The sequence below is a fragment of the Meles meles genome, chromosome 3 (assembly GCF_922984935.1).
Source record: "Meles meles chromosome 3, mMelMel3.1 paternal haplotype, whole genome shotgun sequence".
Taxonomy (NCBI): Eukaryota; Metazoa; Chordata; class Mammalia; order Carnivora; family Mustelidae; genus Meles; species Meles meles.
In genome coordinates, this window is record NC_060068.1 from 103942723 (window position 1) to 104071654 (window position 128932).

The 128932-nt window shown below is 41.4% G+C and overlaps 1 protein-coding gene and 1 pseudogene across 1 annotated transcript; one reads left to right on the forward strand and one right to left on the reverse strand.

Moving 5' to 3' along the window:
* Nucleotides 1-49544: 49544 nt before the first annotated feature.
* Nucleotides 49545-106129, reverse strand: NDFIP1 (Nedd4 family interacting protein 1). The gene is made up of 8 exons (XM_045999769.1): nt 105886-106129; nt 71507-71594; nt 67198-67328; nt 63685-63772; nt 62631-62755; nt 60508-60574; nt 57331-57436; nt 49545-50610 (listed from the first exon to the last, which is right to left on the reverse strand). The coding sequence occupies exons 1-7, from the start codon at nt 105946-105948 to the stop codon at nt 57333-57335; spliced, it is 666 nt and encodes a 221-aa protein (XP_045855725.1). The 5' UTR covers nt 105949-106129; the 3' UTR covers nt 49545-50610; nt 57331-57332.
* Nucleotides 74643-79555, forward strand: LOC123938320 (annotated as a pseudogene).
* Nucleotides 106130-128932: the final 22803 nt, after the last annotated feature.

Below are 128932 nucleotides of genomic sequence, written 5' to 3' on the forward strand. Positions count from 1 at the left end.
TCTTCCAGTTGTGTAAGGTCAAATACCCATCTCATTCACACACACACGCACACTATACCTCTTAGTCGTACTGCTTCTCTAACTGAACCAATAAGAATGCATAACTGTACTTCGTTCTTCATTCTTTTTAAATACCATGGAAATACATTTTACTTAACTCTTCCACTGAAGGACCTTGGGGAAGATCCACTTTGTCACTCTTATGAACTATGCTATATGAAGCAACCTTCTTCAAATCTCTATTTTTTTTTTTTTTTAAACCACATCTATGATTATTTCTCCAGGACAGACATATGAAACTGATGACTCCAAAACTTGACACATTTTACATTTTAGCAGGGAGGCTGGCTACCTGTACCTGGAACCAACATAGGTAAAGAACAGTGACACGGTAGTTTTGGTCTCCGTCCCAACATAGACAGAAACACACCAGGCAGCAGTTAATCAGTCCTGATGAAGACCTTCCTGGAGTTCAGTGGCGTGGTTGGCACTAGCACATACTCGACATGGGAAGGCATACAGTAAGTGTAGCAAGTTGGATTATTAGTCTCAAGGCTTTACCCTCCCACATCAGGAGTAGCACACATCCCTACCTTCACCATGTTTCCATGGATGACAGAACGTGCCTCCCACCCTTGACTTAATACAGTCTTGTGACTTGCATTAGCCAATTAGACATTTCATATGCAAAGTGAGCAAAACTTCAAATATGATGGTGCAATTGAGCTTGACTTGCTTTTTGACCATGAAAAGAATGAGCCTCAGGTACCTCCTGATTACAGGAGTATGAGAGACATGAGGTACAGATCTGGACTCAACCCACAGCCTGGAGCTGAAACCAACAGAGCCTAGCTTAGAGCAGCCAAACCCTGGTAGCCCACAGACAGTTCAGAATCACACATGGCATCACATCTTTATAGTCTCCTCAATCTGAAACAGGTTCTCAGCCCTCACAACCTCGACGCTTTTGAAGATTATAGGTCAGTTATTTTGTAGAATGTTAATTTGGTCCTGATGATTAAATTCTGGTTATGGGGGCGCCTGGGTAGCTCAGTGGGGTAAAGCCTCTGCCTTCGGCTCAGGTCATCATCCAGGGTCTTGGGATCGAGCCCCGCATTGGGCTCTCTGCTCAGCAGGGAGTCTGCTTCCTCCTCTCTCTCTCTCTCTGCCTGCCTCTCTGCCTACTTGTGATCTGTCTGTCAAATAAATAAATAACATCTTTTTAAAAATAAATAAATAAATTCTGGTTATGCATTTTGGCAAGAATATCAGAGAAGTGAGGCTGTGTTCTTACTGCATTCTATCAGTGGAGTGTGATTTGTTTGTTCCATTGCAGATGATATTCACTTTGATCATTTGATTAATACAATGTCTACCTGACTTCATTGTAAAGTTGCTCTTTTCCTCCTCTGAATTTAAAAACATCTTGTGGAGAGAATGTTTGAAACTATGTAAATATTCATTTATGAAATTATATTGGTATGGAATCATAATTTCCTAATTCAGTCAATGGGTTATAATCCCTCCCTGCCATTGTTGATCATCACATTGTCCCAGACTTGGCCAGTAGGAGCCTTTTTAAGCTGGCTTCTGTGTCCACTTGACATTTCCCCATTATATTTTGAACACATCCTTGCTTTCTGTTTGACACAAGATGTTCTAGGCTCTTCTTGTACTTTCCATGCCCTAATGCAGGAATCACTATTTTGTTAAGTAGTTCTAGTTCCTGCTAGTGGAAAATGATATTTAGAAGCCAAGATCTGGGTACTAGGTGTGTTCACTGCTATTGAGGTGTCACTATTCCTGAATATTCTGTGGACATTTTTATCTAACTATGTATCATCTGCCAATCTATGTATCTACCTATGTTCTGATAGATAACTCCAATTCTAATCCAACACTACAGGGTTTGAGTTTTCTCCCTCTCCATAATCCCAACTCTCTTCTCTCACACTGAGAAACCTAGCTCTTATTAAGTCCTAACAATTTATTTAATAATTCTCCCCAGTATCATCAATCTGTCATCACCATCCTTTCCCCTGGATATTCTTCTCATCCTCTGACTCCTGGGCTGGACAACCCCCACCCACAGGAGCATGTTCCTCACTCTGCTGGGACCCTGACCCCTCCTACCAGATCCTGCATAGATACCTTACTCACTCTAGAAGCATACCTTGGAGATATTGAGGGTTTGGATGCAGACCACTTCAAAAAAGTAAGTATCACAATAAAGCAAGTCAAATCAATGTTTTGGTCTCTGATACATATAAGTTATGTTTATGGTTTACAGTAGTCTATTAAGTATGAATCAGCATTATTCTAAAGAAGCAATGTATATACCTTAATTGAAAATAATTATTGCTAAAAAATGTTAACCATCATCTGAGCTATCAGCAACTTAAAATCTTTTTGCTGGTAGAAGGTCTTTCCTGGATGTTGATGGCTACTGACTGATCAGGTTTGTGGCTGCTGAAGGTTGGGGCGGCTGTGGCAATTTCTTAAAATAGGACAGTGATGAAATTTGATTCATCATTTGACTCCTCTTTGCACAAAGGAGTCCTCTGTAGCACATGATGCTATGTGACAGCATTTTACTCACTGAAGAACTTCTTTCAAAATTGGCATCAATTGTCCCAAGCCTTGTTGCTGCTTTACCAACTAAATTTATGTAATAGTATAAATATTTTTTTAGAGAGGTACAGAAGGAGAGGGAGAGAGAAAATCTTAAGCAGTCTCAATGCCCAGCGTGGAGCCCAGCTTTAGGCTCTGAGATCATAACCTGAGGAGAAATCAGGAGTCAGATGTTTAACTGACTGAGTGAGCCACTCAGCTGCCCCTAAATCTTTTGTTGTTATCTCAACAATCTCCACAGTATCTTCACCAGCAGATTCCACATGAGAAACCACTTTCTCTGCTCATCCATAAAAAGCAGCTCCTCGGGGCACCTGGGTTGCTCAGTCGGTTAAGCGTCTGCCTTCAGCTCAGGTCATGATCCCAGGGTCCTGGGATTGAGCCCCACAGGAAGCCTCTTCTCCCTCTCCCTTTGCCTCTTCCCTCTTTTCATGTTCTCTCTCTCTCACACATAAATAAATCAATCTAAAAAACATAGAAAAGCAATGATGAGGACTTAGCATTGTAGAATGGCTTTCTCATATATTAAAAAGAAATAGCTCCTCATTTATCAAAGTTTTTTGATGAGATTAAACCAATTCAGTCACATCTGCAGGCTCTACTTCTAATTCTAATTCTCTTGCTATTTATTTCTACCATATCCATAGTTACTTCCTCTACTGCAGTCAGGAACTCCTCACAGTCGTCCATGATGATCGGAATCAACCTCTTCCAAACTCCTATGAATATTTTGATCTCTCCTGGTGAATCGCAAATGTTCTAAATGACATCTAGAATAGTGAATCCTTTCTAGTAGGTTTTCCTTTTGCTTTGTTCAGACCTACCATATGAATCTACCTTGGGCATCTATAGCTTTATGAAATCTATTTCTTAAAGAATAAGACTTGAAAGTCAAAATGACTCCTTCATCCATGCGCTGCAGAATGTATGCTGTGCTAGCAGCCATGAAAATAACATTAATCTCCTTGCACATCCTCATCAGAGCTCCTGGGTGTCCAGGTGCACTGTCAGTGAGCAGGAGTACTTTGCAAGGAATCTTTTTTTCTGAGCAGTAGGTCTCAACAGTGGGCTTAAAATATTCAGCAAGCCATGTTATAAACAGATGTGTTGTTATTCAGGCTTTGTTTTTCAATTTATACAGCACAGGCAGAGTAGATTTAGCATCAGTCTTAAGGGCTCTAGGATTTTTGAAACAGTCAATGAGCACTGGCTTCACCTTAAAGTCACCAAATTATTAGCAGTTAGGAGTCAGCCTGTGCTTTGAAGCCACGCATTGGCTTCTCCTCTCTAGCTGTCAAAGTCCTAGATGGCAATTTCTTTAAAGAGAGAACTGTTTGGTCTACACTGAAAACCTGTTGTTTGGTACAACCACCTTCACGAATTATCTTAGCTATATCTTTCTGGTAAGTTGCTACAGCTTCTCCATCAGCCTCATTTGTACTTTTGTGTTATGTAGACAACTTCCTTCCTTAAACTTCTAAACCAACCTCTGCTAGCTTCAAACTTTTCTCTGCAGCCTCTCTCAGCCTCCACAGAATTGAACAGAGTTCAGCCTTGCCCTGTTAGGCTTTGGTTTAATGGCATGTTGTGGTTGGTTGGATCTTCTCTCCAGACCACTAAAACTTTCCCTGTATCAGCAATAAAATTATTCTACCTTCTTATCATGTATATGTTCATGGGGGTAGCACTTTTGATTTACTTTAACAACTCTTCCTTTGCATTCGTAACTTGCCTGTTTGGTGCAAGAAGCCTAGCTTTTGACCTTTCTTGGCTTTGGTCATACCTTTCTCTTGAAGCTTAATCATTTCTAGCTTTCAATTTAAAGTGAAAGACATGCTACTCTTCTTTTCACTTGAATATTTAGAGGCCATTGTAGGGTTATTAATTGGCCCAATTTCAGTATTGTTACGTCTTGGGGAATAGGGAGGCTTGAGGAGTGGGAAAGAGATGGGTAAATGGCTGGTCTGGAGCAGTCAAAATACACATATTTATCCATTAAGTTATATGATTGTGGTTCCTAGAACCTCAAAACGATCACAATAGTAATATCAAAGACCACTGATAATGGATCACCATAACAAATATAATAATAAAGTTTGAAATATTGTGAGAATTATCAAAATGTGACACAAAGACACGAAGTGAGCAAATGCCGCTAGGAAAATGGTGCCAAGAGACTTACTTGTTCAACAGTGGCAGGACTGCCACAAACCTTCAATTTGTGAAAAAAAAAAAATGCAGTACAATACAGTGAAGCATAATAAAATGAGGTATGCCTATAACTGGACTCTGGTACCTCCTAATAGGCCTCTCCTCCTCATGGGCATCTTCCCTTCTCACCCAAGTTCTGTCTTCCCATCTTCTCACGTTTGGGTTCTCTCTGTACCACTCAGACACCTTCTTTACCCTTCAAAGGCTCTGATATCCCTCCTCCTTGGATGCCTTCTTGTCCCTTTGGGTTCTGACTCCGCATGCCAGTCTTTCTGCATAGACACATTCCTTAAGCCCCATTCAAACTCCAACATCATGGTGAACCACAGCAACTCCCCTGAGTGAGTTCCTTGCTTTGTCCCACCTGATGGCTTTAGGACTAATTTATTCATGAAGGGATGGGAAAATACAGGATGGGTAGGGAAGGGGACTCTGCCCATCTGGCTGCCAGGTGAAGAACAGACTGTAGGAATGCATGAGTAGAAGGAGAGACACCAGTTGAGAAGTTATTACAACAATCCTACTGAGATCATAGAGACTCTGTAGTGGGGAAAGTGAGAAATAATAATATTCTAGATATATTCTAAAAGCAAAGCCAATAAGACATGCTGATGAAATACTTGGGAACTCAAACAAGTATTTATTTTTCATATTCCTTAATCAAGTTTCTCTAGTTGTAAGAAGCAGAAACCTATTCTAACTAGCTTAAGCAAAGAAGACGAATTTATAAGGATTTTAACTCTCTTAGGTCTATCTCTCAGAACCCAAAGGCAGAAGAAGCAGCTAGGCCTCATGACAGGCAGCAGCCAAGACCTAGAGAGCCACTTGGAACCAGGGCAGGCACCGCTCCTCTCTCTTTAGCCACATGGTCACTTGTGTATGCTCTTCTGTACACATCTGCTCCATTCTCTTCTCTTGGCAGATCTCCTTCCTCTGTTCTCCATGCACACAGCAGAAGACAGTGATGATGATTCTGAGCTTCTGTTTCACATGCCCCATTCAAAAGTAATGGGAGGGGCACCTGGGTAGCCCAGTTGGTTGGGCGTCTGCCTCTGGCTCAGGTCATGGTCCCAGGGTCCTGGGATCGAGTCCCACATAGGGCTCCTTGCTTGGCAGGGAGCCTGCTTCTCCCTCTGCCTATAGCTCTACCTGTTTGTGCCCTCTCTCTCTCTGTCTGACAAATAAATAAATAAAATCTTAAAAAAAAAAAAAAAAAGTATGGGAACCAACTATCTGGTTCCCAGTCCCAAATTCCCAGGGAAAGAAACTGAGTGGTTCAGTGTGGGTCAGCAATCTACCTCTTATGGCCAGGGAAGCAGGGTTACAAAGTAAAAACTTGGCTCCTGGACTTATTCTTGATGGGGAAAGGGTCATTTCTTAGGGATTAGAGGTTAGTGGGCAGGTCAGACACACCCCCAAATGTCACCTATTAATCTATCAAATGCAAAGGACTGAATAGCTGCTGTGAGTTACACAGAAACAGGTCAGACACAACCTGTATCTTCAAGCCAACGATCTCCAAAGAGAATTAAGATATGAAACCATAAGAAAATGATTCAAGACAGCTAGGTCATATGGCAGGAGCTCTGAGAAGCACCGGTGGCCTTCAGAAACAGAAAAGCCCTCACCCACAGCAGGCTCTAATCAGCAGTACCTCAGTTACCAAAACTGAGGTCGGTGGGGGAAGAGAAAGGGAAGAGAAAAGTCTGTGGTTATTTTGCACTGGACATGAGAGGCCTGGCAGAAGCCCTGTGAGCCATACCGTCCTCTGATTCTGCAGGCAGTGGGCCTCTAACAAGAACTTGGATCCCCTCCCCTCTGATTTATGGCTTATGCAGACAGCAAATTTATACCCTCTGTGGCTTTGTTTTTATAGCATTGCTTCTCCCAAGAGCTGGCTTCATACCTCAGACATATAAATCTGTTAGAGGGTGGTATATAGCCTAAGAGGTCTTTCCCAGGTGGGCAAGATTTTGTTCTCATCTATAGATTCTTTCAGAGTCCTCTCAGGCTGACCCCACCTCCACTCCCATGCATTCAGCCTATCTTTATTCACTGAAAAAGCCAACCCAATCTACAATTCCAGTGTCACTGGGAGGCGAGGCCTAGCTCCCTCCTGAAGTTCTTAAATGGTCATTGATTGTTTTTAGCCCACAGGCTTGGAGAGTCAATCCAGTTTGCTCATTTTGCTATACCCACCTACTGTAGTTAGTTCTACTATCTCTAGGACCTTGGCTAAAGAGGCAACATGACAAAACAGAGGCAGAATGTTGTTACAAGTAATTCCAGTTGTCATTCAAAACGTACATGTTTAAAATCACATTTATACTCTAAAGCAACACAGTGCTAGGGCAAAAGAGGAAATGTTATGCAAATTCTTGATAAAGCTGTTCTTTTTCCCCTACCTTTTCCTTTTGGAATACTACTTTGGTTGGAGGAAAGCTGCCGTGCTTGATGTAGGGATGGGGGAGGCAGTGCTGATGAATATTTACCTATTCTGGCTAAACAGATACTACCCCCACCACACACACACACACACCCCTCTAAGCCAAGAAGCACAATCCAACTACCTTCCTTAGGAGTAACCTGCTTCTGTCAGAGATAGAAGGAAGCTTGCGCTGGTTTGTGTGTTGGAGAGGACTTGCTAGAGCAGAAAAATAAAGCACTGCTACCCAGGCTCTCTGAGCACCATAGAAACTGCTCTGTTCTGAGGGCTCCCTTTTTGACTCAGTGACCACAGATTTCATTCACAAGGAAATACTAAGATAATAGGAGCTTCTTCTTGCCCTCTATATAGTTCAGTCTAGATCAGCTCCTTCTAGAGACTGTTCCATGCGACATCAGTACCATGAAATGTTCATCGACATGTAAGTTTGGACAATACTATTTCCAACAGTCCAAATCTGGGGTTAATACAGTGGTGCACACTGTGGACGGTGTAAAAAGCCCAACAGTTAAGAAGTCTAATGAACTCTGTTTAAGGTGTTTTCCAAACGTATTTGACCAGAGAACACATACCTCCTGTCATTGTTTCTTCTTCAGTAACATCAGCTCTGAGGACACATTTCAGGAAATGATCCTTCTGACAGATCTCTCACGTAGGATGGAATATGTATATATTTCGTTCCATCCATGAACCTGGAACATTGTGGTCCTGAAAAATTATAGCTCTTTTAGTGAATGTGGCCTCTGCAACTCAAGAAAAAAGACGAAGACATATTTGAAAAATTAAGTGATTAAAAACATTTTAAACATCAATATAAACCAATCTATCTAACTGAGATTGAACATGACAAGTCAAACAATAGCAAAGAAACATGTGATAAATCTCCAGAAGGAAAAAAAATCTAAAATTGGAAAAATCGGGGCACCTAGGTGGCTTAGTCGTTAAGCATGTGCCTTCGGCCCGGGTCATGATCCCAGAGTCCTGGGATCGAGCCCCACCTCGGGCTCCCTGCTCAGCAGGGAACCTTCTTCTCCCTCTCTCTCTGTTGTTCCCCCTGCTTGTGTGTTCCCTCTCTCACTGTCTCTCTAGCAAATAAATAAATAAAAATCTTTTTAAAATATATAAATAAAATAAAATAAATTGGAAAAATCATCTCAAATTCACAGTAATATTTACCATGACCTTCTTTTATTAGCCCAGCTCATTTTGATCTATTCAATAACTTAGGCTCTCTAAGCTTCAGTTTACCTGTTCACTTGACAAGGTTGTTGAAAGGCTCAGAATGGAGTACATATAAGTTAACTTTTAAAATACTGCAATGCCCAAGACACCAGAGGTCAAAGATGACTCTTTGGTCTTGGTTTTCTCAAAGGATCCAGTGAGTGACAACAAAGCCACTGATGCCAAGCATTCCTACATGCCAAAAGTAGGGCACTAACCCACCAATGTGAGATTTCCAAGGGAGGTTACCAAAAATGATCTCACATCTCTTAGGAAACATCCTTTTTTTAAAAGATTTTATTTATTTATTTGACAGACAGAGATCACAAGCAGGCAGAGAGAGATGGAGACGCAGGCTCCCTGCTGAGCAGAGAGCCCGATGCGGGACTCAGTCCCAGGACCCTGGGATCATGACCTGAGCAAAGGCAGAGGCTTTAACTCACTGAGCCACCCAGGCGCCCAAAAACATCCACGTTAAAGGCATAAAAGGAAAAGACTGAAGAAGTTAGAAATGACCATTCTTCTAGAGAAAATTACTAGTGTCCTGAGGTATCTCTGACTGCTGTTGGCCATTAGGATTTAGCTATGAGGCCGGAGTTAGGAAAACACACAGAATGTAGAGGAAGAAGGAAGTCCATTCCTTCTTACCCAAAGGAGTGTGGGAAAAGGACAGCAAACAGAAGAACTGAGAAGAAATGTAGGCATGAAAGTCCTAATTTTCTCTCAGAGAGGTGGTAGGGGCTAAGTCAGAGGAGGAGAAGACTGTGACAGGGAAATTCTTACCACACTTATGATGTGGCCTACAGAAGGGTACCAACAGGGCACAAAGTGCAGGAAAACAATAAGTCAAGCAGTATGGCCAGGAGGAGAGGGTCTGGAGTGCCATCAACAGCCAGAGGCCTCAAGTGAAACTCTGCCCAGGGGCCAGAAGGAAGACCAAACAGAGACATAAGAGGATCTACAGGAGAGGGAAACAAGTTAGCAAGGATGTCCTACCAGATACCATCTGAGATGAGTAAGAATGGACTCAGATATACAGCAGATACTAGGATGGCCTAGAGACAGGAATGAGCAATATTCTTTGAGATATGAGCCAGTTCACACCCAAGTGCCAGTGGAAGGACAGAGGGACCCTTCTCCTGGACTATAAATTCTCCCAGGCTCTTTCTGTGCCGAATCCCTCAAACCAGAGAGAAGAGACCAAGTGAAAAATCAAGAGACTGTTTAGAAGATTAGACTATGTCATAATGTGCACTGGACTGTATTGGCTTTTTGCCTGCCACCCAGTCTGTAGGGGTAGAGAGGGGCTTCTACCAGTTATACCCTTAAGTAAAGACACTATACTTTGCCTGCACATCTGAGACTGGTGTGAACACAATTTATGTTCCCACCACCAATGGAGATGTTTCTTTTTATTAATGATGAGACCTCTCGATGGAACACAATGAGCTAACCCAGATTAGGCTCAGTAATAAGAACGTGTCTACTAGGAATCGAGATTTTCTTCCAGAAACAGTTAAATGCTCATTTTAAGAAATAATTTTGCAAGAAATTGCCAAAGGATGGGTCAGTGACTTCATAGTGCCAGGCAGGCAGTGGTTTTGACATGGACCTTCATCAGAAGGACCCAGGTATGAACACTGAACCCTAACTTTGTGACCTCAAGCTGCCAACCCCTCCTATGTCTGAGGCCAAGTACTCACCTCAGAAATGATCATGTCACTCAGCTCTACCTCACTGGGCCATTTTGAGGCATTGGTGAGATAAAACTTATAAGTATGGGAGACAGGGCCTGACCCCTGTGCATAGCAGTTAAGCAGTTATTATTTCTGCTCCGTCAGTAAGGATTATACTATTATTATTTCCACATCTCTCTGCAGCATTGTAAGGCAAAAGACTGCAGAGTGATTCTTCTTTTTTAAAACAAACAGAACGGAACTTGTATATCTAAGATGAATGTCATTCATTCACAGTCATCTATAGGGGATTGAGACCCACATAAGGCATTACGTTCCAATAGCACCCATGCCCATTCCCCAGAGACTGAACTAAGCTATGCCAGGAAGGGAACTAAGCATTATTCATATTTATCCCCAGGGCCCAACGTAAGGCCTACAACACAGTAAGGATTACATCAATTCCTCCCTATTGGAGCCTTGCCCTTGTTTGTGATGTTTTTGGCCACTTCTTTCGGAAAGGCCTTCAGGTTCTAAGCCAGCAGCTTTGGAGTAAATCTTAATGATGAAAGTCTTTAACACTGAGGATCGACTTTAGTTTTGGAAAGTGTGGGGCATATGCAGCTTGAATGGCCAATAAGGTAAAGGGGAACTGGTCAAATAATGTGAACCCATTTTTGGTCAAAGGAGCTAGGAAGCCATTCAATATGCAGGACCTGTGGAGGAAGGAGCTCCAAGGGAGGATGACAAGCAGATGTGTGTAATCACAACAGGTTCACTGATGGGAGGTCAGGCCAGATTTGTTTCTTTAACTCCATGGCCTGAATTTGGAGGCTCTGAAGTCACTGTGGTGGAAAATTCTAGTTCTTTTATTCTAAAGAACCAATGAGTAAGTTGTCATTCAGTAATATGTATGTGGTATATTTTTCAATAAAAGAAGAGATGCTGGCTCAGACAGTAGAGCATGTGACTATTGATCTCAGGGTTGTAAATCAAGCCCCACCATGGAGCCCACTTACAAAAGAAAAAGAGAGAGAGAAAGAGAGATGGTATATGGGATCTCTCAGTATATGTGCTGCCGAAGCGAGCACTATATGGGATCTCTCAGGAAGGATGCACTAGCAAGTGGTAACAGGGTCTGCCTTGGATGCTGAGTAAAGAGGCCAGGGCAGAGGATTCATGAACGACAGACTCTCTGACACAGCATTTTGTTTCTTTTAGATTGTACACTATTTTCACTCTATTGCCTATTAAATAGCCAACAGCAACTCAACAGGAGAAATAGGGGAAGGAGCAGCATTCCTTTTCTCTACAGTAAATATTTAACCTGAGTTTTCTCTAAAAAACAAAAACAAAAAAGTAAACCATGAAAGGATTAACAAGAGGCACACGGTCTCATCACACCTGTTAGCCTGTCCTAGGGTTGTTTGCCGAGTCTGGCAAAGGAGAGCCTTTTTTTTTTTTTTTTTAAAGATTTTATTTATTTATTTGACAGAGAGAGATCACAAGTAGGCAGAGAGGCAGACAGAGAGAGGAGGAAGCAGGCTCCCTGTCGATCCCAGGACCCTGAGATCATGACCTGAGCCGAAGGCAGCGGCTTAATCTACTGAGCCACCCAGGCGCCCCCCAAAGGAGAGCATTTTATTTCTACCAACTCCAGGTCCATGGTTGAAGAAAATATGTACCCTTGATCTAAACCTGCACAGATAATTTGCAATAAAGATACTCAACTTTACAAAGACAGCTTCTATAACTGGATTGTGAAAGGAAGCACTCACTCTCCACTAGCTCCTGCCCTCCCTCCTTTCTTGGCCTTTTCACCACTCAGACACTTTCCCTTAGGGCAAGAAGGCTGGTGATGGGTTATGGGGTCACATCTGGCTTGTTCCTCATGCACTCAGTGAAGGGAGATAAGCAGACCACATAAGCCGTGACTAAAGCCAGCCTCTGGAATTGTTCGTAACTGTTCTCAGACTATCTCGAGTTTTTCGGTGGCCAGTGCTGGTCCTGGGATGAGGTGAATTAGCTTTACCTGAGGACAGGTTACACTCCCAAATCCCCTCACACACACTGCAGCTTTTATATCCTAAATCAATGACTATGTTATGTGCAACATGGAGAAGCCAGGGATAGTGATTTTCATTCCTGACATCCCCAATGTCCTTTCCTCTGCCTTTCAGAAACAGCTCTCAGGGCTTGTCTGGTGTCCTTCCCTCCCCCATGCTCAAGGAGAGGTTCTAAAACTTAAGGCTCAGAGTGGAACCAACATCACATCCTGAGCCAGTTACTGGGCCACAGGGCTCGTGTCAGAGGTGAGAAAAATGGCCATGTGGGGGGCCAGAGTCAGTGGGCCACAGAGGCCCTGCTGGGAATGCAGAGCCAGAGATAGGCACTCTGTCCAGCTGGACTCAAACCTCCAAGGATAAGGGGCCATAGGCCACCACTGTCTTGCCTCACAAGGAGCATACGGTATGAGGAGATCTGAGAGAAAGTCTAGGGTTGAGGTGTGTCACCTTTCAGCCCAAATCCAACCCACTCCTATCTCTACCCCTAGATATCTTAGTATGTGATCCAATAAATATATTGTATTTTCCTGCTTAAGCCAGAGTATGAGTTGGCTTTTCTCTCTCATAACCAAAACTGTCCTGCCTGACATGCTAGTGTGCCAAGTCTAGGAGACCAAAACTTGGATCCAAGGCTGGAAAAACAGTGGGACCAACCTTGACCACTGAATGCCTTTGAAATAAACCCTGGACTATTCCATCAAAGGCATAATTTGCTATATCCTCTTATCTTCCTTTTGCGGGAAAGTGAATACAAGACGGAAAAGCCTGAAAAGCATGTTAACAGATGGTCATTAAAAGGACATTTTACTCCCTGATGCAGCCCACTCCTTCCTCATTCCTGCATGGGCTTCCAGCCCAGCGACTGGGCTCAGAGTTCAGAGCTGGTCTCACAATTCTAGTGAAGTACAGGCATCCTCTTACTGGGAATTACAGAGCCCTCTGAACACCCATCTAAGTAGGTAATGAGCCTGAAGATTGTACAGGGTTAGTAATTTGCTCACCCAGTGCTGTGAAAGCCTTTCCCTTGCAGGCAGGTGGCAAGCAGCAGAGCTGATGGATGAGGCCCTGAATCAGAGTCCTTACGTACCATATTTGCCCTTCCCAACCTCCCAACCATCACCCTGTTTCTTTGATGGTGCCATGAGCATAGCTGCAAACTACTCTCCAGTACAAAAAAGAACAAAAAAATTTTAAAAAAACTTGTCAACCCTTCTCACAGTAGAAATAAGATAAAATTTTTCACCTATCAGATCGACAAATATGAAAACAGCTGATGACCAACCCCAATGAGGGTATGGAGAAATGAACATTCTCTCACTGAGAAGAGTATGTGTGGGTGGAAGGCAATTTTGCAGTAGCTATCCAGATCAGAAGTGTGCACATTCTTTGAGCCAACAACTCCTAGAAATTAACCGACAGAAATACTTCTACCTGTTTACAAAGATGTATGAAGAGCAAGGGGACAGACACATGTACACGCACACACATACACACACACACACACACACACACACACTCTTACACATTTATGGCAGCCAGTCTCCCAAAATGGCCCCCAACAATTCCTACCCTCCCTGTACAGGCACACAAGCTGCTCCCACCTCAAAAAGTAGAGCTTGTCTCCCACCCCCCTGAATCTGCACTTGCCATGTGACTGGATTTGATCAACAGAATGTGGCAGAAGTAGCATTCTAGAACCCAGTACCATGAGAAATCCCAGCCATGTGTAGAGACCAGTTAGAGGAAAGCCAAGGTGTTCCTCAAGACAGTCAGCCAGCACCGATGGCCAGTCACTAAACTGCCAGACCTCCAGTTCTGCCAACACTACAGAAGGCAGAAGTACCACTCAATCAATCCAAGGAAACATGATAAATAATAAATCGTTATTTTAAGCCACTAAGTTTTAAGGGCTTTGTTCCTCAGCAGTAGGTAAGAGAAATAATATTCATTTCATCTTGTATGAAATAAAGAAAAATTGGAAACAACTTCAAAGGCCATCAAGAGGACAATGATTACAAAAGTGATGGTCCAGCCATACCAGGAACACTGTACAGCCACCAAGAAGAAAATCGAAGTAATTCTTAATGTAATAGAGAAAAGCCTCCAAGGTAGGTTAATGGGAAAAAAAAAAAGCAATTTTTAGAACAATACACAAGTATAATTTTATGTAAAACACATATTATTTCAGTAAATGCATATACACCAAACCATTAACAGTTATTTCTGGTGAGAACCATGAGTTTTGGTGGCAAAGAAGGATGTGAAATTTCCACTTTTTGATTTTTGCATGGATTTCTTTTTTTTGGATTGATCGTGTACTCATGTATTCATTTGATAATCTAATAGAAGATGAAAAATGGACTTTAAAGCCTTTTCAACCCTGTCTACTGACTTCCTGAGAATTTAGGAGAAGCCTAGATTCATGCTAGCTGTCATTTCACTAGGCACTTAAAATAAACCAGGCAACCCATGTATTATATTATCTCTAAATTTCTAAACAACCCAGGCAGGTGGGTATTATTTTTCCTATTTCTGAAATTTGGACATAGAGGTTCAGAATGGATAAGCAGCTTTCCAAGGGTCACTCAAGTAAATGGCAGAGTCAGTGTGTGGACCTGGGCGGGGGGTAGTGGGGGGGGTGTCCCACTCTAAAGCCTGTGTACCTTTTCCGGTAAGACTGCAATCAGTTCCAATGAGTTGAAGGTCTGGCTGGGGAGCAGTACTCACACACTGAGGAAGCACTCATGGACCTGAGTTCAAATTCCAGCTTCACTCTTGACCATCTGTGAAGCTGTGGACAAGTGACAGCCTGCTGTGTCTCACTCAACCTTCAAACAAGCATATACTGAATACTTCCTGGGTGCGAGGTACTGCTCAGTCCAGGTCTCTAGCACTTCAGAAGGGAAATCCCTGCCCTCATGGAGCTTAGGATGTAATAAGAGAGCCAGATGTCAAACAAATTACTAAATAAACAAATTACGAAGTAAACACATAACGTAACCATAGAGAGTAATAAAAGCTAACCATAGAGAGTGATAAAAGCTAATAAAAGGAGATCGTGAAATGCCTCAATTTCCACGTCTATAAAATGGCATACCAGTGATGCCAACTCCATAGGACTCATGCGCTGAATAAAACATTTCTTTTAAAATGCTTACTGCCAAGCTGAATGCACACTGAATTCCAATAAATGGGAATTATTACTTATTATTATATGCAAAATTGTATAGGTTGTGATAAAGGGTGCATGACAAATGGAAGCATGCCAAATATGTGTTAAATGAACAGAACAGGGGCACTTGGGTGACTCAGTCTGTTAAGTGTCTGCCTTCAGCTCAGGTCATGGTCCCGGAGTGCTGGGACTGAGCCCTGCATCAGGCTCCCTGCTCAGTGAGGAGTCTCAGGGGGAGCCTGCTTCTCCCTCTCCCTCCGCTGCTCCCCCTGATTGTGCACATGTGCTTTCTCTCTCCCTCTCAAATAAATAAAATCTTTAAAAAATAAAATAATATAAACAGAACAGAGACAACCCACTGGGCCGTCTCAGTAAAGGAGGCCTTCCCAGAGTAGGTGCCACAGGGGATTGTGCTCAAGAAGGGACCAAGCTTTGTTTGCAGGACTAATGCCTCTACCCTGCCCTAGAGGCTCTGGAGTAGCTAAGAAGACAGAGAGAGGCAAGGTGACCTGTCTGCCCCCCTACTAACGCAGTTAGGGCCTTAAACGCAGAGAGGAGCTGGGCCTCAGACACTTCGTAGGGGCTGACCACAGGGCCTGCAGAGAAACCAGGCTGGGAATAAGCCTGCTGCTGCCACCACTGTGAGGGCAGTGGGGGTGGGGTGCAGGAAGGCCTGGGGGAGCAGTGAGTTATTTGTTATGGGGTGAAGAGGAAGCTATAAGTGGTCCTCTGTCCTCCATTAACAGCAGGATGGAGTCAGGCTGGAGCCACCGGCTGCGGAATCAGCCTTGTTTTTTAAACACACATGGCTGGGCCAGGCCTTTTAACCCCCAAACACCCCAGGGTTCCTGCAGGAAGAAAACAGTAGCCTTTGGTCTAGAAACTCTACAGCTGGGGTGTAGCTTGGGGCATTTCTGTTCAGCTCAGAAACAAACAGAAGATAAGAACATTATGATAAAAAGAACTGTACTTTTATAATGGATTATTCAGTCAGGGAGTCTGGGCTGCTTATAATTCTTTATACTTAAGACTCCTCACTGTACATCCTCAGAACAAAAAGTGAGTTATACAGATGGATCACTTCTGTCTGCAAAGAAATACAACTATTTTGTTTCTACCTTACCTACTCTTCTAAGAGTGTTTCCCCACCGATCATCGAAAGTTACGTTTAAGTAAGACATCTGCAAGTGTTTAGACAAGCCCCTCTGCGTCTCCGAACCTCGTTCCCCACCCTATTCCACTGGAACTTTTTTCTTTTTTTTTTTTAATTTTTTTTTTTAATATTTTATTTATTTGACAGAGAGAAATCACAACTAGGCAGAGAGGCAGGCAGAGAGAGAGGAGGAAGCAGGCTCCCTGTGGAGCAGAGAGCCCGATGTGGGGCTCGATCCCAGGACCCTGGGACCATGACCTGAGCCGAAGGCAGAGGCTTTAACCCACTGAGCCACCCAGGTGCCCCTGGAACTTTTTTCTATAGCACCCTGTGATGAAGGGAAGAAGGGATTAAACCAATGATTAACGTTTTGGAGAAATCCAGACACCTTGGGAAGCTCAATGAAGGCCCTGCACCCTCTCCCTAGAAAAGCGCATGTGTGCAAACCACACAGAACTGTGCAGCTTCAGGGGTCCCAGACTCCCCTGTCCGCCAAGCATATTCTAACCCTCCAACAATTCCAGGTTCTGTCCTTCCCAGATCAGGCAGACTGGTAAGCTTCCTTTTAGATCTTTCTCCAAGTCCTCTGACTTGATTCTATATGTGAGGTAATCCTTAGCAATCAGAGGCTCTTGGTAACAAAAAAACCTCAGTGGCTGAGAAACCACCAAGAGACTGCCGGAGCTCAGGTTAGCAAGGTGAGAACTGTTAGCTCCAGGGGGACCAGGGCATTAAGGCAGGCCCGTGAGCAGCAGCTCCCAGCTACCACATGCGGGAGGCGTCCCTGGGACACGTGAGGCCCAACTGGATTTCCACCTGCCTCAGAGAGCCCCTGCTAGGCTCAGGAGGAACCAATAAGGAGAAAGAACTTCCCTAGGCCCCATTGCTTCCCTCCTCTCCTTGGATCCTCCTTGGATCCTCTGTGGCTTGGATCCCCACACTCCATGATGCAGGTCTGCAAGCCTGTGCTGCTGAGCAGGGCCAGCCCTGCCTAAGAGGGCTGTTTGGTCCCCTAAACCCCAGATAAATGGCAGAAAGTGAACATGCAAATTCACAGTGACTCTCATCCAGCCTCGATTAAGAACAAAGGACTAGAGCTGTGTTTCAGCCCAACCCACCTGACTGTGATGGGGGGATGGTCTTTCCCTGAGCCTTCAGTCTTATCAAATCAGCAGTCCTGCTACCTGCCCTAGCGCTGCTCCACAAGAACCATCCAAGACCTGCCAGAAAGAAGCATGTAAGTCAAAACCACTGTCCCAAAGGCAGCCCCCTCAGAAACCAAGGTGATCAGGGCGAAGTAACTTACACGAAGCCAGAAATCAGGACCCATGAGCCTTTGGCTGGGCTCAATGGGAGTAAGCCAGCCCCAAAATGCAGGAATGATTACTAACAGACCATGTCCCAACCTTACACGTGTTCCACATCCACAAACTGGAAAAAATGTCAAATTAAATATGAAACAGGAAATAGAGATAAAGAGCTATGTGCATGCACACACACACACACACACACACACACACACACTCTCTCTCTCTCTCTCTCTCTCTCTCTCTTCTAGTTAGCACAGGGATGAAAGCCAGTGGCGGGGACTGTTAATTAGAAAGGAGGACTAATAGCCCGCCTCCCAAGGCCAAGTCATTCATCTCTGAAGCACCAGGCCAGGGTTAACCATTGCAGCCCCAGGGTGAAGTGCCTTGCTATAAATGGCCCCACTGCTAGCTCATCAGGGTTTTCTAAGCCAGCTTGGTTAACTGAAGAATCATGAAGAAAGACAAGGAAGAAGAAGAGGGGTGGGGGGAAGGATACGTTGAGGTTGAGGTCAAAGAAAAAAGCTGGACAGTGTATGGTTGAAGGCACCTGCAGCCTGAGAGAAATGGGTTCAACTCCTAGCTCTTATATTTAACAGCTACATGACTGTGGATGGCTTTCACTGGTTCTTTTGGTTTCAATTTTCCTGCCCGTCAAATGGAGAAGATAGTATGAACCTAACAGAGTGTTTTCAAAGATTAAATGAGATGATGTATGACAAGCACTAGCCTGGAACATTATAAGTATTCAAAAACAATAGTGACTGCTACCATTCAATTAATTTTATTGTAACTCTTTAGTCACCTTAACCCGTGTGAGGCAGCCATTTCCCCCAATTAAATACAAAGAGCTAAACTTCCACCTGCAGAGACTGATTTTTTTTAAAGGTTTTATTTATTTATTTGACAGGGAGAGACACACAGAGAGAGAAAGAGGGAACACAGGCAGGAGGAGTGGGAGAGGGAGAAGCAGGCTCCCTCCTGAAGGAGCCCGATGTGGGGCTCAATCCCAGGACCCTGATATTGTGACCAGAGCCAAAGGCAGACGCTTAATGACTGAGCCACCCAGGCACCCCCGGAGATCGATTTCAAAGTGTGGGAGGCATAAGAAGGGAATAAGCAGTTGCTCATTTCAGAAACAGATTAATTCCCCCACTCCCATCCCATCATCTTCACTAAGAGTGAAATGTGGCCTCCTGAGTGGTAGAGTACAGTAGGCTGTCCTTTAGGAAACAGACCCCGCCCCTTCTCGCAGCCCTGTCCCCACCCATCACTGCCCTAAACAGTATTTGATTTTAGCACAGACAACAATACAGGTCCCTGGATTTTCCACTTTTCTCTTTATAAGTCCATGTGAGCAGGAAAAAAGGGGGCTTGCTCCTTTCCAATACAAAAAAGATCACTTAAAGGTACTCATCATAATCCGGAAAGAGCTCTTTGCATCTCAAAGACTACTTAAGCAGCTAGTGCACAGAACAGTGCTAGGCAAACAGAAGCAACACTCTATTGAGTGGCCAAATGGATTAATGTGACCTGGTCCCCACAGGGGCTACTCTTGAGGCACTCCCACCCCAGTGACAGAGATATAAACAAAAAATTGCCCCCCACACCTTACCAAGCTTCCAGACACAGGGATATCAAGGAATAACAAAAGGCAGTTAAATTATGACCTCCAAATATATTTCTGCTTTTATAAAATTAGTTTTGGAAAGAACTGAGCTTTCTTCTCTCCTCTGTCTCCTCGTCACCTTTAGCCACACTGGATCCAAGACCTGGCACATAGCGGGTTCACAATAAACATCTGAGGGATAAAAAGTAATTAAATGCATTTACTGCTACCAAGAGCCACACTGCTGGTCCAACGCAACTGTCAGAGAAAGATGGTGGCAGAGCCCCGAGCAAGGCAGCCATGTGAGTTTTCTTCCTTCAGCATCCTGTTCCAGACAGTTTCCTCCTAAATGAGATCACAGGTCCAGACCTGCTGTGGGAGGGCAGCATTGCTGACTCACTCCAGCGATTCACGCCATATGTTTTAGAAAAGAACAGTCCACTTTTATTAGGAGGAGAGCAGTGCCAATAGTTTACATTATGTGAGAATTTATATGCCAGATCCCGAACTGGATGGTTTATATTCAATACACCCTTTGATTCTTACAACAAGCCTGTGAAGTAGGTTATATTATCTCCATTGTATAGATAAAGCAACTATGGCCGAGGAGCCAGTTTGTGACACTCCAGAAGGCTCTCTTAGTCCACCTCTCAGCATTGACTCTATGAAGTCCACCAGCTTCCTATCCCACCCAACTGTGTCCAATCCTCAAACACCTCTGACATTTGTTAGAGCACTTTCCTTGGCCTGGAAAGCCCTTCCTGACTTACCCACCATGTAAAGGGCCCCCTCATCCTCCAAGACTGTGTTCAAATACTCTTTCTTTCTGAAGCCTCCCTCCGTCAAACCCCACTGTCAAGGCAGAACAACGGCTCCCTTCTCTGTGCCCTCAGTTCAGAGCACCATGCCACAAACCCACTGCACTTTTGGGACAGGTCAGGGTCCAGGGCCATGGCACCTCCAGCACCTAGCAAGGACACCTGCCTGCCACACAGCAGGAACACAACAAATATCCCACAATTAAGTAAAATCAAGCACAAACTCCTCTGAATAACAAAACAGAGAAGTAAACCCCCAACCCAGTGACAAGCCCATTTTGGTCCCCTGTCTGCTCCCTAGGAAGTAGGGGATCAAAAGGGTGGCGATGTGGGCAGAAAGATGAGAGTTAGAATGACACTCCCCAAACAGTCCCGAGCATGGTCCAGGCCAAGCACGGGCCAGCAGGGAACCTCATCTTCCCTCCTCAGGCCCTGTGGTGGGCAAGTTGCCGGGCAAGCTCAGATGGTTAAAGGCCATCTGGGCTCTGGGTGATCATGACCCAGCTCTGCCACTTCTGTGGGCCCCTCACATTCCCTGGCCTCCTTCTCTCTGTGGGATCTCCAGGATCCCATTTCTTTTTTACACAAGGAAGCCAGGAAAACAAGTTACCTCCTGGGCTTGTCTTCAGGCCCAAGGGCTTTCTCCCTGTCAGAACAAAGGCCATTCCCGCAGAAGTCCTAGCTTTTCTTATCTCTTACCAAGTAATTCTAAGCAGAGAAAATGGAAGGATGGTGAGGAACATTTTTCCACTGAAAGAACCTCAAAGGGCTGGGCCCAGAGCCTGTGAGGGAGGCCCTGGGATCTTCCTGTGGTGGAAGGGATGGAAGGGGGGGTGGTGGGGGGAGGTGGGAGAGCTCTGCTTATTGCCCTCCAGCAGAAGAATAAACTAAGAGACATCTGGAAATCCCTTCCAGACCCCAAATTCTATGTTCTTTCTAGAGACTGAGTATATGGACCTGTGGTTCTGGTAGCCATAATCTATAGTTCAGACCAGAAACTTTGTAAAATGAAGAAGGATTGAATAGGCATAAATTGGGCCTGCCCCAGGCAAACTGAGATGTCTAGTCTTTCAGCCTACAGGGCTGAGGACAGGAAACGTTTCCCCAGAGTTCAAGTCTGTAAAACTTCAAACTTTTCCAAAAGAAATGGCCACCTCTCAAAGAGATTTTAGCAAGCCTCTTCTCTGAGTAACATAATAAGATACATGATAAGTCATAATATAATCTGTCTTTTGCCTAATGTATTCTGGTTCCTCCTGTAGATGCTAGGCATAGAGGTACATGCCTGGGGCCTCCTCTGAGCAGAGCAGACACTCCCAACGGAGAGGATGAGATAACACTAAATGGCCTGCTCTACTGAATGGCTGAGAGCAGTATACTCTTTCTGAAGGGAGGGGAGGGGAGGACTGCAGGGAGGCGGGGCTTTTAACTAACTTTCCCAAGTGGGAAAGGGGAAGGAGTCTAGTTACTAAACACCAAGTAGAGTTGCTTTGGGAAACATACTTTGGGGTTCCCCTCCATGCCCCAGAAGATGGGAATTGGACTAAGGGGGTGGTGCTTAATGTCCTTTCCCCAGCCTAGAAGGTGAGCCCAGGCTCCTGAGGTTCCCCTTTCTTCCTTCCCTCTGGCGCTGCTGTGGGAGCACACTTGGGCCCAGGATGTGGTTTCAGGGTATGGGGACAAAGGGGCTGCCCACCGGCACTTGCTCCATTACTTGGTGAGCCAAAACAGATGGAGGGCTTCTCTTCTGGCTCTCCTATTCATTAGGGAAGGGAAATCTGGGATAGGGCCTCGGCAAACTTCTGCTGTAGTTTTGCATCCCCTCTATAACCTTGGGACAACAAGGGCAAAGGACCAATGGTGACCAAGAATCCTTGATCTCCCAGGATAGTTATTTCAGAGGTATGTGTGTGAAAGAGAGAGACAGACAGACAGACAGAAAGGGAGAGACCAGAGAGCAAAGAATCAGGTATTGTGGGGAGTCCCCATAGGGAAGCAGGCTTCTCCAAACTTCAGTTAAGTTTTGCCCTGCACACACACCACCTGTACTCTTTTATTCTACATACTCCACCAAATCAAGTCTATTTTTAAACTTAAATATGTGATTTAGCCTTTACTAAAAATAAAAAATCTGTAAAGGAGCACCTGGGTCGCTCAGTGGGTTAAAGCCTCTGCCTTTGGCTCAGGTCATGATCCCAGGGTCCTGGCATCGAGCCCCACACCGGACTCTCTGCCCAGCAGGGAGCCTGCTTCCTTTCCTCTCTCTCTGCCTGCCTCTCTGCCTACTTGTGATCCCTGTCTGTCAAATAAATAAAATCTTTTTAAAAAAATCTGTAAAATAATGGATTTTACAAATATATTGCTACATAAATAAGATATAAACATTATATGTGTGGTATTTTATTATATGACTATTAAACTTAAAAAAATTTTATCCACATGCCTCCTAAAGTCACCTCACAATTTGGGAAACACGGTTGTAAAGGAAAAGTGGTCTGGCCTCAGGGCACTGGTAAAGGAGGAGAGGAAGAGGGCATTCTGATGATGGGTATCTTTTCTCCCTGCTCCCTCCCTGCAGAGTCATCTTGGGCTGGCTGGTTCCTTCTGTCAAAGCCACAGCTCCTTTCAGGGAGCCCCTCCACATACCATCCCTTATCAGCTCTTGGTGTCAGCTCACTTTTTGCTTCTTGAGGCCTCAGACTGATCAGGGTAGGCTGATGCTCAGACAGAGAGCTGTTCTAACCTTGTCAGTTCCCCAAACCCTGCCCACACCTTAAGAAATTCCCTGTACTAAACTCTCTACAAAGCATCCAGCTGAGTGAGCCACGTATTTCTTGTCATGGCCTGACATAAACACAAAGCATCTCCTATAAAACACAAAAACTAGGGGCGCCTGGGTTGCTCAATGGGTTAAGCCTCTGCCTTTGGCTCAGGTCATGATCTCAGGGTCCTGGGATGGAGCCCCACATGGGGCTCTCTTCTCAGTAGGGAGCCTGCTTACCCCTCTCTTTCTGCCTGGCTCTCTGCTTACTTGTGATCTCTGTCAAATAAATAAATAAAATCTTTAAAAAAACAAACACACACAAAAATTATTACAAAGATTCCAAGGGACACCTGGGTGGCTCAGTGGGTTAAGCCTCTGCCTTCCGCTCAGGTCATGATCCCAAGCTCCTGGGATCGAGCCCCGCATCAGGCTCTCTACTCAGCAGGGAGCCTGCTTCACCCTCTCTCTCTCTGCCGGCCTCTCTGCCTACTTGTGATCTCTGTCTGTCAAATAAATAAATAAAATCTTAAAAAAAAAAAAAAAAGATTCCAAGAAGTCACAGACAAAGCTTAGGAATAGGAAATTCATAAGAATAAAGATGAAATAGTAAACCAATGATGGGGAAGTATTCAAACTACCAGCAATCTAAGGTATGTATGACAACAACGCTATGAACAATGTTACACCTTTTAAAAATTTATTTATTTATTTATAAAGATTTTAACATGTTACACCTTTTAAGTTAGCAGAGAGTACATCACAAGCCAAGAGACCACCCAGTGCTGGCTGCATTAGAGAAAAATTGCCACCTCATCCACTACTGGTAGCAATGAATGATGTATGGTTTTTCTGGAGAGCCATTCAGCAACATGTGGCAAGTACCAAAAAAAAAAAAAAAAAAAAAAAAAAAATTGAACCAGGTAACAAACTCCTGGGAGTTTTCCTTAGGAAATAAGTCACAAGAGGACAAAAAGAAAATTGCACAGAAAATCTCACTTCAGCTTTTTTAGATAACAAAAATTAGAAACTATCCAGATGAAACCCAAAAGAGATCAGTAAGTAAATTATTCTTTATTCTTATTCCCGCAATGGAATATTGTCTAGTCTTAAAAACTAAAAATGCGGGGCACTTGGGTGGCTCAGTGGGTTAAAGCCTCTGCCTTCAGCTCAGGTTGTGATCCCAGGGTCCTGGGATGGAGCCCCGCATAGGGCTCTCTGCTTGGCAGGGAGCCTGTTCTCCTTCCTCTCTCTCTCTGCCTGCCTCTCTGCCTACCTGTGATCTCTGTCTGTCAAATAAATAAATAAAATCTTTAAAAAATAAAAAAATAAACTAATAAACTGAAAATGTAAAGACTTCATAAAAGTCTTTATAATGTATATAAAGCCAAGCAAGAAAACATGAAATAATATGTGCATTGTGATTAACAGTATGTAGGATTACTGCAGGAACAAAGACTGGAAAGATATTTTTAAAACTGAAAGCACTTTAAAGTGGTGAGATTATGGGCCTATTTTCTCCTATGAAGATTTTCGTGGGTGCCTGGGTGGCTCAGTCACCTGAGTGTCTGCCTTTGGCTCAGGTCACCATCCCAGGGTCCTGGGATAGAGCCCCAAGTTGAGCTCCCTGCTCAGTAGGGAGCCTACTTCGCCCTCACCCTCTGCCATTCACCCCACTTGTGCTCTCTGGGTCTATCTCTCTGTCAAATAAATAAATAAAATCTTTTTAAAAAGATTTGCTTTGGGGCGCCTGGGTGGCTCAGTGGATTAAGCCTCTACCTTCGGCGCGGGTCATGATCTCAGGGTCCTGGGATTGAGTCCCGCATCAGGCTCTTTGCTCAGCGGGGAGCTTGCTCCCCCTGCCCCCCGCCTGCCTCGTGATCTCTCTCTCTGTCAAATAAATAAATAAAAAATCTTTTAAAAAAAATTGCTTTACCACCATAATATATTTAATACATTGCTGGTACGTTATTGACAATTACATCTAAAAGGGAAGAATTAAATTTTCCCAAATCACAAACATCCTGTGGATAATAACTATATTCGGTCTCCTACCATCTCTAAATTCCCGTGTCTCTAAACAACTGTAACAGACACCACGGTGTGATGAATGGAGTATGAGCTTTGAGACTCACGGAGCTGAGCTGTGTGGACTGAAGAGCTGTGTGGTCTTGGCTAAGTTAAGTAACCCCTCTGAGCTTGGACGTCCTCATCTAAAACACGACAAACATCTATTTTCCAGGGATTTTAAAGGTAACTGCCTAATACAGAATAAGTGTTCACTAAATAATCCCTATCAGGCCAGATAGTCTACTAGCACCTATTTTTATAGGTCTGTTTGGGCTGCCAATGTTCTTTACTCCACTGCCCATGTGTGAATGCCTCTCCCTCCAAACTAGACAGGGAGCTCCTTAAGGGATGCCTTGCCTAGAGTTAACCCAAGGATGAAGCCAACAAATGACAGATGAAGCTCTATAAATATTAGATAAATGATGGATGGTTACCCATTTAGCCCATTGTTAACCATATGATGAATGGCAAAAATAAATAAATACTAGAAACACTTAGCCATTCAGGAAGAAGCTGGTGAAATCTATGATTTCCCATCAGCAGAGAGCCAGATGAAGAACCCCTGAGAAATAACGACACTCTTCCCTCTAAAGGCCCTCCCAGCTCATTCCAAAAATGGAACAAACACAGGATCTGGGAATGAAGCTTACTGCTCTCTCCCCAATGCCCTCCTCCATCTCACCCAGAGAGCTCTCCTAGAATGAGAAAAAATTCTAAGTAGAGGGCTCCACTGCTAAGGAAGAGCTCCCGACCCCACACCTGGGGCTTCCAGTCCTCTTCTATTCTGAAGAATGGGGGGAGTCACAAGAAAAAGCACAGGAAACAAAGGAAAAGAAAACCCTAACCCTTAGTCACATTCATGCTTCAGCTTCCTAAAGACCATACAATTTCAATTCTTCACTCTGACAATAAGTAATGAAAAGGAAAGAATTCAGCATTCTCCCACCTTTCCATGAGGAACTGTGTTTCAGGGTCATCAGTTCCAGGCAAAGAGGGCTAACTCCATATAAATTCTAGATAATAAATGTAGAAGAAACAAAAATTAGAAAATCAACTTTTTGCAACCCCGATGAAATAAACGACTCAGGCAAGGAACATCAATGGGTGCACTGGTTTTGGGGTAATCGGATATTCTACACGGGACCAAAATATCACCTCACAAATTGTCCACTGGTAGTAGTGCAGAAAAGGAGAAGGTAACTTGACACTGGCAGAATCAGATAGGAACCAGTTACCCCCAGATCAACTTTGGGCCCAGGCACAGAGGGATCCAAAGTGAGACCACCAGAAGAGATGAACTCCCTGATTTGGGGCAATAAAAGTTGCACAGTGTTGCCACACCTCAGTCTAATGAAGTCTTATGTCTAACTTCAGCTTATGGGAAATATAGCTGATAAGGAAAAGATGAAACACCACAAGTCAGCAATCAGACCAACCGGGGTGCATTTACAGGCAACCTACCTGGTTTCTTCGGTAAGCCCATGTCATGAGGGTGAGCAGAGGTGAAGAGGGAAGTCCTAGAATAAAAGTGTCTCAAAAGACTTTAACAACCAGATACAGTATGTGGTCCTGATTTGAATAGACCAGCTAGATACTGTTAGGACAACTGGGGACATTTGAATATTGATTGCATTTAGATGACATTAAGGAATTAATGCAAAATGTTTAAGTTGTGATATAAAGTGTTGAGGTTATTTAGGAACACATTCTGATTTCTTAGAGGTGTAATATTTAGGGAAATGTTGGGATGGTTCCAATATACTTTAAAATACATCAGTAAAAAAAGATCTGGCAAATATGACCAAATATTAATGATTGTTAAATTTAGATGGTGAACTTATATAATGTACCTAGAATAGCTGGGTTCATAATAACAGTAAGTAGAAGGGTAGTTAACAGGGGTGGGGGCGAGGGTGGGATGGGGAGTTCAACGATTCACTGGTTGCGTATAACACCCAGTGTTCATCACAACACATGCCCCCCTTAACTCCCAACACTCTGTTATCCCATGCCCCCCATCCCTTCAGCTTGCTTCCCAAAGTCCAGAGTCTCTCAGGGTTCATCATCTTCTCTGATTTCTTCTCATTCAGTTTTCCCTCCCTTCCCTTCTGGTCCTCCTTGGTATTCCTTATGTTCCACATTTGAGTGAAACTGTATGGTAATTGTCTTTCTCTGCTTGACTTATTTCATTCAGCATAATCCCCTCCAGTTCCATCCACACTGATGCAAATGGTGGGTATTCATCCTTTTGGATGGCTGAGTAACAGTCCATTGTACATATGTACCCCATCTTCTTTATCCATTCATATGTTGAAGGGCATCTCAGAGCCTTGCACAGCTTGGCCATTGCAGACATTGCTGCTATGAATATTGGGGTCCATGTGCCCCTTCTTTTCACTACACCTATATCTTTGGGGTAAATACTTAGTGGTGCAATTACGGGGTTTCAGGGTAGCTCTATTTTCAACATGTTGTGGAACCTCCACGCTATTTTCCAGAGTGGCTGCACCAGCTTGCATTCCCGCCAACAGCGTAAGAGGGTTCTTCTTTCTCTGCATCTTTGCCTACATTTGTTATTTCCTGCCTTGTTAATTTTTGCCATTCTAACTGGCGTAAGGTGGTATTTCATTGTGGTTTTGATTTTTATTTCCCTAATGGCTAGTGATGTTGAACATTTTTTCATGTGTCTGTTAGCCACTTGTATGTTTTCTTTGGAAAAGTGTCTGTTCATGTCTTCTGCCCATTTTTTGACTTGATTATTTGTTTTTGGGCCTTGAGTTTGAGAAGTTCTTTATAGATCTTGGATACCAGCCCTTTATCTATAAAGTTATTTGTAAATATCTTCCCCCATTCTGTGGGTTGCCTCTTAGTTTTGTTGACTGTTTCCTTTGCCATTTAGAAGCTTTTTATCTTGATGAAGTCCCAAAAGTTCATTTTTGCTTTTGTTTCCCTTGCCTTTGTAGTCGTGTCTTGAAAGAAGTTGCTGTGGCCAATGTCACCATAAAAAAAACTTAAGTTGTGGGTGTTCATTTTACTACTATTATTCTTTCCACCTTTTCATTATGAATGATTTTTTTTAAAGATTTTATTTATTTATTTGACAGAGTGGGAGAAAGCAGAAGCAGGGGGAGCAGCAGGCAGGAGGAGAGGCAGAAGCAGGTTCCCTGCTGAGCAGGGAGCCTGATGCAGGGAGCCTGATGCAGGGCTTGATTCCAGGGCTCTGGGATCATGACCTAAGCCAAAGGCAGAAGCTTAACGACTGAGCCACCCAGGTGCTCCTTTTTTTTTTTCTTTTTAAGATTTTATTTATTTATTTGACAGAGAGTGATACCGAGAGAGGGAAACAAGCACAGGGAGCTGGAGAGGGAGAAGCAGGCTCCTTGTTTCCAAGCATAATGAGTAATTTTTTAAAAAGACTAAATACTGGGGTGCCTGGGTGGCTCAGTTAGTTGGGCACCCAACTCTTGATTTTGGCTCAGGTCGTGATCTAGAGGTCCTGGGTTCGAGCCTCACCTCAGGCTCTGCAGTCAGTGGGGAGTCTGCTTGAGGATTTCTCTCCCTCTCCTTCTGCCCCCCCCCCCCCCCGCCAATTCTAAAAAAGAAATGAAAAAATCTAAAAAAAGACTAAATACTCCTCTGGTGACTCTGATGTCATATTGTCTTTTTTCTACTCCTAGTTATATGCTAAAGCTTTCAAACACCAGCAGAAGGCCAAAGCACTTATTTTTAAAAATCCTCCTTTATTACTCAAAAGTGAATCTGAAGGACTAATCCTTTTCTGGACCTCTACAGAGTCTGGCTCAGAGAAGAATGGAGAAAGTCACTTCTAGAAAGAGCCAGTGCATGATGAAAGAAGATAAAGGTACTTAGGTGACTGGAGTCTTGAGAAGCCACGCCTTGCTCTGAGTGCTCACTGCAGTCTGGCAGGATTCTAAGACAGCCTCCAGATACCGTGAGGTCAGCAGCAGCATCTGCTCTTCCAGCTAGGGAAACAGCCTCAGAGAAGTTAAGTAATTTACCCAAAGCTGTTCAGCTGAAATGTAATACATTTTTAACGGCATTTTTGGAAGCAGAGCCTGAGTTAACCACCTTCCCCGCAACTCCAAACCTTTTCTGTCTCCTCCTCTAAAACGAGGGTGGGACTATACTATTCAAACCTATCAATCCCACCCCACTGCTGCTGCAGGGTTCAAGGCTGGTTCATTAATCAGTTTAAAGGCACTGACCACTACCTACCGTGAATTCTGAACTGGGTGAGGCTCAAGCAGGAGTCAGAGAAAGAAACTTGGTCTCTGGCCTAAAAGCACATACAATCCATTCGTGGAGACAACACTAAGAAACGTAACGAGCAGAATAACATACTAGATTGTATGGCTCCTACACCAGCACTACCTTCTGCGCAGGGTTCTTCCTGCCCCTTTATCCACACTGCAGTGATATGACGTACTTCAAGAGGATCTTCTGCCTCGGCAGTTTAGTGACAGTGGACTCCTCAAGCTCAAGGTCATGTTTTGATACACTCAACACCTACAAGGCTGCCCAGGATAGACAGGGTGCCCAGGGTGTGGGCAATACTGAATGCAGGTGGGAAAGACAGTGACCAGGTGTGCCGAGGAAATTATCCCAATCCTCACCTTATCTGCCCAGACCTACTCTTTCCTCTCCACCCTCCCTGGACACCAATCATTCCAGAATCCCTCCAGATGACCTGGGTTCCCTCCACTCCTCCCCAGCTGGGAGAGAGGTGCTATTACTCCTGACAGAACCCTGCACACACATGCTAAGGGCTCTGGGGAATCTCTGCAGACCAAGCTCTGCAGGTCCTGGCCTGCCTAGCTGCTCTGTCTGTAGACAGGTGGGTACCTTAGCAGTGCTAGTCCCTATTTTCCCCAGTCCCTGGCTTCTAGTCAACCAATATTCTTCATGGATGATGGCAAAATCATGAGGCAGAAGGCATCCACTGCCTATAATCCAACCCTGAGACCTGGGGAAGGGAACAACAGCACCACCACAATGCCCCCTCAAATCAGGATAAAGCTCTGGTAGGCACAGCAGAGCTGCTAAGACGAACTCCTGTGCCTGCTCTCTCAGCAAGGCCCCTGGGCTCTGGCAGGACAAGACTGTGACACAAAGCTGGGCTAGTTTCCTGGCACTCAGGTGCCAAGTACATGGGTCTCCCCAAGTGTCCCTAGGTGGCAAATAACCCTTTGCAGCCCTGGTACAACTGTCCTTCTGACGAGGGGGAGGGTGGGCAAACCGGAGTCTTAGAAATAACAGCTGCTCCCAAGGAAACATCCACCCCCAATGTCTGTGTCTCTGTGGGCTGGGATTTTTCAGTGCAGGCAGCATGCTCATTGCCACATTTTCCTCCTTCCTTCCCAAAGATGGTACTGAAAATGCATGATTTCCAGGCTCCAACGTGGCTGTAATGACTCCACAGTTTTTTTTCCCCTGGATGCTATTCATTAACACAGTTTTTAGAGCCTACAACATGCATTTACTGCCAAGTACATTCTTGCCTTCCAAAGCCTTTTTTCATTTTGGCCAATCAGATCAAAATGATTAGCATTACAGGCAAAATTTGAAGGCTGAAAAAAATCTGTAAAGTACAAAACTGGACTTCTGTCCTAGTATGTGTGCATATGTTTTTTGTTTGTTGTTGTTTTTTTTTTTTTTTTTTTTGAGGCGATGGAGTGGGGGAGAGAATCTTAAGCAGACTCATACCCAGCATGGGACGTGATCTCACAATCCAGAGATCATGACCTGAGCCAAAAATCAAGAGTCAGATGCCCAACCAACTGAGCCACCCAGGTGCCCCTGTCCTGGTATGATTTTATAATGATACTTCAACTTTTTGGAATGCATACTCAAAGTCTTGATTGAAGGTTATATGTTTACATTCACTCAAGACATTCGAACTAAGAGATTCAGTTCAGAACAGTACATATTTGAAACTGCATACTACCCCAAGATATACACACTTCAACATAGACCCCTTGGTCCTTCCTGCTGTGACAAATTCATACAAAACCATGCAGACAAGGATGCTACCAGGACTTGCCCTCTTCACCTACACCTGCACTCCCAGCTTTTTGCAAAGTAGTTGTCTAGATACCATTGGAAAATGGCATTTTTTCACAATGAACTTATTTTGTCCTGCCTACTATTAAATAATTCAAATATTAACTAAGTTATATGTATAAACCTGCCTAGCTAAAAAGCTTTTATAATGCATCATAATGAGGTAGTGTGGCGTAATGGTTTGGGGCAGGTTTGAGAGTCAGACCTGAACTGTAATCCCAGCTCTATCTTCCCAGCTGTACGGCCGTGGGCAAGCGACTCAACATTTCTATACATGAGGTTCCTCTCCTAGAAAATGGAGATGATAACTTGCCTCAGCCTGACACACAGTAGGTGCTCCATACATGTGCACTGCTTATTTTGTTGTTTGTTCTGACCCTGTGGTTTTCCCTAATTACAATCCCCTGCTGCAGATGTCGCAGAGAGAGAACACATGGGCAAAACAAACAGGTACCCAGTCAGCATAACCTTGTGGTCAAAGTCACTGGTGATCCAACTACATTTTAGCATCACAAACTTTGATTTGACATGGACCCGCCACTTAGGCCCAGAGGGTCAGTGACACCCACGAAGGGAATGAAGACTCTTCCTCTTCTTCAAAGCTCTCATGCAGTTCCACATTTCACTGCCCTCAGCAAAACACCACCTTGAAAACCATGTCATCCCAAATTAGCTTCAGCTTCCACAGCCAACATTTTCTCAGCACTAGAGAGGGACCTGCTTTGCTCTTACCCAAGGGTTACTCTCTATGTTGTCCTGAAGGTGCTTACCTGGTAAGGGTGCAACAGTCCAGGAGAAACCTAAAGTCTCTTCCCCTTCACCTCCCCAAAGCTGGGGATAGGGGCAGAAAAGCTCACCTGGGCAGGCTTAAACCAAAAGACCCATAGTCAGGATCCTTCCACAATACAGCTTATTGGGAGACAGGAGCAACAGGAACTGGGATACAGCCTACACATTCAATAATAGATGATTAAACTGTGGTGCTGTCAGGTGATGGAATACAATTCAGCCACTTAAAATGATTGTAACTCAAAACCATGAAAAAAGACGCTCAAGACAGATGGACACAAAAACCAGGCTAAAAATCGTTTCTACCGTGCAATGCGGTTTGAAAGTTTTTAAAAAAATCCTTTCCCATGCATATGTGTTTCTAGACCTGCTATCAAAAACATGGAAGCAGACAGACCCAGGTGTTGGCAGGGGCAATCCGAGCATGACAGAATTAGGGGCAAGTATCTCATTCTTGGTTTTTCCCATCAACAGAATTTTCAATAACGTCCACGCATTACATTTGGAAAGAGGAGTAAACGAGAAGTCATTAAGAATGGCCTCACCTCTAGCGTCTCTCGGGCTGGGTCACACCTTAGAGGGAAGAGATGAAGGTAGACGCCGCCACGGAGCTCCCCAAACTCGTCTTTCCTCATGCTTGCTTGTGTGCGGGCGCGCCTGCGTGTGTGCGTGCGGATGTGCATGCGTGCAGATGCACGTGCGTGCGTGTGTGCGTGCATGCGTGCATGCGGGCCACTGATGTTCCTTCTCAGCGGCGGAGAATGCGTTTCTCCACAGCAGAGCAGGCCCGTCTCAGGGCCAGGACGGTCCTGGCAGGAGTCGCTTTCTAACACGTCCCGACATGTGTTTCCAGTAACGCTGTTTGTGGCCGCTTTTTTCTCTTATCGCTCCTCCCGTGACCTTTGCCGGTTACAGGCTTACGGGCTGGAGCCAGGTGGATTTGTTTGATTTTTGTTGATGGTTATTAGGAAGAGGAAGTGCCAGAAGGGATTACCTCAAGTTTAAACCTATTTCCAGCAGAGTCCCGGGGCCTTTAATTACACATCTCGGGTCTGTTTGGTAAAGAAGTGGTCAAAGATGTGCTTTTTATCTCCCTCAGAATCTCCTGTGACTGGCAGCATTCCATTTGTGCCTGGTGTTCCTGTAAACTCCAGACACAATCTTCTGGTGGAGGAGGGGTGGGGGTGGAGAATGCGATATGAAGTTGAAAGCTGGCGAGAGACATTTTTTAAAGCCCCCTACCTGGGAGTCTTGGGTCAGGCCATGTCATTTTGGAGGACAGACAGTAGAGAGAGACTAGGAGCTGCACCCCCAGGAAGCTAGAATTTTGTTTTGGATACCAGACCTACTGCAGCTCCTAGAGAAGTGTCCAGGGTCAGCTACTGCTGAACCACAAGGATGAGGACAGTCAAAATGCTAAATGTCCAGACCACTCCAACAGCAGACTTTATTTCTTGTCGATTTTTTCCGACATCTTGGTATTGAAATACTAACAGCTGGAATCACCATGGGTAGGCAATTACTGTGTCTGGGATGATCAAAATAGCAAATCATCTGTGGGGCAGCTAAAGGTCACTTTTCTCCTACAGGTGGGTCTGGTCTGAGAGATCTGAGGACCAAGCTGGTCCTCAGTAAGAACGTTTGCCACTCTGATTTCTCCAGGCCAGTGAAAGGAGACAGACCAGGAATCCCCATCCCTCAGGGCATAAGTATGCTGCCATCCTTTGTCTTAGTTGGTGGTTAGAGAGATTGCCAGATTACAAAATTGCTAAAAATCCAAGACTGGGAAGTTTAACCCATAAAATGCAACTTTACTGGGACAAAAAATTATGGGTGCTCGCTTACTCGGGGTCTTATTCCATTTTTCGTATATATAGCGAAGTCAGGAAGTTAGGAATTATTCTTTAGCTGCTTGTATTAAAGACACAGTGATGTAGGTCAAATGCACACACAGTTTCAGACAGTAAGATTCCAAATCTCCCTTTAATTTAGGCCCCAGAGGTGATGGAATTTAGGGAGGAACATCTGGTTAGGATGGAAATAGGAACAACTGAAGTTTATTTAGAGGCTTTTCATCCTCCCGACTGGAACACTTTACCACCCAAACTCTGCCCATGGCAAAGCTGTGTCTTTCATAACCCCCAGTATCCCAGCAAATCCCTTCAGCAGGAGCACCCTGCAATGGAATACAGATTCTTGCTCCAGTCCCTGGAATCCTTAAACCCCCGAAGGCTAGCGAAGAAATAGTCTTTTTCTTGGCCCTGTTGCTGACTTATTAGAGCCCTGAAAGACAGAGTGTGGTTTCCACCAGAAGAGTGCCTTCTGTGGGGTTGCCCAGCCCCTTCCTGAGGCTTCCAGTACCACTCCCCATGAAGGGGGCCGGGGCCTGGGCAGGAAGGCTGCCTGGGGTGGGGATGTAGAGGTTACTTTAGTTTGCCCACAATTCTGTGGCAGTAAAGGCATGCAGCCTTGACATCTTACACCAGGACTGTTGAATGCACAGTACCAATACACTGATGGTGCCTTAAATGATGCTGGTAGGGCATAAATTTTTCACGTTAATAGTTATGTACTTATTTTAAAGATTTTTTTTTTATTTTTATTTATTTATTTGACAGCGAGAGACAGGAGATCACAAGTAGGCAGAGAGGCAGGCAGAGAGAGAGAGAGGGAAGCAGGCTCCCCGCGGAGCAGAGAGCCCGATGTGGGACTCGATCCCAGGACCCTGAGATCATGACCTGAGCCGAAGGCAGCGGCTTAACCCACTGAGCCACCCAGGCGCCCAATAGTTATGTACTTATTTTAGTGTGAACTCAAGAAAAATGAGATTAGCACATCAGTGATTATTTCATGGATATTGATTAGGATGAGGATAAGAAATAAATTCAATAACATTTAATAAAAATGTTTAATTAAATAGTAATTCAATAATACAAGCGATATATAAATAGGGCAACATGCATGAAGCTAATTTTTAGGTGGATAAAGTTTTGGACAATTCTGTGCCATCAGAGTTAACCAACATGTATGAAAAGCTCAGACATGTATATTAAAACACTAGAGATAGCTGTCCACAGTGCTAAGAGCTCTGGAATTGGAAAGCCCAGGTTCAGATGCTAGCTCTATCTTTGAGTTAGTCTTTAAGCTTCAGTTTCTTCATGTGTAAAATAGAAATGATCATTCTTATGCGATTGCTCTGAGAATTAAATGAGGTAATCCTTGTAAAGTGGCTAGCAGAGCACTTGGCATAGAGCAAGTTCCTGGGAGGAATGATGATTATAAATGGAAAGGACTAATTTCTAAAGCAGGCTTCCCATATATCTGTCCTAAAGATTTCCTTCCAAGAAAATGTAGCCCCAAAAGTACAGGAACACTTAGCCCTTTTGGTCATGGATCTGCTCCCAGGCAAATGTGTGCACACACACTTGCAAGTGCCAAACTGTGTACAGTTTTAGGTTCTCACAATTGACACCTCCTTTAAACACTTCCTGAGCAGACTACAGCCCTGGGAAACAGACGGAGAGCCAGGCTAACAGGAAGTATCTCCACTACTTCTGCCACAGGGAGCCCTGGAGTCATCCTAGTTTCTGGAGTCATCCTAGTCCTCTAAAGCAGACTCCGGTTCTGTCTGGTGCCTCTTAATACACAGACCACCACAGCTTCATTCTCTACATGGGCAGAATGCAAATAAGGTCCCAAGAACCCACACAAACCACTATACTAGGTAACTGGCTTTTTCTTGTTCTCGTTACACAGCCTGGCCTTGCAATTTTTAACTCAGCACTGATGGGGCTGGGTAAATTCAAGTGACTAGCAAATGTACATGGAAAACTGTGAGCCCCGATAAGCTACTGATATGGTGTGCCCACGCTTCCGCCTGTTCTATTTAAACACTGATAGACCCTTCGGCAAACAAGAAACCTTTTGTGTTCTGAGCATCTACAACTGCCATCCGGAGTCCATTCTGGACACGGCCAGGGCTCAGAGTAGGCAGAGTAGGGGTGGGAAAGAGGCAAACTTTTCCTGCACTCTATCAGATAAATGCACACAGGTATGACCACACTGATCTTCATATCTGGGGTTGCAAATCTTTCTCCCTGTCCTCTGCCACACCTCACAGAGACCTCCCAAAAAGTGAGTGGAAGAACGTGTTTTTCTAGACAATTGACTGCATATCCCTCAAGCATGACATATGGGCTGCTTCAAGCCATGACCCACACACATCACACCAGTAAGAGATGAATGACTCAGATTACAAAGAAGCAACGAGAGGAAAGCCAGAGTGTTTATTGTATACACTAATATAAACCAAAAAGGGAGTCAAGGTCAGACCCAGAAAAACTCCACGAAAATCAGAATGCCATGGAGCCTGAGGACAGGTGTTGTTTCTAACTACTTGAGTTTTGGGTTATTTAGTAAGCAGTTCATAATAGTTGAATTTGAATTTCTTTCTTGAATATTAAGTGGGATTAGAGCACTACTCCTCACTCCTCAAAGCCTGGTTCTCCAGGATCAGCAGTTTGGGCGTCAGCTGGAAGCTTGTTATAAATGCAGAACCTGGAGCCTCAGACTAGACTTCCTAAGCCAGAATCTACATTTTAACAAGATCCCTAGAAATTCATGTGCATGTTACAATTTGAAAAGCACTGGGTAGAGTATTTATAAAGCCTCTATAGAGGTCGATGAAAGGATAGTCAAAGATCATAGATTGTTTCCTCTCATGTTTGCAGCACACTTAACCTAAACATCAACTATTACAAATTCATGTTCATTTTCAAAGGATGAGATTAGTAACAATAAACCTGTTAATATGATAAATTTTGCTTTCAGTAATCAGTTCTCAAATCTAAGGGAAGAAGTATTTCTCACGAATACCTCAATATGTAAGACATCGCTTGGGCAACTTCAAACACCCTTCTCTGACACGAAGACAGAAGTATTCTTAGCAGTCCAAGACTATATACTCCTCCCATGAAGGTTCATAGCTGTGCACATGAGAATTAGTGCCATTTTAAGAGGTCATAAAAGTACTCCAGATTTAGCACTTTTGACAAAAGGCAGAATTTTAAAAACTGGCATTGAAATAGTTTTGTCATGAACATAGATCACCTGTGGGAGCCAAAAAGGAGAAGGGGGAAGAAGCATCAATTAGTGGTCAGAATGTCTTACATTATCTTCTATGTGACAATACCCAAGTCGCTGGACCTCTCTGAGTCACCTCCCTCAGTTATAAAATCAGGATAATAAAATAAAAAGGGAATAACTTGTTGAATTTTTATAAGATTAAAGGATATAATGCATGACAGGCACTATAACAGCATTTGGACACAAAAGTGCTGAAGAAATGTAAGCTATTAATAGGAAGTTAGTAATGAAATATTGTCTCAAGATGTCCCTTTGCTTAACTGGAGAGAGCAAAGACCCCAGGATCTTGCCCCGTCTCTGTGCAGCACTCGTCTAAGGGCCTACCAAATCTTTTCATTTGAGCCATGGCTAGAAAGACTTGTATCATTAGCTAGGCCTGCTTTATTGGTTTCAAGGGAGAACAAAAAACTCTCTGGTATGAGCTGCGGAGGCTGAGGCCAAGGTCAGCATGTAAGGACCAGAGGACACCTCAGGCAGCTGTGGAAGGGTGACTGTTCTGGGCCTCCAGGCCAGAATCCTTCCTCTGTGACCCCCAGTGAAGCAAAGTTGGCAGGCCAGAGCCCTGGGGGAAGAGAAAAGAAGGGTGGATTAAGAAGGAGCAGGAGAATAAAAAGAGGGGACAGAAGCAGGTGTGGTCACAGGAGGGCCAGGTGTTAGTTCCATCACTGTTTGGAGTTCAGGCTCTGACAACACAAACCAAATTAGTCTCAGCTTCCCCACATAAGAGCTCCAAGGGACGCATCAGTTAACCTCCCTGAGCCTCCCTTTTTTAAACGTATAAGATAAGGATAATAGTACAACCTACCTCAAAGCTTTAGGATGGCAATTAAATGAGCTAATGTGCGTAAAGAGTGAAGCAGCGACTTGGCAAATGGTAAAAGCTCGATACGTGGTCCCCCTTACTGTCTATGGTAGGCATCTGCAGGACAGTAATATACATATTTTCTCTAAGTTTAATCCGCGGAGACAAAGAATTTGATTTGATGTGAATGTCAGATGTATAGAGAACTGGATCTCTTTTAGACACCCCAGTAAGTGTATAGGAAGCCTTTATTGTAACTGTTGCAAAAGCCTAGTTATTCTCCTTAGCAAAAGAACAGTGGAAGGAAGTATTAGAAGTTGACCTAAAACACACCACCATGGAGGTTTCTTTAGAACTAGCTGACAAGGGGCGCCTGGGTGGTTCAGTGGGTTAAGCCTCTGCCTTCGGCTCAGGTCATGATCTCAGGGTTCTGGGATCGAGCCCCACATCGGGCTCTCTGCTAGACAGGGAGCCTGTGTCTCCCTCTCTCTGCCTGTCTCTCTACCTACTTGTGATCCCTCTGTCAAATTAATAGATAAAATCTTTAAAAAAAAAAAAAAAAAAAAGAGAGAGAACTAGCTGACAAGCAGGAAAAGGCCCGAGAATCTCTAGGACAGAAAAAATTTAATGGCTGATGTACAGAGAAGGGCTTAATCAGTGACCTCATCTCACTGGATGGTACCAGGCTAGGACTACTCAAAATGTCAAAGTGATAAATAAACAAAAACAAGACTGAAAAAGAAAAAAAAAGTTGATTTGGGGGTGTAGTGAAGTAGAGATGACTTTTAGATTTGTTGGTTATTTTTTGCAAAGTCAGGGTGTTTTTGAAACCCCCATAATATCAAGGGAGATAAAAGAGTAGGATGGTCCAACAGCTTCTGGCAAAGTGAGAGATGAGCTGGGGAGCTCACTGAGGGCAGTGGTTTTCTAACCTTTTCTTTCAGCTAGAGAACCGTTTTGTAAACAAAATCTTATTGATACCTCAGTCTATGAAGCAGATAAATGGGGCTTCTATTCAATTTATTTATACGTTCAATTTTAATCCTTGCTCCACTTCGGTCTGTAAATGAGAGCACAAATATCTACACAGGTTGAATACACATTTGAATAAGGAACTTTTAATGTTTTTTTAATGGTTAAAGATGTTTTTAGAAGATAAAATTCCAATTAGAAACTTGCGAGATCGGGGGCGCCTGGGTGGCTCAGTGGATTAAGCCGCTGCCTTCGGCTCAGGTCATGATCTCAGGGTCCTGGGATCGAGCCCCGCATCAGGCTCTCTGTTCTGCAGGGAGCCTGCTTCCTCCTCTCTCTCTGCCTGCTTCTCTGCCTACTTGTGATCGCTGCCTGTCAAATAAATAAATAAAATCTTTAAAAAAAAAAAAAAAAAAAAGAAACTTGCGAGATCTCAGTGTTTCCTAGAAGGTAGTTCGGAAACATCGACAGGATTCTAAAAACTGGGGTTAGCCCACCATCAGGTGCTTCTCCATACAGACCTAAAGCTCACCACAGCTTCCTGTAGCAGTCTTTTGTGTTCCTGTCAAGTGGGAAAGAATAGTGAGCAGAGGACATCTCGTTGTCTCCTATTTAATGACAAACCAAACTCACACAGAAGGGACATGAAAGTTGAGCCCATGGTTATTGTGACCAGGGCCACAGTGGTGAGAAGCTCCCCAAATCCCAAATAAGAGGACAAGACAGATAGGTTGTACCCAGGGGCATTCAGGAAGGAAATCAAAGCCCGTGACTTTCTGGTTAGGTGGGGCGGAGGTCAATGGCTAAGGAAGGCAGAAAGTAGCTAGGGTTGGAGTGGCCCAGGTGAGGCAGAGAAAAGGAGGCAGAAGATGGCTACAGAGAAAATGGCCTTATCTATGGCTGTAGAAAGAGAGATGTGCAGGAATTTAGGACCAGAAAAGGCCAAGAGAAGTAGAGACATGGAAGAAGTACTGGAAAGCTTATAGGGGGAGGTGCAGGGAGACAGGCAGAGGGGATATGTGAAGAGTGGGGAAAGTAGCAAAGAATTTAAGGCAAGTGCAGAAAGAAACAAGGAGAAGGATAAGAAGTTCAAAGGACACTTTGAAGACCTAAATCCACACAAAGATAGTATATGGAGAATCTTGAAATATAACACAAATGACCCAAGAAAAAAGGAGGCCAGAGTCTCAGCCTGTAGAGCTCAGGAAAGGAAATAAGAATCAGAGTTTTATTGGATTTATAGAGTGTTTTGATCTGTTTTGATGTGAAGATTATTTGCCAGGGGGAGAGAGGTTCTTGGTTGCTTGGTGGCAAAGAATGCTCAATAATCCCTTTTATGGTAATCTGTGAGGATCAAATGAACATGCATACAAACAGAACATCCTACATAAACACATGATGATATTACCAGAAAAGCAAGGGTAAGTCACATTCTCATCTGGGCAGCAGGAATTTAGGAAGGAAAAGAGTGGTCAGATTTATCAGGAATGGTCTAATGACAGCCTTGAGGAAACAAAGAGTGAGAAAAGGCCGAACTTAGGGAAGCCACGTGGTCCTGAGAAGGGAATGAATGCCCTTGGTTTGAATTATAGGTTTGGGTTTTTCCTGTCCTGCCTTTGGACCCAGTGCTGTAGCTGGTTGCAGAGCTCCGGGTACTTTACCTAAATTATCCCATTTAAAACTAAAAACAGCTCCGCAGGAAGATATTCTGGAACGCAGGTTAGGAAAACAAAGCTTGGCTAGGGCAATCGAATGACCTAGATTGCACAACTAGGAAGTGGGGAGTTTGAGTTCAAGCCCTGGCCCCATGGATTTGGGCATGCACCTCTCCCAGCAGCTGGTTTTCCAGGTCCCTGCCAGGCACCCCAACCCCATCCTTGTCCCCCACTCCATCCTTGTCTGCTCTTTGGGTACGGGGGACTTCCCCAGGTGGCAGCTCTCTCTTCCTCCTTGGAGGGTATTTGGTTTCATAAAGATCTTTAGTGCCTTTCTGGTAAAAACAAAATTAGAGCCAGGTAAATGTAACTTGAAAAGTGTAAAAAACTTCTTCCACGACTATGCAAGTAAGACAGAGAAAAATGATGATGTATTGAGATTCCTGAACAGGAAAGCACTGTCTTATGTCCTGCCCAGCCCTCATCCTCGACCAGAGGCTCCCTCCAGCCAGGGGCTCTCTTCTACAAAGCCTGCATATGTGACAGGCAGTACAAGGTCATATACGTCATAATCAGCTAATAACGTTTTAGCCAATGAAGGCCTAAAACATCTATATCCGAGAAGCCAGAACAGTTCAGCTAGGCGAGGTGACTAAGCCCTAGCAGTCTACAGCATGGTGCCCAGCGCTAACAACACTGTATCGTGCACTTAAAATTTCACTAAGAAGATCGATCTTACGTTAAGTGCTATCAACAACCACAAAACAAGAAACCCAAAATCAAAAAACAAAACCCAAAAAGGTGATGATGATAAAGAGGGCAAAAAAGAAACTTTGAGAGGTGCTGGATATATTTAGATATAGATTATAGATTATAATAATAGCAGGGCAGAAAGAAACTTTTGGAAGTAACAGATGTTTATGGCATCTGAATGACTTCCCTCCAAACTCGAGTTGTAGACATTAAATATGTACAGCTTTTTGTATGTCAATCATATTGCAATAAAGTGGTTTACAACAAAAAAGTCAAGGTGCAAGTATTTATACGCTATAAAAGTAGAACTTCTCTTTCAAAAGTACAGCTTTATCACTTCGAACACAGGGGACTGAATTTCACGCATCCTTCTCTCAGAGGGGAAGAGAATACCATAGACGAAGGGGAAGCCAAGGCCGCTTGGAAAGCCAAGATGCAGGGAGGGTGTCTTGGCTTGTCTTCAGCTGTCTCATGTCACCCAAAGGAGTGCTCTGGAGGGTCAGCCTACAGAAACTAATGACCTCTGTTTGGCCTTGTGTTTCTAAAAATTTAATGGGGAGGTCACTAATAAACTCAGTGTGTAAATGCTTCACCATCTAGTTAAAAAATAATAACTTCACTGCTACTGGGACTGACACTACTCATTTTTTGCAGAACACATTTATTTACCTTTCCTTCTAATAAAATACACCTGGCAATAAATAAAAGGCAGTAAAAGTATCCATGGCTTGCTATTAAAATTTGATATGTTTTAAAGACAATTTTTAGTATACTGTTTTTGGATGGATCAGGTATTATTTGGGAAAAAAAAAAAAGCACCTAATTAGGAAATGATTGAGATTGGCACCAAGACACAAACACAATAATTTGTTCTAAGTACAGTGTCGGTACTCAGGTTAAATTCTCTGACCTTTAAATTGTGTCCCCCTGTAAGATCAGATTGCACTTTAAAATGGTCAATATACTTCCACCAATGAGTCACTTGTATAAAAATGCCATTATAAAACACATTAGTCTTTTTGGCTTTTTGGTGCTTTTGTTTTTTGTTTCTTTCAATGCAAATGACAGTCTAGTGAATTTAGTTCATCACACTTAAAAAAAAAAGAAAGGCTACTGTGAAGGGGAAAAGAGTTGTTGGAATTTCAGGGAGTTTTTTCTTTCTTTTTTGTCAGGAAAACCTCTCAAGAGGGTATCCAACCACTTCTTGTAGACCTAATCATATGTAAAGAAAAGTGACCTGAATAAAGGCAGAATTAAAAAAAATCCTTAGTCCCTCTTTAAGTTTATTCTTCAATGTAGGCCAATCCTCTTTTATAGGGCGCTTCTAGCAATTAGCTAGCAATTTTATCCTGTGAGTCTAAAGGATTAAAGCAGGACCAAAGAACAAAAGGAACCGATTTGCTACCCTCTTCCATCACTCCTTTCTTAACAAATCAGACTTCATTTCCTCTAGGGCCCTCCTTTCCCACCTAATCTGCTTGCTTTCTTCCTCCCATGGCCCCTCAGGGGAAACACTCGGAAAGGTAACATTAGCTAATGCCACCTAAACAAAATTCAGAATATACAAAAGTTTGAAAATGGCTTCAGAAACTAGAGGGTGCTTGTTTTCTCATTTTGGAATTCTGAACAAAGTGTAACTTTTTTGATCAGTGGATCTTAAAACAGTAGTAGGTAATACAGTAGTAGGTAATAAGCCTCTCAGGTTAGGTTTACCAAAAGTTTAGACATACTCCTTTCCCTCTTGCAGACTATTTAGGACAGTGCTCCCATAAGGTCACCACATTAAAACAAGCACGGGCAGGGAACAGCGGACCTGACATCTGTCAAACTTATGGTTCCATCTGTCACTGACGTGGGCCACATACAAACCTCTTGAGCTCCTGGGGATTTTAAGGGGCCTGCTAATCTATTCCTTTTCCTTTATCCTTAAACCATTTCAAACAGATGAATATCAACTCTATTTTTAAAGACCTCCAAGGAAGAGTCCACAATCATTCTTAGCCAAATATTTAGAAATTAATTTCCCTATGGCCTTTCCCTGTTGCTCTGCAAACACACTCCTTCCCATAGTCCTGCTATAAAGAGGGAAGTATTGTAGCCATGACCTTTGAAAAGACCTACAGACCTAATTGGAAGACAAAATAATTCTTAATTTTACCCAGCAAACAATGCTCTGAAAATGTTTGAGTTAAAATTACCTCTTAATAAGTATGGGTATACAACTCTGCAAATTTCTCCCATCCAACCTTCTGTGGGAAGTGAAGACTTGAGACTAGTACTTACACATTATCCTTATTTGGAAGCTCTGTGGAACTGGTGCAGAAACCAAGTCTGACTATTTATAATTCCACAGGACGGATGTTAGAAAAACTTTTTTTTGTTTGTTTGTTTGTTTCAAGATTTATGAGAGAGAGAGAGACAGCATGGGAGTGGGGGGCAAAGGGGCGAGGAGAAGCAGGCTCCTAGCTGAGCAAGGAGTCTAAAGCAGGATCCTTGGGATCCTGGGATCATGACCTGAGCTGAAGGCATACACTTAACCAACTGAGCCACCCAGGCGCCCCTAGAAAAACAAGGTTTTGTTTCAATACTAAATCTAGGGAACTGCTAAATCACAGAAGGGCTTAAGGCCATAAATACAGGTGGGAGACCTACATACAGATTAAACCTCATTTCACAAATATAGCCTCAGGGAAAACATATAACCACCCCCCCAAAAAAGGTTTTTCTCATATACATGATGATGGACACACAGATATCCAGAGTCTGAGAGTCACTGAGTCAAACCTAGAATAGCATGGACTAATTTTGCTCCACTTTTTTAAAACTATATACAGTACAAAATGATGTTAGCAATAAAAGGGTTTGTGAAAATACCGATCCAAAAAAGTGGCTCCCTTACTAATTTATTATCTGCAAATCCAGTCAAAATATGAACTAGAAATAAATCATTGATGTAAAAGTCCTTAAAGCTGATACTCAGAGAAGAAATGAACATGCTCAAGTGACCAGAATGACGACTAAACCCAGCGATGGCCAAATACAGCCTATGAAATGTCCCAACAAAATTAAGATGTAAAATCAGGAAGCAGATGGCACAATTCTAAAAGCTCACATAAGGGGACATTTTAGGCATTTCTGACTGTTGTGCAAAAGAAAGAAGGATGTTTCATCAAGCGTAACTCTAGCCAAGTTATGATAATAGGTTGCTCCAATCCTCCACTTGGCTCAGGAAGTAACTGGCTTAAATGGGGGAAGCAGCTCTCAGTAGGGGACATGAACGCAAACCCTAACTGTGCAAGGTGGAAAATCACTGCTGCTCTGGATGAATTTCAGAAGAATCAGGCTATTTCATGGGCAGAGGCAGCACTTCCTTAGTTGTACCGTTTAGCTGATAATGCTTTGTGTCAGGAAATCACCTTTTCTATTTGAAATTCCTTTTGGGTTTTTGACCCATTTTCTTGTTTCTCAGGCTGCATATACCACTCTTGAAACCTCCCAGACAATGAATAACAATGAATACTGTCTTCTCAGTGCCTAGCACTCATCTTTTTAAGACTTGAAGGACAGATAGCACTTTTCTCACTTTCGTTGTCTATAAACCCAAAATCATGTATGGATGGGGTTAAAGTTTGTGAAACATTTCATTTACCATATAAAAGTAAAAATGGGGGCGCCTGGGTGGCTCAGTGGGTTAAAGCCTCTGCCTTCGGCTCAGGTCATGATTCCAGGGTCCTGGGATTGAGTCCTGCATTGGGCTCTCTGCTCAGCAGGGAGCCTGCTTCCTCCTCTGTCTGCCTGCCTCTCTGCCTACTTGTGATCTCTGTCTGTCAAATAAATTAAAAAAAAAAAAAAAACAACAACTAAAAAAAATTGTTTAAAAAAATAAATAAAAGTATAAAGGGGGTATCTGGGTGGCTCAGTGGGTTAAGCCTCTGCCTTCAGCTCAGGTCATGATCCCGGGGTCCTGGGATCAAGCCCCACATAGGGGTCTCTGCTCAGTGAGGAGCCTGCCTCCCTCTCTCTCTGCCTGCCTCTCTGCCTACTTGTGATCTCTGTCAAATAAATAAAATCTTAAAAAAAAAAAAGTAAAAATGAATCACCTTTAGAGCATGCTGAACAATACACAAAGCAGGATTGGGAGAGGTCTATTTCACACAACAGCATCTCAGTTTCTGCCCTGGATGAAATCCTGCAAAATGCAAGAGAATTCTCTCTGTTTCATATGTTCTATATCCAGAGTTAAGAGATTTGTTTTTAAGTTTACATCTACTTCACCAATTGAACTTAAGAGTTAAAAACTCAGGGCACCTGGGTGGCTCAGTGGGTTAAAGCCTTTGCCTTCGGCTCAAGTCATGATCCCAGGGTCCAGGAACTGAGCCCCATATGGGGTTCTCTGCTCAGCAGGGAGCCTGCTTCCTCCTCTCTCTCTGCCTGCCTCTCTGTCTACTTATGATCTCTGTCTGCCAAATAAATAAATAAAATCTTTAAAAAAAAAAAAGAGTTAAAAACTCAAATATCAGAAAACAATGCTTTTTCGGTAAAGAAAGACTTTTAAGTTGAAACAGGTATGGAACAAAAACATGTAACATATTCTAAAAGTGTCAAATTCTGAGAATAACTGAAGGGTCTGAGCAGATTAAAATGCCATGCATTAGATGGTATTTCAAACTTATAGACAGGGAAACTGTCCTCAGGAGGACAGCTCTCCATTCACAGACTTCCAAGTCGCAGGTGAGACAATGAACTGGGTTATAAAATAGCATCTTTTTAGAATAGAGAGGATACAAAATCAGTTTCTGCAACTCTCTTTTCCTCCTGAAAACCTCTTACACTCAGGGCGCCTGGGTGGCTCAGTGGGTTAAGCCGCTGCCTTCCGCTCAGGTCATGATCTCAGGGTCCTGGGATCGAGTCCCACATCGGGCTCTCTGCTCAGCGGCGAGCCTGCTTCCCTCTCTCTCTCTCTGCCTGCCTCTCTGTCTACTTGTGATCTCTCTCTGTCAAATAAATAAATTAAAAAAAAAAACAAAAAAACTTTTACACTCAACCTAAACCTGTTCTCCCCTTCAGGAGTTTCTGGCATATTTTGTGAGTTGTTCTCCACTTCAGTGGCAGAACCCACCAAAACACATTAAGAGGCTCTCTGTCAAAGCACTTTTTCACTCTTTGTGGGTGCTCAAATGACCACAACCATACATGTATACAAAAGTATACAGGTATATGCAAAAGGAAGATAAACCAAGAGCAGTTCAGTGTGGATTTAAAACTCTCTCAAATCCATTTTAAATACCATGCAGACTACAAATAGTATTTAGGCATTAAAAATACACAAAACAAGGGGCGCCTGGGTGGCTCAGTGGATTAAGCCGCTGCCTTCGGCTCAGGTCATGATCCCAGGGTCCTGGGATCGAGCCCCACGTCGGGCTCTCTGCTCAGCAGGGAGCCTGCTTCCCTTCCTCTCTCTGCCTGCCTCTCCACCTACTTGTGATCTCTGTCTGTCAAATAAATAAATAAAATCTTTAAAAAAAAAAAAAATACACAAAACAAGACTTAAAAAATGCACAAACCGGGTGCCTGGGTTGCTCAGTGGGTTAAGCCTCTACCTTTGGCTCGGGTCATGATCTCAGGTCATGATCTCAGGGTCCTGGGATCGAGCCCCACATCGGGCTCCCTGCTCAGCAGGGAGCCTGCTTCCCTTCCTCTCTCTCTGCCTGCCTCTCTGCCTACTTGTGATCTCTGTCAATTAAATAATAAATCTTAAAAAAAAAAAAGCACAAACCATCTACAGAAGCTTCCGTGCATTTGGTTACACCTCTCATCATCTCTTAAATCAAAGTGTAAAAGGTGAAAATCCAAACAGCCAAAAAACAACAGCAGATTCTGAAAACTATTGAACTACATCTTACACACGACTTACCTGTGTTCATCTCTGAGATTTCACCAAGGACACGATTCACATGGGGCACAAGGGCCACAGCCCCCTGTTCACAAAATAGTCCCAAATCCTTCACATAAATATACAGTTCTGTGTCTAGTCTTGGCATGTTTGAGGTTAAAATTTGATCACTGGTATTTCATGGAATCAGGGCCAGGTGCTTCTCTGGTATCTACCACATTATTCGTCAAGGTTAGACACAGAGAAGAGGCAGTAGAGTTGGATCCAAAACTAAGTAACAACATTCCATTCGTGGGGTACATTTTTCTTGATTCTGACCTCAGAATCTTGCCACCTCAGCAGCTACTTGAGCTGAATTATCACTTCTACTGGCCCTGGAACTCCCCATCAATGGTTATTTCTTCCTTTAAACCATTTACAGCTGTGGAACAGATTCTACTCTAAGAATATATTGAAGGTCAAAAGACATTTCCTATGTGCTACCAATGACTCATGATGGGCCACAGCCCAAGTCAGATAATTTACACTTAACAAGAAAGCAAACAAAAACAATTTAAAATATTATCACTTACTTCATTAAAAATCTTGTTTCTTTAAAACCCTAAACAAAATTGATCCCATTAGTAAAGATAGTCACTCATAATTTTTTAACAAGTACATTTTAATAACCTTTGATTCTCACACAAAGCAATCTAATTTTCTGAAAAAAGAAATTGCTACACAGAATCCTTTAAACACAGTTTGTATCATTCCAAAAGAACAGGTAAGAGGTGTGAGGGACCTTTGTGCTCATGGGCAAGCCCTAGTTGTCAGGATCAAGACCAGTTTACTCCTTAACTTCAGGCAAGTTAATAGTGGTTCCTCAGTATACCCTTACAAATAAACTATTATTCTTGATAACGAATCTACCAAAGGGAAACAGAAAAGAATGAGAGAGAAAACTGAAAAGTAAATGTACAGTATAAATATTCCCATCCTAATAGTTAAGGACTCTAAGTAACAAATGGTACCAACTTTACATGTTTGAAAAGACTTTAGTATGTAGAACATTTAAAAGAAAAAAGAGAAATCACCCTTCTAAGTACTTCGAAAGCATGTTACCCTGTTGGTTTACATGTGAGAAAGTCTTAAAGACCACCAAATATGTAGAAATAGGAATTCCAAGTATCTCAGTTCTCTGAATATACAAAACCAAATAAGGCACAAGGACCTAAAGAATAAACCCAAAGTGAGTTTATAACGTTCAGTTTATGTGATTTAGGGCCCTTCTATTTTGTCCTGTAAGATAATTTAAATAGTTCTCTCTGTTGCACGTGTCCAAATTTATTCAGACTGTTAAGCGATACATTCATTTTGAAACTTTAGAACACAATAGGCTCTAAAATTTTCCAAATTCTATTGTTGGCATAATCTGATTCAAAATTTAAAAGTCTCCAAAGCAACTTTAATTAAAACCCCCTGCTTATCTAACTGCAAATTCTAACCTGAAATATGAACAAGAACATATACCACTAGTTATTTATAATAAATAAGTTAGAATGATCATTGGAATGTCCCTCCAGGAGGCCCTCAATTTTCTTATTTGTCTTTCAAACAACCTACCCTTCTGTGCATTACATACTGACACCCCTAAAGAGACTTTCTAAGCTGATCCCAGATACTCACATGCAGCAGATAACTAACATTTGTAGCTATCATACCTCACTGGTGCTGGTTTGTGTAGTTATCTGATCATCTTGCTGCATTTGTTCTTTATATTTTATTTAAGTGGAGGAGGTTAAAAAAAAAAAAATCAAATGGCTGACATGATACAAACCAATGGTCTTTTAATTTAACACAACTGGGATAAGAATAGAAATCAGGAGGAATGAGTAATCTTTCACCTCAGCTGGGTACTCACAGGACTTAAACCAGTGGAATGTGTTAGAATGAGAAAAAGAGCAAAGGCAAGGAGGAACAAGCAGAAAATACTGGAAATAAATTGTCTAAGATTATGTATGAAAAATGAAGCAAAACTGGGAATTCTGGAATGATTTAGATCGCCACAACTCCTCCCCATTTAGTCCATTAGGTTTTGCAGAACCATTTTCAAATACATCTTCAGGAATGTACTGAGTCTAAGAGAAAGGAACTTCTTGTGCTGGGGGGAAAAAAAAGAAAAAGAGAAAAAAATTGGCCCCAAACCAATTTTTTTTTTTTTTTTTATTTAGTGAATGATTCTGCATGAATCTGTATGAATAAAGATTAGAAAAAAATTGCCTTGGCAATGAAAAAATGCAAACCAAGAAATTAAACACTAATCTACAGCAAAAGTTGCTACACAAGAGACGTTTATTAATGTTCTGTTGTATTTACAGTTTTAACATAGCAAACCAAGGTGAATTACCACTTGGCAGAAAGCACATCATTCTACGTTTATAACTCATCGGTTTCTGCTAACACATTGTAAAAGCAAGTAGTACTACAGTATGTTAGGGATCATCTCAAAAGTTCCAAACTAATCCTTTCTTTGCTCCTAAGTACCTATTCCCCTCCCTACCCCAGCCCCTAGCCTAATCATCAGGAGGACGCCCCCACCCCCGCCTAAAAAAAGGAAAAAAGGGGGGGGGGGGACTCTAATCACACAGAAAGTGTCAAGAATTCCATCTTAGTAAATAAGCTGCATTTGTCCTTGCCCATTTTATTTTATATGGTGACAACTTTACAATTTTTTAGGTTCATAACACAGAACAGTAAGGTACTGCAAAATTTAGAATACAGACTATAAAAAATTAATGCTTATTTTTTTACCAATTAAGAACATATTCTTGACCACACCTTAAATGTATTTTGCACTATGATTTTGCTTCCAGGTGTTCACAGTACAAGTGAATAAATTTCTAGATTAATTTTAACAGCGAGTATGGATTATGTGCAGAAATGCAGTCAAAACAAAAGTTTTAACTTTTGAGAAAATCCCCTTTAAAATGGCCAGCATTATACATATCTTACACTAAAATACTTAATTCCAAGTTCATGTTGAGATGGAGGATGAATAAAGCAAGACTGCCCCCTACTGACTACAGGGGCAAGGCTCATGCTATTTAAAATGACTACAAACAATAGATAAGGCATTATTAATACATCACATACTTGATTGCGAGAGATTTTTCAAACATTAACCACTAATGATTCAATGATTACAGAATTTTTCATTAACTATTAAAATTTTACACCTAGGAACAAATAAAGAGAAATGATCTTTTTCAACAGTACTTTTATTTTTTTAAAGCAGGTGATTATTCCTCTGTGTTCTGCATCTTGATTCACTTCCTGCAGGTGTTCTCTTGCTTCTTCAGAGAGAATTCATAAATGCAGGAAGGCCTTTGCCAGAAAACATCTGCGAGAGAAGGATATTGAATATTGAAACTCTAGTTAGCTTGTTATTTTGGCCAAGAGAAGGATGTAGTCACAAAAGAAGGCAGGATGTTTGGAGACACCAGAAATACATTTTAACATAGCTTTAAGATTACTATACACTGACATCATACTATTCAATAAACATTAAAATTTCAGTTCTTAAAGTTACCAAGGACTCTAGAACAAGGAAGAACGTGAATGCTTTCTCTAAAGCCCATGAGGCCAGGAATCTCTTTCTCCAAACTTCCTCACTAAAGAATGAAATGCAAATACCACTTCCTTTACCCTGCACCACACTGCCACAGCGATGACTGTAACTTGGGGGCCAGGACACAGTAGAATCCAAGGGCAGAGGTGAATTTTCCTGATACACCTAAAACTACTGTTTACCCTGCCAGTTCTGCCAGATCTCACACGAAGATTTCTGATAAGGATGCCAATGATGTCATGCTGTACTATGTACTATGCACTTTGTGGCATGGAAAAGTTAAAAACAATTATAAACCCACAGGTATCACAGATCCTTCTTTTTTAATCAATTAGGAAAGGAGTATCTATTTTGGGGCACATATATCTGAAAAAAAGTTGATAAAAAAATTTTAAAGATTTATTTATTTATTTATTTATTTGACAGACACAGAAAGAGAGGGAACACAAGCAGGAGGAGTGGGAGAGGGAGAAGCAGGCTTCCTGCTGAGCAGGGAGCCAGAACCCCAGGATCATGACTGGAGCCAAAGACACTTAACAACTGAACCACCCAGGTGCCCCAATAAAACTAATTTTTAAAAAAAAAGATATGAATGAAACACTCTTAAAATAATGTCCATATACTGTAAAGTCCAGTTCTTATCCCATATTTTGAGGAATTTCTGTATTGGTCTAATTGTTTTGGTTTTCATAGAAATAATGGGGAGAAGTACAAGGAACTCCCAATATTCATACTAAAGAAAACCACTAAAGAGATACATGCTACCAAATAAATATTTGAGGAAACACCTTGTGGTACCCTGCACCAAGGAAGAGTTGGATGGGTTACTATGTAGACCCTTAGCTTACTTCTCCACCTTTGCAAATTCCTATAAAAGCTCCAAGCAGCCCTCTTCTATCTTTTCTTAGCCAACTGCAACAATCTTTAAAAGGCTGACAAAATGCAGAGGAGCTACAACAAAAGAGGAAATCAACATATACTTTCCTTAACTGTTAACATTCTCCCAGATCCCAAATTCAGTCAGTATTCAAGGAGACCAGTACACTGACATAAAAGCAACTTCTGTTTAGATTGAGAGAGCTCAAGATGTATAGGGACAAAGACACATGAACACAAGGAACTCGAAAAACCAAGAAGCAAAAACACTTATCTGCAGACCAACATCAAATGGGAGGTTTCTGCCAGGAGGCTAGACTTCCTACAAACTTAAGTAACTTCATTTCTAGCTGTTTCCATTAAACAGCTGAAAACTGATGTAATTGTTCCTATTCACCACAACACTAGACTTTAAGAACACACAGTCCAGATAACTATCTGGCCACTTTCCTTAGACCAGGCTGCTTCCACAGAGGTGAATTAGCTTTTTTTTTTTTTTTTCAATATTTTATTTATTTATTTGACAGACAGAGATCATAAGTAGAGAGGCAGGAAGAGAGAGAGGAAGAAGCAGGCTCCCTGGTCAGCAGAGAGCCTGATGAGGGGCTCGATCCCAGGACCCTGAGATCATGACCTGAGCCGAAGGCAGAGGCTTTAACCCACTGAGCCACCCAGGCGCCCCGAGGTGAATTAGCTTTAATAGCTCTATCAAAGTCAGCACCACCCAGCAAACAATCCAGTTCTATTAAGAGTGCCTAGACAGGTTAGCAATGGGTGATCTCAATCACTGTACAGACTCCAAAGGAAAAAACGACCACTAGAGAGGTGCTCACTGCTAAGACCCGGAGGCCTGTTCAGATGGACTTGACTCACAAGTTGTAACAGAAACAATGGTGGCACACAACTGGAGGACAGAAGGGTTTTAGGGACTGTGGGTTTTATTACTAAACTGTAGATCAGATCACTTCAGAAACCAATGGGACCCGGAGCCTACGGATGATTTAATTTCAAGAGGAAGACAAGTATTTTTTCCTGAACATTATGTGAAAATTTTAAGCAAAAATTCCACTGAAATTTCTACTACCTTGCCACTTTCTAACATAGTCTAATAAACCAAACTTTAATTTGAGGTAAACTTCCTTTAGTAAATTGAGTCACTAAAAAGGAGGGGAAGATTATATGATGAGACAAATCAAAGCACTTTACATTATATGGGGAAAAACTTAAATATCTGGTGTTTAATAGGGACAGCTTACCAGGTCACAGGAATCATTTAATTATGAAGGGCTCTACCTCATTAATGTCACGGCTTAAAAAACTTTCTTTCCTCAGGGCGCCTGGGTGGCTCAGTCAGTTGACTGACTGCCTTGGGCTCAGGTCATGATCTCGGACTCCTGGGATTGAATTCCGCATCATCAGGCTCCCTGCTCAGCTGGGAATCTGCTCCTCCCTTTCCCTTTGCCCCTTGGCCAAAGGGTAAGAGTGCTTTCTCTCTCCAAAGCAAAACAAACCAACCCCAAAACTTTCTTTCCTCCTATTTCACAGGTGGTTAAAATAACAGAATTTAAAATCTATTGTGCCTGTACATGCAAGTACTTTCAGAGTAGTGCTGGCTACAGTTAACTGCGTTACCACGTTCCAGCTACCGTAGCTAAACCCTCAACTACTTGGCAGCATCACTGGAAGTGGTACTCCACATACATTTATCTTCCAGGTAGCTGGTAAATAATAAAAAGTATGAACACCGAGCATTTTGACCATTTCAGGTACAGAGATTTCTGAAAGGGATGTGTTTCTTTTACAGGAGCATTTGCATTTTGTTCTTCCACTTCCCTGAGGTCACGCCCTTTGGGTGCTGCAGGCCCCACCTCTAGCAGTTCCTTTTGGCTCTTCTTGCTGTGGGGTAGGAAACCAGGTTTCCTTTTTAGGCTTAAATGCGCTCCCAAAAGGGAACCTGAAAGCAGCCCCTAAGATAGTAGTACAGGAGCTTTAGTGTTTGCCTTTTGTAACAACTACTTTAGCTGATTAGAAAGAGGGCTTCTGGGGTCATTTCAAGGTCTGTTTGCGTGTACTGTATTTTGGGTCCCCTGAAAAGAAAAGTCCCTATTCTTATACCTTTTTCCAGTAAAACGCCAGATCTTAGGACCACATGGGAATTAAGTTATTCTTCTGTTACAGCAAAGCTATTTTAAAAGTCCCTACCTGTGTCTTTCCGGCAAAAGGTAAACCTACAGCTAGCTTTCAACTAGTGACAACTACATTAAATGAAGTAAGAAGTCTCGATGAAAGAAAATAAAATCTTCATTCTTCACAAGATGGTTTGCTAGCACCACTCCAAACTAAATTAAATTTCCTCTGAACTGGAGAAACATTCTACATTTGGATCTAGATGAACAGTTTTTACCCCTGTCAATGGACAAAGGAAATTCAGTCCCATGGGATATTACAGCTTTTCAGATTCACTCTGGGGATACTGACAATTAGTAAGGAAGTCATTAGAATTCTAAATGTTGCTCTAAGTCCCCAAACCCCTAATTTAGAGCTCTGAATCCTCTAGGCATGTCAGAAATGATTTTAAATCGACTAGAATAGCAAAGTCAGACAGAAAAGGAAAGAAACCTACTATGCCCTCCACTGGGAGATGCCTGAAGTTTCTGACAACTTCCAAAGCACAATAAGCCTTCTGACTCCAAAATACTGAGAATCGCAGGCTTACCATGTCTCTTCACAGCTCCAGGAGCATTAGTACTAAGGGCTGCCTACTTTAAATCATAACCCACCAAAAAAGACACTTTGCTTTACATTTAGAATACTCCTAGAAAACATTTCAGAATTTTAAGAAATCCAAACAAAACAGTAACAATTTTTAGAAACAAAAGCCCCTTGGGGCGCCTGGGTGGCTCAGCAGGTTAAAGCCTCTGTTCCGCCCAGGTCATGATCCCAGGGTCCTGGGATTGAACCCCATATCGGGCTCCCTGCCTAGCAGGGAGCCTGCCTGTGCATGTGTTCTCTCTCTGTCAAATAAATAAGTGAAATCTTTTAAAAAAAAAAAAAAAGGGAAAGAAACAAGATGAAGAAGGTGTGCAATCCCCTACTAAATAATGAAACTTCCTTCTAACTGAAGAATGAAGAGAACAGACAGAGGTGTGATCTCAGTCAGTTCAGAAATTCAAAACTACCACTTGACTAGACTAATGGAATCTATTATTTTTAAAAAAGAGAAAGAAGGGGCACCTGGCTGGCTCAGTCAGTAGAGCATGTGACTCAATCTTGGGGTTGTAAGTTTAAGCTCCAATTTGTAGAGATTATTTAAAAATAATTTTAAAATATTAAAAAAGAGAGAGAGAGAGAAATCTGTCCCTCAGGATACTTTGGGCACCAAAAGATTAGGAGAAATCTATAGGTAATTTCGGCACTCTTTGTAACAAGGAGAACCATGGCAACCCAAAAGAATAAACTTTTGAATCTCTGGTAGGTAAGAATTAAACCTAAGGCTTAGAAATAATTACCAATTATAATGAGATATGGAGAGGAAAGAAAAAGATGACAACAGTAACTTCATAAAACTGGAGAGAACATCTGATAAGTCTCTTATTAAAGTTAGGATGTCCTAGACCCAAAGACATGGGCATTAGGGGCCAGGCTGACAATGTTAATGTCCACCTGTGTCCTAACTCAAATTCAGGATATGCCACACACTTTCAAACATGCAATAAAACATTCCCCTTCTCAAAAAACAACAACACATGATAATCTTGATGATTACAATTTTCTTTCAAATAAAAGTACATACTCCCTTGAAGAAACTTACTTTAACAACACAAGCTTAAGTTCTCTGTATGCTATAACTTTTGTAAGAAATGCCTTATGAATATACTCCGCTACCATGCAAATATCTGAACTTACCTATCACAATAACTGTCTGTTATTTACATAAGGATACTTAATTATACATATAAACTGCTTAATGTAATATGCGATATACAGAAAACCTGAAAAATGTTATCATACCATGCTTGAAAATTTTTTTTATCATTTTCAAGAAATTCTCATATTACTCTGCTGTTTACAAACTTTTAATGCTGTCCCCCATCACCTGGGAAATTAAATATGGTGGCTACTTTCTTTCCTAGAAGCACACATCCTGATACCACCATGAATCTTCAAAACTGGGAACTCCACTCTTAGCATATGATTACCTACGTAAACTGTGACTACCCTACAGAAAATTCAGAACAAATTAATTTTCAAGAAGGGTTAGCCTTGTGTGAGCCAACATGTCACTGGATTTTAAGGCTGCTCTATGAATTCTATAGTTCCACTGCAAATGGGCTTAGTACTCAGTACTTAGATACTTAGATATTTGAGAATACTGTCTCAACCTGCCTTTTCCTGCCTTGGCCTTCAACATTCCATTATGCTATAATCAAACTGTTGTCCCTTGAGCTAGCTCCATTCTTCCTTGCCTCTATTTACACTCTTCACCCTGCTTCAAGTGATTCTGAAATCTTCCCCCACCTTGTCCAATTTTCACTAGTAGAAATTCTACCTACCACTTAACATTTATCTCAACCAGTACACCCTTTACAAAACCTTGCCTGCTCTTCAGGAGGCAGCTGGCTGGCTCAGTCAGTAGAGCATGCGACTCTTGTTCTTGGGGTTTGAGTTCGAGCCCCACACTGGGTGCAGAGATTACTCTGAAATAAAATCTTAAGCAAAAAAAGTCTTGCCTGATCTTCAACTAGCCTAGTCCCTAGATGTTAACACAAGGTTCCCCTCCATGACCCACTCATCCCCAAAAGTCTTAAGTAACAATGAGCTAAGTTCAAGAAGTCCTGTATTTTGGTACCAGAGAGATCTCCCTCTGGTGTACTCTTTCCCAAGATTCCAGAGCTCTTCCTTTTTGTAGCTACTGATGTAAGATGGAACAAGCTCTGGGGAAAACTACATAGAAATCAAAGAGGAGCCTCAAATCAGGGCTTAGACCTTCTGTTCTAGCTAGGCAGAGGAAAAAGGCCCTTTCCCCTTCCTTTCCTTGCATTTGACCCTCCTTACCACCAGAGTGGTAATATCAGGGTATGAACCTAAGGAAGGGCACCAGGAAAGTCTCCCTGACTAATTTTAAGAGATGGAAGCCTTGGTGAGTTTGTAAGTAAACTAGACAAAAGGAGTTTCTTCACACTGGAGCTCTGGGGTTTAGGGGATCTAATTAAAGCTTGGTGATTAGGCCTGAAAGGCTCCGTCCCACTATTTTCCTTCGGAACTGGTACAACAATAAGCAGTGGCTTCAGCATTCAAGACTCAAAGATCTAGGACCCCATAGTTGCAGCCAAATATCCTAGCCCCCTGATGACTACTAAGATTCCGGCCTCTTCTCTATTGTCAGAATATGAGATGATGTTTTCTCCTATGGCAGTTTTTCTAACTTGCCCTTTCAACAGCTTTTTATGAAAACACCCCTTACTAAACTAGAAACTGCTAAAAGGCAAGGACTGTGGCTTCCTCACCTTCTCTATTTCCTACGACAGGGGGTATACTCTACATTGAACCTGAACAGCAATCTGCAATGTATTATGTGATTATTCTGGGACTACAGTAAACTCTTTTTTTTAATACCTTTAATAAATAAAGAGAACTCTGGTCCTGGGGAGATTTGAGAAAGTTTCTGGCATCTTCCGAACCTTTGCATAATTGATAAATCCTCTGAGAAACAGGAGAAAGCCTGATTTAAAAAAGAAAAGTCAAGAATGAATTTATAGTTTCCGTATTAAGTCCCCTCCCCAGAACCATCTCTCTTGATAGCACTACTTCATTGTTTTTCGGCTAAAAGCTATCAAAACATGAGTAATTTTCTCCAAAAATTTCCAAAGATTTCATTTCTCAATGAGAAGACATAATCTCAAGAGCCCAAATAAAAGTCTTTTTGCACGTTAAGAACCTAAATCTAAAAGGGAAATAAAAAATAAGATGGAGTTAAACATGTACATTTGGCAACTTGACACGCATCATCAAAACCTACCTTCTGGGTTCCCAAAAAGTATTTCAAGATAATTAACCGCCCCCCGACCCCTGCCAAAAAGAACAGGTTATAAAATACTTTCCTGAAGTAAAAAGAAAAAAAAAAAAAAAATCCATCCCTTCCTGTCATATCGGTTTTCTGTCAACTGTACATATGCTGTCCACTAGATGTCAGGATCCCCTTACCTACCTACAGTTCTTTTTTTCCCTTAACACCAATTCTTGTATTCTCAACTCTGAACTCCATTTCTCTATTCTTAAAAAATATAGACAAGCAGGGTACACCTGGCCATTTATTTACCAGGCACTAAGGGAGTAAGACTAATTCTGTGCGTCTGCGCCAGCAGCTATCCATTCACAGTTGGCACCTCTTCTAACAATCTGTGGGGAAGGTGATGGGCCCCTCCTATGACACCTCACTCGCTCCTGGTCCTCCTCCATTAGAGCTGGTCCCTGAGTCTTAAGGGACTTTTTAAAAGCAGCGTTACGGTGATGTAATTCACATAGCATGAATTTCACTCATGCAATATACAGTTTACTGGCTTTAATTTTAGTATAGTTATGGAACTGTACAACCAAGAACTATTATCTTTATTTTAGAACATTTTTAGTACCCCTAAAAAACTCGGTACCCATTCAGCAATCACTCCTCATTTCCATTCTGTTCAGCATCAAAAGCAGTAAGTGACTATAGAGCAGAGGTCCCTGAATCCTAGCAAAATAGAGAACACACCTAACCTATATAGAGGGGACACCTACAGCTCCACTCCAGTAAAAGGGTGGGTGCCATGTGGAAATAGAGGTATGTTTTGCTAGATATTCCAATTTTTAAGGAAAGCAAAAAAAAAAAAAAAAAAAAAAATCAGACATTTTACATGGAAACTCTTGATTTTTAAATGATGACAGCTAATTTAAAATCCTCTGAAATAACTGTGTAACAAACTAACTACAACTACAACAGCTCACAGGCTGTCAGCTTCAGAGTTCTGTGTGTACCTATTGCCACAAAACACCCCAAAAATTTCTGCAAGAGAAATTCCAAAAATGACCTAAATACTGGTTTCAAATGCACAAATGATATCTGAAGCCTCACCATTTTTTGCTTATTAGTAAACAGTAGGATAGAAAGATTAATTACAAGTATTAAAAATTCATTTCCCATGAAACTTTAATATAGGTAGACAATCAATTCATTAAGTTTCTTTAAGTTATCTGTGTTGTCAACAATCAACACAGAAAATACTGTGAAAACACTGAAAATATGCTTAATGGCTGGTCCATTCAGGATCTGCTTGGATTTAGGCTTGGCGGGGGTGGGGGAGGACAGTCAGTCTTTTTCTTAAAAATACAATTCTGAGAATAAGCAAACCAAGAAACTATTCCTCCAAGGTAACTCTTCTTTGGGGGCATTTTTATCATTAAGTATCTCAATTATTAAGGGGGGATTATGACTTCTCTTTCTGTGGAATTCTAATGACTATCAGCAGAATAGATGGTACCATGGAGAGGCTGGGGGTGGTGTGATGTAAGACCCGTATTTTCCAAGTAAAATATAGATTCAGCAATGCCTGGTCTATCACCATAGGCAAAGCAGGTAGCTCCTGAATGTATTAAGCAACTCTTGGGCATGCGTGCTACACTGTACTCACTAGACCCATTAGCAGCATTGCCACCAAGGATCTTAATTAAGGTGGCAACAAGAAGGCCCAAGACGGGACAGGAGAAGGTAGTATTACAGAAGCCGGGAGAGGCAATTATACCATCTTGAACAGCTACACGATGGCCCTGCTATAATTCTGTAGAAGTGACAGCAGTGATGGTGGTCTGTTATTATATCATACATATTCTTTATACAAAGAATGAAGAAACCATTATTATTCACCCCAATGTTCATTTCTTTGCTTTAAAATGTCTTAAAAGAAGAGATTTAGGGCGCCTGGGTGGCTCAGTGGGTTAAGCCGCTGCCTGCGGCTCGGGTCATGATCTCGGGGTCCTGGGATCGAGTCCCGCGTCGGGCTCTCTGCTCAGCAGGGAGCCTGCTTCCCTCTCTCTCTCTCTGCCTGCCTCTCTATCTACTTGTGATCTCTCTCTGTCAAATAAATAAATAAAATCTTTAAAAAAAAAAAAAATAAAAAAAAAAAAAAAAAAAAAAGAAGAGATTTAAAAAAAAAATTCTTTACAATAAAAAGGATAATCTTAAGATGACAACCTGAAATTGCCTAGCACATTTTTTTTTTTTAAGGTCTCCTCCTTATTGCTAAATCATTCCTAATCTCATCAGTATTGAACCAAGAATTGTGGAAACCCAATAATGATTCTTCTAGAAGTTATGTCTAGCAAGGCTATACATTTTGCTTCCTCTGACAGATCCAACTGAACACTGGCCACATACACTCCTGAGTAGTTCAACTGGTTACAATATCCCTGTAAACAATTCAGGGTGGAGTTTGCGAACCCTTCTGTGGTGATACTTCTCCAGGGAAAAAAACTCATAGAGTCATCTTATTAGTGTGTCCCACTGATCACATGGGAAACCTGAGAAGTATATAAGAATGGGTTAGGAAAAATTGACCCCCACTAAGAGATGTTTTATTAATATGCATGTTCCTCTAGTGGTGAAGACAAACTAATCTTTAAGAAATATTTTAAAAATTTTACTTATATTGCTAATATATTACTGTATTGTAAGCAAGATGAGGGGTTACTGAAAGTAATTTTATTTCTAAAATTTAACCATGATCTTTTTTCTCCTTTGTCTATGTTAAAAGCACTTACCTAAAACCAGGAACACCCACCAGAGCCAGTACTGACCATCAAAATATCCAGGGAAATAGGTGGAAAACTGAAAAATAAAGCAAATTAGTTTAAAGTAGCTTAGCAGGTAGAATTTCACATTTTAACTTAAGGGCACACAAAACACAAGCTTTGTGTACACTAATGCTATCATTTAACTCTCACAATTTTTTTAAATGAAAATATTTTATATATTACTGACTTGAAATGATTATCATATACACAGATGTATTTCCTTTCGTGGAAAGTCAATCCTGAAATACGATTTTGGCTTTATAGACTTTGTTTTGAAATGCTCAAGTCTGTTTATTTTTTTTAAAGATCTTCCCCACACAATATTCATCCTTCTAGAAATATGTGGATTTTCTTTAAATATTTTACTTATTTATTTGACAGAGAGAGAGAGCACAAGTAGGGGAAGCCACAGGAAGAGGAAGAAGCAGGCTTCCTGCTGAGCAGCGAGTCTGACACAGGGCGCAGGGCTCCATCACAGGACCCTGGAATCACACGACCTGAGCTGAAGGCAGTCACTTAACGACTGAGCCACCCAGGTGCTCCTAAAAATATGTTTTGATGATACTTTTATTTTGTCTACCCAGTGCCAAAACCAATTATTTTGTTCCTATTGTTCTGGGCACGCCTTGAATTTGGAAGCTTTACATCACAATAATCCCATTCCTTTGCCAAATAATGGTACACTCTGGCCAATGGGAAGTCAGGGCTGCTGAAGTTTTGTTGTACTTCGAGAGCAAAGGAAGAGAATAGTTTCCTTTCTTCTATTGAGTATGGCTGTGCTTCTGATGTGATGCCTGAAACTGCCAGAGCTGTAAGAACTGACGGAGCAGCTGTACCAACACGCTGAGCCGGGCGTCAACTGTCCCTAATGATGTCAATGAAACACTGATTTCACGATCCTCCACAGCAGAACTTGTTTTCATGGGAAATAAATTCTTCCCACTGTTTTCTAAGCCATTTTCAGCTCAGTTTTCTATTACTCCCAGACAAAGATATCCTGATATGAGTTGACTGATTCAATTCCGTTTTAACATTTCGGTCAGCTTAGTGAAAATTTTAGTTAAAAAAAAAAAAGATTGGTAACTAATGTTATATGTTTTCTATTGGGGGCTTTTATATTTAAGAGTTTAACACAGTTTGAGGTTTAAAATACAGTATTTTATTTCTTAAGAGAATAACAATTTAAGATTTAGAGAAGGAATGAGAAACCTCTTTAGGGCTTGGGTTCTTCACCCAAGCCCATCGCTTAGCTGAATATGTATTAGCTGCCTGGGGGAAAAAAAGTCCAAAACTTTTAATAGATTCTCAAAGGAACTCAAAATCCTAAAAATGTTAACAACTGGTTAGATCAATAAATTTGAAAAAGTCCAGTGGTCAGTCAACACCAATTAGTTAATAATGCCTATTTATGATGAATACATTGATTTTATCCATCAAGTTGACAAAAGCAATAAACTTACCTGAAATCATAGTACTTTAAGAGACTAGATCTTTTCAAGTATAAATTACTACAGCAATCCTGACTACCTAATAACTCCCAAATCACTAAAGATGTCTCTCTAATATACTTTAGAGATAAGGCCCCTTAATGGAATAGCACTTGTTAAGCCATTTCGGCTCCCATTTTGCCATAACCAATGATTACTGGAGGGAAGAAGGAGGAAGAAACAAAGAGAAGGAAAGAGGGAAGAAGACAGACCAAAACTTTAGCAGAATTAATGTGAGGAATGCCTGTTTTTGATGAGACACCAAAGAAGTGGTATCTTTCTTTTTATTACAAAAAGAACTAATTTCAGAACAAAAACACATATTATCATATCATAAACATTAAAAACAGAGAAAGCAATTTGTGAACAACCTGTAGGACAGATGCCTTGGGACCACCAATATTCACTAGATTTAACCGTAACTTTCATGCATCAACCATCTGCAAATGCTTTTGGTCCAACTTCATGAAACCAGAAGAAAGACAAACCTAAAATCATTTTAAACGTAAAAATAATGTTAAAAAAAAAAAAAAAGTCAAACATTCCAAGTTTTTCTACTTATCGTTGCACTACAGGGTCTATCTTTTCTGGTATACAACTTACCCTGACAATCAGGATCCACTTAATTAGAGAGAGACCAAATCCTGAAATAGCCCCATATCTTCCTGCAGCTGAGGTGGTCAGGCAAAAAGACAGAAAAAATCCAATCCAGTTGAAAAGGAATGCCACTGTAAAGGCAGAAAAGAAAAAAACCGTGTCAGACATGTTGTTACCAAGAAGCAAGAGTGCTCTCTATACTTGCTTTTGCTTAAATGGCTTTTTCCAAAGCTAAAAGACAGTCCTGCCCACCCACCATAACCCTTGCCCTACTTCCCCAAAACATCCATTCTGTCTCCCCCCCACCCCCCGCCCCCGCAAGAAAACCAAGAAACCATCTGCTCTGAATACCAGGTATCACACTGTTATGTCTGCTGCTATTCACTTTCAAAATTGCCTTAACATTCACCAAACTGTATACTTATGACTTGTACCCTTTATATATTACACTTCAGTAAATAAAATCTGATTCAAACTATTCATCCCCCCTACTTCTATGAATTTTTGACAGCTTACATTAAGGTTACCTCTAAAGCACTGTGTTTCCTTTATATATTTTTATTATAGGAAATTAAAAAATGGCTGCTCACTACTAAGTGACACTCACGGAAAGTTGAATGCAAAATAACACCAAGTTAGGCAAAAAAAAAAAAAAAAAAATTCAGTTGAATTTCATCTACCAGAAAATAGAAACATTAAAAAAAAAAAATCCATCAGACTAAGGTCTTTTGAATTCCTACTCTATAGGGTCAGGTATGAGTAGGAGCAATGCTAAGGGTCTTTGCAAACCTAAAAGATGGGGCTCGGTTCATGTAAAAATATAGCATCCCTAAATTGCTTCTTTTTATATTTTCTATAGCTATTTGTAGAAAAAGAAGGTAAACAGAAAAAATATTAAGATAAAAGTGAACTAAGCTCTGAACATCTCAGTAAAAGGCATCAAATAAACACAATGTATTAAAATATTAGCTCAATTACTCATTTTAATTCAGTCAGATTCACCCATAAATCAAAGCACTCCAGTCTGTGGGAGGTTGTTTTGCTATGTGTAGTTACTTACTGAAAAAAGTTAACATGAAAATCCCATCATTTCCTATCCTCAGCTGGTCAGCATCATCAAAGTCATCTCGACCCACAAAATCCTCATCCTAAGTGAAAAGAAAAAGATTAAGTTAAATTCACAATGAATTAGTTATAGGCAAACAAAAGGCATCAAGAAAAATAAGGAAGGGGATAAAAATGAGTACCAGGAGAAATTTTACTGCTTTGGCTCAATTCAAAACTATAAGCACTGGGCTCAGTATGTGTTAAAAATTTCATTTTGTCACTTATGTAAAAGATATAATTAGAGAAAAAATATTTCTTCCATCCCTGTAGTTTTCTAAATGAATTGTTCATTTTATCACCCAAGTTCTTTAACAATGAGCTTCAAAAATTATAAAGTTCAGGGATGCCTGGGTGGCTCAGTGTGTTAAGCCTCTGCCTTCCGCTCAGGTCATGATCTCAGGGTCCTGGGATTGAGCTCAGCATCACATCGTGCTCTCTGCTCAGCAGGAAGCCTGCTCCCCACCCCTCTCTGCCTGCCTCTCTGTCTACTTGTGATCTCTCTATCAAAAAAAAAGAATTATAAAGTTCAATGAAATGTATTAACTCATATGTATCTCAAGCAAAAATAGATACACATTTGGCTTAAATTTGGCTTACATTCTAAAACCACTAACCCAGGGGCGACTGGGTGGCTCAGCGGGTTAAGCCTCTGCCTTCAGCTCAGGTCATGATCTCGGGGTCCTGGGATTGAGCTCCGCATTGGCCTCTCTGCTCGGCGGGGAGTCTGCTTCCCTCTCTCTCTCTGCCTGCCTCTCTGCCTACTTGTGATCTCTGTCTGTCAAATAAATAAATAAAATCTTAAAAAAAAAAAATTAATCCACTAACCCCAGGGCCTTCTGGGGGCCCATATTATTATTCCAGGACCTATTAAGGAGCTCAAATGCTTTATGAGACCTGGGAGAAAAAGGAGAGCATGATCACACATGAAGAGGCCACAGGGCTGCCCACTGCTCAATTGCATAACTCTTTGTTCACATTAGCATATAGGTCGGAAACAACCTCACTTCCAAGCTTACTGGCAGATAGAATCCTTTCCATCCTACCCTGAAAACATAATACTCCAAGTCTAGAAGGAACACAAACCTCACCAACATTAATGCCCATATATGTGGCTTGCCTTTTCAACTGATGTAGGTTATGTGTTGAAATACTGAAAAATACATGAATACACACTTAAAAGTAAAAGTTAGATTTGTACACAGTCCAGTGAATGTTCCCCAAATGAAAACAAAAACAAAAACAAAACTTTAGGGACAATCCAAACTCTCTCTACACAGAGAGAATCGGGGCTGGGAAGTCCATGACAGACCTGGGGAGGAGATACTAGAGAAAGGAAAGGTGTCAGTGGCAGCTTCCATTTCTAACTTATCACATTTCTTCTCCTGTTAGAAAATTCTTACAATGTGTTTATGTTTTTTAAAATACAAAATACCCAGTTTCTGACTTCATATTAGGAAAAATAAGGCTTTGTGCCTAATTAGACACTAATAGGTTTTTTTGCATAAATACTCAAAGATATACTACAAAAGGACATGGAAATATTTTCTAGTAATATCGTAGGTGCCTTCTAACTCTTCTTCCTATTCTTGGTATCTCTACTACTGGATTTCTCCTACAAATTGCTGCTGGATTAACGTTTCGAAAACACCATTCTTGTCTTACCATATCCCTGCTGAAAAACTTTGATTGAAAGAGTCTGTGTGACCTATGCGTAAGTCTAAATGCCTCAGCTTAGCATTCAAAACATACTATAACCTATAGTGTGGTCACAAACTCTTTGCTCAAGAAAAATCAATTACTACATTCACAGACCCCACCCCACAGCAGGCTGGATTCACATCTGCTCTCTGCCCTTCTCCCTCTGGAATGTTCTTATCCATCAAAACTCAGGGTCCACTTCAGATACCCATCTTCCCCACAATCACACAGTAAAAAGTCATAGTTCTTAATGCTCACTGCACTTGTACTGCTGCTTAGATACTGGTATCTGTGGGCCTTTCTCCAGCTATATTTAAGTGCTTACATTGTAGGAGTATTCCCTTATTCAAAGTTTTCTACCCGCCCACTGCAAAATACATAGCACACTGTGTAAGAAACTGGTCTACACATGTTTGCTAAATAATGTTTAACAGGTTCTTAAATTATGTATATTCATCAAATAAAAGTATTCTAACCACTTCATCTATTTCCATGGGACAGTTACCACAGAGTCTAACATGACTACAGAATACACATAGGATTTTAGAGTCTAGAATATCTGGGTATGACTCTCACCTGTGCTACTTATTAGCTGTATGACTCTGGGCAAATTACTTAATCTCTCTGGGCCTCAATTTTTGCATCTGTAAAATGGGGATAATACAATCTCAACCTTGCAAGGTTATCAAGAGGACTTAAAATAACATACTGGAAACTGAGCACAGACCAAGCATGTCATTTGCTTCCAATAGACTAAGACTGTTCTGCCCTTAGACCATAAGCTCCTTGAAGGTCTTCCTGGCACCTGCAAGAAATGAGCCCATACTACCATATGGAATCAGCCTAGATTGGCCTTATAAACTATTATTTCTGTCAAGCAGTGGTTTCAGAAGCCCCCCCACTCATAGTAGGTGTGGTCTGTAAACAGTTCACTACTCTAAGTCCTGAACTTCTGGGGCCTATGCCACTGCACTGCCCAGGCTAAACTTCTGTTTTTATTCTTATCATTCTCTCTGGTTTCCTTTCAGGACTGGAGTCTGGAATCCTGACTGCCCCTGTTCCTAGGGAATGGATCCTACTCCATCTTTTCCCAATATCTGGCCTAAGACCCCACCTACATCACCTTCAACCTGGATGAATATTTATGAAACCACATCGAGTCATTTGCAGATCTGATATCAAGAACAAAGTGTGTCCCAAAGTCTCCTGGCTTTCATCACACCCAATGTCTCCTACCGTGAATCACCACCAGGCTAGATGGGATCTGAATTCACTATGTCCCCACAGATGGAGTGGTCTGGAATGCAGTTGGCATGAGGTTCATCAAGACAATTGCTGGGGCCCTTTTATAAGTTTAATTCTATAAAGTTGAACTTATTCTCTCTATAGATCTGCCCAGCAGCTATCTACCTAACACCAAAATATGAAGTATGCAGATTTAAGGCAAAGTCAGTGTATTTGCTAAATCAGGTCCTGCTCTAAAACATTTCAGTCATGGCAGGGAAGTTGAGAAAATGGTGGTAAGAAGAGAGAGACAGGGAAAATAAGCTGGTCTGATTAGTGATTTTCTGCTGATTTGTACCTTTTACTGCATCATTTCCCATATGAGGTAAGATTTATTATCCCAAAAGAAAATGTGCTTGTTTTTAAAAATTAGCTGTACTTTTTACTAATCAGTACAATCATAAGGAATACATCAAAAGTAAGTAACGAAAAGAACCTAATTTCCATAAAGCAGCCAGCAATTAACATGGTAAATTGGACTTACTCTTCCAGGAACCAAGGGGATAGTAGCTTCAGCCTTGGTTCTCTCAGCTTCATCATAGCTGGGCAGCGTTGTCGCCACATTATAGGATGGAGGCTTTGGAAATCCACACTCATCTTTGTAGTCAAAATATGCTGCAGAATAAAAAGGAAGTCACCATTATCTGACCATTAGCTACCTGAGGAAAAAGATTTCCACTAAGTCTGGCAAACAAAAAAACAGCCATTCCTCTAAGAGTACATATAGAATAACTGACTTGAGGGTTGCCTGGGCGGCTTAGTCATCAGGCGTCTGCCTTCGGCTCGGGTCGTGATCCCAGGGTCCTGGGATCGAGCCCCACACTGTGCTCCCTGCTCTGTGGAAAGCCTGCTTCTCCCTCTCCTACTCCCTCTGCTTGTGTTCCCTCTCTCTCTCTGTGTCTCCCTCTGTCAAATAAATAAATAAAAATTTTTAAAAAAGGAATAATTTAATTGAAATGTTTATGTATGAATATGAGATTAAGAATGATTTTTAAATTCATCCACCTTTCAATTATTTAAATTTATTCATGTAAATCACTCTGCCTTCCCTTCCAAAATGTCCTTAAACACTTTTTCAATTGTTACATGGTACGTTCACAAAAAGCATTTAATATTAATAGTGGCACAAAGACAACACTTAAGCCAAAAATACCTCACCTCTGTATGTGTAAGCTGTACCATGGTTTCCTCCCATTTATAATGAGGTAAACCAACTTAATAAAAAAGTCACAGTGTGGGCACCTGGATGGCTCAGTCCTTAAAAGTCTGCCTTTGGCCCAGGTCATGATCCCAGGGTCCTGCGATCAAGCCCAGCAGGGGGCTAACTGCTCAGCAGGAAGCCTGCTTCTCCCTCTCCCACTCGGCCTCCTTATGTACCCTCTCTCGCTGTGTCTCTTTCTGTCAAATAAATAAAACCTTTAAAAAATAAAAAAATAAGATAAAATAGAAATGTCAAAAACCAATGCCTTTTAAAAAAAAGTCTCAATATTTTAGCATTTTGATTCTTACACATTCGTTTTACCATGTACTAGTTTGTATGATGTGCCTAAGGTAACTAATTCGGTTACAAAGCCATTATTTATTTGAATTAAATCTTTCATTATCTCTTTTTAATGCTGCATCTTCATTCTCATTAACTCCTATTATAAGAAACTCAATATTTATTAGAAAAGAGTTATTAAAAATGTATTAAATTTCTGCACAATTTTTTAAAAAACAAACATCTTGGGGGAAAAAAGTCCTATAGTTCATCAAAATTAACATTTTTCTTTTTTTCCTCTGGTTAATTGTAATAAACTTCTAATTTTACTGTAATATATTATTGAAATCATGAATCAATACAATTCACCTCATTAACAATAAAAAGAAAAATCTTACTGTATTCGCACGGGCAGAAAAAGCATTTTATAAAATTCAACACGTTGCCAATAATAAAAGCCCTTAGCAAATTAGGAATAAGAGAAAATATCTTTAATCTGATCATAAGTATCTATGAAAAACCTACAGTAAATATCATTGTAAATGTTTAAGTTTTCTCCCCTAAAATTAGAGATTTTAGACAAAAATGTCCCTAAACTTAGAGATTTAGATAAAAATGTCTTGACATTACCTTAAAGGTCCTACTAGTTGATGTAATATGGCAAGAAAAGGAAATTTAAAACATAAGTATTAGAAAGGAACAAATTAACTGTCCTTAATCATGGATAACATAATTATAGATATATCAAATCCAAGAGTATCTACAGACACAATTAATATGTGAATTTATTAGCAAAGACTCTGCATACAAAGTCTCTGGATGGATATAAACCATCAATGGTACTTCCATTTGCCAGCAACAAATAGAAAATAAAATTACATATGAAATATTTTTTACAACAGCATGAGGAATAAATCCAGTAATAAATATGCAGGTCCTCAATATTGAAACCCACAAAAAACTACTGAGAGGATTAAAGAAGATCTTAATTAGATGGAGAGATATGTCATGTTTACAAACTGGAAGCAGTGTTATAAAGATGTTAATTCTCTTCAAACTGACCCCCAGATTCAGGGTAATTTCAACTATAATTCCAGTTTTTGTTTGTTTTGTTACATTTTACAGAAATTGACAAGCTAACTGTAAAATGTATATGGAAATGCAAAGGCCAAGAAAAACCAAAGCAATCTTGAAGAACAAAAAAATCTGAATGACTTATATTACCAGAAATAATTAAAACTATAGGGGATGGGCATAAAGATAAATAAATAGACCAAAGAACAGTATATTGAGTCCAGAAACAGATCCACTCACATATGGCCACCTGATTTACAATAAAGGTGACACTGTGAAGCAGTGGTTTCAATAAATGGTGATGTAAGAACTGGCTATCCATACAGAAAAACAAATCGATCTTGACCACTACCTTACAGTACACAGAAAAAAACAATACCAGATGGAATAGAAATCTAAACGTGAAAAATAAAATACCACAGCTTTTAGAAAATATACGAAAATGTGTTACTGAAACTAAAGAGGCCATCTAATCCAAATTAAAGAACTTGGTTTTTTCCAAGTCAAATTGCTATTTTACATAAATGCATACACATGTATACATACATGGTACAAACCAATGCATCATTTTCTATCAAGTCTCTATTTTTCATCAAATCAAACTAAGTCATTACAACTTGAAATGTACAATATGAATTAGCGCACTGCCATATTAGTTCTGAATACATGAATAAAACTGATACCCACCACTACCTTAAGTTGAAGAAAATCAACATGTGTATTTCCCTATTTCAAAAGATTTCTTAAATGGGATCCATCGATATAGATACTCATATACTTTTAAGTTTCAATCAAAAGTCTAACAACAATCTTTCAAGTTTATGTAATATATTCAGAACAATCAAAAAAACCCAATACTTCTTAGACTGTTCAACTTATATACCACATATTAAAAGAGATAGTTATGCAAAATAATTTGTGCTTTTTTCCCTACCAATATGCATGTGTCTTTTTGTTTCTAACCACTTTTCTCATAAATGGACTAATTGGTACCTACAGTCAGCATTTATCTAAAAAAAAAAAAAAAGAAATGTTAATTTAACAACAAGAGGTGGATAAGGCCATTTAAGCCATTTTAGAGCTTTCTTTAAAAAGTACTAGTTTTAGATGCTTTTAAATGAAATTAATACAAGGAGACAGGGTTCAAAGGTTGAAGTCAGAGTGGAGGCAAAAAACTTTCTGACCCATGTTCTTCTTCATTATAATGGCAGAGACCAACAGGGACCAACAAATTTAATCCCACATCAACTGACAATAGCTGCCCCAAATGCTGCATTTAAAGCATTCTGAGGCTGTGTCTGGGATAAATGGTGTCTTCAACTTGCTTATCTACCCTGGGAGGAGGATGGGTTCAGTGGCAGCACCATGGGCCATATACTTGACACTATGCCACACTTCTCCTTTAGAGAAAATGGAAGATGGCCTATCACAACTAGTCAATTTTCAGCAACTAAAGCAGCACTGCTCATCAGGCAGCTTGAAGCTACCCAAAGATCTCCACTGTTGATATTTTCTTTCTCTTCCCCATCCCTTCTACATAAACATGTGAAAATGTAAAAGTCTGGCATAGATGTGAAGATGAAAGACTGTTTAAGGAGGGCTTAAACTATGAGGAACACCATGAAAGAGCTGAGAGACTTCCAAGCTTTTTTATTAAGAATTTACTAGCACAGGGGCGCCTAGGTGGCTCAGTGGGTTAAAGCCTCTGCCTTCAGCTCGGGTCATGATCTCAGGGTCCTCGGATCGAGCCCCGCCTCGGGCTCTCTGCTCAGCAGGGAGCCTGCTTCTTCCTCCTCTCTCTCTGCCTGCCTCTCTGCCTACTTGTGAGCTCTGTCTCTCAAAAAAAAAAAAAAAAAAAAGAGAATTTACTAGCACAAAATAAATCAAATGTACTATGTTCTAGGACCCAGGTCACAGGCACTAGAATCACAAAGAGCAAAACAATAAGAAAGCTACAGAAAGAATAAAAATCAGATGATCACCTGGTTGCTGAATTTCTTCCTTTATATTCTGTTGGAATGAAATTGAGTTCCATAAAAAAAGCCACAATGAAATGGAGTTTTAAGTGTTTTTCAGAATAGTAACATGAGCCTTTTTTTCACTTTTGGCAATAAACTACAAAAAACATCAAAGACTTCTTAGGGAAAGCTAAAGCAAAGACAAAGACGAATAAACACATGCTGGCCGAGCCACCAAGTGCATTTCAAGAGTCTAAGAGTTCCCTTGCCCAGTTACCTACCTGCGCTCTCTGCAGAGATGCTGCTGTAAGGTGGAGGGGCGTCGCCTACAGCCTGTTCTGGCTCTCCAGGCTCTTCCTCATTCTGCAACTAAATAAAGATTCCATATTTTAATCCAAGTATAAAGCCAATTACACAGAGAAGAACCTGAAAATTAGAAGAGCCCTTCTGGAAAACTATTTGGTAACACGTTTCAAAAGCTTTAAAATGTGTAACTGCTTTACACAGTATTCTGCTCTCAGGAATTTATCCTAAAGAAATAGAGGCCAAAAAAGTAGATGTAAAAGTTACTGCAGCAAAAAATAGAAACAACCTAAATTCCACTCACAGGGGACTTATTAAAGAAATTATAGTTCATCTCACAAAGGATCACTAAGCATCCATAAAAATGAAAATAAAGAAAATGAGATGGCTTGAACAGATATTTATGCTGTATTGTTACATGAAAAAAGCAAAACTTACCAAATAGTATGCATAATATACTCTGGTTGTGAAAGACCAATATGTGAAGGTCTAGAACGAGAGACATCTATAGTTTACAGTGTTACCTCTAGCTGATACAATCATAGGGAATTTTTCCTTTTTGTTGTTTATATGTGTATTTGAATTTTTTGTAGTCAACATTTAGCACTTGTATAACTTTTTAAGTGGAAAAATAATCCAATAATAATCTGTTAAAGATAAATCACAACAAACCAAGGTGTGTCACTATATTCAGTTTGCACAGAGAAATTGAATCTTAAATAACTGAGACACTTAGAAAAACATAAAATTCAACATAATTCTACATATATAACCTCTGTTAACAAATCTCCCTCTTCCCTATCTCAGCCATTTTCTCGGTCAAATCTACAGCCCCAGTTACTTTAAATAACTCACACTGAAAAGTGTGTCTTTCTGCGATTGCCAGTCTGGATCGTCTACCCAGTTCATCTTCACAGAACAAAAACATCTGATTTAACTTTTCTAAAAATTTTTTTTTTTTTTTTTAGATTTTTATTTATTTATTTATTTGACAGAGAGAGATCACAAGTAGACAGAGAGGCAGGCGGGGAGAGAAGCAGGCTCCCTGCTGAGCAGAGAGCCCGATGCGGGACTCGATCCCAGGACCCTGAGATCATGACCTGAGCCGAAGGCAGCGGCTTAACCCACTGAGCCACCCAGGCGCCCCTGATTTAACTTTTCTAGTGTGACAATTAACTACAGCTCATTTAAAAAGGTTAATTGGGGGGTGCCTGGGTGGCTTAGTGGGTTGGGCCTCTGCCTTCGGCTCAAGTCATGGTCCCGGGGTCCTGGAATCGAGCCCTGCGTTGGGCTCTCTGCTTGGTGGGGAGCCTGCTTCCCACCACCGCTCCCCCGCCCTCGCCTGCTGCTCTGCCTACTTGTGATCTTTCTCTGTCAAGTTAATAAATAAAATCTTTAAAAAAAAAAAAAAAAAAGGTTAATTGGCTGAGAATGGGAGTCCATCTGTAAAGTAATAAGAGTACATATCGACGTAAATAACTTGGGGATCTGCGTCCTGCCATATGCCATCATAATACATAGAGCCACAAGAGCCACTTGTAAAATACACACCTCCCTTAAACTGACTGCTACAGCCAACTCTATCTTGAACTGAGACAGGAAGACAGAGAGCTCGACATCCTGTAACATGAAGCAGAGCTCCCTAATTCCTTAAATTTTTAATTAACCATCTCAGTCTCTATCCCTATGCTATTCAAAATCAGAAACCAACAAAACTTTTCTGATGAACACTGCAATGTACTGAATTTCAAAGGAATTCTTGTGCCAAATTATCAACATCTACCACCCAAGCACATTTTTATGAACCCTAGAACTCTAATGCTAAACTTAAGGCACTCCCAAAAGAACTGTATTGTAACCTAAGATAAATTTCCTCTCAATATCTGCAAAATAGCTATAGTAAAGCCACATGTTCCTGGGACACCAAATCGGTTAATTATTTAAATAGAGTTCCTGCAGCCATGGTTCACTTGTAATTCTTTCAATATTGTAAGAAGCTCTAGACAGGGTATTCTCAGCCTACTCCCACCTAACCACTTTTGTGCTCTGAGAATGTCACAGAAGAGTCAGCAGCAAAAAGAGAGGCAAATACGGACTTTATAAGAATCCTACCTCAATATACTGCAGCCAGTCATGTTCTTTATCTAAACCAAGCCTGGAATTTTTGACCCATTTTAGATTTCCTGAGCTTGGTCAAATAATCATGTTACCTCTGCATAATTTAGGGTTTAGAAAGGAAGCGTGACAATTCTGAGAAATACAGAAGTCCAGAGAATAAAGAGGTCTTATGTGCCAGCATCTATGAGATAGGTTGCCTGTCTCCTAGCAACCTGGAGATGTGCAATTTGATCATCCCACGCCAAGGTAAGAGATAACAGAGCAAGAAATTCCAACTGTCTCAGAAACCCCCATTTTCTCTTTGGTGAGGAAAAAAACATTTCCAGGTGAAGTTTTTTCCCTCCATTAAACTTCAACACTTTAGAATCAATCATGTACTATTTCTAACTGAAAACAAAAACAAAGATGATTAAAAAACAAAACAAAACAAAACAAAACACCCACTATGACTCTGGAGGTTCCACATGCTGGGATGATCCCAGGACCTCACTCTACAGGCTTCGCAACAATGCCCTATTTTCTACATGCTGGTTATAAGTTTAGGCTCCACCAAGAAATGTGTTGAAATAAAATACTATAAGGTGGGGAAAAAAAGAAAGAGGCACCACCTGCAGCAAGTATCTAGTGACCACCACCCCTAAGTATACATCTTTTTACACCTGGGGGCCATCTATGGCCATTAATTTGGCTTTGCTCAGCAAACAAATTAGGTAACAAGGCTGGGGGCAGGGGGTTGGCAGAAATGCACACTAGAACTACAGTGGGACGTATCTCTAAGGTTATAAAGTTGGTTATTCGGTTTCAAAATGTAATTTTAATGTTCCCTTTTCTGTCCCTGGGAATCTTTCCTGTGCCATCCTCCCTGCCACATCTCTGAGGCTCAGGGATCTCCAGGCTCTCCCCTGAGACTCTCTCAGAGAAATAGGATCATTGTCACTTTGGGGCTGGTGTTGGAAAGATGCCCAGCCTCTCCTGTCAAAGAAGGTCAGTGGGAGCATGAGTCCAACCTGTTACAGAATCCTGGCTGTAGGGGACAGTGTGAGAGGCAGGGTTGGAAAGAGGTGAGAAATGCTGCTCTCTCCCTGCTGTGGTCTTAGCTGTGGTAGGTGGGGAGAATCCTTTGATCTTATCTATGACATAATAAATACCCACTGAGGACTGATTTCTTTTCTGCCATGTAACTTTTCTTAACCATTCTGATCAACTTCACTTATATCTAATTAAGATTTAAATGGGATTTTTTTTTTCAAAATAGTAATTAATTACACAATTACCTATGCATGCCATATAAAGTACTGAGTTTAGTACAAAATCACCTAAAATTACCCAGGTCTCCATCCCTGAAATAGGAATAACCCAATCATCTGAAAATCTGTCTGACCTTTCTCTTTACCACACCCCCACTGTGCTTTTGCCCCTACTTTCCTGATTACTGATGTTCCACTCTACAATCTGAGTAGACCCTCTCATGGCTCCCCAGAAGAACTCTAAAACCCTCCCATGTTTCCAATTTGCATATCACAATCTGCTATGGTACCTCTTGGCCTTGATCACTTCCAATTTTTTTTTAATTATTATTTACCTACAAACAGATGTTAATAATGTCTTGTCCTCTAGATTTAGCCAGTGAAAGACAGCACATCTAAAATACAGGATGTTACTCCTTACTACATTCCTCTACGTCCTATCAATACTGTTGCTATTAGAATCAAATATATGACATTTTACCTAAACAACAGTTTAACGAATCTCCCATACAGAAATCATTACATAGCTCTAGTTCTAATAGAAGCAAACTAGATTTTAATAAGTTTAAGGACACTTATACCCTGCAGGTTTAAATTCTTAAATTTGAGTTCCCACCCCAGCAAGGAGGCCTCATCACTCCTCTGTCCTAAGTAGTTCTAAAGATGGTCTTCCATTTAGAAATGAGCTGTTTTTAATCAAGAACAGAGCCAGGACTACGATTAGGCCTAAATTAAGGACTAACATTTACAACGTTGGATGGCAGGACCTAAGGCTCTTAAAAGTCATTCTTGGATTCTATTTACTAAGACTGGGAGAACAACAAACCCTATTAAACAACAAAGAAAAAAACAAAAAATCCATAAAGCCTTATACATGACAAGAGGTACCAAAACATACCTCATAATTCACACAAACACAACAAGCGTGTGGAAAATAATGCTGAACTGTCCAATAAATCCATAAGGTTACAAGTATTCACACCATTCATTTTTTTCTTGGTTAGGTCCTATTTAAACAGCAAGAGATCATGTAAGTTTTAAATCTCTTCTTTAGTTATTAACAGTAAGTCTCAAAAAAATCCTGGATTGATGCCTGAACTCTAGCTTTAAATGTTATTTACCACTTATAATTTTAGTTAAATCCTAAATCTTTTACCTTATAATGCAATTTTTAAACCTCTCATTACCAACCCAGTACTTCTGCATACTCTTTATAAATCCCACCAAATGAGACAGTATAATTACCAGAAAGTAAACACACACATTTCCTTAGGTAAACAACCACGTGTGCATTTTCCTCTCATTCAGAAATAACCAGCCTGTGAGGACTGTGTATTTTCTTCTTTTTTTTAAGATAGTAACCTTTATTTTTATGGGGCTTTTTTTTTTTTTTAAGATTTTATTTATTTGACAGAGAGAGAGAGAGAGGGGCCACAAGCAGGGGGAACAGCAGGCAGAGGGAGAGGGAGAGGAAGAGAGAGAAGCAGGCTCCCCACTGAGCAGAGAGGGCTCAAGACAAGCCAAAGGCAGACACTTAAACACTTAAACAACTCAGCCACCCAGATGCCCTGAGAACTGTGTACTTTCTACTGTATATAACCTGTAGGTTTTTAATTGTATACTGAATGTAAATTGTGTTATTCTAACATCACCAAATTCTTCACATTCAAGGACAATTCTCTATTATATTGCTTTTAATTAGAGGATGACATTTAAAATAAGGTAAATAATTCTGACAGAAACTCACCAATTAAAAAATATCTAATTTAAAAAGGGCAGGGATGCCTGGGTGGCTCAGTCAGTTAAGCCACTGCCTTCAGCTCAGGTCATGATCCCAGGGTCCTGGGACTGAGTCCCGCATCAAGCTCCTTGCTCAGTGGGAGCCTGCTTCTCTCTCTGCCTCTGCCTGCCACTCTGCCTGCTTGTGCGTGTGCTTGCTCTCTCTCTCTCTTGCTCGCTCTCTCTCTGACAAATAAATAAATAATCTTTTTTAAAATAAATTTAAAAAAAAAATGGGCAAGAGGGGCACCTTGGTGGCTCAGTCAGTTAAGCGTCTGCCTTCCACTCAGGTCATGATCTCAGGGTCCTGGGATCCAGCTCTGTGGCAGACTCCCTGCTCAGTGGGGAACCTGTTTCTCCCTCTCCCTCTGTGCTCTCTCTCTTGCTTGCTCCTCAAATAAATAAATAAGATCTTAAAAATAAAAATAAAACTGGGTGAAGAATTTTAATAGACATTTCTCTAAAGAAGATATACAAATGGGCAGTATACACAAGATGTTCAACATCAGCAGTCACAGCAGAAAGGCAAAATCAAAGCAAGAGATATCACTTCAAATAATATGGCCATAAGAAAATAAAAAAGGAAAGTAACAAAGTGTTTTTGAGTATGCAGAGAAACTGGAACTCTCACACATTGCCAGCAGGAATGTAAGACTGCGACTGTGGAAAAGTTTAGCAGTTCCTCAAAAACAAGTTAAACAGAGAGCTATAAAAAGATCCAGCAATTCCACTCCTAAGTATATATTCAAGAGAAGTGAAAACATAGTTTCACGGAAAAACTTGCATGTGAATGTTCATGGCAGCAATACTTATAATAGTCCAAATGTTCATCAACTGCTGAATGGATAAACAAAATATGGTATAACCATACAAAAGGATGGCTAAGAATAATCCATCCTATCAAAAAAAAAAAAAAGGGAATGAAGTACCAATACATACTCCATTGCAGATGAAGCTTGAAAGCAATATGCTAAGTGAAAGAAACCAGTCACAAAAGACCATATATTTTATGATTCCATTTATATAAAATAACCAGAAACAGCAAATCCAAGAGATACAGAAAGACTGGTAGTTGCCAGGAGCTGGGGAAGGGAGGAGGAGAGAGTAACTGACTGCTGAAGGATCCAGGTTTCTTTTGGGGTGATAAAAACGTTCCACCGTTATATAGTGGTAATGGTTCCAAACCTCGTGAATACAGTAAAAATTACTAAATTGCTAATTACTAAAATAGCACTTTAAAAGGGTGAATTTCATGGTATGTGAATTATATCTCAAAAAAAAGTATCTTCTAATTTTGAAAACACAAACCTATATTATGTGAATTTTAGTTAAAACGAAACTGAAGAGAGGTGCCTGGGTGGCTTAGTCAGTTAGATGTGGGACTCTTGATCTCATCTCGGGTCTTGATCTCAGGGTCTCGAGTTCAGGCCCTATGTTGGGCTCCATGGTGGGCAGTGGAGCCTACTTCAAGAAACAAACAACACACCAAAAAACTCAAACAAACAAATGGAAGAGCACTCTGCATACCTGCTCCTGGGCTCTTGTGTCACTGTGTCCTCCACCCGGGCCGCCACCACCACCAGCTCTCCCACTGCAGCAACCAGATCGTCACCGAGTTCTGGGAGGTCATCAGACTAGCAGGGCAGTGACACTACAGGCACTTACCACCACGACAACGACCTGCAGCTGGAGTGGATAAACCTGTACTACAACCAGGCCAATGGTGGCAAGTACACTTCCGCACTGCGCTTGTGGTCCTGGAGCTGGGCACCATAGACTGTGTGCACTTGGGACCCTTTGGACAAATCTTCAGTCCAGACAACTTTGTCTTACGTCAAAGTGGTGCTGGGAACACCTGGGCCAAGGCGCATTACACAGAAGGTACAGGGCTGGTCGCCTGGGTGCTGGATATAATGAGGAAGGAAGCTGAAAGCTGTGACTGAGTACAAGGCTTCCAGCAGACCCACTCCCTGGGTTGAGGGCCTGGGTCTGGGATGGGTACTCTCCTCGTCTGCAAGATCTAGGAGGAGTACTGAGACAGGACCATGAACACATTCAGTGTGTGGTGCCCTTGTCCAAGGTGTCAGACACAGTGGTAGAACCCTACAAGGTCACCCTCCCAGTCCAACAGCTGGTAAAAAAAAAAAAAACACAGATGGAACCTACTGCATTGATAATGAGACCCTCTATAACTGCTTCAGAACCCTAAAATCGACCACACCCACCAATGGAGACCTCAACTGCCTGGTGTCAGCCATCATGAATGGGGTCACCACCTGCCTGGGCTTTCCTGGCCACTTCAATGCTGACCTGTTCAAGTTAGCTGTCAACATGGTCCTCTTCCCCCACCTGCACTTCTTCATGCCCAGCTTTGCCCCAATGACCAGTGGAGGCAGTCACAGTACTAGGCCCTGAGGGTGCCAGACCTCACCCAGCAGATATCTGATGACAAGAACAAGATAGCAGCCTGTGACCCCTGCCACAGCCACTCCCTGACTGTGGCCCCAGGGTCCGAGGGCTCCATGAAGATGGATGAACAGATGTTTTAACATCTCAAACAAGAAGAGCAGCAACTTGGTGGAGTGGATCCCCAACCACAGAAGAACAGCTGGGACATCCCACCCCAGAAGCATGTCTGTCACCTTCATCAGCAATAGGATGGCCACTCAGGAGCTGTTCAAGCATATCTCAAAGCAGTTCACAGCCAGGCTCTGGTGCAAGCCCTCCCTGCACTGGTACACGGGCAAGGGCATGGACGAGATAGACTTCACCAAGGCTGAGAGCAACAAAAATGAGCTGGTGTCTAACTACCAGCAGGACCAGGACACCACAGCCAAGGAGGAGGGTGAGTCTGAGCAGGAGGCAGAGGAAGAGGTGGCCTAGGGCTGCTAGCCAGTAAAGCACAGAAGCTGTGTGAGCTCTTTAGCCATGTCTCTATGCACACTTGCTCTTGTTCCTATTGTGATGTTGCACACTGTGCAAGACACCACCTTTAAAGCATTTTTATAGGGGGTGGGAACCCTGAAAATTTACTGCTCCAAATCATCATTCTCTTGCTAAATCAATGTCAATGCCCCTTAATGTGAGAGAATGGTCTTCATCCCACCAGTATCCTCAGGGCTTAACATGGAACACATACTTGCAAATGGACAAAAATAAAGAAAAATAACACACTGAATTGCAAACTAATTGTAGTAAAAAAAAAAAAAAATCCTTCATATTCTCCCCTCCTGATGAGAAGAATATTAGGATCCAGAAATCAAAATAGTTTGGCTAACAACCTATTTTAAAAGCTGAGCATAAGCACATTAAAATTTTCTACTTCAACAGCTTCCCTAAAGATAATTTTAAAAATAAACCACCAGAATTAGACTTTCCCCAACAATATGTCTCATGTCAAAAGAAAAAATTTAATGCAAATCCTCTTAATACCAAAATAAAAACCTGATTAAAAGTCAAAATTCACCAAAGCAAAAGAAATCAGAATAATGCCTTAAAAAATCAATGCAGTAACAGATGAAAGGAAAACTCTAATACCACAGCAAATCCCCTTAGAAAAGGCCATCAGTTTATAAAGCTTTTTCAAGATTTTTGTGGTTACCACAGTTAAACACATAAATACAATTGATGAAAAAAATTTGGTTTGGAAGGAGAAAAATACTTGCAGTATTTACCTTAATCCTTAGAAATGAGAGCAAATGCTATAAACTATGATTACCAAACCTATGTGTTTTCTTATTTCTTCACCTGAGATCCAAGTAACAAGGAATACCATCCAGAGAGAAAAGAGGAAGAGGCAAGATAGTAGCCACTCATCTCCAACTTCAATTTTCCTAAGCCAAGGTGCTCAGAGAAATCACTCCACCACAGATAAACTAAATGAGCCAACCATGGCTATGAGAGCAGCACTGTGAGATTTTTGGGTGGGACCAGAAAACTGTCATCAACCTGCCAACCCCCAGGGATCCATGCCCTCTGTTCAAGTATTTCCACCACTGACAGCTTCACCAAGACAGCGTCAAGTAAATGATGTCTAGTGTTTTCTAGCACTTAACTTCATCAAAATCTAAAACTAAGACCCTTCAAAGTTACTGATAAGCCCCACCCTCTTTAGGCTTCATAATTTTATAAAGATTGGGGAAATAAGAGGGGTAATCATGCAACGTTTTCAGATAGGTCTCTCTGCCACCTTTTGAGAAGCAGCAACTATTTACTAACCGATCCATGTCCTCGGTAACATTCTGAGTCCTACCTCTTCTCCACTTCATGATTCCTTAAGAAAACTCAGACTTCAGAGCTCTAGGGCCTACTTGGAGAAGTAATTAAAAGTCCTAGCAAAGACAAGTTGAAATGGACAGTAAGCACTTGGCTTGTTCTCCCTCCTTTTAACAGGATGGTAGAAACCATTTATCTTTTGTTCAGAGAATAAATATAAAGATAGGAGCTAGACAGACTCACTTTTAAATAATTTATATATATAAAATCTAGTCCATAATTTAAATGTAAGAGTGGTAAATATTGTTTGTGCTTTTTTTTTTTTTTTTTTAAAAAAAAACCCTGTATGTTGTATTCATCTAAGGTATGTTAAAGGCTCCGTAGCTCAGGGGTTAGAGCGCTGGTCTCGTAAGGTATGTTAAAGCTATAAAATACCAACACGGAAGCAAAAACAACCTACTAATTATTCGCCATTTAAAATGCTATATTAGGGACGCCTGGGTGGTTCGACTGCCTTTGGCTCAGGTCATGATCCCAGAGTCCTGGGATCAAGTCCCGCATCGGGCTCCCAGCTCCACGGGGAGTCTGCTTCTCCCTCTGACCTTCTCCTCATTCATGCTCTCTCTCACTGTCTCTCAAATAAATAAATAAAATCTTTAAAAATAAATAAATAAATAAATAAATAAATAAAATGCTATATTAAGCAATGCTTTCTGGGGAAATAAAAAAAAGGAAGTTGTCCCAACAGAACATGGGCTACAACTGGTGTCATCTCATCAAGGATTCTTTTAGACTTCAAGAACAAGTCCAATTTCCAGACTTGACATAAAGAACAGTTCTAGCATCTACTAAGATTTTACACACACACATATACTTAATACATATACATGTGTGTATATAAAAATGTATCTATTAAGATACACACATTAAGGATATGTATAACACACATACATAGGTCTTCCCAAATCCTAACTTGTAAAACAATTATATAAAGTAATATTTAAATTACAAAAGAACTCAACCCTTTTAAATCAGTCCAATGCAAAGTTATTATTAAAACTACATGCCTATCAGGGTACCTGGGTGGCTCAGTTGGTTAAGCGACCAACTCTTGGTTCCGGCTCAGGTCGTGATCTCGGCGTCACAGGATCAAGCCCCACATTGGGCTTCATGCTCAGCGTGGAGTCTGCTTGACATTCTCTCTCTCTCACTGCTCATGCTCTCACACTCTTCCTCTTTCTCTCAAAAACAAAAACAAAAACAACCCCAAAAACCAAAAACCTACATGCCTATCTAGTAATATATTTAGAATAGTTTGATTTGTACAACTTTTCTGTAAAACAGCTAAACCACACAGTGTACTAAAACTGTAAACACAACTGGGACACCTGGCTGGCTCAGTTCATAAGAGTATGAGACTCTTGATCTCAGTCAGGGTTGTGAGTTTGAGCCACACAATGGGTGTAGAGATTACTTAAATAAACCTTTTTTTTTTTTTAAGAGATTTTATTTACTGTCAGAGAGAGAGGGAGAGAGCACAAGCAGGGGGAATAGCAGGCAGAAGGAGAAGCAGGCTCCCTGCCAAGCAAGGAGCCCAATGTGGGACTCCATCCCAGGACGCTAGGATCATGACCTGAGCTGAAGGCAGACACCTAACTCACTGAGCCACACAGGCGCCCCTAAACTTTAAAAAAATAAAAAATAAAATGTAAACACTATTAATGTAGATATATAACCTAGTGAAGTATAATCAAATGTAAATATATTGTGATTCAAGCTTTCCATTCTCTCCACTGCCTTTTCTTCTGCCATAGCCCACAACTTTTCTCAGAGATAGTCAGAAATTTGAATATTTCATTCAAAAAAATTTTATCAGGCGCTAACACATGCCAGCATGAGGTCAATTTTTGATTATTTTTCCTTTAATGCTCTTGAAAGAACATTTCCATTTTTTCCATCAACTAGAAGACTGGTTGTTAGTAGAAGCCATAATAATACTATTTAGGCTGATGATTTTGGATATTAAAAAGTTAATCTGATATTTATTAAATGTTGCTTTATGTACAATTATTAAGATCAAGATCTGTCAACAAGGACAGATGCCCCCCCACATAGGACTTCTTACTCAGCGGGGAGCCTGCTTCTCCCCTCTGCCTGCTCTCCTGTTCTGCCTGCAGCTCTCTGTGCTTCTGCTCTGACAAATAAATAAAATCTTAAAAAAAAAAAGTAGACTATGAGTTTCTTCCTTTGTGGTTAGCTGTTTTATGTCCAAGGACATGAAGATGTCCATCCACATGTGCTTCTCATATTAAGAACTTTGACACCATTAAGAGAATGAACACAACCCAGAGTGGGGAAAAGATACATTTTTCAGACTAAAGACTCATAACCAGCATATATAAAGAACTTCTTAAAAAAAAACAGTAAGGAGGGGCGCCTGGGTGGCTCAGCAGGTTAAAGCCTCTGCCTTCAGCTCGGGTCATGATCCCGGGTCCTGGGATCGAGCCCCGCATCGGGCTCTCTGCTTAGCGCAGAGCCTGCTTCCTCCTCTCTCTCTGCCTGCCTCTCTGCCTGCTTGTGGTCTCTGTCAAATAAATAAATCTTTAAAAAAAAAAAAAAAAAACAGTAAGGAAAAGGGAAAAAAAAGAAAAAGGAAACCACCTGACTGAAAAATAGGCAGAAGACCTGAATAGACATTTCACAAAATAAGTTGCCAGATGGCCAATAAACTTATTAAAAAGGGCTTCATTTCATTAGTCAGCACAGAGATGCAAACTAAAATCACAGATGATATTTTAAAAGCAGAAAATACCAAATGCTGATGAAGGTATATAATGACAAGAACTCTCAAACTGGAATTGTAAATTTCTGCAACCACTTTATTTTTTTAAAAGATTTTATTCATTTATTTGACAGAGAGATATAGCAAGAGAAGGAATACAAGCAGGGGGAGTGGGAGAGGGAGAAGGAAGCCTCCTGTCAAGCAGGGAGCCCAATGTAGGGCTCAACCCTAGGACCCTGGGACCATGACCCGAGCCGAAGGCAGATGCTTAACAAATGAGCCACCCAGGTGCCCCATGTACAACCACTTTAGAAAACTGCTCAGCATTTATTAAAGATGAATTTATAAATACTCTATGACCCCACAATTCCATTCTAGTTACATATCCAACAGAAACACATATGTTCACCAAAAGATACACCAGGATGTTTAAATCAACACTATTAATTAAACTGGAAACTACCTAAATGCCCATCAACAATAGCAGAATGAATAACTAATTTTGTGGTATCTCCATACGATAGGTTACTACACAGCAATGTGAATAAATAAACTACGACAACATACAATGCATGGGTGAATCTCACCAAAAAAATGCTGAGCAAAAGAAGCGAGAAACAAGAGCATTTACTGTATGATTATATTTATACAAAGATCAAAGCTAGATGAACCTCATATGCCAGTCAGTGGTTACCCTGGGGAAGGGGTAACTAGAAGGGCAGCTGAAGGGGGCTTTTCTGAGTGCTGGTCATGTGGTTTCTTGACCTGGGTACTAGTCAGAAGTGCACGTCCAACTTTTGAATATTCACTAAGCTGTGCATCTATGATTTGTGTTGGTTCTGTACATAAATTACACTTCACTAACAATTCAGGAAGAGGAAAAAAGGAGACTGGAGGAGTATTGGTGACGCAGAGAGGGACATTTGCATGCTTCCGTGCTGTCTTCACCTCAGCACCCAACAGTGAGTGGCCCAGCAGGTTACCTTATTAGCACGTGCTGACTCAAGCAGGCATGGAGGTGTAGCTTTAACAGAAATCTACCTGAAGAAACGGGTGGCTTATCTTAATGTCTTAATGCCGCCTTAACTTACCAGTTCACATTTACCTCGAGTATTCACCTAACTTTACAAATCACCAAATCCCTGTACAGGCAAGGCATGTAGCCCTACGCAGATGAGTGCCCACTCTGTGGGATAGTGATGAGGGTCCATGAGTTAGCGTTAGCAGCAGGTGGCATCCCTAGGACTACTTAACACCAAGAACACATCAACATGAAGAAAATGGATGAGAAACTAGGCTTTACAAAGCAACAAAAACAAAAGCTTACTCTTTCTTACTGACTGGTCCAAAAGCAAGGAGGGGTGAGAAACCAAAAAAAAAAAAAAAAACCTTTCAGAAGACTGCTGTGACCTGATTATAAACTCATAGTTATTTGATTTATGAGCAGCCTTTATAAACTTATGTATTACATGTATTCCTTGTGTATATATCATGTATTTCATAACAAAATTAACAAAACATAACAAAAATTAAAAGAACATTATGATTCTATAATTACCAATTTTCAAATAAATGGTAACAAAACCTTAAGAAGCACAAAGGAAAAACAGATATCAACCTTTATCTCCTGAGAAACAAGAAATGTTTAACATTTAGTATTCAACCTATAACACTTACTATAGTACACTAGGTATAAATAGGTTTTCAATAAAGCTGGTACATATGAAGGAAAATTAGTCTTTTTTTTAAAGATTTTATTTATTTATTTGACAGACAGAGATCACAAGTAGGCAGACAGGCAGTCAGAGAGAGGAGGAAGCAGGCTCCCTGCTGAGCAGGGAGCCCAATGCAGGACTCAATCCCAGGACTCTGGGATCATGACCTGAGCTGAAGGCAGAGGCTCAACCCACTGAGCCACTCAAGTGCCCCAGAAAATTAGTGTTTTAATCACACCGTAATTCCTTGAATATTTTTTTTTCTTCTAAAAACAACCAAATGGGGGCACCTGGGTGGTTTAGTTGGTTGCATGTCTCCCTTTGGCTTGGGTCATGGTCCCATTGTCCTGGGGTCCTGGGATAAAGCCCTGGGTTGGACTCCCTGTTCAGTGGAGAATCTACTTCTCCCTCTCCCTCTGTAATCCCCCCACCCTACCATGCTCTCTTTCTCTCTCAAATGGAGAAATAAAATCTTAAAGGAAAAAAAATTTAAATAAATAAAAACAACCAAACAGTATATCCAAGAAATGGAATAGTCTACATTAAAAACCCAGTAAAGTCAATGTTCAGATGCCAAAAGTGAAAGACATGCCTAGAAGCCAGGAACGAGCAGAAACTACAGCCTGCTTGGCTCTGCTAGCCCCATGAGCAACCAGAGCTTCCTCAGGCTGAGAGGTTCCAAAAGCTATGCCTGCTTATTACTATATTATTATTAGGCCTGGAGTAGAGCAAACTACGGCAGAGATTATGGACGGGAAAAGGTATTCAAGTGAGTCTGCCTTAACTTAGGTTTGATCATGAGGTCTCCTTCTCCCTCAAGAACAACGTGAGCCAAGAAAGAGAGATGCATTAAGCATCTCATATCTTTCCCTCCATCCCACCATCACAGAATGTTCCATTATACAAGTGTTTAACTGCTAGATTAATTTAACATCACTCAATGAACAAGTAAGGCCATGACTGGTGTGGGATAAAGGACTCAACAATAAAGGTGACTGGTGTTTTTAACCTAAGTCTGTAGTTTACCAAAGAAAAGACAATCAAAAGGATTAAATGCAATTTTAATTCTTCACTTAAAGATTAAACACACACATTTACGTCTTATCCCTTCCAAAGCCATCTTAAATGTAAATGTCAGTATGGGTTTTTTGTTTTTTTTGTTTTTCAGATTTTATTTATTTATTTGAGAGCAAGTGAATAAGAGAGAAACAAAGCCCCAGGGCGGGGGAGGAGGTAGTCAGAGGGAGAAATAGACTCCCCACTGAGCAAGGAGCCCGACATGGGACTCTGGGATCATGACCTGAGTGGAAGGTAGACACTTAACTGACTGAGCACCCAGGTTTTTTAATTTTAAGGCAAAAAACTACAGAGTCAAGCACCAGGAGAGGAAGCAGCAGTAAAATCCTGAAAACCAGGAGCAGGATGACAGGTGTCAACTACCACAGCTGACTGAAGCTGTGGTAGAAAACTGAAGCCTGAACCAGAAAGCAGAAAAGCAATCTGTTTTGCCCTATATCCTCAAAAGGCTCAAGTGGTAGCAGCAGGTACTGGTGAAGTAGGAATGACAATGAGATTTAAAAGCAGAAAGGTTGCTGATGTAGCCAGAAACACACAGCTCCTAAGATCCCCATCAGAAGATTAGAGATTTATTCTCTGGAGAGTGTAAAACAGAGTTTTGGGCTGGAGACATGGAGTTTAGGAGAAAGGGTAGCATCAGAAATGAGTGATTAAGAGAGGTTTATCGGGGCACCTGGGTGGCTCAGTGGGTTAAAGCCTCTGTCTTCGGCTCAGGTCATGATCCCGGGGTCCGGTAATGAGCCCCACATCAGGCTCTCTGCTCAGCAGGCAGCCTGCTCTTACCCCCCCCCCCAAACCCCCACTGCCTGCCTCTCTGCCTACTTGTGATCTCTGTCTGTCAAATAAATAAAATCTTAAAAAAAAAAAAGACTGAAAGACTGTACATGACTGACCTGCCTGGATGGCTCAGTTGGTTAACTGCCTTCAGCTCAGGTCATGATCCAGCCCCACATCTAACCCACGACAGGCTCCCTCCCTCAGTGGAGGAAGGGCTGCTTCTCCCTCTGCCATTCACCCCCTGGTTTGTACTCTCTGGCTCTCTCTGTCCAATAAATAAATAAAATCTTTAAAAAAAAAGAGAGAGAGAGAGGTTTATGTACTCCATTTTGAGATCTCCCAGCCTTCTTCCTCCCACTCAGCTCCCTTCTTACTAGCAGCCAGGCCTATTCTCTGGGGGAAATGGAGCAACCCAAGAGAAGAGACCTAAAGACACTGTCACTCAAAGCAACAGCCTAGTCAGGTTCAACAAGAAACTCCATCAAGCATACTGAGCTTCCAAACTGCTTTACTGATTGTGCACTCTGAACCAAGCAGGTGAAGACCACCACACACCTAATGAAAGCTTCTAACAGTCGCAAAAGACCAAAACAAAGAGAATACATGCAATGGGGAGGAAACAAGTAGGCAGGAGGATGAACACTTAGAAGAAAGGAAAAAGTTGGGGCGCCTGGGTGGCTCAGTGGATTAAGCCGCTGCCTTCGGCTCGGGTCATGATCTCGGGGTCCTGGGATCGAGCCCCGCATCGGGCTCTCTGCTCCGTGGGGAGCCTGCTTCCTCCTCTCTCTCTGCCTGCCTCTCTGCCTACTTGTGATCTCTCTCTGTCAAATAAATAAATAAAATCTTTAAAAAAAAAAAAAAAAAAAAGAAAGGAAAAAGTTTTCAGTAATTTCAAAGAGAGAAAAATATCAGAACCATGAAACAAGGATGGTGTGCTATAAAGAAAAAAGGGGAGGAGAGATTAGAGTTTTTAAACATTAAAACTAACAGATTAAAATTTTATCAAAGAATTAGAATCTAATATTGAGAATTCGGCTGGCTCAGTTGGAAGAGCACAGAACTCTTAGTATCGGGGTTGTAAATTTAAGCTCCTGTTAGGCAGAGATTATGTAAATAAATAAAGTTTTTTTTAAAAGATTTAAAATTGAGAAATCTCATAGAAGGTAGAAAAAAAAGATGAAAAATATGAGGCTAAAAAAATTTTAAAGAATCAGTACAAGTAGGTACTAGATCCAAAGCGGGGGGGGGGGAGGGAAGCAGAGAAAAATCAAACAGAAACTTTTTATTTTTCTTTTCAAATTTTTATTTAAGTTCTAGTTAGTTAATATATAGTGCAATGTTGGTTTCAGGAGTAGAAATGAGTGATTCATCGCTTACATATAACACCCAGTAGTTCTCATAAGTGCCCTCCTTAATGTCCATCCCTCCCCTCACTTACTTCCTTCCATCACCCCTCAGTTTGTTCTCTTATTATCATTAAAAATCTATCATTTAAAAAAAAAAAGGAATCTCTTACAATTTCTCTCTCCTCCCCACATATGTTCATCTCTTTTATTTCTTAAACTCCACATATGAGTGAAATCATACAATATCTGTCTTTCTCTGACTTATTTCGCTTAGCATAATACACTCTAGTTCCATTGATGTCTTCGCAAATGGCAAGATTTCATTCTTTCTGATGTTTGAGTAATACTGCATTGTGTGTGTACACCACACCTTCTTTTTTTTTTTAAAGAGAGCAATCTTTTTTTTTTTTTAAAGATTTTATTTATTTGTCAGAGAGAGAGAGAGTACACCCAAGCAGGCAGAGAGGCAGGCAGAGAGAGGAGGAAGCAGGCTCCCTGCCGAGCAAGGAGCCTGATGTGGGGCTCCATCCCAGGACCCCAGGATCACCTGAGCCGAAGGCAGTGGCTTAACCAACTGAGCCACCCAGGCATCCCTTTTTTTTTTCCTTTTTTTTTTTTTTTTAGATTTTATTTATTTATTTGTCAGAGAGAGAGAGACAGAGAGAGAAAGATCACAAGTAGGCAGAGAGGTAGGCAGAGGCAGAGGGAGAAGCAGGCTCCCCGCCGAGCAAGGAGCCCGATATGGGACTCGATCCCAGGATGCTAGGATCATGACCTGAGCCGAAGGCAGCCGCTTAACCATCTGAGCCACCCAGGCGTCCCTACACCACACCTTCTTTATCCATTCATCAGTCAATGGGACATTTGAGCTCTTTCCATAGTTTGGAAATAAAAACTTTTTTTAGGGGCGCCTGGGTGGCTCAGTGGGTTAAAGCCTCTGCCTTCGGCTCAGGTCATGATCCCAGGGTCCTGGGATCGAGCCCCACATCGGGCTCTCTGCTCCGCAGGGAGCCTGCTTCCTCCTCTCTCTCTGCCTACCTCTCTGCCTAGTTGGATTTCTCTCTGTCGAATAAATAAAATATTAAAAAAAAAAAAAAAAAAAAAAAAACTTTTTTTAAAAGACTTTATTTATTTGACAGACAGAGATCACAATAGGCAGAGAGGTAGGCAGGGGAAGGGGAGAGAACAGAGAGCCTGATGCAGGGCTTGATCCCAGAACCCCGGGATTGTGACCTGAATCGAAGGCAGAGGCTTAACCCACTGTGCCACCCAGGCACCTGGACACAAAAACTTTTTTTTTTTTAAGATTTTTTATTTATTTGACAGAGAGAGATCACAAGTAGGCAGAGAGGAGGCAGAGAGAGTGAGAGGGAAGCAGGCTCCCTGCCAAGCAGAGAGCCCGATGCGGGACTCGATCCCAGGACCCTGAGATCATGACCTGAGCCGAAGGCAGCGGCCTAAACCACTGAGCCACCCTAGAACTGGGGCACCTGGGTGGCTCAGTGGCTTAAAGCCTCTGCCTTCCGCTCAGGTCATGATCTCAGGGTCCTGGGCTCGAGCCCCGCATGGGGCTCTCTGCTCTGCAGGGAGCCTGCTTCCTCCTCTCTCTCTGCCTGCCTCTCTGCCTACGTGTGATCTCTGTCAAATAAATAAATAAAATCTTTAAAAAAAAATTTACTAGAACTGACGGACATGGGCGTCCAGACCGAAAGGACCCTCTGAATGCCTGGCACAATGGATGAAAGTAATCTCAAGATACAACACAGTGAAATGTAGGAATAGTAGTAGGGACAAAAAGAAGGTCCTAAAAACTTCAAGAGTATGAGACAGAGAGCTACAGAAGCAGACCCCATCTGAAGAATCGGACATCAAAACTGGCTTCATGTTCTAAAAGCACAACAGTGGAACTTAGAAGGCAATGGAGTAAATGCCTTCAAAATTCAAAAATGTTTCTGGACCAAAAGTCTAAGTGAGAAGGTAACATAAGAGTCTTCACTATGGTGACAGCTGTGAAGTGTGTAAACCTGGTGATTCACAGACCTGAACCCCTGGGGCTAATAATACATTATATGTTAATAAAAAAATTAAAAAAATTTTTTTAAAAAGAGTCTTCAATGTACAAAGTCTCAAAGAACAGGGGCAGGGGCTTAACTTCCCATGCATTCTTCCTCAGAAGGATACTGAAGGCTGTGTTCTAGGAATATGAGGCAATAAACCAAGAGAGAAAACTGAATCAAAGAAAGGGGCTTCGATTAAAAACCCCGGGAAAGGAAACCCCCAGGATGATAGCTGAACAGCAGACCTTGGGAGCAATCTTCTAAAATGAGTCAAAAGGCCAGGAAAGACCCTCTTCCCACCCTTGATGATATCAATAAAATACCTGATATATCTGAATATATAAAAAAAGCTATGAGGTAGTATTAGTTTTAAGAGCCTGAGGATGAATTGGTGCTACTAGCAATTTATGATATGTACACAGAAATTAAGTAAACAAAAAATAATTACTTTTTAAAATTTATTTTAATTCCAGTACAGTTAGCATGGTGTAATATTAGTTTCAGGTGTACAATACAGTGACTCAACACTTCCATACATGACCCCGTACTTGTCACAGTGCACTCCTTAATCCCCATCCCTATTTTACCTAATTCCCTACCCTCAAAATAATTATTAACTTCAGGGAAAACAAAGCGCAATTAAGGCAAGGACAAGAAACCACAGGACACCAAATATCTCAGCTGTGAACAGTATTTATTACTTTAAATTACTATAAATCCTGAATATTGATCTAACTACATAATGGATACGATTATATCAGAAAAATGAAGAGACAGGAAGTAGGAGTATATGCAGCTAGGGTAGGGAGGTAAAAGACAAATCCTTATACCCCATAGTGGTAAAGTCAATTTTTTTTCAACAACGAAAACTGAAAAATCAAGACATAGCACACTATAAAATGTTCTTTAGCTACAAGGATAACAACAAAAAAGCAAAAGAAATAGCTAAAAGAGCTAAGAAGCAGGCAAGTAAACAGGAGACTACTGTTTTTAGTAATAAGACTGTTAAGATTTACTTGACTCTAACCTATATGCATATATAATTTTGATATAAAAACTGAATTACAAGTTAAAAAAAAAACAACCTGATTACAAAATGTGTCATAAAAGAGGAATCTCACTGTGCTCAGGGGAAACTGACCCAATTGGGGGGGGGGGGGGGGAGGTTACTGAAACTTTCCTTAGGACAGACTACCTAAACTAAGAAGGGCGCTAGGAGGGAGAGAGCATTCCAGGGAGGAGACAGGCCTCCAGACCAGAGAGGGTGATATGCTCTAGGCCCTGGCCCTGAAACATGTTTTCCACTGGAAACAAGTCATAAGAATTCACCCTTCCCCCAAATCCTTGTCTCCCTCACTATCTTGCTCATCCTTCAAGGCCAAGATACTCATCTTCTCAAAAGCTTCCTACCTGGGGGCACCCAGGTGGCTCAGTGTTAAGGTTAAGCCTCTGCCTTCGGCTCAGGTCATGATCCCAGGGTCCTGGGATGGAGCCCCGCATCAGGCTCTCTGCTCAGCGGGGAGCCTGCTTCTCCCTATCTCTCTGCCTGCCTCACTGCCTACTTGTGATCTCTCTCTACCAAATAAATAAATAAAATCTTAAAAAAAAAAAAAAAAAGCTTCCTACCTGGAACCAGGTGAGCTCTTCCATCTTAAAATTATGTCTTTTCAATTATCATATGATCTCCTAATATGAGGAATTGAGAGGCAGAGTAGGGGGCTTGGGGGTAGGGAAGGAAAAAAATAAAACAAGATGGGATCAGGAGGGAGAGAAACCATAAGAGACTCTTTTTTTTTTTTTAATATTTTATTTATTTGACAGAGAGAAATCACAACTAGGCAGAGAGGCAGGCAGAGAGAGAGGAGGAAGCAGGCTCCCCGCGGAGCAGAGAGCCCAATGTGGGGTGATCCCAGGACCCTGGGATCATGACCTGAGCCGAAGGCAGAGGCTTTAACCCACTGAGGCACTCAGGCGCCCCCCATAAGAGACTCTTAATCTCACAAAAAGGGATAGGGGGAGGGTGGTTGGGTTATAGACACTGGGGAGGATATGTGCTATGGTGAATGCTATGAAGTGTGTAAGTAACAATTCACAGACCTGGGGCTAATAACACACTATATGTTAATAAAAAATTTTTTATTTTTTAATTTAAAAAAAATTTTTTAAAAAACGGTATCTTTTATCTATGATCTCATTCTCTAAATTAATATAATTCATATTATATCAAGATATCAAGACCATAAAACATTCTCTTGAATCACTCAATAGGCAAAAATATAGAGAAGAAAATAAAAACCACCAATCCAATCTTTCAGATAACCTTCTAGACTTTTGAATGAATACAAATAACTGAATAACCTTTTCACTAACTGCATGGCGGAATTTTCCTTCATTAAATAACCTATTCTAGTAACACTGCAATATCTGAAAGTCAGTCTTAATTTTTTGAAGTGAAAAAAAAGTTCCTTTCTCAGAAATATCTACAGCATTAACCAGGGACAATTAAATAATAAAGCAATCTGCTAAGAGAAATGCAAAATCGGTGTTAGAAGGCATGCCCCAGTAACTGTTGAGACCTTTTAAACACAATCAGATTCTTACTTTACTATTTCACTGAAACAGGAAATTAAAATGGCATTTGGATTACATCAAACCTGATACATGAAAAGATATTTTAACCTTCCAAATAATAGCAGATGTTAATATAATAAGCCAATGATTACCTTTCATGCCCCCCATAAACCTTCTCCCTTTCTACTCAGCTGGTCATCTTGCCACCTTTAAGATGGCTGTGAAACTCACAAGATCACATAACTCTATCACCTCACTTAGTCACCTAAAATGAAACCAGGCCAACAGGTCTAAGAGAATTAATGCTGCCGATCCTCACATTTATGACTGAGTAGAACTGATTTAAGTACAGTTTAAAATGCTACATCTGAAAATTCAATTCAGCCACAGGAGGACAAACCACTGAAAAGAATCTAGTATCACCCATCAATCATGTATAAGACCCTCAACTGCAGATTACCCTCAAATCATACTTCTTATCCTGTTTCAAGAGTTACACGAGAATTTCAAAACTTGTGAAAATCCAACTACTAAAAAGCAATTAATGAGAATACTGGAGCTCAAAGGGCCAGCTTCTTAAAAAAAAAAAAAAAAAAAGCTACAAAACTTTTAAAATTACTATTTTCTCACTTTTACAAGGACTTTATTACAACATCTAATCAGGGGCACCTGGCTGGTCCAGTTCGTACAGTGTGTGACTCGAGATCTTGGGGTTGTGAGTTCCAGCCCCACATTGGGTACAGAGGTTAAAAAATAAAAATCTTGGGGCGCCTGGGTGGCTCAGTGGGTTAAGCCGCTGCCTTCTGCTCAGGTCATGATCTCAGGATCCTGGGATCGAGTCCCGCATCGGGCTCTCTGCTCAACGGAGAGCCTGCTTCCCTTCCTCTCTCTCTGCCTGCCTCTCTTGTGATTTCTCTCTGTCAAATAAATAAAATCTTTAAAAAACAAAACAAATACTTTTAAAAAATAAAAATCTTTACAAACAAACAAACAAAAAGTCATCTAACTAGTAATAGTCCAGCTTCTGTCATGAAGTAATAAAATTATATGACAGTGGATGATCATTTTATAGTGAACCTAAAACTGCTCTAAAAAAATAAAGTTTATTGGGGTGCCTGCGTGGCTCAGTTGGTTAAGCATCCTACTCTTGATTTCAGATCAGATCCCATGATCTGAAGATCATGAGATCAAGCCCCATGTCAGGCTCTGTGCTTAGTGTGGAGCCTGCTTGGGATTCTCTTTCCCTCTGCACCACACCTACCCCCAAAAAAAGTACATTTGAAAAAGTTGTAATTTTTTTTTTTTAAAGATTTTATTTATTTATTTGACAGAGAGACAGCACAAGCAGGCAGAGTGAGAGAGAGAAGTAGTCTCCCTCCCGAGCAAGGAGCCTGATGTGGGACTCGATCCCAGGATCATGACCTGAGCGGAAGGCAGCTGCTTAACCACCTGAGCCACCCAGGCGTCCCGAAAAAGTTGTAATTATTGATTACTTTTCCAGATTTCTAAAAGTATTATTAATTTTTTCCTATGATATACAATGTTTGACACTGATGAGAAGGGAAAGACTTAAAACTAGTACTGAAAAATTACAAAATGGTATTCTGTCCTCAGTGACCCATTTTTTTGAAAATATACTATTAAAAAGACATTTTCTATATTTTTGAACAATGCGTAATTTCTTTTATCTTTTAGCATACATTCACCATCTGTATTTACTGACATCACTTTTAAAAATTATTCATCATGGGGGCGCCTGGGTGGCTCAGTGGGTTAAGCCGCTGCCTTCGGCTCAGGTCATGATCTCAGGGTCCTGGGATCGAGCCCCGCATTGGGCTCTCTGCTCAGCAGGGGGCCTGCTTCCCTCTCTCTCTCTGCCTGCCTCTCTGCCTACTTGTGATCTCTTTCTGTCAAGTAAATAAAATCTTAAAAAAAAAAAATTATTCATCATGAAAGAAGTTTGCTAAATCATGAAGAGAATGCCATCTCTTTGGATCAAAGCCACCAGCTTCTACATATAAAAACAATTATAAAGCTGGAAGGAATCAAAGTGATATAGTTCAACTACTTCATTTTACAAAAGAAAAAATAAGGCCAGAAAGAGGTTAAAATTCTCACCCACAGTCACATAAATTCTTACTTCATGACAGAAGATGGACTATTACTGATTAGGTGTTTTATTTTTGTTTTTAATTTTTTTTAAGATTTTATTTGTTTATTTGACAGAAAGATCACAAGTAGGCAGTGAGGCAGGCAGAGAGAGAGAGCGGAGGAAGCAGGCTCCCCTCCAGCAGAGCACCCGACATGGGACTCGATCCCAGGACCCTGGGATCATGACCTGAGCCAAAGGCAGAGGCTCAACCCACTGAGCCACCCAGGCGCCCCCTGATTAGATGTTTTAATAAAGTCCTTTTACATTCTCCTAAATCAGTCTCTATGTTCAAAGTGAACCTTCCAGATAATGAGGCCTACACTATAGCTTCAAACTGCTTATTGGGACACCTGGCTGGCTCAGGTGGTAGAGCATGCAACTCTCGATCTCAGGGTCATGAATTTGAGCCCCATGCTGGGTACAGAGATTACTGTATAAAACAAAACAAAACAAACCCTGCTTATTAATGCAAAGTCGTATGAAAAGTTTGGATGCTATAAAGTAAAACTCCTAAAACAAAAGCTTCAAAATACTAAGAACACCATATTCCTGATTGCCTAATCCATAAAATTTCAACTAAATTTCACAAGGACATAATGAGTTAAAAATAATTTATTAATAAGCGCCTGGGTGGCTCAGTTGCTTAAGCGACTGCCTTTGGCTCAGGTCCCAATCCTGGAGTCCTGGGATGGAGTCCCTAATCTGTTCTCTACTCAGCAGGGAGTCTGCTTCTCCCTCTGACCCTCCCTTTCTCGTGCTCTCTCTCTCTCTCACTCAAATAAATAAAATCTTTAAAAAAAATAATTTATTAACAAAGTAAGTTGCAAAGCAAGCACATAATTCCACAGAGAAAGAACTGTGAGATTAAACGGAATTGGATTTTACAAACCATAAGAGACTCTTAATCTCAGGAAACAAACTGAAGGTTGCTGGAGGGGTGGGGGGTGGCAGGGATGGGGTGGTTAGGTTACTGACATTGCGGAGGGTATGTGCTATGGTGAGTGCTGCGAATTGTGTAAGACTGATGATTCACAGACTTGTACCCCTGGGGCAAATAATACATTACATGTTAATTTTTTTAAAAAGGGACTTGGGTTTTTACTGATAGTACTTTCCATTTTTATAGTACTATATTTCATTGTTGATCAGACCCTCATGTTTGAGGTGAATGTGAACAATAAATATATGGGTGTTATTTTGTGCTATTCCTGCAACTTGTAAGTTGAAACTATTTCCAAGAAAGTTTGTTAAAGGAATTTTTTAAAAAGCAAAACATGATTATTAACAGCAACTTTGGGGGGAAAAAAGAGAAATCACTCCTACCATTCTTCTTAACAATCTAACTATTATTAAGTATCAAACAACCCCACTAAAGAAGGTGAGGGGAAAGGTGCTGACCTAAGCACCTAAACAACTTTGGAAACCAGTACAATCTGTAAGACTAAAAGCAAAAGAAACTGTGTAAATATCTTGTACTCTAGTTGATAAAAGTGTTTCCCACAGAGGTGTAGGTTAACAATTCTGACAACACTACACATGTGTATTATAATTGAAGAATTAAATAAATGGATGGTGGGTGGTGGGAGCAAGGATTCTCACTGCTAAAGTGGGAGCTTCCAGAAAGGCCAAGGCAGTAGGCTAGAGTTATCCACGTAGTAATGGGTCAGAGTTGGTTAGTTTAATACAGATACAGGTGATTACATATAAAAATGCTTATAGATGGGTATACCCACCTGTATTTCTTTACTCTGTTAACTTAGAAGGCCTAGAAGCAGTGTCTTCCTAGCAGCAACGTGCACAGATCTTGGTTTCTAGTATCATTGTTCAAAAAAAGGAGCAAGGCTCCTTGGAGAAATAGCTGATTCCACGATGACGCAGGAAATATACACGATGAGCCTCGTGCCAAAAAGTAAGTGCTTCAAAAACCCAAAATGATGGAATCCTGTCTCAGGGACACAAGTGCCAACTGAAAGAGTTTCACTGGCCAAAAGTACAAAAATCTGAGCCACAAAATAAATGAGTATGGGATTATAACCCAAAGAATAAAATAAATGAGTCCATCCTGGTATCACTGAATAAATAAATTCACAGGAAGAGACAACTATCCCGTGAAGAAAAATTCTGAGTAATTTATGTAGATACCCTGCCCTCCACAAGGTGGAGCATAACTCTTCAATTTTTAAGTGTATATTGTACATAGATAGTGACTTCCTTCCAAAGAGCTCGGTATGAAAGGGGGGGGTGTGATTTTACAGTAGAAAAACATCATAAATACTACTTCAACCAGGTGATTAAGGTCAACATCAACAGTGTCATTAAGTCACATTGGTTGTACGGTTTCCTGGTATGATGTGATGGAAATGGCACTTTACTTCTGTGGTCTTCCTCCCTAAAACCCACAACCCCAGTATGATCATGAAAAAAGATACAGACAAATCCAACCGACTATATGAGCAGAGGAATGATGGGTAAATCTATTGCAATCAGTTCACAATATATGTAAATTAAACCACAATGCTGTAAGCCTTAAGTTTATTCAGGGATGTATGTCAATTATTTCTCAATAAAACTGCAAAAAAAAAAAAAATGGGACAGTCTACACCTGATCAAAACTCCTCAAAACTGTCAAGGTCATCAAAAACAAGGAAAATGTGAGAAACTATTACAGCCAAGAGGACCCTAAAGTAACATGACAACCAAATGTTATGTGGTAACCTGTATGGAATTGTGGAACACAAAAAAGGACATTAGATTAAAAGACAAAAATCTGGGGTGCCTGGGTGGCTCAGTGGGTTAAAGCCTGTGCCTTTGGCTCAGGTCATGGTCCCAGGGTCGTGGGATTGAGCCCCCATATCGGGCTCTCTGCTCGGCGGGGAGCCTGTTCCCACCCCCTCTGCCTGCCTCTCTGCCTACTTGTGATCTCTGTCTGTCAAATAAATAAATAAAATCTTTTAAAAACAAGTTGTATTAAAAAATAAAAACAAAAATGTGAATAAAGTATGGAGTTTAGTTAATAATAAAGTATAAGTATTGGTTCCTTAGTGTCATAAATGTATCATGCTAATGTAAGATGTTAACAGAGAAAACTGGATCTGGGGAACACAGAAACTACTATCTTCTCAATGTTTCTGAAAGTTTAAAAATGTTACAAATATTAAAGGTTATTTTTAAATATTTTTGTTAAAATTTGTTTTAAAAAGGAAAGGGAAAAAATTATTAAGGCCTGAAGAATGCACACTAATTTGAGCACTTACACCTGAGAAGAGGCTGGAAAGGAAGGGAAATCAAGCTTTCCTTTACAAGTATACTGTCTTGACTCAAGTATATGAAGAGTATCTGTGTACTAATGCCTAACAAGAAATGTTTAATTTTAAATGTCACACTTAAGCACTAAATAATAAATAAAAATAAAACTGTTATTAAACAGAAATTGTTCCCTAAACCTGTGTATTTCTTTTCATAAACTATCCAACTTCCAGAAAAACCTCCAAATCACATTCAAGCATCTCATTAACTAGTAACTAGTAACTAGTAACTAGATATTAGTATAATATGTGAATTAAAAGAAAAAAAGGCAATATTCAATTGCTAAGGGAGATAAGAAACGTACATGTGAAAGGAACTGTTTTAATCAGTAAGAAAATATTTGACCAGAAACATTCTTAAATTTGAACAGTATTTAGACCCAGTATGTATAACCTTTAATAAACTGTGTTATTCAAAAAGACAAATGAGTCATCCTAATTTCAACAGCAGGAAGTGCTAAATGATGTCTAATAACACTCACTTTATTACTACACTTGGTGAAGGCAAAACAACACATCCTGCACTTCTATCTAGACAGCCACTAGAATCAACTACAACTGGATTATGTAAAGCTCAAAATTCAATGTATGGTATTTACCAACAGCCTATACTGGCAAAAATAATTTGAGAACAAAGATAAGACATCAATCTTATTATCAGCATCAATCTCTAATTAAACTGTTAGAAGCTGCTTTATCTAAATGGGCACCATCCACTACTACGAGAATATGTTCTACTAAACATATGTACTTTTTTTTTTTTTAAAGATTTATTTATTTGACAGAGATTACAAGTAGGCAGAGAGAGAGAGAGAAGGAAGCAGGCTCCCAGCTAAGCAGAGAGCCCAATGCGGGGCTGGATCCCAGGACCCTGGGATCATGACCGGAGCCGAAGGCAGAGGCTTTAACCCGCTGAGCCACCCAGGCGCCCCATGTACTTTTTTTTTTAAAGAATTTATTTATTTGAGATAGAAAGTGAGCGATGGAGGTGGGGGTGGAGAGAGAGTGCATGCACAAGAAGGGGTAGGGGTAGCAGGAGAGGAAGAAGCAGGCTCTCCACTGATCAGGGAGCCCAAGAGGGTGCTGGGTCCCAGGATCCTTAACCCATGAGCCATCCAGGTGCCCCAAAAACAGCTGTACTTGTTCAAAGACAATACAAAAATAAATTCTTAAGAAACCAAAGTAATTATTTTAAAGCCCTAAGGATAGATAAATCAGAAGATGGCACTTGGGGCACCTGGGTGGCTCAGTAGGTTAAGCCTCTGCCTTCGGCTCAGGTCATGATCCCAGGGTCCTGGGATCGAGCCCCATATCAGGCTCTCTGCTCAGCAGGGAGCCTGCCTCTCCCTCTCTCTGCCTGCCTCTCTGTGATCTCTCTGTCAAATAAATAAATAAAATCTGAAGAAAAAAAAAAAAAAGATGGCACTTGAACCTCATCAAGCCTTTCCTTTTTTTTTTAATTTGTAAGAATACAAAGTCCCTCCCACAGAAGGATTTATTTTATAATATAATTTTATGTAAAGTAATGTGATATAAACAGTGTCTAACAGAAAGTAATTTGAAGTTATGAGCAGGCAAACCAGTGGGTGGCATCAGCTGAGATGATGCCAGGAGTTCCTCAACTGGGCCTTAGTCCCTACCCAAACTAAGGAGTTCTGCCCTGTTTTCAGTGCAAAGAGAGAATGATAAAACCAACTAAATTTCCCCTAACAAGTGGTCACCAGTAGGAACAGGCAAGAAAATTAATGGATCAGCAAGAATCCAATCACTGCTACAAAAAAATAGTCACTGCTTACCAAGAGGGAGTCAAAAAAGAATCACAGTTGTAGATCTACAGCTCCTGACACTCACAAATTCTGTTTCCATATTCATAATAGATTATAAAAGGGGATCTCATGATTTATTTCTCATGTAATACTAAGTGCTTATAATATCTTTTAGAATTACACACAAAAATATTTATGGATGTAGTAACATGATTTTTTTTTTAAGATTTTTTATTTTTTGCTTGACAGACAAAGATCACAAGTAGGCAGAGAGACAGGCAGAAAGAGAGGGGGAAGCAGGCTCCCTGCTGAACAGAGAGCCCCATGCGGGGCTCGATCCCAGGACCCTGGGATCATGACCTGAGCCAAAGGCAGAGGCTTTAACCCACTGAGCCACTAAGGCACCCCAGGATGTAATAACATGATTTCTAAGACTTGTTTCAAAATAATGGTGGGGAGTATAAATGAAACAACATTACCCATTTGTTGATCACTGTTGAAGCTGAGTGATGAGTATATTCGATGAATTATACTGTATTTTGTATACATCTGGAATTTTCACAGTAAAAAGTTGAAAATGTAAATATTATTAAGAAATAACTCTACTCCTAGATAAATAAAATAAAAGAAATAACTCTACTCCTACAACTCAACAAAATGCAAAGAACCCAATTCAAAAATGGGTAAAGGACTTGAACATTCATTTCTCCAAAGAAGATTTACAAATGACCAAAAAGCACATGAACAAATTTGCATCATCACTAATCATTAGGGAAATGTAAATCAAAACCACAACGAGCTACAACTTCATGCCCATTAGGATGGCTTTATCAAAAAATAATAAGTGTTGATGAGGATGTTAAAAACTGGAACTCTTACCCACCCAACCCCTACAAAACTGGAACTCTTGCACACTGCTGGTAGAAATATAAAAGTAGTGTAGGTACTACGGAAAAGTATTTTTTTAATCAAAAAATTTTAAGGGTGCCTGGGTGGCTCAGTCATTAAGTCTGCCTTCGGCTGGGGTCATGGTCCCAGGGTACTGGGATTGAGCCCTACATCAGGCTCCCTGCTCGGCGGAGAGCCTGCTTCTCCCTCTCCCACTCTCCCTGCTTGTGTTCCCTCTCTCACTGTCTCTGTCAAATAATAAAAATTTTTTTTATTTAAAAAAAATTTTAAAAAGCAGTACCATATGAAGCAGCAATTTTACTTCTGAGTATATACTCAAATGAACTGAAAGTTGGGACTCAAAAGATACTTGTACATCCATATTCACATCGGCATTATTCACACTGGTCAAGGGACAGAAGCACCCCAACTGTGCACCAATGTATGAATGGATAAACAAACTTAAAATTCTGACAGAGAATACAACATGGATAAAGCTGGAGGATATGAAGCTAAGTGAAATAAGCCAGCCACAAAAGGACAAATACTACATAATTCCACTTACATGAAGTATTAGAGTAATCAAATTCATAGAAAATAGAACAATGGCTGTAGGGCTGGGAAAGGGGGGAAATTGTTCAATGGATATGGAGTTTCAGCTGGAGAAGATTAAAAAAGCTCTGTACATTGATGGCAGTGTTTGCCCAACAATGTAAACGTATTTAATGCCATTGAACTGTACGCTTAAAAATGGTCAAAATGGTAAATTATATATATATTTTTTCACTATGATTTTTAAAAAGTTTTTAAAGGGGCGCCTGGGTGGCTCAGTGGATTAAGCCGCTGCCTTCGGCTCAGGTCATGATCTCAGGGTCCTGGGATCGAGCCCCGCATCGGGCTCTCTGCTCCGCAGGGAGCCTGCTTCCTCCTCTCTCTCTGCCTGCCTCTCTGCCTACTTATGATCTCTCTCTGTCAAATAAATAAATAAAATCTTTAAAAAAAAATAAATAAATAAATAAAAAGTTTTTAAAAAATACAATTCTACCCATCTCAGTATTTTTGGAAAAGCTTTCTTTGATCATTGGACATACAGGCCACAAATACAGCAAAATAACCTTAAAATCTTGATGTAACATTCTAAGGGACACTCTAAGATATAATTACTTTTCAAACTAAAAAAAACAAAACCACATGGGCACTTTCGCCCCTTCCTCCAGGATCGTGACTTCATTTAACACTTCAGCATGAACATGGTTTGGCCTGGCAGAGATGAAATTCTTTCCCTGATCTATCAAAACCTTCTTCCACAATCCTGAGAGAATTTATCCAAAAAGGTATCATTCCCAAAGCAGCTCTACAATGTCATCAGAATGCATTACAAATCAGTGATGCTTACAAGCGGGCAACTTCTTCAGCAGCCAGTTAAGTCTAGAACTAAACATTCTGCAGTCTATTTGTAAGCCTACACGGCAGTGTCGTTGCCTCCTTAGATCAGATTCCAAATCGAAACATCTGAAAACATAACTTCAGATCAAAAAAACTTCAGATCAGAAGTATTTGGTGAAATTCATAAAACAGGCAAAGATATATTCCACTGAGACAAAGAGGGCTTAGAATGGATGAACAGGAATACACGTCTTCAGAGAGAGCTACGTATTACAAATTTCATGACACTGGGCCTCTCTACACCTTTCTGAAACAGTACTTCTGAAGGCTTGGATATACAATCTCACCTTCAAAATGCAAAAAGGGCAAAAAAAAAAAAAAAATACAGCCACAGGGAAACTGTGAGACCAGGCTTTCTGTGCAGTCTGTCATAATGCTAAATTCAAGTTGTGCACACACTGCACTACCAATAAAAAAACCATAAAGGCAAACTTGTGTTTGTATTTAGTAATGAATCATACAGTCTTTCACTGCATTTATTTTACTAGTGAACCAGCTCTATGTGATTAACCAGATCAAACAGAAGTCAGAACTACCTTTTGTCACACCAGAGTATCATCCTCCTATCAAGTTGCCTGGACAACTCGCCGATATTCTATAATGCAAAAGCCTTTTAAATATGTATACTCTCTGACCAAGCGTTTCCACATCTGAAAATTTATACTAAGGAAAAGAGATGAAGATGTATGGAACTGAAACTTAGGTAAAGAAAAAAAATTAACATAGTGACCAAAAGGCAACTGACTTGAACTATAGTATGTCAACCACAGTTACATGCTATGCAGACATGAAAATAGTAACCTACCTTTTATAGCTATATTGTTTGCCTCTGTACATACATGTGAACAAATACACATACACAAATGTGAGAATAAGATACACACGGGCACAGTGGGTGTATAAACATACACTTGTGCACATATGCACCAAATGTATACAAGTATAATCAGAGGCCCATGGAACAGTACATGTGTACAAAGATGTGCCTGTATATATATGTATGGGAACATGAGAAAATACATAGGTAAATATATCTCTGTTAATGCATATGCCTATATTTGGAACGTGAGCCTGTGTTTTAAGTAGGTGAGTGTGTATTTATCCTTGTAATCACTACTTAGAGGCTGTGACCTTGAGTAAGTTAATGAGCCTCTTGGAGTCTTGACTTTGTCATCTATACAATAATACCAAACCCTGCCTCATGGGGGTTTTATGAGGATTAGTGAAATAATGGATATAAAGCACTTAGTACCGTGATTGGCACATAGTAAATGCTCAGTCAATATTAGCTTTCCTTATCTGTACCCATGTATACTGATTTATACTTACATATATTTACATACCTGTAAGTCCACAAAGATACACATCAAAATATTAACTTTGGTTACCTATGAGTGATAGATTTTTACTGTTGGGCTTTTTAGGGGGAGAGCTGGCTTACATATTTTGCAATTTTTCTAGGAAGATTCTCTTTTTTTCCATGGTTTTTGGAGGTTATTTCTAAAACACAATGATTTTTAAAAATAAAAATGACCTGTCCCTGACATACCTCAATTCTGCTTTTTAAAAACTATTAACTACTTCACGAAGGAATACATAGTTTTGATTCTCCACCAAATTTTTTGTATTCCAGCAATATGTCAGCATTACCTGATAGCTCAAGAAGATGGCAGTACAAAGAAAAGGCACAGCTTTTTGCTTGTTTGCCTTATCCGAAACAGGATGAAAAGAATGAATCGGATCACAGTGTGGGATATGTGTGGCTTCCGAACACTGCAGAGACAGTTAAGTGACTTAAGTGACACCTGTCATTTGTGTTTTATTAAAGCAGGGAGGAACCCAGAGTCTGGCCCAAGGTCATACAAAAAAGCATGTGCCAGACCCCAGGCTGTGAGAGATCTGAGGACTAGACTGCATTGCCACAGTTTGGGTGTGTTTATGAAACCAAGAAGCTAAATTCTCAACCAGTCATTTCAGAAGTCCACTGGAGGAGAGAGGAAATTACAACACAGGCCTGATGACAGCAAAACAAACTGGTAACTGGCTGCACTGGGTTAATCTAGATGTTTTAATCATACTGATTTTCCTTATTTCTAAAATAAAAACTTTAGCTCATCAATGACAGGACACTTAAATTTCATAAAAGCACGCCTGACATTTGTATAAAAAATCTATCAAAAACATCTGAAACGACAAAACGCTAGCAGTTATCTGCGGTTCCAATCAACACCAGTTCCTACCTGGCTTAATTCCCACAATTAAACCCTGCAGATTGTCTCTGAATTTCCAAAGGGAACCCAGCTACAGAGACAGACAAGTAAAACAAGCAGCTCTTTTCCCCAGGGCCTCAATTTATAAATTAAAACCGGGATAATACTCCTATACGTTTCCTCCCCAGCCATGCTATTAAATCTCCTTAAACGTCATTTCCAAGCTTTTCAAACACACACCGAGGCACACGCCCTGCAGCCTTCCACCAAGCTCGACATTTGGGGGCATCGCCCCAATTAAACACCGCCTTTCCCAAACCTACTGCAAACTGCGGACTTTCCTCTCCTCTCATTTTTTTTTACTTCTGTCTTAAAACGGAGGCGAGGTGGATGGGTTTCGACAGACTAGGCTCTGAAACCCTGAACAATCCTCTCGTCGCGGGGAGCTGTCGGCCGCAGTAGCAGCGATTTTAATCTTTTCTCTCCACCTCGTTTCCTTTCCCACCTCCTGCTTGCCTTTTTTTTTTTTTTTTTTTTCCTTTCCAATGACATCAAACCAAAAGTGAAGCAAGAAAAACTGAATGCCCCCGGGTCGCTGCCTCCCGAGCGTGGCGGCTTCTCCCTCGGGGACCCGCCCGCCGCGGGAACTGCGGGAAACGCTGCGGGGTAAAGGTTTTCCATCGCCCCAATGCCGCCCCAGGTCGCGGAGGAATGGGCCGGGCCCGCGGCGGCCTCGAATCTGAGCGCTGGGCTCGCCCGGCCCGCCCAGGCCCCGCGCGGCCTGTCCAGCCGCGGCGTCGCGTCCGCCACAGGCTGGGCCAGAGACGCGCGAAGCGGCCGGCAGGGAAGGGTTGGGGGCCCGGGTCCCGGGCCGTAGGCCGGGGGGCGGGACTCGGCGCTGCTCACCTGCTGGTACCGGCTGCCGCAGGCCGGCTCTACCGCCGCCAGCGCCGCCAACGCCAACGCCATGGCGCAGCCGGCCGCAAGGAAGGAAGGCGAGCGAGCGAGCTAAAGGGGCGCGGGCGCTGCGGCCTGGGAGCGCGGGGAGGCTGAGGGGTACACGCCTCGGGTGGGTCTCGATGGCCGCCGCCGCTTCCAGACAAACCGCTCTTCTCGGGCCGTGCGCGCCGCCGCCGTCGCCGCCGCCGCCGCCAAGGCTCCGACGCGGCCCCTGGGGAGGAGGCGGAGACGCCGACGACGACGCTGCGCCGCCGCCCCGCCCTCGACTCGCGCCGCGCCGCCCTGCCAGGCCTCGCCCCGCGCCACGGCCGGGGTCCCGCGAAGCCGCCGCCCGGGGTGGCGTTGGCCGCCCGTCAGCCCCGCGGCCCGGGGGTTGAAGCCTTCTGCGGAGAGGCCGCTGACAAAGAATTACCCACTGAGGAGCACCTCGTATGAGCTCTGAGCTTTCTCCGTGTGTTCTCTTCTAACCCTCGTCTCACACCCCGACCTAGGGGCCACGGCCCCATCTTAGAGGTCGTTGGCGAGCAGGGATGTTGACAGCCTGGCACGGCAGCGATCTGATCCCTGGTACCTGCTACCCAATCTCGGTTCTTTTCCAAGTCCCTTCTTGTCTGCCGTCTTCGTGGATCAGGGGTCTGTCGACCGCAGGGCAGAGGCCAAATCCAGTGGCGGTGGAAAGTGTAAAAAATTCACGTTTTGTTGTCCATGCCGTTCCCATTTGTTGAGCACGGCTCATAAATCCTCTTACCAGCTATTTGGCCATTACAGAAAAGTTTCCTAACCTACATCCTCCAGAACTCCTTAGATCTCAAACAAAGCCTAGGATGGATGATAATAATAGCATCCTCCTTTTTATACAGCCTTCAGTATTTTAACACCCTCATCCGTAGATAAAGACATGCTATTTTCCCGTCTTATACATATATATGTATATATATTCTGATATATATATATAAAATATATAATTATAAAATAATTATATTTTAATTTGTAATTATAATTACTATTTATTTATTTAAAGAAGGCTCCACCCAGCGTGGAGCTAAACCTGGGGCTTGAACTCCGGACCCTGAGATCAACACTCAAGCTGAAAACAAGAGTTGGGCTGTTAACCCACTGAGCCACCCAGGAGCCTGCACGTGATATTTTTCTCTTTTGGTGGGCAGCAAAGCAAAGTTTATTAAGTGATAGCAAAGTGATAATACGAAGCTCTGGAAGAGGGAGGAGACCCCAGAGGGTTACCCCACTCCATGATATTTTTCTGAACCAAAGCTCTCTGAAGAGGGGACATGAAGGGCCAAAATCCAAAGATTTCAGCCGTGCTGAGAGCTTTCCTGAAGGCAGGAACAATTGCAAAGGCTGTGACAGGAGTGAGAGCTTGCCTTGCGGAAAAACTGAAAGGAGGCAGGCAGGATTGCCATATAGGCGGTACAATTCCCAGTGTTTCCCACATGAGGACATTAAGCTTGAAGAGATTAAATATCTCACCCAAGGCTAGTGAGGGGGAAAGCTGGAATGTAAACCCATTAAACCAGCATTGTTAACCCTTACTGTGCAACTAAATTACAAACTCTGTGAAGATGAAAGTATGTTTCGCTTAAATATTTTTATATCTCCTATAGCATCTAGCACAGCACACATATGAGGTCTGCTGTTTCCTTCTGTCATACCCAGCCACCTGGAATTGCTTCTACAATTCCCACAAGTCCAACGTGGGGGTGGGGGTGGGGGTGGGTGGGTGGGGGAGGATATTTGAAGCCTTGTTGCAATTCCCATTTCTTCTTGATTGCCTTTCCAAGTTAGTCATCTAGAGTTGGCATTAATACAATTATTGTTTTAGCCTCTGATTTTCAAGTTTAGTTAACTACATATTTTTTCACCGTAGCTGTGTTTTGAACCTACCCTGAGGTTTCTGCATATATGAGCTAATTGTAATGAATAAAAAATCTAGATATTTATCTTCCTCACTTTAAGTTCTCCACCAGTTTCCAAACTCCTACATGTCTGTCCCCAAATCCAAGTGTTAGCCTCACATATTTACACTTTGGAGAAGTGAACAAATCCAGCAAGATGCCAATCTCAGAGTCCCAAAGTGGTATGCTCCTTACTCTGTCCCTTAACTGCTTTTAATCCAGAGAAAACACCTTTAAATGTAATAAGGTACAGTCAACCATTTTACACATAATGTCCTACCTTGTGGTCTTATATGAGGGGAAAAAAAATGTCAAATTTGAAATGCTTTAAAATCTCACTAGTAAAAAGTAGAAATCCAGATATCTAAATTTACGTGTAAGGAGGAATAAAAAAAATGTCTGTGCTGCCGCATATGGCTATGGAAGCAACAGCTGCCATCTTTACACACGCCAGCGGCATGGTGATGCTTGTGGAAAAGACGTTGTTACCCTTCCCATCTACTTCTTTCCTAAATTCCTTTCTCCCTCAATAGTGATACACTCCCTGCTTATGAGCATAATATAAATACTGGGCTTTCTCCCTGAAATATTTTCTCTTGAAAGAAAAAATAATTCATCTGCAGCTTCCAGTCTCCCTTTCCTATTCCTTTTCTGGTACCCCAAACCAAATTGTTTTGTGTTCACAGTGAAGTCTTGGTCCTTCTCTCTCTCTCTCTCTCTCTCAGTTCCCCACAAAGCCTTTATTAAGCAAATGGAGATGATTTGTGTTGATTCAATGGATGGGTAAATTGGGAAGTTGAGAAACTGAGTCACCGCTGTATAAGGTCTCCAGTTGGCAAGCAAACTGTACAGTGAAGGGGAAAACTGAATTTCTGACTCACATATCCATGCCTGCTGCAAGCCAAGTAGACAGCAGAGATAATCCAAGGCTATAAAAATTGCACTCTGGCTTCATCTGAAGATGTTGTCAAAGAGAGTTTCCACAGAGAAAGTTATTAATTTCAGATTGCTGCACTTAGAAACTTATTTCCCCACAGAATAGCAGTAATACTTTCCATGTGCAATACTTTTTATGTGAATTGCTGACTCTGAATCATCCATCCTGAGAGAGAAGAGAAATATTATGGAAAGTAAGAGCATAGCTCATGTCCGTTTCTCTACTCCCCTCATCCCCTTTAGATAAAAATCTCCTCCAGAACAGATGTAGTCTTCAGTCTTTCACATCCACCTGAGGCATGTCCTCAGCAGTACTGAGCTCAATAAGTAACCAAAAAGGGTTTGTTAAATTTCAAACAAAGCTTCATTGGTCTAATATCTCATTTCAGGCCCTGAATGTCTTCTGCTAATCTTTTTTTTTTTTTTTAAGATTTTATTTATTTATTTGACAGAGAGATAGAGAGCACAAGTTAGTAGAACAGCAGGCAGAGGGAGAGAGAGATGCAGGCTCTCTGCTGAGCAGGGACCCCGATGTGGGGCTCCATCCCAGGACTCTGGAATCATGACCTAAGCTGAAAGCAGCCACTTAACCAACTGAGCCACCCAGGCACCCCTGTCTTCAGCTAATCTTTACAGAGCTCCCACCAAATCATGCATTTCCATTTCCACTTACTTATTCCTTCGTTTAATTCTCATTACATTACTATGAGTTTCATTAAAGGCAAGGTGATATCTTCATATTACAAATAAACTATCTACTGGTAATTACTACTGTTTGTGAAGCACCTTCTGTATCTTGGACCCTCCCATCTGTCATCTCCTTAATTCTCATAACAAACCCAGTCTGCAATAAGGAAATTTAGGAGATTATACCACTGGCTCAGCTAGTGATGGTGGAACCAGAATGCAAACCTAGACCTGTCTGATAACAAAACTTGAGGATTGCTATATGTAGAGGAGAGTATAAGATATAAAAGAACCAGGGGCGCCTGGGTGGCTCAGTGGGTTGAGCCTCTGCCTTCGGCTCAGGTCATGATCTCAGGGTCCTAGGACTGAGCCCCACATGGAGCTCTCTGCTCAGCAGGGAGCCTGCTTCCCCCCCCCCGCCCCCACATCTGCCTCTCTGCATACTTGTGATCTCTGTCTGTCAAATAAATAAAAAAAACTTTAAAAAAAAAAAAAGATATAGAAGAACCAGCCTCATCCTTGGAGGCTCTGCAGTGAAATAGAGAAGACAGTCAACACAGACTCAAGACATTTTTTCAACTATAAAAACTGCAATTTAATTACCGCTGTTTTGGGTTATATTAACCAAGATGATGAAGAGAATCATGTAATCAGGTATGGTAATCAGGTAAGGATTGAAGAGAGTTTTTTTTTTAATATTTTATTTATTTATTTATTTGATAGAGAGACAGCGAGAGAGAGAACACAAGCAGGGGGAGTGGGAGAGGGAGAAGCAGGCTTTCCAGCAGAGCAGGGAGCACAATGCAGGGCTTGATCCCAGGATCCCGGGATCACGACCCGAGGCCAAGGCAGATGCTTAATGACTGAGCCACCTAGGCACCCCAAAGAGAAAGGGTTTTGAATGAGAAAAAGGTTTTGCCATGAATGGAAAGAGGGGAAGTCACATCCAGTCATGAGTATACTTGTACAAAAGCTTAGAACAGGGGTAGATAGTATTGGAAATATTTTGGAGTTTGTGGGCCACAAGTTTTCTGTCACAACTGCTCTACTTTGCCACTATATCACCAACATGGCCATAGATAATATCAAGCAAACTGGATGGCTGTGTTCCAATAGCACTTTATTTATCGACGCTGAAATTTGAATTTCTTATTTTCAAATGTCATGACATAATTATGTTTCTCTTTTTTTTTTTTTTCAACTATATAAGAATGTAAAAATTATGGTTAACTCTCAGGTCATACAAAACCAGGCAGTATGCTAGATTTGGCCCCCAAGCAGAAGATGGCCAACCCCTAGCTTCCTGGCAGGACAAAAAAAGTTTATGTACTAAGAGCTTGAGTAGGAATTTTAAACCACAGAGTAATACAGAAGGCCTAATGGACAGGCAAGGGAAACAGAGAAGAGGATGGGAACTTACAAAAGATCTTAAAATACAAATGACTTCTGCAAAAAAGTAAGTCAGAGAAAAATTATGAGTCAGTTAAGGATTCATCATGAGATTTCTGATTCCTTGACTTATCTTCTTGCCCCTGCAATGCAATTGATTTATTCGTTCAACAAATAGTAATTGAGCGCCAACCTGGGCAATTGCTATGGCTTTCTGCCTAAAACCTGGAACTACGAAAGAATAGTTTCTTGTTTATTCTCCAAAATGAAATTAAGAAATGCTAAGTGTGGGTATTTAACATACTGTAAGATTTGGTATGCTATGTCTTTACATTTATTCATTTCTAACTATTTTCTAACTTCACTTGTGATTTCTTAGACCCATTGGTTACTAAGCAGTGTGTGGCCTCATTTTGATGTATCCGTGCATTCCCCAAATTTCTGTCATTGATTGCTAATTTCATTCGACTGTGATTGGAGAACATACTTTGTATATTTTCAACCCTTTTTTTTTTTTAAGATTTTTATTTATAGGCAAAGAGGCAGGCAGAGACAGAGGAGGAAGCAGGCTCCCTGCGGAGCAGAGAGCCCGATGTGGGGCTCGATCCCAGGACCCTGGGATCATGACCTGAGCCGAAGGCCTAGAGGCTTTAATCCACTGAGCCACCCAGGCGCCCTATTTTCAACCCTTTTAAATGTATTGAGGTTTGCTTTATGCCCTAGCCTATTGTTTACCCTGGCGAATGTTCCATGTTCACCTGAAAAGAATGTCTATTCTGCTATTGTTGGGTGAACTGTTCTCTAGATGTGTCTATTGGGTCTAGTTAGCTTATAGCATAATTCAAGTCTTCTATTTCCTTGTTGATCTTCTGGCTAACCATTATTGAAAATGGATTATTGCAGTCTCCCACCTGTAACTGTAGAACTGTCTATTTCTCCCTCCACTGATGTCAGTTTTGCTTCATATAGTGTAGTGCTTTATGGTTAGGCACATAATACATTTATAGTATTTACTTATTTTATACACTGTCATGATCCAAAAAGGATTTAAGTGACTGAAGTATAGCAAAGAAATCATAGATTAGAAGTAGATGAGAAAGAAAAAGCAGAACAAAAATAGCAACATGAAATAAGACCTTGCCTTCTTGTTCACCGTTATCTCCATATGAACACAGCCCAGCATATAACAGGCCCTTGTAGAATTGAAAGAACATCAGGAATGAGTTTAACACAAAAATGAAGTTAGACATGTTACAAGTGCATCAATGAAAAGGAGACCTGATTGGTTATACAACTGACAGGGAACCTGGGCTAAATAAAATAGGATACCAAGACCAACAGAGAAATGTCTTCCAAGAGTCCTCAATAACATTTAATTATAAAGATGCTGAACTGACCCATCTGTCCTAAATGGAATACATGCTTTAAATTTGGGGAGCCCAGCCCCCGCCAGGAGAGATGCTGTAACTTGGTCTTCCATGTATGGACTGCCACATTTTATTGTATAAATAGTACACTGACACAGTTCAGGGATAGCCAGACCATTATAGTCTATGCAAACAACACTGCCCCCACCCTGATTTGGGCAACAAACAACCTATCCAACCACAGGAGGCGTCCCCATAAAATCTTTTATGTTTTTTTTGATTCCCCTCCCGACAAATGGCTCACAATATATTTAGGGGTGGCAAAGGAATGAGGAATGAAGAACAGCAACATGTCCACAAGGAAATCGAGCATCTAACTCTCATCTTTGACCCAGCGTACCACCCAACTCTTTAACCTAGTGTCTTGAACACAAAAACAAGGTGAGTAGGGAAAGTGCCATCTCAGACTGATTCCTAAGACAAGAAAGGGGTTTCTCACATTTCCCCAACAGGTAATTTTCTCCCTGTGTTCAAGGAGTATCATAAGAAACAGGATTACACGAGGGAAATACTAAAACTGCACTGCCTGCTGTGTGTGGGGGGAGATACTACTCATGCTAATTATGACAACAAAGACGCGCCCTCTCCCCACCCCCCACCCCCACCCCCGACAGGGGCCCCCAGTGGAAGAAGCTGATGATATTGGCTTAAACTCAGCCACAGCTTGTAGGCACATAGGGAACTCTGCCCGGGGGACTCAGAACAGCCCTTAGGCAAAGGACAAGGGAGACTCTCCAGTTCTAAATAAGATTACATGAGGACCAGGAAATCTTATCTTAGGTTTTTTTTTAAAATTTCTTTTAAAGATTTTATTTATTTATTTGACGAAGAGAGAGAGAGCACAAGCGGGGGAATAGGCAGAGGAAGAAGCAGGCTCCCTGCTGAGCAAGGAGCCTGATGCGGGGCTATGATCCCCAAGGCGGGGATCATGACCTGAGCTGAAGACAGACGCTTAACCAACTGAGCCACCCAGGTACCCCCCTACCTTAGTTTTAAAGCAGTGTTGAAATCCTAATTATTCAGGAGCTCCTCTAACATTATCCCTGTGTGGGGCTCTCCCTCATTCACATTTTCAGTAACTGAAGCCCACAGATGGAGCAAAGACAAGCCCCCTTCTATGCCAAATTCCTCTCCTGGAGTCAGCCATGCCGTGATAGAGTAATGGTATAGGGCGGGATGGCACCTGGCACACAGCCTTTCCAGAACAATGGTGACAAAACAGATTTCAGTTTTAAATAGTAATTGGCCACTGGCTCAGGGGCTAAAGGGAAGTTGTGTTCTTCGCTTTTGAAACATCATTCTCTTGCCTCAACTTTGCTTTACCTGTTAAGCCAGTATCACTCTGTAAGCAGACATGGCCAGAATACTAGTCTACAGGTCTTCCAGAACATTGGCTTAAATTGCCACTGATGTTTCTCACCGTAAACATTTAAAGACACATTTTTTTTTATCATTCACTGCCCTAAAAAAGGTGCCTCTGATATCACTGCCCCCAAGACCACTACTCTAATTATCACACATACTGAGCACTTACTATATGCCAGGAACTGAGTCAAGCGATTTACATTTTTCTTCTTTTCTGCTGTTCATAAGAAACACATGAGGTAGAATCTATTTTATGTCTACTCTCTGGATGAAGGAACAAGTTGCATGATGATAATTATCTTGTCTATGTGTGTGTGTCATAGAAGACAAGAGCTATAATGGTTTTTGAGATCATTTGGTTTGATCCTTCATTTGACAGATGAGGAAACTGAGCTCAGAGAGGTTAAGTCATATGCTGGTGATCACACAGCCAGGACGTGATGGAGCTGCTATAGAACATAAGGTTCCTTCTATCCCTGAACCAGACAATCTACCACTTTGGGTTAATACACATCACCCTGGCCTCCTGTACTCTGAGAGCATGTGGCCCAAGCTTTTGTGATTCGAAGATTTGTTCCATCCCCAATGTGCTATCCTCATGCAACCAAACTAGGGTTCAGAAGAAAGGGGAGAGGCAGTATTGTGCTCTCTCTGCTACCAATAGATGATGAAGTCAAGCTACATGACTCAGAACATGCTGAAGCTCTTGGCCCTTCACAACTTTCCCCACAGGAAACCCACCAGGTTCTTGGTTACCTTCTGAGTGTTTCGTGGGTGGCACAGAACACATCCAAAAATAGAACTGTCTCCAGCTCTCCCAGAAGAGACTTGCAGCCTAAAAATGTCACTCCCTCTCCCTTTCAAAACAGACATCACTGCCTGGGGTTTAGCCCTTCCTTCCCAGCCTGGCAGCTGCCTAAGGATAAGCTTTCCTCCCACCTGCAAACTAGACTTACTTCTTAGGGAATGGAGAGAAATGCCAATTGTCAGTAGGAAAAAAAGACCTTTCATAAGTTCTTGGGCAACAACTGCTCTTCTGAGGCAGATTGATTTCAAGCAAAAAGTCTGGTATCTTACCTCCCGAAGACCAACTAATTGGGACAATGCAGGTAAAAGTACTTTGTAAACTACGAATACCACATGCCTTTGCATGTGTTCCCTGAATCTTCAAAATTGAGGAAGTGGAATGGATGAATTATCTAGTGATCCCCCTGGTGACACAGATTTTCCAGCCACAGAGAACCAGGAAGTTTTCCTGGGCAGGGCTTTCTGTGGATAACTCCTTGTGTGCTGACATTAGGATGACTGCAAAAGCCGCTCTGAGGCTGGGTTCATGCGGGCTCCAGGAGGGTGCTGGGTGCATGAACGAGGCAGGAAGAGTTGCAATCGGTCAGCAGAACTGAGGAGACAGGGAGACGGCCATGTCTGACTGTGGGAGGATCTCCCAGTTGAGTCTCTGCCACTGTGTTGACCTGGAGCTTGTCTTAATACAAAGAATGTTTACTAGCTTCTTACCGGGTGCATATGCTACTTGAGCTCCGTAGAACATCTTGTCATGGAACAGAGGTGTTAGCAGGTCTTTGATTTTATTCATGCAATCACTCATTCAGTAAATGCATATTTAATTCTTACTCTACAGGCAGTTTTCTGTTTAAAAAAAAAAACAACAAAAAACTCCTGTTTTCTGCCCACATGTAAAGCCCATGTAAAGTATATAGTGAGTATAACTTGTAAGTAAATATGTTTTATTTAAAGAAGAAAAGTAAAGAAGGGACATTTTCCCATTACATCCACTCCCTGCCATCTCCATGCCCCCTATACCATAAACTAGAGGTTAATTTTGGGATACTGTCTGTTCCTGGGAACTATTGTGCTCCTGGAAAGCACTCATTTTCAGGACTTTGGGTGTTTATAATGGGATGTCCAAAGGCAGGGGAGATGCGTCTGACTCATGCTACCTTTCCCATGTGCAGAACAGAGAGCAGTAATCTATCACAACACTCCCACTGAGGTCAGATGCAAGTAAGAATTCTTCTTCTTCCCTTTTTTTTTTTTTTTAAGATTTTAGCTATTTATTTGTCAGATAGAGAGAGAAAACAAGCAGGGGAACAGCAGGCAGAGGGAGAAGCAGGCAAAGGGAGAAACAGCCTCCCCACTGAGCAAGCAGCCTGATGCGGAACTTGATTCCAGATACCTGGGATCATGACCTGAACTGGAGGCAGACATTTAACTGACTGAGCCACCCAGGCATCCTGATGCTGGTAAGAATTCTAACACAGGGCTCTGAGAATTCACTGCCATGTGTCTGGAGCTGGCAGGTAAATTCTAATCCATCTACCTCCTCTTTCCATCTGTGTATTTTTTACCAAGTTCAAGAGAAGTTCAGGAAAGGAAGAAACGGTCATAGGTTCAGGAGTGGATGGGAAAGAAGCCGTAGGGGAAGGCAAATTTAACTTTATCCTTCAGGATCCATCAAAAATGGGTAGAGTGGGCACATAGGGAAAAGGAGAGAGGAAGAATGTTTGCTGTGCTGAAGTTTTGTGCAGTTTAAAAAAGTGTAGTCAAATCTATGTCTCCATTCTTCTTTTTTGTAATGACTCTTGCCTATAAATTACAAAGACCCTCCTCATTCCCAAGGTCATGAAAACATTTATCTACATATTCTCCTAGTACTTTTTTTCTTACATGGCCATATTTGATCAAGTTCAGTTTATTTTGGGGTAAGGAATATGGTAGGAATCCAGGGTTGTGGTTTTTTTTTTTTTTTTTTAATAGGTAGATAGATCTCATACCATTTGTGGGATAATCATTTAAGAAGTGCCCATCATATACAAAATCCCCTTACATATATGAGCTTATTTCTAGAACTCTGATTCTTTTGTCACTCATCTATAGTGAGTCCTTGCTTTTTAGAAAACTCAATTCACAAAATTCTCACGTACAAATTCAATCTAAAGAAATAGAATTCTCTAGGCTGCTGCCCTAACTGTCCTGAAATGACTCAATTTCAAGAGCTTAAATACATATGTATTTATACACACACATACGCACCTTTCTAAAGAGAACGGGGAGACAGAGTGTGTGCACGCATGTTGGGAGGGACGGAGAGGGAGAGAGAATCTTAAGCAGGCTTCATGTTTGCTGCAGAGCCCAACCTGGGGCTCTATTCCCCAACCCCAATATTAGGACCTGAGTCAAGATCAAGAGTTGGGTGCTCAAAAGACAGACCCACCTAGGGTGCCCTTGCATACTTTTTTATATAACAGGTTTATTGACATATAACTTTCATTCTATACAATTAATCCATTTAAAATGCACAAGTCAGTAGTTTTTCTGTATATTTGCAATGTGCCACAATCAATTTTAGAACACCTTCCTCACTCCAAAAAGAAACCCTGTATCCATTTGTAGTCATTCCTCATTTCCTCCAAACTGGGGACCCTGCCAGCCCCTGGCAACCACTAATCAACTTTTTGTCTCTACAGATTTGCCTAGCCGGGTCATTTCATATAAATAGAATCATACAGCATGTGACCTTTTGTGTCTGGCATCTTTCACCTGGCAGAATTTTTTCAAAGTTCAGCTATATAATAGCCTGTATATCTATACTTCATCTCTTTCTATTGTTGAATAATCCATGGTATAGATGTACTATGCCATGTATATACGTGTAACCATTTACCAAGTGATGGATATTTTGGTCATTTCCACGTTTTGCCTATTATGAATAGTATCATTGAGAACACTCGTGTCCAAGTTTTTATGTGGATTATACACTCCTTTTAAAAGGAGCATTATCTTTTTTTCTTTTTTTAAAATTTTTTATTTATTTTTTTTAATAAACATATAATGTATTTTTATCCCCAGGGGTACAGGTCTGTGAATCGCCAGGTTTACATACTTCACAGCACTCACCATAGCACATACCCTCCCCAATGTCCATAACCCCCCTCCCCCTCTCCCAGCCCCCCTCCCCCTAGCAACCCTCAGTTTGTTTTGTGAGATTAAGAGTCACTTATGGTTTGTCTCCCTCCCAATCTCATCTTGTTTCATTTATTCTTCTCCTACCCCCCAACCCCCCATGTTGCATCTCCACGTCCTCATATCAGGGAGATCATATGATAGTTGTCTTTCTCTGACTGACTTATTTCACTAAGCTTGATACCCTCTAGTTCCATCCACGTCGTCGCAAATGGCAAGATTTCATTTCTTTTGATGGCTGCATAGTATTCCATTGTGTATATATACCACCTCTTCTTTATCCATTCATCTGTTGATGGACATCTAGGTTCTTTCCACAGTTTGGCTATTGTAGACATTGCTGCTATAAACATTCGGGTGCACGTGCCCCTTTAGATCACTACGTTTGTGGGTCATAGGGTAGTTCTATTTTCAACATTTTGAGGAACCTCCATGCTGTTTTCCAGAGTGGTTGCACCAGCTTGCATTCCCACCAACAATATAGGAGGGTTCCCCTTTCTCCACATCCTCGCCAGCATCTGTCATTTAAAAGGAGCATTATCTTAAAAAAATAAAATAAGGGTGCCTGGGTGGCTCAGTGGGTTGAGGCCTCTGCCTTCGGCTCAGGTTGTGATCCCGGGTCCTGGGATTGAGCCCCGCATCGGGCTCCCTGCTCAGCAGGGAGCCTGCTTCCCCCCCTCTCTCTCTGTCTGCCTCTCTGCCTATTTGTGATCTCTGTCAAATAAATAAATAAATAAATCTTTTTTAAAAATAAAATAAAATAAGATAAAAAGGAGCATTATCTTTTGCCTAAAGTCATATACTTCTTTGCAAGACTAGACCTGTGAGCCATCTTTTTAGGATGATTAAAAAGTTTCTTTCCTTATACTCTTATTTCTTTAGAGCCAAAGGTAATTTTACTTGTGGAGGCCTTCATCCTGTCAGTCTATGCAAATTTGAACCACCATGAAGTCAAATTAATGGAAAAATCCATTAAGAAAACTCCAGTCCAGTAAAGAACACGACAAGTGGGTGCTGCAAAGCATCCAGCGATAAAGATGGAGGTGTTGCTAAAGCAAAATGTACAAAATCACTAAGATCACTTTTTAAAGTTCTTCTCTTTACGGGGTGCTGAGCTGGCTCAGGTTGGTAGAGTGTACAACTCTGGATCTCAGAGTCGTGTATTCAAATCTTACATTGGGGCGTAGAGTTTACTTAAATAAATAATAGGGACGCCTGGGTGGCTCAGTCAGTTAAGTGTCCAACTCTTGGTTTCAGCTCAGGTCATGAACTCGGGGTCATAGGATCAAGCCCCATGTGGGGCTCTGCACTCAGAAAGGAGTCTGGGATTCTCTGCCTCTCCCTCTGTCCTTCCCCCTGTTTATGCTATCTCTCTCTCTGTCCTCTCCCTAAAATAAATAAATTAAATATTTACATAAATAATAAAATAAAAATATTTTTAAATAACGTTATTTTCTTGGAAAGAATAATTTAATTCATTTACTCATGACCTAGATGTTCAATATTTTTTTTGAGGTTCTATTATTATTCTTTTTTTTTTAACATTTAATTTACTTATTTGACAGACAGCAAGAGCAGGAACACAAGCAGGGGGAGTGGGAGAGGGAGAGCAGGCTTCCTACTGAGCAGAGAGCCGGATGTGGGGCTTGACCCCAGGACCCTGGGATCATGACCCGAGCCGAAGGCAAATCCTTAAGGCCTGAGCCACCCAGGCGCCCCTCAATTTTTATTCTTTTTTAAAGATAAAAAAGAATAAATAAAAAAGATAAAAAAGAGCCACCCTGGGTGGCTCAGTCGGTTAAGCATCTGCCTTTGGCTCGGGTCATGACCCCAGTCCTGGAATCAAGTCCTGCATCCGGTTCCTTGCTCAGCAGGGAGACTGCTTCTCCCTCTGCCTGTCACTCCCCCTGCTTGTGCTCTCTCTCTCTTGCTCTCTCTCTCTCTGACAAATGAATAAAAAAAATATTTAAAAAAAAATAAAGATCCCATTTATTTATTTTAGGGAAGGGGGAGGGGCAGAGGAAGAGAGAGAACCTGGAGCTGACTCCAGGCTGAGCCCCATGTGGGGCCCAATTCCACCATCCGGAGATCATGACCTAAGCTGAAATCAAGAGTCTGTCATTTAACTGACTGAGCCACTCAGGCGCTCCAAGGTTCAGTTTTTTTTTTTTTTTTTTTTTTTTTTTTTTTTTTTTTTTAGATTTTTATTTTTTATTTATTTGACAGAGAGAGATCACAAGTAGATAGAGAGGCAGGCAGAGAGAGAGAGAGAGGTAAGCAGGCTCCCTGCTGAGCAGAGAGCCCGATGTGGGACTCGATCCCAGGACCCCGAGATCATGACCTGAGCCGAAGGCAGCGGCTTAACCCACTGAGCCACCCAGGCGCCCCGTCCAAGGTTCAGTTTTTAAACTAGCTTAAACATTCAGTAAATTTCCTCTGTTAATCCTGCCATTAGCAGGCTTACCACTGACAAGTTTCGGTGAAATAAATCAAAGCAAAACAAAGAGACATAGATTAACAGATCCTACTCCCCAGCTAGACTCTAAATTCTTGAGAACAAAGACTGCATCTTTGTTTATGGTAGGCACACCATAAATATACTGTATTTGTTGAGTATAGGAATGAGGGAAGGGGTATCCAGAATCAGATTTCTAGCCCTTGCCCCACCCACCTGCTCCCACTCTGCTGTTTATGCTCCCCCAGAGATCCGGGCTTCACCCAGTTCTAAGGGACATAGCAGGATTTACCTAAGGCAGGCATGGTTTCAAGACTGTTTTTAGCATTTTTGAGGAAGGGAAGGGGCCACATCAACTAGAAAGCCAGATGGATCCTGTTTGGTTATATCCTTTATCTGCCAATTTTGAAAGGACAGATATTTCTTCCTACTTTGTGGACTTTGTACCAGAAAACAAAAATGAAAACACAGAAAAGAATTTAAATACTAAATCACACTGGCTTGACCAAATCTGAAAGGGGGCTATGGAAGCGAACAGACCTTGCAATGTAAGCCTCACACCCTCCTCACAGGGCTCCCTCCTGACCCCTCTGTGGTGTTTCATTGCAGCTTGGGGACAAACAGAATAAGCAGACCTTTCAATGCTGCTATTTTCAGCACCAAGTCCAGGTAGCCCGTGCTGATCGCCCACACTGAGCAAGAAGCCCCTTCATGGCCCAGGCAGCCATGGACTCTGCCAGACACGTGGACAGCAAACAGCAGGGATGTCCAAAAGCCCCTTTCAGGCAAAGGCCTCTTTGCTTCTCCTTACTTCAACCTTGCTAGATATGCCACACCACAGGTGACATGTTTTACCTAGAAGTGCCTAGAAAATTCCATGGGGCTTAGAGAAACTCAGGCCTGACCAGAAACAACTATTTGCAGACATGCCTACAGTTGGCTCCTCGGTATTACTCAATAATCAGTTTAGATGTCACCTCCCCAGAGGGGACTACCCTAGCCCCTCACAGAGACCTTGAGGCCCTAGAGATGAAGCTGCTATCAGTCTCAGCCCACACAGTGCCCTAGTTCTCTCTCCTTAGCTACAGAAGCTCACTAAGGATGAAGAGGGGGCAGAGCCACCGTCTGAAAAGGTGGTGGTGCTGATTCTTTTGTTCAGTTGGTTAGTCTTTTCATTCCCCCCCCGCCCCGGTTTTATCTTCAACTCTGATGAAATGGTAGTGATTTCCACCCTGTCCCAGAACAAACAGAGCTGTGACTTATGTTTCCCAATGTTTGCTGTTAATTTCACGCACCATCAGGATGTGTGTCCTTTTGTGTTTGCATTAAACCTTGTTTCCCGGGGCGCCTGGGTGGCTCAGCGGTTTAAGCCTCTGCCTTCGGCTCAGGTCATGATCTCAGGGTCCTGGGATCGAGCCCCGCATCGGGCTCTCTGCTCAGTGGGGAGCCTGTTTCTCCCTCTCTCCCTGCCTGCCTCTCTGCCTACTTGTGACCTCTCTCTTTTAATAAAATATTAAATCTTGTTTCCCCCTCTGGGATGCTGGAACATTGTGAATAGTGTATTGCCATGTGTTGGCATGCTAGGGGTTGCAGGGAGGCTAGGGCTAACTTAGGGGGAACTTGTCCCTTGGTGACACCAACCCACATGGAGCCTGCTCCCCAGACTCCCCCACCTCACACTGGGGCAGCCATGGTTCACCAATTGCAGCTAAGCCCAGAAACTGCCTCCCAGCTCTTCTCAAGAGCAGTCTGGGCGGCCATCACCAACTGAACTTAATTGGTGCTATTTGGCAGTCCTGCCTGATTTATTACGATAATTGAAAAGGAAGAAATAAATCTGTCCCCAAACTGGATTCAGTTATATTGTTGCTCAGATCATGTTCCCAGAACACAGAGGGCTATTTTAGCACCAAAAGTCTATAAGGTGAGAGGACCCCTTGTTCTTTTTAAGAAGGAGGCAACTCTCTCTGAAAATATCTTTTTAAAAATAAATTTTAATGTTTTTAAAGCATGGAGAAGTACAGAGAAGAAAACATTTAATGGCTCATGTTCTCATTGCCCAGATCGTTCCCATCAATATTAGATAATTTAACATTAAAATAGGAGTACATGAATAAAGTTCAAAATTTTAATCATTAAAGTATCAAATAACAAGTGATAACTTCTGTTCCTGCCCTTCTGAATGGTAACAACTACTATTTATTAATAGTTTTTTATGGGTCCTCCCAGAAAAAGTATATATCTAGGTATATATACATTTTATGAAAAAAGGGGTGCCTGGTGGCTCAGTCAGTTAAGCATCCAGCTCTTAGTTTCAGCTTAGGTCATGATCTTGATGGGTTGTGAGATAGAGCCCACATTGGTCTCCCACACTGAGCATGGGGTCTGTTTGAGACTCTCTCTGCTTTTCCTTCTGCCCTTCCACTCCCCGCAATAAATAATCTTTTAAAAACATAAATAAAATAAAATTCACCAAAAAAAAAAATTACCAAGAAAAGAAAGTGAGGTCATGTTCTACATCATGTTCTGCACCTTGCTTTCTTTTCTTCTTACCACATAATACATCTTGCCATTCTTTCCTGATCCACCTCGTTCCTTTTATGAGCACATGGGTTTTCAATATTGGGAGGTGCCATAATTTATTTAATCAGTACCCTATTCATGGCAAAGCAATTATTAAAGACTTCAAGGGGCCCCTTGGCAGTTAACATACTATTTACCAGCAAGAGAGTAGAGACCCCCACTTCCTTCATTCACTCAAAAACCTACAGCTCCAAAGATTCTTTAGCTTGGTCCACAACATCTGGCAAATAGAACTACAAAGCAAAGCATCAGCAGAGCTGGGAGCTGGACCTGTGGTATAACAAAAGACCTTTGCAATGCATCAGAATGAAGATCACTTGCAATGATGTAAACACTGACAGTCAGGGTGCCTGGGTGGCTCAGTGGTTAAGCGTCTGCCTTTGGCTCAGGTCATGATCCCTGAGATCGAGCCCCACATCGGGCTCCCTGCTCTGTGCGAAGCCTATTTCTCCTTCTCCTGCTTCCCCTGCTTGTATTCCCTCTCTCACTGTCTCTCTCTGTCAAACAAATAAATGAAATCTTTAAGAACAAAACAAAAATCACTGACAGTTCCCAGAGACTCAGGCATGCGATGGGGCCAGGGGATGTTGCCCTGGGTGACGTCAGTGCAGCAACACTTCACATAGACTTCAGGAGAACAATTTCTCAGAAGGCCTGCAGCACAGAAGATGGCTTATTTTGTTCAGAATGGGTATATTCTCTAGAGCTGCTGAGTCCACAGAGACAGCTATGCTTTCCTATCACTGAGGTGCCTAGATAGTAGGACCATCTTTTATTTATGAGTGGGGTGTGTGTGTGTGTGTATTTTTTAATTCTCTAGGGAAAGAGACCTTTGTTTTGTCCAATTCTAATTCTACCAGGGAACTGGGGTGATCATTTCAGGTAAAAATGAAACCAAACTCATTTGACCACTTGTTAACGGTATGTCCTAGGCATGCCACCTAACTATTCTAAGCCGATAAAATGGCACAAATAATGCCTACCCCATAGGGTTGTTGGAATGATTAGCTGGACAATTTATATCCATAGGAAACATAAGGCATGCTCCCACTTGTGATTTTAAACACATATCTAATACATTAATCTGCAAGGAGAGATGTCTGAGAAGATGCTCGCCAAAATGGTAATCCCAGTTTTCTCCAGGGTGGGATTTCTAGAGGTTTTTTCCTTGTTTTTTCTATACTGCTTGGTTTGTTTATTTGGGGAATTTAAAAATTTTTGCAATGATCAGGAAAGACCTTTACAAAAAACATAAAGCCATTTTCAAAGTGAGACAATGTATATAGAGAAAATCACACACAGTAAGTGTTCAATCAGTGGTAGATGTTATTACTGTGAAAACTTAAGAAAATATGGGTTATTTGATCCCAGAAAATCACGATTTAACTATATTTTAGATCCACAAAGCCCAATTCTTAAGAATATGGTCTCTGAATAGTATTAGAAGTCTTGGCCTCAGCAATCAGACAACAAAAAGAAATAAAAGGCATCTAAATCAGCAAAGAAGTCAAACTCTCCCTCTTTGCAGATGATATGATACTTTATATGGGAAACCCAAAAGATTCCCCCCCCCCAAACTGCTAGAACTCATATAGGAATTCGGTAGTGTCAGGATATAAAAATGCACAGAAATCTGTTGCATTTCTATACACCAACAACAAGACAGAAGAAAGAGAAATTAAGGAGTCAATCCCATTTACAATTGTACCCAAACCATAAGACACTTGGGAATAAATCTAACCAAAGAGGCAAGGAATCTGTACTCAGAAAACTATAGAATTCTCATGAAAGAAATTGAGGAAGACATAAAGAAAAAGAAAACATTCCATGCTCATGGATTGGAAGAACAAATATTGTGAAAATGTCTGTGCCACCTACAGCAATCTACACATTTAATGTAATCCCTATCGAAATATCATCAACTTTTTTCAAAGAAATGAAACAAATAATCCTAAAATTTATATGGAACCAGAAAAAAAACCTGAATAGCCAGAAGAATGTTGAAAAAGAAAACTAAAGCTGGTGGCATCACAATTCCGGACTTCAAGCTCTATTACAAAGCTGTCAACATCAAGACAGCATGGTACTGGCACAAAAACAGACACATAGATCAGTGGAACAGAATAGAGAGCCCAGAAATAGACCCTCAACTCTATGGTCAACTAATCTTCGACAAAGCAGGAAAGAATGTCCAATGGAAAAAAGACAGTCTCTTCAATAAATGGTGTTGGGAAAATTGGACAGCCACATTCAGAAGAATGAAACTGGACCATTTCCTTATACCATACACAAAAATAGACTAAAAATGGATGAAAGACCTCAATGTGAGACAGGAATCCATCAAAATCCTTGAGGAGAACACAGGCAGCAACCTCTTCGACCTCAGCTGCAGCAACTTCTTCCTAGAAACATCACTAAAGGCAAGGGGAGCAAGAACAAAAATGAACTATTAGGACTTCGTCAAGATAAAAAGCTTTTGCACAGCAAAGGAAACAGTCAACAAAACCAAAAGACAACCGACAGAATGGGAAAAAAATATTTGCAAATGACATATTAGATAAAGGACCAGTATCCAGAATCTATGAAGAACTTATCAAACTCAACAACCAAAGAACAAATAATCCAATCAAGAAATGGGCAGAGGACATGAACAGACATTTCTGCAAAGAAGACATCCAGATGGCCAACAGACACATGAAAAAGTGCTCCACATCACTTGGCATTGAGGAAATACAAATCAAAACCACAATGAGATATCACCTCACACCAGTCAGAATGGCTAAAATTAACAAGTCAGGAAATGAGAGTTGCTGGCGAGGATGCGGAGAAAGGGGAACCCTCCTATACTGTTGGTGGGAATGCAAGCTGGTGCAACCACTCTGGAAAACAGCATGGAGGTTCCTCAAAATGTTGAAAATAGAACTACCCTATGACCCAGCAATTGCACTACTGGGTATTTACCCTAAAGATACAAACGTAGTGATCCGAAGGGGCACGTGTACCCGAATGTTTATAGCAGCAATGTCTACAATAGCCAAACTATGGAAAGAACCTAGATGTCCATCAACAGATGAATCGATAAAGAGGTGGTATATATACACAATGGAATACTATGCAGCCAACAGATGTTGGAGAGGATGAGGAGAAATTGTTGGTGGGAATGCAAGCTGGTGCAGCCACTCTGGAAAACAGTATGGAGGTTCCTCAAAAAGTTGAAAATAGAGCTACCACACTACTGTGTATTTACCCTAAAGATACAAATGTAGTGATCCAAAGGGGCCCGTGCACCAAATGTTTATAGCATCAATGTCCATAATAGCCAAACTATAGAAAGAGCCTAGATGTCCATCAGCAGACGAATGGAGAGAGAAGATGTGGTATATATATACAATGGAATACTACGCAGCCATCAAAACCCCCAAAATCTTGCCATTTGCAACAATGTGGATGGAACTAGAGGGTATTATGCTAAGCGAAATGAGTCAATCAGAGAAAGACAATTATCGTATGATCTCACTGATATGAGGAATTTAAAAAACAAGACAGGGGATGATAAGGGAAGGAAGGGAAAAATGAAACAAGAGGAAACCAGAGAGGCAGACAAACCATAAGAGACTCTTAATCTCAGGAAACAAACTGAGGGCTGCTGGAGGGGAGCGGGGGTGGGAGGGATGGGGTAGCTGGGTGATGGACACTGGGAAGGGTATGTGCTATAGTGAGTGCCGTGAATTGTGTAAGACTGATGAATCACAGACTTGTACCCCTGAAATAATACATTATATGTTAATAAAATTTTTTTAAAAAGATATGATCCAAAAAAAAAAAAAAGAATATGGTCTTTGTATCAGACAGTTCTGGGCTTAAATTCCAGTTCTGTATCTTGTCAATCTTTTTTAGATGCCACATTTTTAGCAAAACACTTTATCACTTATTGCTTTGATTCCCCCATCTATAAAATGAAATGCTTTTTCCCTCATCCAATCACCCAAATCCTATACAATGTTCAGAGCCTTCAGTGTTTCTGGCTGCCCTGATCACATGGAATTTTTGGAAGACTTGGTCATTTTGGGGGGGTCCTGGATTTAATCATGGAACCTGGTCACAGCCAACATAGCTAATTCCTTACACGATATCTATTGTTTCCTCTCTCTTTACCAACAGAACTTAAATTTTATGCAAGGCAGCAATGTGCCCAATTAAAAGTACTCACCTCCCAGACCTAATTGCACTTAGGGGTGGTCATGTAGTCCAGTGTGACCAGTGAAATATAAGCAGTATCCTTGTGTACTACAAGAGCCTCCAAGAAAATTGTTGTATCCCTGATCACAAAGGATACGTTCAGCTTTCATATATTCTATGCCTTTACCTCTTTCCCCTGTTCCTGTTTAAAGCAAGACAATGACACTTAAAGTCAGTAGTCATTTTTGCAATGATAAGAACCACCCATCAAGAGTGACAGAGCAAGCAAGCAGAAGTCAGGTCTTTAATGACTTCACAGACATAATACACAGATCCTGGGACACATACCCTAGAATCCCTGTTATGTGAGAAAAAGAAATCTTTACCAGGTTAACCCACTGTTGTCTGGATTCTGTCACATGCAACCAAAGGCAGTCCCAAGTGAATACACTACTTTATATGGTTGCTGTGAGGATTCAAATAAGATGATTGTTAAGAACTTAGCCTAGTGCCTGGAACATAGGAATAACTTAACGAATTATTTGTTGATGAGTTCTAATTTTCTTCCTAGTAAGAGGGAATCAGGAATTGAAAATACAGTCCACGGAATGGGCTATAACAGAGAGTTGGGAACGTTATTTATTCATTCATTTGTAAAGTTCTTAGACTCATGCCCAGCAGACAAGAAGCACTTTATAAATATTTGATAAATAAATAAAATCCTAACAAATGTTTACTAAATGCCCACAATGTGGGCACTGTTCTAGATGCTGGGATTACAGCAGCAAGCAAGACAGTATTCCTGCTCTTCAAGCACTTGAATTTGAGAAAGAGCAGGAGGAAATGAACAATAAGCAAATAAATGAATACACAGGGAATTTCATGAAAATAAAAGAGGACAATGTGATAGAGACACAGAACTCCCTGGGTGGGCTCTCCAGGGAAGGCATCTTAGAGGAGGTGGTGACACCAAAGGTAAGACCTGATCCATAAGAAGCAGCCAGCTCCGTAAAGGAAGAACACTGCAGGCAAAGGCAAAGGGAGGCTTGCCAAAGGTCCTAAGAAGGTAGGTATGAGTTTGTTGTTATGAAGGTATAGCGTTCCTAAAATCACCAGAGGGTTGCATTTGCAAGCACAGAGAGGAATGCGTACAGAGGGTAAATCCACATTTTATACTGCCTGAAACGTATACAGTTTGGGGGACCCTCTTCAAGGAAATGAATATTAAAGTACAACTATAATGTGGGGCTTTGGAAGGGAGGTTTGCAAGTGAGTGAATGGTTCTAAGACTTAAGCTTCACGAACTTCAGAAGAAATCTATTTCAGGTTGGACCTGGGCTGATAGAGAAAAGTAGATTTAACATATAAATTCCTCAGACTCTTTTGGTAGTCATAGACCCATCTGAGGTAGATGGAGTGAAAAAGCTGGCATTTATGAGAAGGATTCGGAATATATCACAAGACCCGGGGATGAGAACCTAGCTGGGCCAAATGCATATTGCCACCAGAGTCTCAAACACAAGCAGGACTCCCCATGTTTTATCTCTCTCTAACCTACACACGTGCTTCATTCTTATCTTTTTCATTGAAGATCAGCTCCGTGTGCCTTTCTGACACAGGGAGCAGGAAACCATGGCTGCCCAGTTACACGCTGCAGCTCCCAGCTCCGGCTCCCAGGCCAGCTTCCCAGGGAAGCAGTGTGACCCACAGACTTGAGTTGGGCATCCATCTTTGTGTCAAAAAACCCCAGCATGATGGCAATGAGGACACCACTCAACCGTGAGACGGGGACAAAGGCAGTCGCCTGAAAAGAGGAATTGTCGTGAGCGGTGGAGCAATTCGGAGATGTGTCTGCCTCACCTGTGAGCCTCTGACTATACAGTGGCGTCGTCCAACAGAAACACAACAGTACACGCCCATGTGAGTTGCATATGTCATATTTCCAGCAGGTGCATTACAGGAATAAAAAGAAAGAGCTGAAATTAATTTCAGTAATCTATTTTCTTGAACTCAACATAGCCAAAAAAGCATTACTTTAACATATGCAATATACAAATATCTTGCATTCTTTTCCACAT

Excerpts from the sequence above, each read along its gene's own strand:
- NDFIP1 (XM_045999769.1), bottom strand. The coding sequence starts at position 105,948 with ATGGCGTTGGCGTTGGCGGCGCTGGCGGCGGTAGAGCCGGCCTGCGGC. Across the intron at positions 71,595-105,885 it reads GCGGCAGCCGGTACCAGCAG|TTGCAGAATGAGGAAGAGCC; the intron begins GTGAGCAGCGCC and ends ATCTTTATTTAG. Across the intron at positions 60,575-62,630 it reads AGTGGATCCTGATTGTCAGG|TTTTCCACCTATTTCCCTGG; the intron begins GTAAGTTGTATA and ends TTTATTTTTCAG.